Source organism: Homalodisca vitripennis, chromosome 8, assembly GCF_021130785.1.
Source record: "Homalodisca vitripennis isolate AUS2020 chromosome 8, UT_GWSS_2.1, whole genome shotgun sequence".
Taxonomy (NCBI): Eukaryota; Metazoa; Arthropoda; class Insecta; order Hemiptera; family Cicadellidae; genus Homalodisca; species Homalodisca vitripennis.
In genome coordinates this window covers 108,176,526-108,314,870 of record NC_060214.1, presented here as the reverse complement: position 1 = coordinate 108,314,870, position 138,345 = coordinate 108,176,526, and the positions used below count along the sequence as shown (strand labels likewise).

Here is a 138,345-nt window from a genome sequence, read left to right as displayed (position 1 = left end):
TCACCGGAATTCAACCCTACGTTAAGGTTGCGGCTTTCCAACCGAGAGGTCACGGGTTCGATTTTCGGATAGGTCAATACAAATTTGTAAATGGGTCTGCATCGTTTTTCCTTACAACATTTGGTAAATTATAAATGTGCACTAATGTAGAAAGAGCCCCACTTAAATGTATGTAATATCGTTAATTTTGTGGATATGTCTCAATGAGCCTGGTATTAGTTTAACTGCCAACTTGTAAATTCTTATTATTAATTTTTTTTGGACAAACGTAACCGATAGTTATAATACGATGCCAATGCGGGAATCCATGGTGGGGGGGGGGGAGGGAGGTGAGTGAGTTCCTACCACCGAATACTTCATAAACAGATTACTTATGAAATCTTTGACCCTAGAATTGAGACGACCAGAACTTGCCCACTTCCGGTTCTGAGAACCTCGTGATATTATTGTCACATGTTTACGTCTGGGTCAAACAGGCGGTATCAACAGCTTCAGTATTCATCACGTGGTTCTAGATCGGGCTAGTCTGACTGAATTATAATGATGTTATCTTCTACTTGGTGGATTCTATTGCAGGATATAGAACCTAAGATCTTAAATGACAGAGTGTGAGTACAGAGACCATATAATATACAAGTATCTATATATGGTCTCTGATGAGTGTGTTCGTGTACACCAAACCTTACGTAAATCGTTTATTATTTGCATCTACCTTGGGTCTTTAAGGTCTCAAAGTTGAACAATACTTGGAATTACATATGAAGTGTGATACGTCCATCGATTAAAAAATGTTGTAATAACTTCATCTTCTATATTTCCCTTTGTGAAGCATGTATTGTTGTACATCAATGTCTGAGTTGCAAGGAGATCAGTTTGAATGACACACAGAAAATTTTTCAATTTCCTCTTACAGAAACAAGGTATGAGTACGTCATAATACACGTCGCGAAACTTCTAATAAACAACTCATGTCATTTTCGAGATGTCCTATGGGCGGTTAGGCAGATAATCATACAGAAAAGAATTTGATGCAAAACTTACGCTCAGCTAAATTTCACGGTTGAACATGCATGGAGAATAAGAATAATTTAGTCACACAATAGACACAAAGGTTTTCTGTCCAAGTCAAAACATCAGTATGAAAAATAATTATAGAAAAGCAACAGAACAGAACTGTTTACAATAGTGCATACAATCTAAAGGGAAAACACAATAAGTTCTTGTAACAATTTTAAGTTATTCCTACTACAAAAACAATCGGTCTAATCAAGACATGGGTATCACGAGAGCCTCGTGGAGACTGTAGAAAGCCTTCCCGATCAAGTATGTCTTTAAATAGTTTTTTAAATTGTTTACATTTGTTTGAATTTTGATTACACTTGGAAGTAAATTGTAGGGTTTAGGACCAAATAAACAATTGGGTTTTTGAAAGGGTTGAGTTTGAAACGGTCTGAACTTAGGTAATTTCTGTGCCGTGTGTTATGATCATGATTTAACTGTGAAAAAATATTTTTATTTTGAAAAAAAAAAAAAACATTGTCGAACGATAAATGAGAAGGGAGGCCAAGGTAAGGATCCCACTAGATCGGAAACGCTGTCTACAGCTCTCATCTGATCTCATTCCCCAGACGACCCTCAACTCTCTCTTTTGAAGAGTCAATACTTTATTAAAGTTGATAACACTAGAAAATCCCCAAAATATTATTCCGCAACTCAACTTTGACTCAAATAAGTCTAAGTAGCCCAGTTTAAGAACTTGTTCTGAGGCAAATGTAGGGAGGCACCTCAGGGCAAATTTAGCTGCTTCAATAATGTGTTTATATAGGTTCATCCATTTCATCCATCACAGAACAGATTCTTGATGGATACTACTACATCGTTCATTCAAACTTTTGTCCATTAACTTAAATTTCATAGCAGTTTTGATGTTCCGGTGTCTTAGGGAGGGTACTACAACGCAAGAGAGCGCTGTATCAAATCTAGTCACCAACTTTTACACTGATTTTCCACTATTTTTACTTCCATACTTTTCCCTTCTCCATTTATCTTTTAACTTTTCTGAATAAAAATGTCATGTTTTCAAACTCTCACGATTGTACTCTGTTTAGTTACAAATTTATTTATTCCGCTATTTTCACGTTGCCATCATGGTGACCCATAAGACCAATATGAAATATTCACTAACGCTCAGCCAAACTCCATGGAGTCGCATACACCATCATTGATCTCAGTGTTGCTCATATAGAAATAAAGCTTGATAGAACATTTCAAGTCTATAGATAATTTCTTTTTCGAGATATGCGGACGGAGAGAAGTTAAATTTTTCCAGCGTTTTGAGTGGTAGGCTTCGCTAAAGCTCAGCCAATTAGGTTTTTGCAGTCCTTTCTGATTTATTTATGTAATGTTTTTTTGCTTCTAATATTTCAAACCAAAAATGGGTAAAATAATACTTTTTATGCACAGTTGTACTAAGCTCGTTAAGAAAATTTATGTTTTGCTACATGTTTTTCTTTTAACAAAATACATTTCGAAAACTCTTTATTTTATAGGTGAAAGCGGTTTCATTATATGCCAGAATATTTGATGTTTCAGTGATTAATATCGGTTACCACGATTTAATGAAAACCAATGGTTTTTGTTGTTTATAAATGTTTAATAATTTCACATGACGTTTTGATGTATATGTTGTAGAAGTTGGGCATAGAAACAATGTTTTAATAGTCATTTATTAAATAAATGAATGTTCATGAATAATTCCACAGCATTTAGTTATAGTTCTATGGTAGTAAGTTATAGTAAAAGAGATAAAAAATCGCAAGTTACTACGTAAACACACTTAAATTCTAAGAACTTTTATAGTGTATATGGTGTTAATAAATCAGATTTTATTGGATATTTAAATCTAAATAATGAATGTAAGGTGTTTTAAAAATGTTTAGTAGCATTACAACAAATTACCACTTGACTTTGAACAAATGTAAATTCATATTTCTTTTATACTGTATGTCCAAAGAAAGAAATAGTACCACAGGAAACGTTTATTCGCCCTTGGGTATTGAGGTTTACTAAAATTGATAAGTTTTGTTCTATATACAGTACATTTTCTTTTCAAAAATCTGCAAATTTTACCCATAAAAAACCTTTTTATCTTTAAAGTTCTTCAAGCATTTGCCAAAAAGAGCGGTAACAGTGGAACTGGAATTTGTGGAAATTTGTTTTATTCTACTCGAAGCACAGTCCGCCGGTTTTTTTTTTTTTTTTTTTTTTTTTTTTTTTTTGCAAGATCAAAGGTAAACAGATCATTTTTTGGATAAAAATTTGTATACTTAGGCCCAAAATGCTTAAATCTTTTACCTGATAATATAAAACAAATTGCTGGCTTTAAATTTTTTTTTCGAAAAAGGTTAAAATTTGGTTCAATAATATTGACGATAGGTATTTTACCGTCTATTGTTTCCTAACTTTGTCTGTTTAGCTTAAGATCTAATCTAGTATTAATCCTATCTTGTTATAAATTGTTGTATGTCTTTAATGTATGCATTTCAATCTTTTTCTCCCCAACTGTGTTGTAACTGTAAAATAGGTGTAATTATTAAATATGTATTTTTTTCTCTTACCTACTTATTTTTATTATTATTAGTTAGTATGCGCTACAGAAGCCGAAAAATTAAAATGTTAATTTATTGCGGAAGACTACTTTAAGTTGTAATTATATTATAATTAAATTACTAAAATAACCAACGAATAACTGGTAAATGGTGGTTATTATTTTCTTCCAAGTTGTCATCTTGTTATGTAATTTAAATGCAAAATATGGAAATAAATATCTTCTATATTCTATTCTACATTATCTGCTGCTATATTTGTTCAAAAATACAGTTCTAGGTACATGGGAAGATTAAAGAACGTCACCTATTGTTTTTGGACTGCTAAGTGACTTGCCTGATATTTGTTGACTTCTAACAGTACTTCAGATTGGTTAGAGTAATGATTAAATACAGATATCTGACGTCACACTCTAATTTCCCCCAATAAGGGGGGGGAGGGGGTCTTCTCGCGACGCACTCGCCACCAGAGCGCTATCCCGCCGCTTATTTATTTGTGCGGCCTTGGTCACGCGACCGTGACGCTATTTTCATCGAGACAAGGTTGGCTTTCGGAGGTTCGCGGCTCGATATCGCTCGCTCGTTGAAAGTGAAGTTCATCCGCGCTATTTTGGCAAGCGTTGCATTGGCATGTGGGCAATCTTTCACTCCTCCCTCCGCCAAACCGTCCCGCCCCACGGCTACTACGATCTTGGTCTGGTGGTGGGGGTGGTGAAGAAGTTTGTGATACCCAACGTATGGTCCCAATTAAACTTCTTCGAGTTTTAGGATGTTTGTAGTAAAGGTTATGTAGAAATCAGTTTGTCTTCAACACAAAATATAAACAATACCGAACAATTTTTTATATCTTGTAGAGCGCGTCATTGTTTTTGGGGTAGTGGTGAAGGAATTTCCACCCTGTTTCGAGGACAGTTGTAAACCATAGGAAAGTTCGTGATGCCCACAGATATGTTCCAATTAAACCTTTTAGATGGTATTTTAGGGTATTTGAGTTGATTTGGGTTGACAATTTTCTAGAAATCTGAGTTTTGTTTACATCCAATGTGAACAATACTAAGAAACTTGTGTCTGTAGAGAGCGACATTGATTTGTGGATTTACTGATCCTGATTTTGAACATCTATAATTTCTGTACATGGTTCCTTGAGTAGCAGTAATGGTTATCAGGCATTGTCCATATAGATTCACACGTAGAACCAACCCCCAGGAGGTTTTACGTTTGGGTACAGCAAAAGGCGATGTGTCACTCCAATCTGGGTAACCCCATGGATGTCCAGAAGCAGAACATCACAAAAAGCTAATTCCGGTATATTAAGGTAATAAGGTGGATTAGTAGTTATACACATAACGTAGCTATGGTAGGAAGGGTTGATTCAATCCGTATGGTGAGTTCAACTCCATTTTACCTTTCGCTCAGTGCAGCGTATGAGGTCTGACTTCAGTCCGGAATCAACGACTGTCTGAAGAGATCTAAAAAATATAGGTGACGAAGAAGGTCAATCAGGTGCATACTTGAGACAGTGAGCACACCTCTTCATCTCGGTTACATTTGATTTTGTAGTTTAAAGGCGTCTCAAAGAGTTCGTTTTGAGCATCCCCATTGGAGACTTTTTGGGCATCTTTAGAGTAACGCTCATTCCTAATTTCAGGGGTCAAGTCTGTAAAAGTATCAGATTTCAGACTCTGCAATAAGGGAAGGGTGAAATGGAGTTAGTCTAGTGCGAAGAATGACTGTTGCAGTGGGTGGAGCTTTATTTAATGTTAAACTTAAAGTTGCTAACCTAAATGAGGGAGTACCTTACCCTACCTGCTTTGGTTAGTGGAGGCTGGAGTTCAACTTGCCTTCTTCCAAGGTCACATGAATGAAAAAGTGTCCGTTATTTCTCCCTTGGAATCTCGAGGCGGCTCTTACTTCTAAACCCTACCCTTGCCAATCCTGAAGTACTTCGGAAGCAAGTGCAAAATTCAAAGTACACGTGGAAAAACGTAGAAACAATACTAACGAACACACGATTTGATGGCTGTGGCGTATGTTGACTATTTCCGGCCACCAGGAGACAGGACATCCTTCTGTTTCGGCGCTGTTCTTTGATGTGGTTATGCATGTTGTGGCACTCGTGTTGCATTTTTCTATAGACTTCTTTTTATTCTGCTCAAACTTTTCTTTCTGCGTTACCCTGGATACTTTCGTCGGGCAAAGTCAGATGAGAGGGAAGTTTTGGGGAATTTTTGACAAATGTGACAGTTTTTGATATTTATTAAGCTGTCCTTTATTTATTTAACAGAGAAAGCATCACAGATTGTACTAATTATAATGTATTCAAATAACTTATCATCGTCACTTATTCTCAAGAACTGTATATTAGCCTTATTTCCTTATTCTTTTATGATCCTTAGACTTCTTTTTATTCTGCTCGAATTTTTATTTCTGCGTTACCCTGGATACTTTCGACGGAAAAAACCAGATCAGAGGTGAGTTTGGGGGAATTTATGGACAAATTTGGCGGTTTTTGAAATTTCTTTAGCTGATCAAATTTGCACTTTATTTATTTAACAGAGAAAGCATAAGAGATTTTACTCAATATAATGTGTTAAAAGAACCCCATTATAACATACATACATCATTAACATTGGGAGTGCCGATAGCCGAGCGGTCTAAGACGTTGGACTCTGGGCCTTAGAGTTAGAGATAGCTCAGGTTCAAATCCTGTCTGTGACTGAAGCACTATCAGTATCATCGATCTTGCACTGTATCGACTCTCCCCCTTATTCTGTTTGATAAGATCCTCGTACAGGCCAGTGGCCCATGAGGACGGACAGAATAAGGCTTAAAAGGGGATCGGCCTCTCCTTAAAAAAAAAAACATTAATCACTCAAGAACCGAATATTATCCTTAATTTTTATTCTGTCTGTTATGACCCTTCCATGGGCTAATGGCCTATAAAAAGGGCTAAAATGAGGGATCAGCCTGTCCTTAAAAACAGTCCTTAGGAAAATATCATTTAAGTTTTAAACCAGTAAAAGAGAGTTGATAGTGAGAAACTTGGCTTAAAAAGAGAAAAATGATGTTATGGCTTACAATACGTCAGTTACGTCATATTAACCTTTTTCTGTCACATGTATCCAAGTAAACAAACTAAAGTAGCTATACGAGTAAATAAGCTAACCAGATACCTGTCAAAAGACACAATATTCATTAAATGGGCATAAATGGGAATTGCTTAATTTACTTTATAGCAGCACATGAACTTGCTGACAGTTCTGTTTGATTCTTATACACCCATATTCCACTTCAGATCGCAGTTGTGTAATTGTTATACAAATGAGTTCCGTTTCGGTTTGTCGGTTTGCCGTATGAGCTGTTTTGTGCAACGAGACAAAGAGATGGGAAGGGAAGGGTCCGACGCCAATTTTATGGTTGTTTGGTCACACCGGAAGGAAGTAGGGTCTGAATATGAGTCGTGCTAGGCACGAGTGCGTATCTACTGGGTCAGTGGGCACCCACGCACAACGCACAAACTGCCGTCCCGCCCGAGCCGAGCGCACAGAACTACCGCTGCAGTAGGGTACAGGTAAGGACAACTTGGACTGATTGCAACATGAAATTCGAATGGACCAAAAGGTCAGAAGTATCTTAAGAACAGTGAGTAAATGCTTATCAGTGTGGTCTGTCTTCACTTCAAACTCCATCTGGAGGCTAGGGGTATCATTTCCTATTTAGATTCATAAGTATTCCTTGTATGTAAAAGGGAACATTGACTAATTTTGTCGGGGATTTAACTCCACCTAGAAAGTATGGGGTGCCATTCAAGAACGTAGCCAGGAAAGAATTGGGGAGGGGTCCAGACAACAGATATTTTCCCATAGTGGACAGATAGTAAGGCTCATTTTGTTCCTTAAAAGGTTTTTGACACGTTTCTTTGTTGAGAACGATCTTTCAGCAGTCAGTAATACTGAATTATTTAAATAATAATAAAGGTTTACTAAAAAGAAATAGCAAAAATTGAGAACTGGGCGGGGGGGTGTCCGAACCCCTTGACCCCATCACTGGCTACGGCCTTGGTATAATTAAAATGGCCTGTCTATGTTAATAGGTTAATGAGCGCACCGTGAATGTAGGTAAGGTAAGTAAGATGGACTATTTTTTTCGGAGATTTAACTCCACCTAGAAAGTATGGGTTGTCAATAAATGTGCATGTGTATATTAATAGGTTGAATAAACACCCTTTCGACACCCACAGGCTAAAGAAGATCCTATCGAAAAAGTTGAAAACCCACATTCTTGGTGATGATATACAATTGTCTACAAGTTAGGTAGGCAAACTTCAGTTAACGCCTATGGGCTACATAAGGACATAGCCCCTAGTGTAGGGGTAGGAGGCTATACTCCAGGATATGATATACTACGCAATATAAGATAGGGAATGTATTTAAGCTCCCGTCGTGAGGCCATAATTCTTATCTAATGTATGAAAATTAAAAATAGTAGTATTTCAATATTTTGAAGTAAAATTGTGTAAGAACTGAATGTTAACAATTACAGGTACTATTTTCAGTAAAAATGTAAGAATACCTTTTGTATAGAAATTGGTTCGTAAATAAAGAAAAGTTTTGATTGGTTATTAAATCTCTGGCATGCAGACCACCATGTAATTTTAATAAAAATCCACATAGACAAAATGTAGTATAATATTCCGTTAGGCCAGACTTTTTGCAAGATGCTTGTAACTAAGCTTAGCGTATATTTGAGTTTCATGCGGCTGTTTTGATCTCTTCTTGGGTTCTACTTGAAGAACTGAATTTATAATATTTTAGGATTGATTGCTCAGTTTTATTTTTCTCCAGTAGCTTGACCTTACCAATCCCCTAATTTAGATATAGGGTGCCCCATAACACTATACAAAGGTATATCACACTACTGCTGGTGAAGACTACCACATTTCACCATATGAACATGGGAATCCGGAGCTTAGTTTCCCAACCATCTGTCTGTCTGTATTTTTATGATAAATTGAATATCTTAAAATGTAATAAATTAAATCCTACTAAATTTGTTTATGGTAGCAAGACCGTTTACGACAAAAAATGTTACGGTACGATCTTTAATACTTTTAAAATGGCGGCCATTAAAATATTTTAACTTTGAATATCATAAAAACCAGTAAATTTAGGAAGTAATAAAAAGAATTAAATTGTTTAGCAGACTTTATAACAAATCTAATGACACCAACATTATTTAAATCGAATTAAAAAAAACTGATTTAGAGCAGATTTACTGTGACAATACCCCACACCCACCCAGCCCACTCTGAGGTTCTCAGCGAATAGCCAACAATAAAAACACTCAATAAACGGCAACTCAGTTATTCTTGTAGTTCTTCAGAAAAACTGCTGGTTTTAAAGATATTCAAAGTATAAAGTTTTTATGGCTGCCATTTTTAAAATGCTAAAGATAATTTCATGATATTTTTCAGTAACCGGCCTTGTTATCGTAAACATTTAAGCCAAATTTGGTACAATTGAATTTATTCATTTTTGAGATATTAATTTTTTAAATAAAAGACACATACAGACAGACAGATGGGAAACGAAGCATCGGAAATATGGTGAAATATTTGTCTTGACCTGAGCAATAACGTGGTATACCTTTGTCCAGTTAGTTACGGGACACTCTGTATAATTGTAAAATAATCGCAACTGCGATAGCTATTTTTCTAAGGTTTTAAGATTTTAAAAATTTAAGGTTATGGAAGCAATATTATGCAGTAATTAGTGATGATCCCAATAGAGCACCTTCAGTGTTCATGGATCCGATACTTAGTTGAAAATAGCGAAAACGTGATGGTGATGATACAAAGGCCTATCAGCTCATCTAAACTGCCAATTTGTAAAACCCATGAGGGTGTAAACGTTTTAATTAGTTTCTCATACCCCACCCTTCCCTCGGCTGCGGTGTTGTTTTATTACTTTCTCCGTTGTCAGCGTACGTACTCGTGTAATGAATGGTTTAATGGTTTCAGGTCAATCAAATTACATTATTTGCCCTAATGTAATTAATGTACTCATATAATTACGCTGCATAATAGAGTATAAATTAGGAAGAACACTTTCCAAGTTTTATAAATAATATATTGAAGCTCTATAAAATAGTTAAAAAAAAACACAAATCGTCGTATTCTTCTGCTTCTTCCGTGGGGCGGCCTAGTGCCATGCACTTAAGCCTCAAGGGCCTTTTTGTGCACCCCGGAAGCACACCATGAGGCCGACCAATCCATGATTTCAGTAGTTCCACAAACCGCCGAAAACAACCTATCAGGAAATTCACCACCCTTACTTCTAAGCCAAAATAATAAAATTCTCGGGATACTTTTGACGTAATGTGCTTCTTTATAGCCAGCTAATAATTTTAATAGCTTTTGTACAACCAAAGTTGTATAGCATTTGAAACTCCTTTTAATTAATTGTCATACGTAAAGGAGAAGTACTTTTACACTCCAAAATAGAAGTTTTAAAACGTATGGTAATACAATATCCTGATATTTCCAAATGAAGTGCTTTTCAAATGATAAAGTAAGCGGGCCAAGATGACTAGTAGATTAAAACTGATCGGGTATACAACATCCATAAAACATTAAGATGATAATGTCCTTCGTTTAACCACCTTAGTTGTAATCGCAAATCATTGACGCCTCCTGGCTTCCACAGTTTCTAGAAAGTTCTCAGTACCGGAAGAATAATGTTTAGTGGATGACGGTGATCGTTTTCAATTCTTTGGGACAAACATCAGTTTGAGATAGAAGATAAAAGGATTAAAAGTAATGAGAGTTTTCACTCTTCAGTTAAATTCGTTTGAAACAATTTATATCATATATCCCTTTTTCCTTATGTAGAGCTAGCTACTGTAATTATTTAATTCATTTAATAAAAAAGTTATGGTTGCCTGTAAAGTCGGTTTTACGGGCGAAGATTTTACGTGACAACGTCTTTTTCTCGGTAGAATATTTATTGATATGAATATTATTAAATTGCACAATAGGAACAAGGAATTGAATGAAAATAAGAATTGCACAAATTTTAACTATAGAAATATATTTTGTTTACTAAAACATTGTACATAATTTGAAATTAATTAAAATTTGTTATTGTAAATGGTAAAGTTGAATAAAACATTTACTAAAATTGGAATTTGAAATTCTTGCTAAACACAGTTAAAATTCTAACTCCGCGCGTGGTGATTGGTCGGTTTAGTTCGTTTGTTTGGTCGCACTGTTATGACAGGTTAGAGGTTATAATTTGTTATTTTAAATGTTTGACTAGCAATACGCGCTGTTTCTTCTCAATCGACTGAATTACGATTGATTGCAGAGTGATTTAAACTAATAATTTACTTAACACTATCAACATTTGTCAATAGTATGACATAACCTATAAACTCAGTTTTCTCAACTTTTGTGTCAATCTAACAATTAATCAATCAATCATAGTTTACGATAATGAAATATCAGTGTACAATTATTTACCTTTATTGTTGTAGTTGTTGTAAATGACGAATCTAAGCACTCCACATTTTCACGAATAAACATAGTTATCTGCTTTATCCCGTGCGGCGGACCCACAGTTATCTGCTTTATCCCGTGCGGCGGACCCACTGGACGGGCATCGTAACGTTACCGGGCGTTACACTTTTTCATGAGTGACTCCGAGCCGCAACCTAATTTAAGACGTTGTCACGTCAAATAATATGAAACAAATTGAACTCAAACTTTGAATGCTAAAAAGTTAATATTGACACGAATAACGCTGTTACTTAGAAAGAGTATTAAATAAATATGAACTTTATTAGATTTGGCCATTTTAACATGATTATAGTAAAGTTAAACTGAAGTAAGCCACGCACAGAAAATAATTTATTTATTTAATTTTGTATTGATTAAAAAAGTATTTATTATTTTTTTTAAATTTATTAGTTGTATGTAATTAAATTAAATTATACAGTAACTACATGACGATCTTGTCAAATTGTAAAGAATATTCCCTCAATCAATTTACTGTTATTTGTCTCGTGATTGAGGTTTCTCTCGTTTAAGAAAATTATATGAACAGTTAACATATAGTTCAGTATCGTCACCACTTGCCCCCTTCTGCATATATAATCTAATGTAAATCTTGCAATTCGTTCTAGTTTACGTACTCATAATTCATTCCTCAGGTCTGAAACCATGAACTAATTTGAGGAAATTCATAAAAACATTCATTCCTGGTTTAAAAATGAAGTAGGGCCAATTTTTCGAAACATAATTTATAAAATAATGTTGAATTTAGGGTAAACAGGCAAATCCAGATGTGTCGATTCAAAATAAAATGCTTTTTTCAAGATCTACTATTTAAAGCAATAGGATTATTCGTGTTAAAATCTTGTACAGGTCTCCTCATTACGGGAAAAATAAATATTTTTTCGAAAGAAAAACACATCCAAAGACTCAAAGTTTTGTGAATAATGTAATTAAATTCGAAAAAACCATTTATTTGGTTGGATTTGATCAGTTAGTAAAACCATAGAAAACAATTCAGAAAGAGATGTGGCGTGATTTCTAAATAAATACAAAAGGAGTTTTAAGTTCTAGTATGTATAACAGTTTGGAAAGACAAAATGGTTTCTAGGGACCAACAACGGTACAAATTTTTACTCCTATTTAGTTGGTAATTTTCTCTATTATCAATAATAATTCCTAAAAAAAACAAGTCTCGATTAAATCGAAAATATCGACAATTTAGACATAAGATTCAAACGTTTTACTCTATCAATTGAGAGGCTGGAAAATTCCATTTATGTCTATCTGCACAATATCACGGAAATAAATTTACCTACAGACTTGAAAAGCTTTCCTAGTTACATGAAGCTTCATTGTTATATAGGCAATATTGATTTTTATGATAGTGAATGTTACTCTATAGGATTTGGATGAGCCGTGGTGTACATATATTATGGGTAACCATGATGACAAAAAAATAGCAGAATAATACTTAAACAAATTGAGTACAATCAAATGAAACTATGACATGTGAAATTTTATTGTTACAGTAAAATGAAAAAAAGAGTGGAAGTCAATGTTAAAAGTCGGTGGCAAAACTTAATTTCAGCGCACTTTTGCGTTGTGGTAGCCTCCAACTGAACTTTCATTTTTTTTTTAATTAACAAAAATTTGAATATATCAAATAGCTATTTGATATATTCATGTCTTAACTAGCTCGTTCGCAGGACATCTTGAGAATGGAATGAGATTTAAATTTTAAATTTTGTATGCAACCTCAGCGAAGCCTGTTACGACACATGGAGTGGCGTCCTTCTGACTTATTTACTAAAAATGTTCCTATTTTTTGACATTTTCTAGACGAAAAATTGTTCCACAATTTAATAAGGACAGTAGAGCATAGTGTCGCAGAATTAGATAGTACACAAGTTTTGATCAATCCATGACCAGAGTCATTGTTCCTAGCATTGTGTGCAACGGTCTTGCATAATAGGGTACTAAGTACTCTCCTTTCCTGTCAATCCTCTATAGTCCGTCCTAGGAGTGCCTTAAGGGCTACCGATCCTCGACAACACAAGCGCTCTCACACGCACACTCATAGCCCTAAATCTGTCAGCCATTAACTGTGCTCCCAATGTACATATTAGCCAGTTTTATAAATTCTAGTCACATTGAATTAACTTTATTACATATGTTATCTGTATTGCAGTATAAAGAAAATGAGTCCATATACTCCATGGAAAAGTAAAGCTAACTTTGAAATGTTTATAAGTATGCAAGGTAAAAGTTCCCACACCATGTGTCACAACAGGTTTCGAAGGACGTGCATGCATAGTTTTAAATCTGTAGATAATTTAATCCTCGAGATGTCCTGCAGACACATATGCAGACAGACAATCATACAAAAAGAGGTTCTGCGAGGGCATCGCAGAACTCATTCTTGTAGAAATGAAGCTTATTGCAAAATTTAAATCCTACATGTAATATCTTACTTGACGTATCTTGCCACATGATGCATATAGAAGCCCACACAAGTCACTAGAAAAACTTATGTTTTGTGTGTTGGGATAGTTAGGCTACATGTGTAAATATATTACATGTTATGGGGTGTAATGAGTTGCTTACAAATGTATTTATTCTGAATTTTCTCGGTGCTTACATGGTTACCCACAAGACCAAAGTAAAAATATTCGCTAACGCTCAGCCAAATCCCATGGAGTGACGTGCGCTATTATTGAAATCAGTGTTTCTCGTATAGAAATTAATATTTCCAGTCCCAGTCCCACGAGTGATAGGCTTCGCTAACGCTCAGCCAGTTACGACCATAATTCTACTACTTCGACACGTCGCACGTAAGTCGCGTTAGGACTTGTTTTATTGCGCGCTGTGTTATCAGGGAATGCAGATAGAAGGGCTGCGATGGCCAGCTCTGTTAGTGGAAAGGGATAGAATCCTTCAGAGGTTATAATTCTCTGAGCAGAGTATAGAAATCATTTGTTACATTTCCCGATTACTCACTAACATTATAATTTTTTAATGAGTAAAAAATGAAGCATTATTCGCCGAACACTAAATTCACGAATTTGGCATATTTTTTTTACGATAGGAAAATGCATTATGCACCGTCAGGGACAGATGTTTCGCCCTGGTGTGTGGGACTCTTACCCACTAAAAAACCTACCGGTCCAGGCATTGGAAACCCTCTCGGGAACGCATCTCTGCAACTACTTCAAGAGGGTGCCATCGTTCGCCCAATGGGCATTACTTCATTCTAAAATCCACCGACATGAGCTATTCTGGTGCTTTTTATAGCTGCTCTCTTTTTTTTGCCTTAGCAATTGGCATTAAAAAACAATTTAACACAGAAGTAATTTGAATTTATTAAAAGTTTGGTTTTTGTTTTGCACTTACGACATAATATATGTATATTGGAATTAATTAAACTAAAGGGTAGGCCTATCTATATTACAAGGGTTTAGTTTGAACAATTTTTTACAAGTATATTTGTCTGTCATTTGGAATAGATATTGATTGGGTATCAGAAATTCGGACAGTTGCCATCGTCACAATATGGATGGTTTCCAGGATTGAAACCAATTCTTTTCTTCAGGTGTCAAAAACGTAAAACACAAGGCTAAACAAGCATAAATCAATGTACCGCGAAGAAGGCGCCAAAGTAAAAATTTGACAACAGAACACGGTGTACGTAAAGAACATTCAAGCATATACTTAGGAGTACATGACAGCCAGAGGAAGCACAAACCATGCAGCGCATGACACGTTTTGTTTACACAAGAGAAGGCGAGAGACTGATCCAACACACAACAATGATACTCCTTATATGTTTTCAATTCATAATAAATTTTAAACAAATAAAATGTGTGTTAACATTTTTGTGGAAAATTTTGTACAAATAACTGTTTCAAATATTCATATCAAATTTTTAGACAAGAGATTTCCTATCATGAAAGAAGTAATTTATAGTTATTGGTATTTGCCTACTCTAACTCGGCTACTAATAACTCCAATTTATTATCCAACTAGCAGTTACCCGCGGCTTCGCACGCAATTTTCTGTTGAAAAACTGGACAATATATCTATGTATTCTTTTTCTATGACATAATAAACAGTCTAGAGATAATCGATAGTCACTCAAAGCTATTCCAATCTCCTGATCCAATTTAGATTTAAGTTTAAAGAACAGAGGTTTGGGATCCTGAAGTAGAAAGTGAAACAGTTTTTTATAAGATTAGTATTTCCCTCCCACATTCCATGATAATTTATTTAATTTATTGAAGTTCTTCGATGGCTTCAGTAACAATAAGAGTTAGCCTTTTTATCCCAATGACGAAAGTGTATCGTACAACTAAAAAGTTGCTGCGGTCAATATGGGTCTGTTCTGGTCGTTTAAATTCACCCCCGGTGTTTTGGCATAATAAGTCGCCCACCATTATCTTTTTATTTTCATTGACAATGTAAACAGATTTTTCAGAAAGTTTGTCGAATTATAGCTGTCAACAGCTGTTTAGTGCCAGTTTAATTTGAATTATGAAACGTTTTTACGTTTCGTTCTTATCATAACATTCGAATGTAAACAAACTAATTTTTCAATTTTAATTCGACTTTATTTGGTGAAATGAATGTGTTATGGGTGGTAAAAATCACTCTAAATGTTAATTCAGACCAAAAGCTATACCTGTTCCAAATTTCAGCACAATCCGTATAGCAGTTTCAGCGTGATTCGAGGACAAACCTCCAAACATCCAAATATCCAAACATTCAAACTTTCGCATTTATAATATTAGTGGGATTATGAGCCTTGCTTTTAATCCTGAATTAAACAACGAAGTGTACTTTAAGAACCAGCTGTACTGGCAACCATGTTGATTATTACCCCATAAAAGTAATGTTATGCATGTTAAAGTCATACATTTATGACCTTATTTTTAGTCGTAGAATAATTGAAGATGTTTCAACTTAAAGATAATAAGTACGCTCTTTTTCATTTTACAATATGTTTATTAGTTATTAAAAAAACAAAACTCAAACTATTGTACTTTATCGTTGAAAATATTGACTTTACAAAAAAACCTAAAAACCTTTTGGATACGTATTACCTATAAAATGAGACACCCCCCACAACGCAAGCACAGAAAATAAGGGCCTAAAATTGCATGAGAGATTGTTCTCATGGGAGAAAACTCAAGGAACCAAATTTGAAATTTTTCCTATAGTCTGAAATTTCCAATATAGCCTGAAAGTGACTAGTCATTTACTATAGTCATTTGAAACAATCTCCAACTTCCAACGTTTTTTTTATTTCACACTAAAGCCATATACCAAAAGCCTGATATATGAGCGTTACTTGGACCACTGATAGACACAGAAAAAATTCCAAACTTCAATGAGGTAATTCACTGTAATATAGAAATACAGGAAATTATCGATTATCCGCATGCAGTTGATCTACTTTACGGACTAACCGTAACGCTCGAAACAAATATGTTATAATAGTAGACAATAAATAAACAAAGAAAACAATATAAACTGAATAAAATTTTAAAACTGTAAAGAAATATTAAAGCTATTCACTAAATTTCCTAGATGATGTAACCCATTAATAGTGATCATAAATGATCAAACAATAAACAGTGAATCACTGTACGTACAGCCACTACCGGGTATTCAGATCTGCTTTCGGAATTTAGTGGATTAACCACGGTACCGGCTCTGGTCAACTACGTAGATAATCGATAAGTCAATCTCACTTTATCCTGCCTCACTTCTTCCTGCAGACATAATCCAAACAAATCCTGAGTCATCACTCCGGAAAAAAACATTAAATATGGAATTTTCGTTAGCGTCCTGTCGTTGTAGTGGCGTATCTAGGATTTGGGGGGACGATTCTGATAGAAGAGCACCCACGGGGGGGGGGGGGTTTAGAATAAATATGAATACATTAGATTTTTAACAAATGGAATTGTTCATTTCCTATAGTTACGAATATGAATCGTAAACCTCTGCATAGTACACCCTAGGTCACCCGAAACTATCATGGCATTTTTCTTATCACTGAGAAAGTAATAGATAACCCTATGTCAACAATAAATAATGCAAACAATGAAAATAACAGTGCCAAATAAATGTAACAAAATCATGCCACATTCGTGTAGTGAAGAACGCTATAGACAGAAAAAGACGAATATCAACAAAACAAATAATTACACGTGAAGTCCAAGAAAAAAAGAGAAAATCGCAATACAATGTGTACATTTACAACTAAATTTAAATGACCGATAACAAGAGAAAAAAGTTTGTATGAACATTTAAAAACAGAAATCATATATTAGATATATTTAGTTTTCGAGACATCAACGAAAATACAGACAGATAGAATTGCAATTTTTCATCTCGTGTAGCCATCGCTAACACTTGGTCAATAGAAATTATTAAACTTTGGAGTCAGGCAAATAATTTACATTTTCTAATCTGATGAGTTTAAAAAAAGTTCCGTTTAAGAGTACACTATTTACAGTGTCAATCGTAACCAGCGCAGATATGCGGAGAAAGTGGTCCAGGGAAAGGTCCCGCTCCAACTCTACCGCATCCCTACACTTCTCGCTCTTGCTTTCTACGTGGCGCAATAGTAAACAAATAGTTTCTAGCGTCACTTTTACTGCGCAGCCACGTGGTCGTGGCGGGTGGGGAGGGGGGCAGATTAATTTAGTGTCATTACCAGTAGATTGAACTATAATTTTAACTTTCATACTTTGCCATGAAAGTTTGCTTCCGGAGTGACAGGAAATTCGGGATGGGCAAGGTTGATGGTAGGAACCACCTCTTGTCGAGATCCCACAAGGAGGTATAACGCCTATGTCCCAATAATGTCACCTTGGAAGAAGGAAAGGCCAGCTCTGTTGCAGTCTCTCCAGAACAGCATTAGTTTTTATTTTTTAATTGTAACACTTTATTGGGTACCTCTACAGATGTTTTCTATCGAAATTAGAAGATATTTGGCCTAAAATTTGATAAGGGTTAATATCGTGTTTTTTTTTTAAATTTACATCAAGCATTTCCAGAGTGACAATGCATTTTATTGGCTATAGTTAAGGAGATTTTCCACGAATCTTTCAAATTCTTCAGTGTAATAAAGAATAGAGCACATTATTCAAAAATCCAGAATAATTTTGAAACTGAAAGCTTTACAAACAGCAAAAATAACTTTTTGCATTCTTTAATTAAGAAATTTGATCCATGTGTAAAAGTTTCGAGAACTGAGATCTGCCCCCTTCTTCAGGCATCGAATCTTTAGTTATAGCCTACGGTTTCGCATGTTAACAATGCAAAACCATTACGGGGAACAATTAACACTACTTTCAATTCTGAAAATTTTATAGCGAAAAAAACATAGCGCCATAGCACATAAACACCAAAGTCAGATGGAACACAAAACACAGATTTCACTGCTGAAGAAGATGAAATGTGTTCTTAAAATGTTTATTTTAGTTTAACACATAATAATTACAATTCCATCACCTTAATATCCTTTAAGTTTTAGATCCTTAGAAATGTAGTAATGTGTATTTTACTAAAATAACTATAAAAAGGCTTTAGGTAGCGAAGAAAGCGTGAAAGTTCATACCTCCTCCTTCCATATCTGATATTTTTAGAAGAAACTTTCCATATGTGATTAATTTTTTATATCATAATATACGCGATATTCTTTCTAGTTTTAATAACTTTATCAATACAGTCATAAATGAACACATTAGATTGGATCATGTAAAAACCTATAATTTTCACAATTTTGTTTCAAAACCTCTTGAACGCGTTGTACCTTGATGGAGTTACTGTTAAAAGAAGTATAAACCAATCTCAATGTGAAAATGGGGATTTGTAGCGGGATGTACATTTTGTAACAACACATAATTTTAAATATTTTAGTAAAAGAAGAATGATAGTGAAAATTATATTCTGTAAGTTGATTTTAACACATTAAAATGCATGTGCATAGTGTATAACTTACACGTTTAGCTTCAGCAATTTTTATTTGGGCCTGATTACAAAATTGGCTAAATATTCAGCTTTTAGTGCCTTACTTTCAAGTGGAATGATAAAAAAAACATTTTCTAAATTTCTTAAGTATATAGTGAAGCCATTTTAAAGAACTATGAATTTAACATACCAAATATTTACCATCCCCATATAGGTTGCACCACATAAAACAAGATATGAACGAATTATTCTAGCTATTAACATTCAGTTTTTAAATAGCGTGCTTGCAAGAAACCTTTACAATTGTTATGTTTAATGCAAATATTGTGTTTAGCCTTATTTTTCTCCTTCAGCTTAGTGCAGCGTCTTGGAATCTGCCACTGTCATTCTTGACTATTTGGGTCTTGAGCCCACGCCCGTCCAAAGAGATCAAAAAAGGTCAATAACGAAGAGACTCAAAACGAACTCTTGGTACCATTTCGACATCCTAGACTACAAGGATCATGAAATGTGAATCAAGGAAGGTGAAATGGAGCTGAACACAACATTCACATTGAAACAACCCTTCCCATACCTACATTGTGTTATGTTTAATTGATAAAGTAAACCCGTGGAGGCACAATCTTCTGGTGGATTTCTACCTCTTCAGCAAGACACCACTGTGATTTGAATGTTCAAAGAACTCATGAACGTTCAGTGTTCAGTGAGAGATCTCTGGCCAAAATCAAGGAAGGGCAAAATGGAGCTGAACTCAACATTCACATAGAAATAACCCTTCCCACCATACTTACATTGTGTGAAGTTTAATTGATAAAGTAAAGCCGTGAAGGCACAATAGATTTCTACCTCTTAAGCAAGACACCACTGTGATTTGAATGTTCAAAGAACTCATGAACGTTCTGTGTTTCAGAGAGAGATTTGTGGCCGGACAGTTGAGAACGAGAGCGAGAGTGTTGCAGGGAGTAGCGCCAGGGGTTATGCGTGCGGGCGGTGCGAGGATTTCACTTTCACAGAGAAAGTGCCGTGTCCCGTGGCTGATGTTCCATATTGGGAGAAAGTGAAGCAGTAGAGACTACCAGACCTGGCCTCGGTGACCGAGAGATTGGGTCACTAGGAGCACCGCTGGGAACGCCCACAACTCTCGGCAGGGCAACTCCGTACTAGTGGACTTTACGTCTATTCTTCCTGCATTTGGAAGATGAACGATACAAATTAATACATTATCTGTGACTGATATAATACTTTCTCAATCGATAAATTTTAGAAATATCAAGGTTGGTCAAGTGTTGCATAACTTGAATTTTACTTCTCACTGAATGCAAAGAAGAGTTGAAGCATGTCACTGTGCACTTGTTTACATCAAAACTTTCTGAAATATTACGAAGTACGAACTTCTTCACTAATTGAAAAGTACCACGCACAGGGATGCAAAGTTTCAATTCTCTCCGTTACTTTAAAATCAAGAGGTGTCTGTATCAAATGTTTAAGGTAGTGAATTTTTTTTAAATGATTTGAAAATATTTTCGTTCTAATTACGACTTCCGGAACCATTTTGAAAGGTTGACCTCTTGTTGATTCCTCATTGTTTGCGTTTTCAACGTTTATATCAGTGGGTGACATTGCTATACATCGTTCGTTGGCCGTACTGAAGCAAGTAAACATGATCATCCCAACTTTCCCAAAATGATTCTACCAACCACACAATCGTGATAAAGATGAGGGATAAGACTTACAGTGCTGATGGGTTATGCGAAGGGAGTACTTTATCTGATCATGTCCATGTCTCAACTGACCCCGAAGTAACCATTCCTCAGGAATAGTCATCTGAAGAATCGTCGAAGGAATGTTCAGTTCTTGTTGCGTTCCCTTAGACCCTTAGGCATATCCTTTGACAGTGGAAATCGTTAGCTTTTAAAGCAAGGAAAAGTGATAATGCTAACATTCCCATCACGGTTCTAACCAAGCATACAATCGTGATAAAGTTCAGGAATAAGACGTTCAGTGCATTTGGAGTTTCAAAAGGAGCATTTTCATCATATCAAGTGAATGTCTTAGGTAACTGCATTCCTCAGGAGCAGACATCTGAAGAATAGGTTTAACGTCTTCCATGGTGAAAGTCTTCCAATACCTTGGTCTTCTTACCGTAGCCGTTGGGACTGAAGACAAAACACTGCTCTTAGCAGTATTGAAGATAAACTGAAACCTCTTACTCCAAATTCAGGGTTGTCTGAAGAACCTACTTTAACTAAGCAAATAAAAGAATATCGCCAACAACAACCAAAAATAAATCCATTGCTTCTTATTCAGAGAATCATCCTCTTGAAGCATTTTAAATCATCAATTCTAGCCTGCCAATTAAGGTAGATTCCAATTCCTTTCATCGATGCTCTTTAGGTATTCTCGAAAATCCTAACCCTGTTAAAATCTTAGCGATGGCTTTTGCTATCGATTACACTGTATAACGCCTCACTGACATCCATCGAAACAGCGTCCAGTTGCCCCAATTATGACGGCGCTTCCGACAAGATAAAGCGTAAGGTAAAGCAACGGAAGCGGAAGCATAAGTTGATAAGTCCGCATTTCGAAGAGAGACATGACACTCACTGTCGTGATGCGCCAAGTCGAAATTCGGCTCATTCGAAAACAGAAATGAAAGAGCTAAGAACGAGGTTGGGAAGAAAGACTATTAAAAGCACTTCTTTGGATATCACAATGTGGAGAGGAGAGAGAGATTTGACAGCCAGAACCTCCTCACAGGTGTCCGGATCTCAAAATAAAAACAAACCCCACTCCCGAGGCACCATTGATGGGTAAGGATGTGATGGCTGGCTGGATGAATCACAGTGCTCCGCCATCACAGTTTCAAAAGGAAATTCCCTTTCCATTGTCACACCATGCACTACATCATTTTCAGTGCAATTTACGGATTCCCATATTCTCATTGCCACAAAACATTATTTTAAGGTGAAAATAGAGACCACTTTCGCCCGATGTGAAACATTCTGAACTGGTGGAATTTCGAAATATGGGCTGCAACCTAATCTTCCAAACAACCGAATATCCCAGAAATCTAGTAAAAATCTATGTATCAACCAGACAAGAGATAGCAGAATGAAGGTCTTTACAAAGTACATACATGGCACTCTAATGGGATGACGTAAGTGGAAACTGCTAAGAAGAGGAAGGACACCAAAAGCCAGTGGACAACAAAGGATATCTGCAGCATCGTTCGTGGCATCCACCACACCTACTGCCGCACCTAGGTCCAGGGCTGCTGCCTCAACGAGTGGTCGATAACGAGCAGCACGTCGGACATACTTGGTTGCGTCAAGAGTAGACCCAAGAACGATTTCAATGATATGCTGATTTAGAAATCGAACGCCTTTCATTGTACCAATCACCTCCTGCCTTCCGATTGACGCTCCTTGAGAACCTTCCTTAGCGTGAATTTCTGCATCCACCTCGTCCGTATGTGCATCCACCTCGTTTTCTCCTATGATCTCCTAAACAGATCATAAGTAAAAGCTTTTTGATCTTCAAGAACATGAATGAGATACTGTAAAGTTGGAATTTGGACTGATTTGAATTCTGATCATCCAGATTTTTATTTTTACCTATAAAGATGGGGCTTAAAAGAGACCCTTGAGGAACACCAGATTAACATTCCCTGCCGTTAGCTAGATCTTTGTATGCTGCCTCCAACCAACATGCTGAAACGTTCTATGGACAACATCAACTAGTTCGTAACCTCCCTTAACTGGGAGATACACGTTTATGGTTGTCCCACAAAAGCTGTAGGATAACTTTCAGGTGGTTGTAAGATTCAAAGAATATGCCATGCAGTTTACCACGTTTTAGCGTTTGTAAACAAAATAAAAACAAAACGTCGCCGTACAAATTAGATGAACAACAACAAAGAAGGCTATATGAATACACTATTAAAATACATCCTACTGGCTAAAAAAAATATTATAGTTACAGATACCCGAATATCTGTAATGACAAATATCTGTAATGTAATGCCAGCCTTTTTAGCAACGTCATCTGTCGAACAATGTACGCTATAGTCATCCGTTTGTTTTTTACTTTGGATTTTTTAGGTCTTCCAAGTAATTGTAACTCTGTAGAACACAGGCCTGGTTGGGCTTGCAGTTTGATTAGGGCCCTGAAAGCCATAGTTTGTAGTTAGTTCCTTTTAACTATTTTGTAGTAATCTGTATGAAAGGCGAAAGCGGCACATTAACTATGTTATATACGCTGACTTAAATGTTAGTTATTCAGGCAGAGGAAATTATCTAGTGTTTGATTGTAAAAATGTTGAAACTGTTATTTCCTCATGAAATTTTGCAGACAAAAGAAAGAATTGAACAAAATCAAGAAATGGGTAATTCTAAGCAATATATGGGTCAACCTCGATTTTTCTCATATTACAATATAATGTTCCAATAGTCAATTAGAAAAGGAAATGACTAGAATTTCTTGCTGGAAAGCAGTTATAAGGAGCAGGCAACTCATATTATAATATAATGTTCCAATAGTCAATTAGAAAAGGAAATGACTAGAATTTCTTGCCGGAAAGCAGTTATAGGGAGCAGGCAACTCATATTACAATATAATGTTCCAATAGTCAATTAGAAAAGGAAATGACTAGAATTTCTTGCTGGAAAGCAGTTATAGGGAGCAGGCAACCGCGAGAATTACCTATTAGTGATCAGGGGCACTGACGTGATCTGGGCTTCAAATTTGGAACTACTCGAGTTAATTTTTTTTCTAAAAGAGCAAGCAGCGCGAAGCGCTGCGCAGCGGGCAAGCACTTATATATATATATATATATATATATATATATATATATATATATATATATATATATATAAGTAGTTTGCTATCGTAAATATATAACATATTTTAACCGTCAATGAGTCGTATAGTATGTATACGATTTTGAAGTCCTAAGTTTACGTAATACCTAAGATGAATTTCTATATATTTATCAAAGGCACAGAAATTTTTAATTTTTTTTGTATTACGTAGTCCTAATACGCTCAGGTTATAAGTAAAGTTATTAAACTAAGTAATGAATTAAAGTGATAAAAATAATGTTGGTTCACTGGAATTTCCCCAAAAAGATATTATGCAAGCAATGATATAATGGTAATGTTAAAGACACTCTCTGTTCCTGCAACTGCGGCATCTGCACGATCAAAGTGATGTATATATGAGGCGTGTGTTATTAAGTTATTACATTTAGTTTATATAGACAGGGTTACGACACCGTGTGATATGATAGAATCTGGCCGGAAAACATTTTGATCAACTAGAAGGTATTATTTAACTTCTTAAACTACCAGTTCTTTTAGGTGGAATTTATAGAAATTCGACTATTGTAATCATCCCCATGACGGAATTTCCTAGAAATTTTTTATATTTTTTTCCCGATTTTTTGTCACTCATAAACATAAAATGTATGGGTTTATACAATATAACGTGAGTTTGTGAACACAATTACAGACATTTTTAATATGTATACAGACTAAACTTGGTGTAGACAGTATTTGCTTGGATGAGTTCGTTAGCCTCAATTTTACGTTTCAAGAATGTGACCATTCGCGTTTATGCAAAACCTTTAACTCGGCTAATTCCCGATATAAGCCCAAAATTAGACGTTTTAAAAAAATATTAGGTGATTAAGCAACTTTTTACCTACTAATTTTGCGGTCACTCTTAAGATTTCAAAGTGGGTCAAATGTGTTAGAGGTACACCAAATCATTATAAGTTAGTATGTTAGGCAAACATAATTTTAGATCGATAATTGTAACTAAATCAAGCCGAATTATTTACAACCAATATACATGCTTACAACGAATTTTGTCTTTTAAGGTTTCAAGATGGTGGAGTCTAGTGTTAAGAGTATATCAACATGCCAATCTTGAAAGTTATCATGCCACCGGTATTTCGCAAATTAAACGTCTCAACTAATTATGCATCTGCAGTTTGACTTTCACATGTGAAATCTGCCTTTCTTCCGGACCAAACCGGAAGGGACATTTTATTCTAAACGTCAACCCTTATTAGAGTTTGGTTCACAACATATTACAGTTTCATTTGGCAAACGAACAATTCAGCTATAATAGTATTTTATAATTTGATATAGAACGTTATAGTGTATAGTAATAGTGCAACGCTTAATAAGTGTAGTATGCGTGATTGGATGACCATTAGTGTATTGATTGGATGACCAGTTCCTGGATGTCCAAAACGGTCTGAAAGCGTACACACAGAATTGTTTCCGATTCAATGTTGGAGATATTGCACAGAATGCTCTGTTAATGTAATGATAACCCGACCCAGCGCGGCTAGCTGCGATTGGCCGACCGGGTCATGTGACTGGCCCCGTGTATTTCTGGCCCGGGGGGGAGGGGGATGACCTTGACCGCCATCTGTGATGACAGAGAAAGTTCACCTCCCCTCCCCCACTTCCCCTACTCGCTCACTCATTCTCTCTCTCTCGCACCTCTGTTTGACTCTCACTGTCTCCGGCACATCTTCCCTCTTTGTCTTCGTTATTTTGTCACAGAGTCAAATCAATTGTCACGGCAACTGTTTATTTATAAGTTTAATCAGTGTAGTTTATCAGTTGGGTCTAAATATGGCGCACTCCAACTACTCATTGGTTATTCAAAGTGACTTTATTCACAACATTTTAAAATACGTTAAATACGCTCGTATGTACGTATTGTACATTTCCCATGATTACCCTTTAATTAATTTTATTTTCTTGATTACTTTTTTTGGAATTGTGCGCTGATTTGTGTACAAGTTTATTTTGTTTTTGTTCCGGCTTTTAAAGGAACTCATTCTTCCGTTCTTAATAAATATCCTTATGATTTAAGTGATAATTAAGCATAGTGTTCAACAGTACCATACATTTCCCTTAAAAAAAAAATTGAAACCAATAAATATCCTTATAAATTGCCTGAAAATAATTTCACTATTTTTTTTAAAGTTTTTACTGGAAATTAAAATTACTAATTAATTTATTACTAGTTTCATATTACTTAATTGTGTGTTCCTTTGTTCCATATGGAATTTCTATAAATATCCTTATAGTTTCTGTGTTAATTAATCATGGTGTTGAACAGTACCATAATTTGTCCTTTAAAATGCTCTTAGCAACCATTATACTTATAAATTGCCTGAAATAAATTTTACAATTATTTTAAAATTTTTATTGGAAATGAAAATTACCTTTTTACTAGTTTCACATTATTTAATTGTGTGTTCCCTTGTTCCTTATGGAATTTCAATAAGTATCCTCATAGTTTCCGTGAATAAATCATGGTGCTCAAGAATACCAAAAATTTTCCTTACAAACACTCTTTGCAACCAATATCCTTATTATTTGCCTGAAAAGAATTTCACTATATTTTAATTTTTTACTGGAAATTAAAATTACTAATTAATTGATTACTAGTTTCTTTTTATTTAATTGTGTACCCTGGTTCCTTATGGAATTTCTATAACTATCCTTGTAGTTTCTGTGTTAATTAATCATGGCGTTCAACAGTACCATACAATTTACTTAAAAATACTCTTGGCACCCAATATACCTACTTATAAATTGCCTGAAAGGAATTCCACTATTTGTTTTAAATTTTTACTGAAAATGAAAATTACTAATTAATTTATTACTAGTTTCGTATTATTTAATTGTATGTTCTATTATTCCTTATGGAATTTCGAATGGAACTATATTGTTTATCATAGAAACGCATCGAAAACTAAGAGTTTCATATTTGTTCAATCCGTATTTCAGTAATATTAGAATACAGTAAAACGAACAAAAACGCAACTCTTCCAGAGCACTGACAAATCAGAATTATCTCGGTGAATTCAAAAATAAACTGTCCAAGTGCATGGCCTTGAACGGTACAAGCTGCGACAGGTCGAGGGCTCGAAGATGCCAAGTGGAAGCTTTTGGCACCGCTCCAGCGCGCGTTTGTGGTTCTGATGGAATGAAATGTTGAAATAAAAATAAATGTTTACCAGCCATAAGTCTAATTTGAGAGCATTAGTGGCCGTTTGTTTAGGTTAAATAGTGAACTGAAAAGATTTCAAAGAGTTGGGCAGCTAAAAATGGTTTCTTCGTATAGTTTTAGAAATCTACGAAATTTAGTGTTCAATTTCTAATTTTGGTCAGATTCCGTTATATGCCCCCAACGCTTGATCTTTTTTCAATGAACTTAGAACGTTATAAAACGATTTAGTTGAGTAATAGAACTAACATTATGCCCCCAACGCTAATTTTTTATTTACGGATGATTATAATGAATTACAATTGGTTACTAGTTAAGAAAAAAGGGTACTTACGTACTATTAATATCGACCACACCCCTACATTTCTCCAAACACAAACATTCAACAAAAACAAACATTACCAAAGAAAAACACACAAAACTTGTTTTTATTCTTGATCACACTCCGCCATCCAAAATGCGAGTGCCTCCGACCATCAGCGCGGATGTCAACGAAAGAAAAACATCCCTCGAGATAGTACCTATCAGTAAAATATCAAATTTTAGAGGGGCTGACCAAAAATATAAATTGAATTGTAATGAAAAGGCAATTATGTACCGTGCAAAAAACTTAAATAATCATGTGATGCCGCGCGGCCTGCCGTAATCGGGATTCTCGAGAAAGATAAGATAACAGCGACAACAATACCGACCGCAATACCTGGAAATGCTTGTTGATTGATGGAATGTTAGATCCTACATCGTTTTATAACGTTCTAAGTTTATTGAAAAAGTTTAAGCGTTGGGGGCATATAACGGAATCTGACCCTACTTTTTTCCTAAAAATTACAAGCATTCAATGAACAAACAAATTAGTACCAATAAAAAAGTTTGAAACAGTTTAAACGTGGATAAAAAGTTAATATTCGGAAACGTGTAATAAAAAGACATGGACACAAGTGAGTCATAAATGGTAATTTCCCCAGAAATCTACAGATGATATTCAACGGAGCAAAACCTCCTGTTAATGATGTATACTTGGGGTTATATTTGACTATCGACTATTTATATTAAAATTTTACCTAAACGTTTTAACAGTTTAAAGTAGAGTTGGGTTGGTTTTTTTTATATTTATTTTTTAGAAATATTATATTTATAGGTGTTTTAAGATATCGCTTTCAGAATATAAGTGAAATATTTATCGTTCGGTAATACCACCAGGAATTGTAGGCATAAATATTATTTTCAGCTATCCTTATAATTAGGCCCATATACAAAATGGCTGAATATAAAGATAAAGATATGCAATGTGGCAGGTGGCAATAATAATAGCAGGTCTTTGACATTAAAAACAGTAATTACCATAAGTTACATTTTATTAAAAACCTGTAGTTTTCTTAAACTAATCTTCATTAAAATATGGAATTTTCCATCAAAAATCAACTAAAATAAAAAATACATAAATAATGATGAGTGATGTTATCTTCAATCTATCTTTTATCAGCCTTTCCTTTAGCCTTGTTACAAAATTGCTTAAAATACCTATACATCTTTGTTAAGTTTTCAAAATTTTGTTGATATTTTTCTAGTCTTAGAAATATTGAAATAATGTGACTCTGAAACTAATAAAGGAAATCGAACCTAATAAAAACAAATTACACCATCTTAACGCCGAATTAATGCTTTTTCACAAGACAGGGATTAATAAACATAAAGTTTGTTGTGTAATTATCATAAACCTCTGGGGTATCATATTTTATTTAGGTATCATTTTATACTTTTTAATAATGTTTTATTCGCTATATCCGACTGTTCTTCTCTTAGTTCTCCCGCTGATTTGTTTGAAAGTTATTCTCCAACAAGCACTTCAGTGATAGAAGGATAATTAGTTTAACAATCATAAAGAGGTACTTATCGTTGTTTGCTGTACTCGATAAGATTAATTTCAATTCTATTTCACTATTTCGCTGTGATATTTGACGTTTACACGCAGTCTGTTATTTTATTGGTGATGACAGACGGCAAGTGTGGTTTTTAGTGGGCAAAGCGTGAACATATTGCTGTGATATTCAGCATGCAAAAACGTCTTACTTACATATAGAATATAGATCAACTCCAAAATGGCGTTACCAAGACAGAAATTGTCAACTATATTTCATCGTGATCGTTTTAAAATATTTAAATTTATTTATTTATTTACATACGGTATACACCATTTTACATTGATATATGTATCATGAAAATACAAGAGACTTGATAAACACAACTTACATAAATAGTTTATATGCATACATGCTAAAGCAAACAAAAGCAAAAACAAACAAAACAAGTGCCAAATAACATCAACATCGTGAATAAAAAGAAAAATTACAACAGCAATATAGTTTATAAACAAGTGCAACATGCAGGTGGATCCGTAAAAAAAACTTAATTAAAGTACCGTATAAATTATAGAGTTACTTACTATACCACTAAGAAATACATATACATATGAGCAAATTGTATATGTTGGCAGTATGACTAGTAATAAATGTATCCTACTGCAAGCAATTTAGCAATCTTTATACATCTTAATCACATCGGGTGTATGGATATTATCTAAACTGCTTAAGTGGTTTGCATATTTAATTCTCAAGGATTAATTTTAGCGTCACCAATCACTCATCACTAACTCCATCATTTGCAGTAAGAAGGCGCACGGCTTGGCTACGAAATCGAGCCACACCAGGAGAGAAAAAGTCCACAGATCCACATATCTCATTGCCGAGTTGTAAAAGGCGTGGGAGCGCACTGCGTTGCTGGTATAACGTAGAGTACTGAAGCCTCTCAAACAAATCCTGGGATCTTGTACGACCAGGAATGTGAAAAGGAATTTATTTCATAAATTAATTTCATAAACGCTTAAGTTTGTTTTTTTAAAGAAGAACCCTGATGGAGCTGAGTTCCAGTAACCTTTCTCATACGCTAAACGTCTCACTTCAAACATCTACCTCATTAAAATATATACCTATATTACCTCTAAGATAATTTTTTTACTGATTGGGTAGTATTCACTGTTGTATTCGAGTAACAGAAAAAATATTTTGTGTGTTATTGTGAATTATAGTAACCAAAACTATGGAGAAAAACACGGGTTTCTGTTTAAATTTTAAGCTTTCTCCACTTTAACTTATCGTTATTCTAAAAGTAATTATAGTACAAACAATTCTTATACAACATTTGTGGTACGTCTCTTGAAGAGCGAAATACCAAAAATTGAGTTATAAGTGAATAATTGAAAGCGTAATTCATGTTTTGTAAACCCTTCCAAAATCGGTTATTAGTTATTATTTTGGGATTTTGAAAATACTGTATGTGAGAGAAGCCGCCGGTGCCCGGCTCCGTCAGGGATCTTCTTTAGAAAACAAACTATAACAGAAGAGCACAAAATGTGAAAGAACATAAAATTGGAAAAATAAAGTTTTATACTCTGTATGATGGAATCGGATGCTGAAATAAAGCACACAAGTTGTATGCAAATTTACTGAGGTGCGTCTAGTTAAGTGTAGTAAAAAATTCTTGGAGCACTTAAAAGACCATGAAAGTGAAGTGAAAACTGCCATGAACTCCAAGCTGCCAAAGCGGACGGCGAATATCAATTATAATTTCAAAACTTAATTTAGAGGTGCGATTTTTGTAATTCGTCAAGACAATAGTGCTGAAAAATAAAGAAAAGTGTGTGGATTCTGTATTTTATTGTATTAAAATATTGTTTTTTAGGAGTGTTTTATGCAGTTGTTTTACTATTCCATTAATCCTTCTCGCACCCCCCCCCCCCATCATTACCACCGCTCGTCCTCAACCTAATGTATTACGGCCCTGGCCAACACAAATTATAATGTTAATGGTATGATTTATTCCGACCATCAGCTAACACGATGTCGTTGGATTGTTTTACAGGCAACCTCATTTGGCATGGATTCTCGAGAATTTTTGCTTGCAAGTTTGTCTTTTTAGTACCATCAACACGCAATTAATTGAAACCTTTAAACCAAAGAGTAGTTACCACAATGTAGGCTATAGTGGGCGAGGTAGACCTCACCTGCGGTGTCGCATTAACTAACTTTCTCCATTTTCCCTTTTCCCTTCTAATTTATCTAACGGAATCCAATGGAATTATTTTTGACTTCGTAAAATACCCCAATACGGCCCAGTTTGCAGGGCGAAGATATCTTTTTGGGGGTTTTTGAAACGCAAACATAGTTTTTGTGATACACCAAGTTAAAGATATATTTGTAAGGAAAATGTTGACGCAAAGTTATCTTTAACTAATTAATTACGGAATAGAACAAAGATTTTTCCAAAGCGTATTATTAAATTATTATTAAGTTAAGTGAAAGTGTGGTATGCGCACATTTTGTCGAACTCTTCTAACTTAAAAAATGCTCAAACTTGAAGAATACAAGAAATCCTAATACTCAAAGTTCTTGAACGTACATTTGTGAACTGAAATTATTTTTAGGCTGTTTTTGGATTGTTCGTAAAAATATCCAAATTAATCCAGCTTATGTAGTTGTCATTCCGATTTAAAGAGACAGATTAAATTTGAAATTTGATACTCAAGTATCCCTTATACTGAAATCAAAATTTTATACTTATCCTAAGTTTTTATCTAAAGTGTAGTTATGATAGGATTTTTATATGCAAACTAATCAGTAATTTTTGAAATTATGTTTAAAAAAAAAAATAATGTTACACATTTCCAGTGATATGATTAAACTATGTACTTGTTCCTATTATGTATTAGAGGGTATCCTTTATGTAAGCAGCCAAACATCAGAAGGTTATTTCAAAGGTAAAAACAAAAAGAAACTGTAATGTGAACATATGATCATCTCGTTCCGTTTTCCATCCATCTGTCTGTATCTCTGTATTAAAAAAAAAAAACTTAATATCTCAGAAGAAAAAATAATAAAAAATGGTATGAATATTCCTCTTAATAGTTTACATATTCCTTAAAAGTTTGAACTTAAAATTTTTTTAACAACATTTATTTTTAAAATGACATTCATTTAAAATTATTCCATTTTTAATTTTTAAAGTTTTGATTTGATAAAAATATCAATATCTCATTTAGTAGTTCCCCAATCTTAAAACCTTTATACTATAATTTGTAAGACTAAATTATTTAACATTTTTGTCATTTATAGGTATTTGCTAAAATTTAAAGTTTATGAGATATTTAAAAATGAAATATTTTAAAAATTAAAAAGGCGGTCATTTTTGTTGTAAAAATCATATACATACAATTAGACTTAAACGGAGGGAGATACACCATATGTTCACACATATGACATATTTTGTTTGTTTTTACCTTTGGAATAACTTCCTGAATAAATACGGGACACCATGTATATTATCATCGTTAATCGAAGTGCAGTAAAAGTAAAGGATTTTGGAAATTTTACTGCTTGATACTTAGCAAAGCTTTTCTCTCGAAGGGCTGAGAAAGTTTCATTTCTGTCTGTCTGTCCACACTGAACAACCATAAGAGATTTTAAAAGTTTTCTGAAAAAAAAAAAAATTACCTGATGGTACTCTATATATTGTTTAAGCAGGAACTTTATTTATCATTCAGTTCTTTAAAACGACAATGGTGTGAGGTTTTGTAACAAAAACTTTGGTGTTAAGGTAGTTAAAAAAAAAAAAAAAAATACAAACAGTTGGGTCCGGATAGCGGGAAAGCCGTGGAGGGGGGGGGGGCAATGCGACGTTGCCAACAATAAAATGAGATGCCCTGGGAACCGTCTTCATAGAACTGTAATAGTAACACAATGTTGATGGTCCAGGCCAAAGGGGGGGGGGCAATGCGACGTTACCAACAATAAAATGAGATGCCCCGGGAACCGTCTTCGTAGAACAGTAAAAGTAACGCAATGTTGATGGTCCAGGCAAAGGGGGGGGGCAATGCGACGTTACCAACAATAAAATGAGATGCCCCGGGAACCGTCTTCGTAGAACAGTAAAAGTAACGCAATGTTGATGTTCCAGGCAAAGGGGGGGGGGCAATGCGACGTTACCAACAATAAAATGAGATGCCCCGGGAACCGTCTGCGTAGCGTAGAAAAGTAACGTTACAAAAGTAAAAACAATACACAATGTTGATTGGTCTGGCAAAGGGGGGCAATGCGACTGGCCTCGGGAACCTGGTAACACAATGTTGAAGGCAAATAACGTAACAACAATAAAATGAGATGACCCGGGAACCGTCTTCATAGAACTGTAATAGATAGTTACACAATGATGATGGTCCTGGGCCAGGGGGGGGGGGGCAAATGCGACGTTACAACAATAAAATGAGATGCCCCGGGAACGTCTTCATAGAACTGTAATAGTAACGACAATGTTGATGGTCCAGGCAAAGGAGGGGCAATGCGACGTTACCAACAATAAATGAGATGACCCGGGAACCGTCTTCATAGAACTGTATAAGTAAACACAAAGTTTGATGGTCCTGGCCAGGGGGGGGCAATGCGACGTTACCAAACAATAAAATGAGATGCCCGGGAACCGTCTTCGTAGAACAGTAAAAGTAACGCAACGTTGATGGTCCATGCAAAGGGGGGGGGGGCCAATGCGACGTTACCAACAATAAAATGAGATGCCCCGGGGAACCGTCTTCGTAGAACTGTAAAAAGTAACGCAATGTTGATGGTCCAGGCCAAAGGGGGCAATGCGACGTTACAAACAATAAAATGAGATGCCCGGAAACCGTCTGCGTTAGAATAGAACAGTAAAAGTAACGTAATGTTGATGTTCCAGGCAAAGAGGGGGGGGGGCAATGCGACGTTACCAACAATAAAATGAGATGCCCCGGGAACCGTCTTCATAGAACTGTAATACTCGAACATTTGATGGTCCATGCAAAGGGGGGGAGCAATGCGACGTTACAAACAATAAAATGAGATGCCCGGGAACGGTCTTCATAGAACTGTAATAATATCGCAACGTTGATGGTCCATGCAAAAGGGGGGGGGGAGCAATGCGACGTTTACAAACAATAAAATGAGATGCCCCGGGAACCGTCTGCGTAGAAAGTAAAAGTAACACAATGTTGATGGTCCTGGCAAAGGGGGGGGGGCGATGCAACGTTACCAACAATAAAATGAGATGACCGGGAACCGTCTTCATAGAAACTGTAATAGATAGTTACACAATGATGATGGTCCTGGCCAGGGGGGGGGCAATGCGACGTTACCAACAATAAAATGAGATGCCCCGGGAACCGTCTTCATAGAACTGTAATAGTAACGCAATGTTGATGGTCCAGGCAAAGGAGGGGCAATGCGACGTTACCAACAATAAAATGAGATGACCGGGAACCGTCTTCATAGAACTGTACTAGTAACACAATGTTGATGGTCCTGGCCAGGGGGGGGCAATGCGACGTTACCAACAATAAAATGAGATGCCCGGGAACCGTCTGCGTTATACAGTAAAAAGTAACGTAATGTTGATGTTCCAGGCAAAGGGGGGGGGGGGGGCAATGGCGACGTTACCAACAATAAAATAATATGCCTCGGGAACCGTCTTCATAGAAACTGTAATAGTATCGAACGTTGATGGTCCATGCAAAGGGGGGGGGGGAGCAATGCGACGTTACAAACAATAAAATGAGATGCCCGGGAACCGTCTTCATAGAACTGTAATAGTATCGCAACGTTGATGGTCCATGCAAAAGGGGGGGGGAGCAATGCGACGTTACAAACAATAAAATGAGATACCCCGGGAAACCGTTGCGTAGAAAAGTAAAAGTAACACAATGTTGATGGTCCTGGCCAGGGGGGGGCGGCAAATGCGACGTTACAAACAATAAAATGAGATGCCCCGGGAACCTTCTGCGTTAGAACAGTAATAGTAACACAATGTTGATGGGTCCTAGCCAGGGTGTGGGGGGCAATGCGGACGTTTACAAAACAATAAAATGAGATGCCCCGGGAAACCGTCTGCGTAGAACAGTAATAGTAACACAATGTTGATTGGTCCTGGCCAGGGGGGGGGGCAATGCGACGTTACAAACAATAAAATGAGATGCCCCGGGAACCGTCTGCGTAGAACAGTAAAAGTAACGTAATGTTGATGTTCCAGGCAAAGGGGGGGGGGGCATATGCGACGTTACCAACAATAAAATGAGATGCCCCGGGAACCGTCTTCATAGAACTGTAATAGTATCGAACGTTGATGGTCCATACAAAGGGGGGGGGGAGCCAATGCGACGTTACAAACAATAAAATGAGATGCCCCCGGGAACCGTCTTCATAGAACCTGTAATAGTATCGCAAACGTTGATGGTCCATGCAAAGGGGGGGGGGGAGCAATGCGACGTTACAAACAATAAAATGAGTTGCCCCGGGAACTGTCTGCGTAGAAAAGTAAAAGTAACACAATGTTGATGGTCCTGGCCAGGGGGGGGCAATGCGACGTTACAAACAATAAAATGAGATGCCCCGGGAACCGTCTGCGTAGAACAGTAATAGTAACACAATGTTGATGGTCCTGGCCAGGGGGGGCAATGCGACGTTACAAACAAATAAAATGAGAACAGAACCGGCTCTTCATAGGAACCGTGTAATTCATAGAACTGTAGTACGCAATGTTGATGTTCAGGCAAAGGGGGGGGGGCAATGCGACGTTACAAACAATAAAATGAGATGCCCCGGGGACCGTCTTTCATAGAACTGTAATAGTAACGCAATGTTGATTGTTCCAGGGCAAAGGAGGGGGGGGGGGAATGCGACGATACCAACAATAAAAATGAGATGCCCCGGGAAACCGTCTTCATAGAACTGTAAAGTAACGCAATGTTGATGGTCCAGGACAAAGGGGGCAATGCGACGTTACCAACAATAAAATGAGATGCCCCGGGAACCGTCTTCTTAGAACTGTAATAGTAGCGCAACGTTGATGGTCCATGCAAAGGGGGGGGGGGGCAATGCGACGTTACAAACAATAAAATGAGATGCCCCGGGAACCGTCTGCGTAGAACAGTAAAAGTAACACAATGTTGATGATTCAGGAGTCGCGATTCAATTAGCATTGCGTAAGCACACAATTTCCTTGAAATCGATTTAGAAATTTCCCCTAAGAAAAAATCGATAGTCAGCTGAACAAGTTGTAGTGGAGGTCAACATTGAGTGCATCAAAAGGGTTAACAATATTATACGGTACAATTTTCTCTGATTAATATTTTTGCTTGATACAAACCCTTAAGTGGTGAATTTCAACATTTTTTCTAATTCTTTGATGATGATACACTATTATTCATGTGTATCACCGCCGGTTTTAAGTTTATAAAGCTAGATAACATTGAACAGAACAGAACAGACAAAATTATTTATTTCCAAAAACATATACATCTATTTACAGATGATAGATTGATAAATTATAAATTACCCTTTTACTATACTTACTAAGCGGCGATAAAATAAAACAGTATTATTTTAAGTACAGTAGTTGGATAAATATCATTTATATAAATTAAGTATGAGTTATTAAACTATATATTACAGATAAACATATAGTCTACAATGGAAATAAGCCTACATGGGCAAGCAACCTGTGAGTAGGCTCGAGTCGTTTAAAAAGTTTAATGTTATCTAGGTGTCGGTAAATAAGTGTTACTGTTACGTGTCGGTAACATTATTTCATATTTTTTAACCCTTTTGATAACCACCCATATGAACCTCCACCAAAGTTAGCTTAGCTAACGACCGATTCCTTCCTTAGGCAAAATTCTTCCATCGATTCCAAGAAAATGCAGGCTGTGAGCTTATACAATGAAAATTGACTCTCGGCTCATAGAATAATCCACGCTTACTGAAATTACATCATCTGTGTTCCTAGTTGTTGCAAAAATCAACAATCTAAAGACATTTTCAGTTGTTTGAAAAATGTCAGGTTTTATTGGTCACCCATTTCTAATACAAGGTAGTGTACCACACATCACATTAGCGTAAAATGCTTCACTGAGGTTGCATGTAAAATTTAAATAGTTAAAGTACATGTGTCAATATGTCACATGTTTAAAGTCACGTGACTGTACTCAGTTTGGTTGGTTTATTCTGCGATACTCTCGTTGTTATCATAATTAATTACCCATAAGACCAATCTAAGACTGAATACTTAGATTGACTACTTTGATTGTGCACTAGAAATGACTATGGCACAAATATTAAATACTTGAAAAGCCATAAGGGCCCAACGACGGTTTTTATCAAACGACTCAAGTACGTAAGTAATAGTAAGTACTCAATACCAAAGTATGCATCCAATGACAGTATATGTACCAAATTCTAAAGAGTGTACCCAACGCCATAGTACTATAAATCCAACGCCTTAGTATTTACCCAATGTCAAAGAATTTATCCAACCCAAAAATAGGATCCAAAAAAAACCCAATCTAAGTAAAATTGTTTAAAAAATTCATATTGCATTTTTTTAATATTGTTTAATATTGTTGATCACTGTAATCATATTGTGATCAGTGTAATACATATAGCAGTTTAACAAGTATTTGTTACTTGAAAGACGATGTTACTGCAAAGATACAGTTTGTATTTAATACCAAAGTATGTATACAATAGCATTATTCAAAGCAAATAGCAATAGCATTATCCACCAAATACCAAAGAATGTCCAAAGAATCCAATAAATCAAGCGAACGCCATAAACTGTGTATCCAAAGCTACGTTACGTACTGAGCGTTAAAGTATTTACCAAACTTCTTTGATGTATAAAGAGACAGTTTGAGTACCCATTGCAGTTGTATGTATATGTACCAGACGCTTTAAAAGTTCATTTTAAGACACTCGGTGTTTTTTTTAATGTTCTGTAGAACACACATTTTCAACAAAGTACGTTCAAACGGTATGAATACCTTTCAGTTTGTCCGAGTATACGGCAATATTGAAATATCTGAAACCCATTCTTGTAGACATTTTTGTTACACGACTTAACCTCGACATGTGTCTGAAAAAATGGTGTGAAATTTCAACTACTCTAGAAATAAATAGAAAACCCCACTTCCATGGAATATTATCATAGTTTTTTAATCTTTTTAGATGCAGGATTACTAGAGACCGAATATCCCCAAAATTTTACATAAGCGGTAAAATTTCGCACGACCTTGAGAGACGGGTTTTTGTAAGAGGGGGTAAAATGGAGTGTTTTAATAGTTGCAAACTTCTCGATTACTATGGAGTAAAGCGCAAACATTGTAGAGTAAAAAATAAATTATATTAAGTTTTGAACATATGAGGTCCAATGCAACTTTGTGATTCAAAAAAGGTGTTACGGAGATGGACACTCGAGATCGGTCAACCGATTAGGGTAAAAAAGTGCCAGTCATAAAAATGCCAAAATTATGACATGCCAAATATAATCAATGCCAAAACTAATAATTGCTAAAATGATGATCACTTATAACATGAAAAACCCGTACTAAGTGATAAAAACTAGAACAGAAACTATTCAGTACTGTAGTGTTAGTCTTCATTGACAATAAACATTTATAGATTAATATATAATTGCATTTAAAAAATCGAATTAAAGGTAAAAACCCTTTAAATTTCATTGACCTTCCATTAAAAGGAAAGCCTTGACGAACAGACTGTAAGCAGCTTTGAGCATTGAAACTAGAAATTTCGTGATGCTATCTATACAAGCATTGTCTATTATGGCCTACAGATGATGAGTATAAAGTCGCTGTTAATAGTTCAAGATTAGTTCAGGGAACAATGTGTTCATGTGTGAGCAGTGCTAATAGGTTCAAGTGCTCGGAACCATTTACAGCGAGTGAGCACGTCCCGTGTGTGAGTGTGTCGGTGTGGGTTGTCTCAAGTTCAATGACAACAGGTTTGGCAGAGACCTTGCACTCATGGCCGCTACGCTCGCTGCGTCTGCGCCCACCTGCGCCCGCGCCAGGGTCTAGAGCATCACAGAGGCGTCAGAGAGCACTCCTACTGATATCATAGGGACTAGAGCATCAAAGAGGCGTCAGAAGAGCACTCGTACTGATACCATAGGGTCTAGAGCATCACAGAGGCGTCAGGAGAGCACTCCTACTGATATCATAGGGACTAGAGCATCAAAGAGGCGTCAGGAGAGCACTCCCACTGATATCATAGGGTCTAGAGCATCATAGAGGCGTCAGAAGAGCACTCCCATTGATATCATACTGTCTAGAGCATCACAGAGGTATCAGAAGAGCACTCGCACTGATATCATAGGGTCTAGAGCATCATAGAGGCGTCAGAAGAGCACTCCCATTGATATCATACTGTCTAGAGCATCTCAGAGTAGTGTCAGAAGAGCACTCCCACTGATATCATAGGGTCTAGAGCATCATAGAGGCGTCAGAAGAGCACTCCCATTGATATCATACTGTCTAGAGCATCATAGAGGTATCAGAAGAGCACTCGCAGTGATATCATAGTTCTAGCGGTTCTATTCATAGTAGAGTCCATCAGTCTGTAGAGCATCATAGAGGCGTCAGAAGAGCACTCAGTGATTTCATGGTTCTAGCTTTTCTAATACATGCTGAGTCTGCGCCCTTACAAGGGTCTAGCACCTCAAAAGCATCAGAATGGAACAGGCAGTATTTCCATAGCTCTTGCTGTTCCATACCACATTGCGGCTGCAGTGCACCAGGGTCTTGCACCAATTGGTTCACCTAAGGAATTCCTTTTCCAAACTTTAAATGACCGCCATCTTGAAACCTTTAGAACTATCGAGAAAAGTGAAATATTGAAATTAGATTATAATTACATAATATATTTAAAATTTGTATAGTTTTGGGTCAATGGGAATTATTTCAGTTCAAAGTTTTGCCCAAATTCCAATGACTTTCATCTTGACAAGTTTTATCGGTTAAGGTTGGCTAACGAACTCATCCAAGCTTTATGCAAGTACTGCCTTTGTACCAAGTTTAGTCTAGACTTTTTAAAAACTACTGTAGTTATATCGTACTGCATTTTATTTGTTTTGTATATCGCCTTGTATATACATACATACTTATGTATACATATTAGGATTATGGTGGTTTTGAGGGCTACGATCGGAGAAAATTCAATGAATTTCCCGGAAATTGCGTAATGAGGGCGATTGCAATGGGCAGATTTATTTGGAATCTACCTAAAATTCACCAGAAAAATTTATTTTACAGTAAGTTTAATCGTTTAGATAAACTCTCTTTTTATTCGATCCCCTAACATTACCATGGTTGACGATCTATTTATTTATTTATATTTCTCTGTATATCTCACAAAAAACTAAGTAAAAATTTGTAAAGAAAAAACGAATAATTGGTTGTGCGTTATCGAAGCCTATCAATCGAGGGGCTGAAAAATGTCATTTCTGTCTGTTTGTCTGTTCACATAATATCTAGGAAGCGAACGGACCTATGCACGTGAAAAACTGCATGAAGCAGTACCATCACTGAAGTGGTACCACTCGATGATGGTATATGTCACTGCATGAGATTTGGCTGAGCGTTAGCGAATACTCTTACATTGGTCTTAAGGGTAACCATGAGCAGAATGAATAATTTGTAAACAAACTGAGAAAAATCACGAATGACTTTTTAATCATAGAGTAAAATAAATAATTATTAGAGTGGAAAGTCAATGTTAAAGGTTGGTAACAAGATTTGATATCTGTGCACTATGGCAGTGCAGTACCCTCCCTAGCTTATAGGAACTTTTATTATTTGGACTTCGCTATGAAACCTAAATTTATGAACAAAATGTGAGTTTTGGCAAGATATCGCAAAAATATTTTATCTGCAGATGGCTGAGCGTTATTGAAGTCTGTCACTATGTAGGCTGACACAATTTTCGTTTTGTTTGGCGGGGATGGGGGAAGGTTTACAAAAATGTATACTGTATTTATTTTCATTGCAGTACCCCCCTAGCTTATAGGAACTTTTATTATTCCGACTTCGCTATGAAACCTAAATTTATGAAAAAAAAATGTGTGTTTTGGCATGATATCTAAAAAAATATTTCATCTGCAGATGGCTGAGCGTCATTGAAGTCCATCACTCTGTAGGCTGACACAATTTCCGTTTTGTCCGACGGTGGTGGGGAGGGAGGAGAGAGGAAATCATACTGTATTACTTTTAAGTATGATTGTCTGTTTATGTACCTATCCGCAGAGCGTTTTAAGAATTAATTGAGCTATAGATGAAAAAAATTGCAAGTGACTTAACGAATACTCTTACCTTATCATAAATTTCAAGAATTTGATGTGAAATGTCAATTATTTTCGTAAATAAAACTCCAGTAGAAGAGAAGCGAGTAGCAGCTTCTTGGAAACAAGAGGCCACGAGTTTCTGCAGCGTCGAAGGCGAAATACAAGGCTTGAAATACAATGTGATGCAGAAGAATGTAGCCTACTGACTCAGCCGATGCCATGATGAGTCAGAGTTTCCTGTAGCCACTGGGTCACCAGGTTCCAGCTACAACTGGAGACGCGCTGGGCAAGTCTGCAGTAGCAGGTTACGTCAGTCTGACCTTGTCCAGGGGCTTTCTGGAGTCTCCAGAGGAACTTGGAATTATGTTTCGGTTTCAAGATTTTAAACTTTTTAAGAAGATTTCGCTAAGATCCTACCATACTAAACAAAATTAATTGTAATGCAATTCTAGACTTGTAGCTAACAAATATTAGAAAATTCGAAAGATGTTTAAGAAGAGATAAAAATGGAATTAATTTGCCAAAACCATTCTTACTCAACTTTGACCTCCAGCATCTTGACATCATATGATGTATTGAAAAATGTTGAAGAATACCTGTAAAAGTTGATACAATAGCTCGATACACGTCTCATTTTTAGCAGTGAACTATTGAACTGGTCGGAATATATTTAATCTTAGGGCTGGGAACTGATTGATGCAAATTTAACTCTTTGAACCAATCTGTAAGTTTTTATTGCAGTTCTTAAAACGAAAAATCGTGATACAACCATAAAATTACACCCAATTTGACAATTTTATTGCTCTCGAACAATGGGGGAAGGGGTGGTCCCCTGAGGTCTCTACACTAAATACGTCCATATTATGGAAAATTCGTGATTAAAATGTTTCACCTTTGAGAACTATTAGTCCAACCTTTAACGTTTTATTACCTGAGCATTAGCGAAGACTTTTACTCGAGGAGCTGGACAAATTCTGTTTCTGTCTGTCTGTCCGCTCGATATATCGAAAACGAACTGACCAAAATACTTAATATATTGCATGAACCTTCATTTTACTACGTATGCATCAATTAGTTTGATCACGGTATCTATCACTCCATGGGATTTGGATGAGCGATAGCAAACATTTTTACATGGGTTTTATGGTTAACCATGATGGAAACGAGAAACTCTCAGAAGAAATAAATTGGAAGCGAACTGAGTACAATCATGAATTTAACAAGTGACATTATAACCCATTGTAGTCAGCAATAACAGTTATTTTCCAATATTATATTACTAATCTTAAAATATTTCTAATACTGCTCCAAGAGTTTTCAGAAGTAACTCAAGGATCCTAACTCCTCCGACACATAACATAACATTTCTTTTTGGTGACTTGGCGTGAATACTTTTATTATTCAAACACTGCTAAGAAACCTAACGTAATTAGTAAATATATGAATTTGTCAAATTGAAAGATAGCTCAAGAAAGAATTCATATTCCGACTTTAAATTTTGAATGTTACATAGAAAAGAATGGTGTAGCTTGTCAATTTGTGTGATTTGGCTGTGTTTCATTGCAGACTATCCACTCAGTAGGCTGACCTAATTTGTTTTTTTACCTACCAGAAAATGTAAAATTTTCTCTTTTGTATGTTTACCTTCTGTCTGTGTTCCCGTTGATGAAGTAATCAATATAGGGACTTCAAATTCTGCAAGCAACCGCAGTGAAGTCTGTTACGTGACACGTGGTGTGGCGTACTTCTTGTTGATTAATAGACCTACTGGATAACTAACTTATCCAAGAAGGGTGTAAGTACTATCCTTGTTCCAAGTTTAGTTAGAGTCAATTATAAGTTAAATCAGTTATCATATTCAGAAGCCCACGTTACATTACACAAGCTCGTATATGCACACATTAGATTTAGGAGGCAGTGCTATAATTTTCCGAATGAAGGATGATCAGTGAAGATGGTAACACTTTCTGTAAATTAATTTATTTCCACTTTTAATTCCCCAAAAATTATTCGTTCCTTTAAACTGTTTCCATTACTCAAATTGGCCTTCAGGAGGACCTTAATAAATAGAATAAATCAATACAGCGGAGTATCGAAAGACTCAACATAACGTAATGAAAGAGAAAATAAATAACGGACAGGTGGTCTTTTTCCTTTTTGAAATTTAATAAAGTTCTTTCACGGATAAAGAGGAACTTGTCTGCCAATTTTCAAGTTTCTAGGACCATTCCTTTAATCGTTATCACATAGACGGACAGATGAACAGACAGACATATGGACTGCCCTTTGACCCCAAGCACCTAGGTACCGAGTTTCAGGTCTGCAACGGATAACAAAACGATTTAAATTAGTCCCTGTCGAGTCCTTAATGAAAAGGAGAATAAATACAATTTAATGTCGATAGAACTGATAAAAGGTGCTGAATTCGCACTTAAAAGATTTGATACCATTATCTTGTGCTTATAAACCTAAATCTCTTACAACAATCAGCAAAGTTATAGCCAGCGAGAAAAAGAACTCGCTATATCTACAGCTTGTAAAAGATTTCACGAGTACATATGGGGTTCAGTCAACTAAACAATAAAACTGACCGCACACCACTAGAAGCCATTTTTAAGAACCCTATGAGTAAAGGTCCTCCCAAATTCAAAAGAATCATGATGGAAATTTCAACTTTTCAATCCGAAAATGATGAACCTGCTTTCACAGTAGGAATTGTTGTAGTTATATCAAAAGATAAATTGCTTGAAGCTAAAAAGCTAACTGATGAAAAAAGCAGAGTTGTACAGACTTCGAGAAATTATCAGGGTTGGCTAGCCTGATAATAAGGGTGCACTTTAGGATGATGTAACAAAAGTACTGGGTGTATCGTGACTAGCTGACAATTCATGAGAGTATAATTTTTAGACGCCTTTTTATGTTTCTTCCCAAATGAGAAAACTAGATGTACATCGTATTCATTTATGCCACAGAGGAACTCAAGCTTCACTACAAGTGGCTAGAGAACACGTATTTTGGCCAAAAACGGCACATGATATCACGTCATATTTACGGAATGCAAGACATGCACTAAATTGCAAAAAGACAATCAGGAAGAAACTTTACTACTCACAAGTACATGTAATCGACCTTGGTCGTGGATGTGGCTCCGATATTTTTCAATTGTCTGGAAAAAGCTATTTTTTTATGTTGAAGATTTTAAATCTACATAGTCATCTTATGTAAAATTAGAATTTAAAAATACGTTTCTTTACATCATATCCCGGAAACCGGGATATTCAATTGAATTATTCTGATTTTAAAATAATAATCTGGTAGTGCCGATAGTCGAGCGGTCTAAGACGTTGGACTTTGGGTCTGAGTTAGAGATAGCGCAGGTTCAAATCCTGTCTGTGACCTAAGTATTTTTTTATCAGTACCATCGACTTTGTACTGTACTCACACTTATTTGAAAAATAATGGTACTTTAATCATATAATTCCAAGCCTAAATTCTCCAAGATCCAATAGATCAGCAAAGCGTTACGCTCGCGAAGATAAATACTTCCTGAAGTATAAAAAAAATACTTATAACAAACTGTTCCAATGATGATTCTGACCTTTATCTAGCTCTGCTTCATCAAAGAAACATTCCTTGATGTTCACTAGGCTCTCCAGCTCAGAGGCCAGTGGGTCACAAAATCTACTTCCATCTACAGAAGAGCAGTTACTACCAAAATTAGTTACCGGTGTTAGTCAATATCTGCAAGACCAGTTCTTACAGTGACATATATATTTTCATTATATTCATCCTGGAAGAAGAGGTTATAAATAAAAGACATTCGTGAGACTAGAAAAAGCAACAATCTACCAAATTTGTCCGGAATCACATTATTACATATCATATAAACCTGATGCAGTAAGATCGAGCAGAAATTCATGGCATGACAAAAAGTTAAATAGCCACGATAATTTACCCATAACAGAGGCTGTTGGTTAATACGAAATAAAAGGTCGAGACGTTTAAGAATATCCAGTCGAACGTCCTATGCAGGGTATGTCTTATGAACAAAACAATGTAATGTAATGTTTATGTAGTTGTGTTCTAACCTATGTCTTGAATAAGATATTAATACACTGTTCTTTATACCATACAGAATGATAATATTAATTAGGTTAGTAATTAACTCGCCATCTTACCATTTTTCTAAGAATGGGGAATTATTGGAACGTAACAAGCAAAGTGAGGGGAAGGTTCGTATAGTATTTATTATGTTATTAATTACATAGGAGATAAATAATTCATATGGACGGTGTGCTGAGGTTAGCGGGATTATTTCAGTTAGTTATTAGGTCCTAGGGATTAATTAAGTTAGTTATGAGGTCCGAGGGATTAATTCAGTTAGTTATGAGGTCCGCGGGACTATTTCAGTTAGTTACGAGGTCCGCGGGATTATTTCAGTTAGTTATGAGGTCGACGTTATTAATTCAGTTAGTTATGAGGTCCGTGGGATTATTTCAGTCGGTTATGAGGTCTGCGGGATTATTTCAGTTAGTTACGAGGTCCGCGGGACTATTTCAGTTAGTTACGAGGTCCGTGGGATTATTTCAGTTAGTTATGAGATTGGCGGGATTAATTCAGTTAGTTACGAGGTCCGCGGGATTATCTCAGTTAGTTATGATGTCGGCGTTATTAATTCAGTTAGTTATGAGATCCGCGGGATTATTTCAGTTAGTTACGAGGTCCGCGGGATTATTTCACTTAGTTACGAGGTCCGCGGGATTATCTCAGTTAGTTATGAGGTCGGCGTTATTAATTCAGTTGGTTATGAGGTCCGCGGAATTATTTCAGTTAGTTCTGAAGGCCGACGCTAGGGCTGCGTCACTGTAACTTTGATTGTCCATCTACAGTAAATACTGCTTGTGCCTCTTCCTCCACAGATGGCAATCCGAGCGTTCTATTTCCCGTGCCTCAATTTGTAGCAATGGATGAGTTATCTCTTGTGTAACTATACAATCTAATATAGTAACTCAATAATAGGGCTCCGTTACAGGCAGGATCTCTAATAACCACTCTAATTCAAAATCCGACACCCAACACCGCGCGGCCACCGGCTTCCTCTCCCTTATAACTCCTTTGACTATACCTAAAACAAATAATTACAAATAGTTCTGACTGTACACCATTATCAGAATCTTTGCCACTGTAAGCTGTGATTAACCTATCGTTTCTCTCAATCGGTAATTCTTGTGGATGGATTGTGTTCCCTCGACTGGAGCCTCCAGTCAGCGTTATGGAGATGGCGACACCTGCAGCGATTGTATGGTAATGTGCTGGAGTGGCATGTGGGCCATCCGATATACTGTCACAAGCCCGAAATATCCTCATCGAACAATACTCAAGGTCGAATCAGTGCCGCGTCGGTGTAAGGTATTCGATACTAATTTTTCTTCGTCCTTTCCAAACTAGTATGGTGAAGAGTTAGAGAAGGTTTCTAATGTGGGAATTCCAGGGGTGGCACGGTCTATGGGGTTAGTTTGAGAGGGGACACTGTAATCTTGTCTATGGTCATAACGTTTGCTCACAACTTTTGATTGAACTGTATAGGCTCATTGCCTTATTCTGTTTGATTAAATCCTTACACAGGCCAGTCGGCTATACGTGTGGGCAATATAATGATAAAAGCCAACGGGCTTCTCCTTAAAAGGGTGTTAAGCTTGAAAACATTTGAGTTTTTATTGTATTGGGATCGTCCAGAGATCAGGCCTACATATATCATCCAATTAGGCAGTTGTAATAAATTTGCCATGTGTACTTCTGGTCCAGCACTCAGACCAAAGCAACTTTATTGAACAATATTTTTTTATATTTAAGAATATATTTTATTGTAGTTTACTGGCTATAAGAAGTAGATTTATGAAGTTTTTCAGAAAAAAATTTATTTTTCAACTTCTGGGTATTGGAACTACACGGTCCCTGAAAGTTTGCAGCCTCTTTTACAACCTAACTTCTAAAACCCTCCAGCCTTCAGGATCTACTGATTTCTTTGATTCCTCGCTTATGGATCTATCTAGCATCGATGCAGAGTATTGCAGGAAATATCTGATTTCTAGAAGATTCCATTCTCTAGGCGGCTGGTCTCAGTAGTACCCCGGAATCCTCGACTTTCCGATCTCTGATGGCTCTATATTTGTGTCATTATTAGCCACGAATATCTTCACCTAGTTTCAACAGAACTTAGGATTCTTCCCCCTTTACGATCTCTTATTAGCCAACCGTGTATCTAGTAGCACCCACCTTCCTCACATTCAAGCGTATTGGAATCCCCGATGGAGGTATGATTCCAGTCTCCAATTTCCTGCATCACTTCGTCTCTAGGAGCTGCAACTCCTTTGGAACCTTCGGTCACCGCAATTCACCTCGCTTCTTGAAGCCCTTAACTAATGAAGCTAAAGGGCACTAGCCCATCTCTTGGTAACTTTTAGCTGAATTAAAGCACTTTGAGATTGCAACCTTCGAAAATAATTATCTAGGAGGACCGATAAGTCTCTTAGACCATCAGACTTTTTGAGACCTCCTCTGTACTGTTTTCCGGTTTTACTGATTTCCTAATAATATTGGGACTTCTGATGACTTTAAACTTCTGAGAACTCCTAAACTGTGGGATGTTCGGTCCTGATAAATAGTCCATCCTTTGAAAATGTTTGGCTTTTGGGATCATTTGAAGTCTCAGAAATGCCAGTTGCTGAAAGGCAGTGACCTGTTAGACCAATTTGGACCAATAAGGAATCTACTAGTGCTGATATATAAGAATTTAGGATTTCTTTGGTAAACTTTTCTGACACTTGCGTATTTGAAATTGTATAAATATATAAAAAAAGCCAAATTTAAAGATATTTTACTGTGATGTCAATTATACTGTTTAGGTTGAGTTATAAAGGAAGAATACATCAAGTAATTGTTAATAAAATAAATAAAATAAATCTAAATCAACATAATTTTATACTTCTAACTTTCTTTCTTTATTGCATAAATATTTTATATTGCAGCCCTGTTTGTCTATTGGTAAGAATAACAAAATTCGAAAGATGAAATACACAACTTTTCATACATGTTCTCGGTCCTTTAATTTCTACTAACTGTTGATATTAACGAGTTTTTCAAATAAATTAAAAACAATGTGGAAAGTTGTTTGAATGAAATTTCCACCTTTGTGATCCCTTTGTTGACATAAGGTGCTGAAGCAGTTGAACGCTTGAATTCCCACTCTTTAGATTAAGATGAGATTGAAAACCACACTTCACACCATCTCTGTCAATGATCAGAATTTTCTTTTATAGCACTCGTATTTTTTCTTACAGCTCTACAAGATATTAAACTTTACGACAAACTAGAGCTCTAGTTTGAAAAAATTGAACGCATAGCACGTTTCAATCAAAAAAGCTCCATTTAAAAAATTGCACTTTTACTGATTCTCGCAATGGATTATCAGACCTATCTCGAAATATGGACTGAAATAAAACATAGTGGATTACTATATTAAATTAACTAAATAATATCACGAGAACATCGTACCAAAAGAATTGTTAACAACATCTTATCTAAGTAAAATAAGTATAAAATGTCTCCTTGTTAAAACGTTAGTCATCGGGGTATTAAAGGTATATTTTACAGATACTGTTATGAGTAACATACATATACATTTTGTTTGAATAAACCAATATAACGGAATATAGAAGGCCGTACTTCCAAGAAATCAATATGGTTCTTCCTTCGGTTACGAGGAACCTAAGTACCAATTTTCAAGTCCCTATTAAATTTCTATTAAGAGTTATAGCACATACAGCCATATGGACAGACAGTGTTCTCTGACCTTTTGACCCCAAATTCAATAGGGCTATTTCTTGGGCCAAGTTATACACCAAGTCTCATTTATGTAGGATCTTTCTATTAAGAGTTAATGCACGGACGGACAAAGAAAGGCAGACAGAAGGAAGAACTGCGTTTGTCATTTCGATCCCAAAATGAATAGAATTGTTCTTTGGGCTAAGAGGAACCTATATTCGAAGTTTTAAGTATCTAGGACATTCCTGTCAAGAGTTATCGATTTAAAAACACACAGACAGACGGAGCTTCAATTTTCTATAACCTATCGAGAGTTATCACACGGACGGAAGGAAGAAAGGTCAACACGATTTCATAATGTCCTGTCTGGTTCTCAATAATAGTAAAAACCTATCATTCTGTTTAAAAGAAGTTGCATTTTCATTACACACGATTTAAATTGTAGTTGATTTCTAATTGTGGTTGAAAAAATAAAAGAAATAGTAATACCAAGCCACAAATCTGCAATGCAATCTCGTAAGTACTGGCCAATTAAGGCATTATAATAAAGAGAGCCACCTTATTAAGTTCCTTTTCCTGTTAGGGTTAATATGACCAAATCCTCCAAAGGCTTGTGAGAAATCCTCCTCTGAAAAGGTTCAATAAATCGTATTATACCAATAGACGATTTAGTAATCCAGACTGAACTTGAAGATCGTTGATGCGAGGTCGAATTGATAAGTGATAAGGGGAGGGGGCCGATAACAGATATTGCTCTCACGGTTGAGGCTAGGTGGAGGTTGAGGTCCCCTCTTGACTCAATTGAGGGTCGCCGCGCTGCTCTGCTTTCCCGGAAGCGTTAATAGTGACTGTGTTAATTGGTGCAAACGTACTTTGTTAATTAAGGGAATTGAAGGTCAAGAGAGACTCCCTGGCCGAGGTGACCAATCTAGAAATTAACGTATGTGGATGAATGTGGATGAGAAGTTCTACTGCAAGACGGCTTTATAGGGTGTGCCAGGAATGACTTAAAAGAAAACTCTTAAGATTGTTTATTTTGCTTTATGATACTGAATATAGCTTTAATCACTATGAAATGTCATTCTTTACATATTCCCTTCAAATTAAATGTGTTCCAATTTCGAAATGTAATTGTTGTCACTAAAGGCGTTAAACTGGAACTTTTAAAGTACCAGGAAATTAACACTGAGATAAAATCAGGTAAGGAATCTGCTGAAACTGATCGCAATTTAGATTTAATCGGAGATATGTTCCTAATGATTGTTTGGTTCATAATGCCCGTAGGTGATTTGCTCTTGTACGACTGGCTAGATGTTAGATTTGTAGGATTAGAAAGCCCACGACAATTTGATAAGAATCAAAAACAGAACTTTGTGCAATGCAACTGAAAAGTTTATGAAATAGCATCAACTACAAAGTTTATCATCTTCTAACCTTTTCTATTTCATTCTTTCCCAGAATTGAATAAATAATAGTATCTGATGCTGTATGTCTACAGTCCAATAGACTACTAACAAAGAACATCCCATCCGCATCACCAGCTGTTTGCAAATAAGAAGACCGAATCACAGGCTCTTTCAATGTCATGGCGTTTTCCTTATCCAACACCACTACGAATATAGGAATAACAGAGAACTGCACTAAAATTGCCTGCAAGTTTTAGTAAGTCTTTCTCCTGTAGCCAGCACGAGCTTATATGGCATCGATTATCAAGTACTCATCAATCGTCGTGGGGCTCTCGAGGAGTTTTCCTTGAAGATCTTGACCATAGATGAATTTTAGATGTCCAAAGATTAAAATTGATTTTAAGAACATTGCCCTTTCAAATTGTATTTTTACTGTGGCAGTCAGCGACTTTCTTGAAGCTCTCTGGTTATTGCCTCAGTGGGTAACAACAGTTGATATCATGAGGAGAAATTAAGAAATAAAAATCTATTTAGTGATTCTCTGATAAACCCAACAACTACAACTATCCGCCACTTTCTTGAAGCTCTCTGCTTATTGGAGCAATGCCTATTATTGGTTTGATATGGATATCATGACGAGAAAGTTAAGAAATTAAAAAACTCTATTTTAGTGATAAAACATCCTTTTGTTGTTCATCTGCAAGTCTGTACTCGGGAAAATTGATGTACCTTATTTCACAAAATATTATCCTTTATACAGTCAATCATAAGAGATGACTAATTAGTTTTCTCAAAAAAAAAGAAAAAAACCTGTTGATTCAGAAGTTCCAATTTCACATAAGATTTCACACATCCATAAGAATAGCCTACTTGTGCTACAATCACCAAAACTACGGTGACTAATACTCTTCATCAGTTAAATCAATAAGTAAATTTAAAAGAATGTAAATCACCTATATTGTAATTTATTTTTATTTTAAAATGTCTAAAACTAAACTATTTATGTGTTTCTACGGAATACGTACAAACTAACTGGCGTACACATTTACTTTATAAACATATCATCGTTCATAGCGGGAGATATATGAGTATTATTGTCAAGACTGACAATAATACTGACAATACTGGGTATCTTCAGTTCCCTCAAGGGGCTCTCGAAGTATTTCCTTGAAGATATTGAATACAGAAGAATTTTAGATGATCCAAGGAAGAAAATTGATGTTATGAGCGTTGCGCTTCCCAATTGTATTTTTATTCTTCCGTAAGACTTCGGAGGCCAAAAGTTGCTTCACTGAGACTTGGACTTATTCAACCACCGCAATTTCAGTACCACATTGTGTCATCCAGCCGATCAAAGTTTGCAGGCGTGTTACAATGTAGTAGCGCAACGATGTTGCAATAACGGAAGGTTTGCTTGTGATATGAAGAGAGGCTGCTCTGCTGGTATCTAATCAGCGGGGGAGAGGTCGCGGTGGCCCCGGCCACTACTCGAGTGATCGCCAATGTCGCGGTAGCGGTGGCACTGACCTACCGTTATCACCTTATCGCAACACTGATAACAGCCTTCGTGACACAGGTGCTTGAATATCAACCAGCGCTGTTTTTCAACCTAATACAATAGTTCCGTAACTCGCTTTAATAGTAAATTACTAATGTTTGCTTTGTTCCTAAATGTTGAACTCTTCCTTTTGACTTTGCCTTCACTGTTTATATTTTATGTCTCAATGTATACATTAAAAAACCTGCAATATTTCCCTACATATCTGTATTCCATCAGAAACAGAGATACACTCTTCCGCACCACTATAGCAACAATTTCAAGATCCATGTCATATGTTTTTCATAAAATATTCAATGCTCTGCCGCATAGGATGACAACTTCTTCAACAGAGGTATCCTTTAAAAAGAATTTTAAGCAGTACTTGATAAAACATGCGTTTTACTCTGTGTACGAGCTGTTGGACGGAGCTCATTAACCGATGCGTCATTATCTATCACTCTTAGTTGACATTTTTTGTTTAATAGCAATTAATATTTTAGGTTATGGTATTTATAACATATAATACTACTATATAGTACATAGTTCTGATATTATATGATAAAAACTATTTAATGACTACGTTCTACACATGTATGTCTTTGAACAATAAATATTTTGATATGATTTTTGAGTTTGATGAATAGACTAAATCAATAATAGATCATTTACGTCTTACGTGTCTTTCAATCTCTTAACGTTTTGTAATCAGTTGTTATATTTCTTAAAACCTTATAGGTGAGAACGTTTATTAACTGAGACATGTAAGGTTTGCAGCTAATGTTCACTATTTAAATCTTGTACGAATCACATATACGTAAAGAATTTAATGTGCTCAGATGGTGCAAACATCCACCAAAAATAAGTTATGATTACTTTATAAATGAATTTTTTCCAAACACTCGTCTCTTGAAACGAAAAAACCCAGAAGTTGTATACTACCATTACCAGCTAAAATAACTATCATTATACAAAATCCATCCATTAATTTAACACATGCAATTTTTTTAGCTCTGAATCTCTCACAAAAATCTATATATGCTTATTCTACATGTCTGGGAACGCAATTTAGTATTTACTCAGTTTGTCTTTCTGACAGGATAAATTTTATTAAACTTCAGTTCAGTTAACAACAACGAACCCTGGAAGTTTCAAATGTCGTTATAGGCAACTAACCTATTTTTCAGTTTTAAGATTTATCTTTTGTTTTTATAATAACTGAACTTCACTTCAGTTAACACCAACGAACCCTGGAAGTTTCAAATATCCTTAGAGACAATCAACCTATTTTTTTATTTTTAGTATTTATCTTGTGTTTTTATAATAATTGAACTTCGTTTCAGTTAACCACCAACGAGCCCTGGAATTTTTAAATGTCCTTATAGGCAACCAACCTATTTTTTTATTTTTAAGATTTATCTTTTGTTTTTATAATAACTGAACTTCACTTCAGTTAACCACCAACGAACCCTGGAATTTTTAAATGTCCTTATAGGCAACCAACCTATTTTTTTATTTTTAAGATTTATCTTTTGTTTTTATAATAACCGAACTTCACTTCAGTTAACCACCAACGAACCCTGGAAGTTTCAAATGTCCTTAGAGGCAACCAATCTATTATTTTTTTATTTTTAAGTATTTATCTTTTGTTTTTATAATAACTGAACTTCGTTTCAGTTAACCACCAACGAGCCCTGGAATTTTTAAATGTCCTTATAGGCAACCAACCTATTTTTTATTTTTAAGATTTATCTTGTTTTTTTATGATACATGAACTTCACTTCAGTTAATAGCAATGAACCCTAAAGGTTTCAAATATTCTTATAGACGACCTACCTATTTCTTTTTAGTTTTAAGATTTATCTTGTGTTTTTATAATAACTGAACAAGCCATAGCCAATTCCACAGGCAATCCTATTTCGCTGTGAAAAATATCTCGACTAGGAGTTGCCTATTTTGAATGGTTTTTGTCAAATGGCTATTCTCGCATTACGTAAAACTATACGTGGTTTGTTAAGTTTTTTTACTAAATTAATGACAGCCTTTTATTAACATTATCATATACCTGCGTTAAACGGTTCAAACCATTGTCAACGCTACTATAGTTTCGTCTTTTCTAGTAAGTGATCTTCTGGCGTCAATAAGTAAAAGTGACACACTCTTCCTGATAATAAAATTAAGTCTTACTTTTGCAAATTTTCGAGGCATTTCTAGTTATTATTAAATATATTTCTTACAACCGTAACAACTGTTGAATTTGGTGTTCATATAATTTATTGACGTCACTAATCCAAGAACAAAATGCAAACAACATGCATACTTGTAGTGAAGTAAAAAACTACAAAAAAGGTTGTAAATGCTCCAACACCTTCAAGGGACGGCCAAATAAAATGCAGAATATGACAAAACTTACCTTAATAATAAAGAAAACAATATGTATAAGTTTATACACAATTAAAATAACAGCAAAATAATTTAGCAAATGCAATGCCCAGAATGAGACTACCATTCGGGTTTTTGGTAGTTAACTGTCCTTCTCTTTGTAAGGAACAAGCATTTAGAATCGTTCATAAAACTTTAATGTGCTAAACTTGTATAAGGTTCGGGAGTAGCCATCTTGATTGTAGTCACATAAGAACAAAGTTACGACAAGTTAACGACCTTATTCTGGTTATTATTATGGTATATATCTCATTATAAGATATAACTAATACCCCCAAATGAAAGTTGTATAGCTTTTCGATCTTTTTATACGTCATTCTGAAAACACTCTAAAACTATTTTGTCATATATGTTTTAAATATGCTTTTAAATATGTTTTTAGAACGACATTACAAAAAGAACCCAAAGCGTTTGGATTTGTACTTATTTTATGTTTAAAACGAGACATCGTCCTTAACGCTACTATTTATGAGTGTATTAAAATTATTCTTGTGGGCAAAACCTCAAGGTCATTTTACAATAACCTGTAATGGGACTGTAATAGTACCTCATGTAATAAATAAAACACACAAATAATATAGGTGAAAACTTCACCAATCTGTAATCGACCAATACTGGACCGATGTCCAGGCACCCCGACCGCCTCCGGCAATACTTCTCACAATTGACAGATAAGCTGATAACATTTCCACGAAACGGAGCAATTAATTATTTTATCAATTTAATTGGGAAGAACCAGCTTCAGGATGCCGTTGCGAAACAAGACGCTGCCGAGATGGCGGGAAAACTTGTGACAAGTGAATGTCATTGCCAAGGGTGTGATAAGGCGAGGTGGTCGACCCTAGGTGCGTGTACACGTGCAGGGAGTGCGTGTGCGTGTGCGCATGCGTGTATCCTTGATAACACTGTGTCAACTCTGTTGCAATGTTTGCTCGTCTTGCGCTCGCAGGTGTAGCTGCTAACTCCTCTGTCAACACGGGGCTGATCGCTAACAAAGCCGACCGAGGGATCCTTCAAGATTACCTCAGCGCGGGTCTCCGTCGAAGAGCAAACATTTTGTGCTCGAAGTATTTAGGTTTCCTAACGTTCATACCAAGGTTGATGAGAGCCCTCCACTAACATGATAGGATTAGTGTAATTGATGGAGAGAAAGCTATAAGGAACATCCATAACACTATGATTCTTCTCACCCGTTGCTTACATAATCTTGGTTAAGAAAAATGTAAGAAAACCCCAACAACGAAGATAAAGTATGCAAGGAAAGAGTATTACGCACATAAAAATCGATATCGCTTTGATGATAGTTGCTTGCACAAATTAAAATCAATAGCTCAAAATGTCTTGCGGAAAGATAGACAGACAGGACATCAAACGGAAAAGATATTTTTACATCCTCCGGCAGACAAAAGAGAAATTATGTCAGTCTACTGAGTTATGAGCTTCGATGGTGCACAGACAAATTGCATGGTTGGATATGCATCTTCTTAGAATTCACTCTTGTTCAAGTAGAAATGAAGATTCATGTCAAATTTGAAGTCTAAAGATCACACAGAAAGGATATTTTTACATCCCCCGGCTGACAAAAGAGAAATTATGGCAGTCTACTGAGTGATAAGCTTCAATAGCGCACAGAAAAATTGCATGGTTGGATATCATCATCTTAGAATTCACTCTTGTCCATGTAGAAATGAAGATTCATGCAAATTTGAAGTCTAAAGATGGACTCTTTCTCGAGATTTTTTGCCACATTATAAATTCAAAATTTCTATAAGTTAGGTTTCATAGCAGTGTTCAAATAATAAGTTTATGTTGGACTAGAGAGGGTTTTGAACACTGTTGTGCCTCAGAGAATTGAGATCATGTCTAATTGAGTATCATCGTCAAGATACTCAATTATGATGAGACAAAGAGAACGTCCTGTCATATAGTTTTGCACTAGATGGCTTCTGAGTATCTGAAGAGCTCTATTGTAAGCTAGATGTCTATGACATCGGAACTATGCAACACATCGGTTCAGGCAGTTGGAACCTCTAGCAAGTCAATTCCTTTAACTGAAGGCTCTGCTTTTGGTAGCAGCCACACCGCCGAAGACAAGTAGCAAATGAAGTATTCTGAACAATATCGCTTCAGGAGAAGAACGAGCCACGATTTACTCTTTCTGACGATTATGGTCACAACACATAATATAGTGCAGTGCACTTATGTGTGATCTCTAGTAGTGCTCGTTGGGTAGCTGGAGCACGATGAGCGATGAACGCCGACTGCTTGTTAGTAATGTATAGGAACCATTCCTTCTATTCCATAAGGCATTGACTCCACTCGTAATGGAAAAAAAGTGCGTAGAGACAAGACTGCTTGATCACTGCTACTCAGTGTTTCGACCCTATTGGATCTCTTCAGGTATCTCTTGGATCTCTCTCATCACTGAAATTCGTGATCGACACCTACCTGACACCTACGACACGGTTTTTGGATTGCAGAACACTTGGAGATGGTGTGACGACACAAGGAGTTGTTACATTTATAACCATGTTTTTTTAAGGAGATGATAATCTTCTTTTTAATCTTGTCTGTCCTCGTGGACCACTGGCCAGTGCAAGGATCTTGTCAAACGGAATAAGGGGGAGAGTCGATACAGTGATACAAGGTCAATCGTACTGACAAAAAGTGATACATACATGATTTGAACCTGTACTATCTCTAACTTAGATCTAAAGTTCGACGTCTACATGACATAGTAGTATACACGATATTTACTCGTATGTTCGATGAGTACTGGTAATAATTAACGGTATAATAAACAGACAAGTATAGCACTTTATCATTTATACAGTTATTAAGAATTTGTTAGTTTCAGCTTTAAAATTATGTATGTCTTATCTCTATATAGGGATTCATTTGAAAACTTCAAACTCGAATTAAAAGACTTATAGCCCAAGTATAAAAATTCTAAAAGTACAGTAGCTTGTAGACTAATAATTGCAATGGAAGAAATTACATTATTGGCTGCTGATACCAAACGGCTTGGCTGATTTCAATTTTTTACCAAAATACAGCGTTTTTTATGAGCTTCAATTTGAGGTGTCACAAGGTATTAGTTGCCATTTCAAAATGTTGGCTTTGGGTACGGGGGGGAGTCATGGGGGTGATCACCCCATTTTGAAAATATTTTTTTTCCCCAATTAGTACTATACATTTCTTTTTACAGAAATTTGATACTCAAGCTATAAGTCATAATTCGAGTTTGAAGTTTTCAAATGAACGCCCTGCATAGCCATACTAAAACAGTTATATTTATTTTCATTTTATTTCTATTGTTTATTTATTTTTAGTCTTTTTCAAATAGATTGTTTTTATAAATACAAATCATTTATTGACACGGGTATAGTGGAAGGTAAGATCGGTGTCCTAACCTATCCTGATCAAATAAACAGCTGATTCATTCTTCGAGTGATGCTGCCAGAATTCCCCTGCTGTAAGTGGCACGTTCAAGGCCCTCATAGCTCCAACACTCAAGAGATACAGTGCCTAATTAAGAGGCTCTTGTACAGGGAGGAGGTCTTCAAATGAAGCATCCACAGGAGAGAGCTTTACTTTCCCAAGACGAGCCTTGAAGATGGGACTTGTTACTTTAACAAAAAATTCTTCAGTGACTTTTCTTTAAAACTTGCCAGGTAAAAGATTCCTTTACAAGATTAAAACGTTAAAAAAGATTGCATATGTGGTTTTTAGCAAAGACATTTTTGCGTCGGCTTAAGGAATTCCCGAAACATGACTTTCCTACTCTTGGTGTTTTAGTTTGTCTGCATGCAATATATCCAAAATCCAAGAGATCTTCAAATGAAGCATCCAGAAAAGAGACCTTAACTTTTCTAAGACGGATTTTGAAAGAAATTTAATTAGCGTCGTCTTAAGGAATTCCTGAAACATGACTTTCCTACTCTTGATGTTTTATTTTGTCTGCACGCGAAATATCCAAAAACAAAGAGATCTTCAAATGGAGCATCCAGAAGAAAGAGCTTAACTTTCCCAAGACGGATCTTGAAGATGAGGAAGGGGCTTCTCACTTTAACAACAACTTTTTCAATGACTTTTCCTTCCTTTACAAGATTAAAACGTTAAAATGATTGTATATGTAATTTTTAGCAAATACAGCTTTAACTTCGGCTTAAGGGATTCCAAAAATGTGACTTTCCTACTCTTGGTGTTTTAGTTAGTTTTAGCGCGACATATCCAAAAACCAAAAGGAATCTCCTAATGAAGCATCCAGAAGAGACCTTAACTTTCCCAAGACGGAACTTGAAGATAAGGAAGGGAATTGTTATGGCATTTTGTCACAAATGACACTGATTTGTTCACTAAATCTCCTATTTGGAGATGCCATACATGAAATTCGTACGGATATTCCAGAGAAGTTGTGAATTTCCTATTGTTGTGAGTTCCGCAATTGAGGTAAAGATGAAGTTATTAATATTCTGAACATTTACTTCTGAGATATAACTTATGCAGCTCACTCAAAACAGGAAGTCCACTTACCACCTGAGTGTGAATTATAACCTTGTCTTCGCATCTCTTACAGATCATCGAGCTTCAGATGACCTTCTCCAGTGTCACAAAGATGATCACGTGCCTCTGTTCAACCAAATTCAGAGAACACGATAGCCACGTGTTGCAAGCAGTTTCGTTAAATTTAGTATTACATTCGTCTTATATTCTAAAATTGAGACAGCCAAAGTCCAAAATTGTCCATCTTCATGAAAAGGGGCATACTAAGCCCATACAATCTGTTTAGATAAACTTGGAACGATCTTGCACGATCGGAACTATTAAATGCAACTGAATAATTAAAGCTAAGGAAGGAATCCACTGATGCGCATGGTAGGCACTTCTTTTGACAGTCGCACGTACAAAATGGTCTCACTTTTCAGTTGGACGGATGAAACCTTGGTCTTAATCGGATCACTAGTTTCCAAGTTATAAAAGTTCATTATTACATGTTGAAAAGCACCAAAATCGGTACCTTTTACATTGTTATCGACATAAAACTGGAATATAGCATGTCTTACATATCAAACAGAGGAAAGATCGGCCATGGAAAATCATGCAATTCATACTGGACACTGCCTTAAATAAAAAGTAAAATTATTAAGAAAAATAATGCAAAATAAAAAATTGCTCGATGCTTACGAAGCGTTTTTTATACAGAAGAACCAAAATGATTTAGTACATAATGAGTCTGGACCTTTCCACAATTCACCGTTACTGCCTGTAATGTAATTAAATATTAATTCTTACATATACAGTAGACATACTTCCTAGTCTTTAAAACTTTATCTCTTTGTATTTTTAATGACGTGTGTTTGTATTATTACTATAACCACTTTTATTTCAGTTTTGTGGGTCTGATTATGTGTTCCTTGAACACGAAACGCCTCACAAAAATGAAATTTTATAATCATTTTAGTGTTTGTTTATGAATTAAGTATAAAACTGGAAGTTATAGTTTGTAAATTATTTGCATTATATGTCAAAACGCGTTATTGTAGCTCTAATAGTTTGTTTGAGGTTAACTTCTACCATGGGTATTTTTTTATATTTTTGATCCCAGATCAGAATAGGATTGTGTTACTTTCAAACTAAATGATTCTCCCGAATCCAGCACGTTTACCCGAGATACAAGCCCGGAAGTTGACATGCGTAAATTTAAGGCAAGGATAGCCTGCATAGGGCAGGCCGAAAGGGTAGTAACTGCCCTTTGCTCAGTATCACAGTGTCGATGGCGCAGTGTAGCGGGTACGGCGGTTATCGCGAGATAACCAAATCAAGCAATATTGAGCGTGGTTACTGCTTGGATGGGTGACTGCTGAACGGTCCTGCCCTTGCAAAGCTGCCCGTTAACTAGGTCGTAGGTAGTGGTTCAGAAGTCACCTTTAAGCCGTTGGTTCCCAGGTTTTATTAGAGGGGGCCTCTTAGCGCTTACTTCGCCAGGTATAATAAGACTTTACTTTACTTTACAGTACCTGTGAGATAATTTGCACATACGAGAACACATACGGATGAACGGAATGTGGTGAACAGACAGGTACATTAATGAAAAACTCATGGTAATCGGTCCATGCATCTAATCGTAATCATGCTGTCAATCGGAAAACCAGACTCGTATCAGAGGCATAGCATATTCAAAAGGAACATTCATTTAAACAATCCAGACAATCTGTTTCTCACGCTCGGCCGAGAGTCAGCTACACAGACAATATTCCAATCTAGTTAATACATACAGATATTCAGAATCTGAAGTTACCTTAATGTATTACCATTGAATAAGATCAATTACATTAAATAAATCTGTAGATTTCAACTAAAAGATGTGAAATGCAATAATCATGGTGGGCACAACAATCTTTCTATAATATATACACCTAGCTAGTCATACACGAAAGCATTCAAACTATAAAAGAGTATTGCCACTCAACCACGTGACCAACGAGTCCTTGAACTTCTTCAAGTTACAAATATTTTTATCTACTGACGCAAATTTTGTAACCTCACGAATGCAAATAATGACACCTATTCTTGAAAAATTTACGTATCTCCAAACAAAAGCATCGTAGTACTTTCTTTAAAATTAAAAGATGCGATCCAAAAGGTACAGGAAGAAAATACTCAAACAATAATACCAAACCTTATCTGGATTTCAAATGGTCATTCTGTTGAATCTCATTGCTAACAGCTTTCATCCTCCTAACAGTGAAGAGTGACCACATAGCTTGTTGCTTAGAGGTATATGCAATATTTACTGTTGTGAGAGTTTGTAGTGGTAGATAAACTTTGATGCATTACTAAATCAAATGCTCAGTTTCGTAAATTTTTAACTACTTTATAAAGGTTACTCCTCACCATAAATCGCGTAAGACTTTGCTGAGTTGCATGCAAAAAATGCAAGTATATTGTTCGTTTCATTACGCTACATGCGTTACAATGTCAGATGTTAAAATTTTACATGATTGTACCTTTTCAGTTTGTTTATAAATTTATTTATTCTTAGATTTGCTCGTTGTAATCATGGCTATCTCTACAAGACTAATGTAAATAAGTTTTCCAACGCTCAGCCATATCTCATGGAGTGACGTGCAAAATAATCGGACTCGGTGTTGATTATAAGAAATGAAATTTCACGCAATTCTGTTTTAGGTCTTTTCGTTAGGCAAAAAAGCAGACAGAAATGTACAATTTTCCAGTCCTCGAGTGACACTTGCTTAAAGTGTAATACCTTTAACATTAGACTTTATAAAATCATTTAATGGTTGTGTAGGGGTTTCCATTAGAAGAGTTGAGTATTCAAAAACTGTAGCATTGTTATCATTTGCCGAAGTCAATTTTTAAAGTAACAGAGTACGAGTGAAAAGTAACATAATTCTACAAAGCAAACAGGATTTTCCGGACATTAGCTACGTAAAAACAGTAAAGCTACGTTTCGAGATCTGTAATCCAATCTTTTCGAAATGTAGTGTTACTGTTTTTTTTTTTTTTTTTTTTTTTTTTTTTTTTTTTTTTTTTTTTTTTTTTTTTTTTTTGTATCACTAAACTATGGCAAATGTCCTGAAAAATCCTATTTCCTTCACAATCCATCCATCTTCTGCTTTGTATTCTTGTTGGAAGTGAGTAGGTTTTAATGGAAAAGACATTTTTCATATTTCCACAATAAATTTATTTAAAATTGATAATAATGAAAAATGTCTTTCCATTAAAATTTATAATAGTATGAAAAATGTCTTTCCATTAAATCCTTCCATCATCGAAAATAAACTTTAAACAAATACTTCTATAAAATATGGGATATTTCACTTAGCGTTGACTGGGTCACATTGTGTAACGATTTATCCTTATAAAACACATTATTTAAGATTAACTTGCACAAATTCATTTAAAACGAGATATTACACTTTTATTAAATTGACATTTTGCAAACAAAAATTAAACTAACCATAATTGAAATCTCTCAAGAGAGATGATCGCTCACAAGAAAGCCAGAGGCGGCAACAGGCGCTAACCCCGCCACAATCCCGCAACGGCTCTAACTCTTGCCCTAAAGCGAGAAGACGTGATAATGTTTCTGACATCCAGTGCCGTAGCTAGGATTTAGGGTGGGGGGGAGTAGGGCAAATCTGTAATATCATATTTCTTTAAGTGAAACTGAAAAACGAATATATCCATTTTCTTTTATAGGCTATTATTTATTAAAAATTTAGTCTGGGGAAATTTGAACTAAAACTTAAAGAATATTTTTTATCATTGCACACCTCGTAGGCATTTACATAATAACGGGGGAAAAGTATTTATACGCCCCTTTCCCATCATCTTATATAGCGCTGAATACCAAAAACTAACTAGACTACTTATTTCCTCCAATCTAATCGTGCATCTTCTCTGGAAATATCTCCAAATCGGGTTGCTATTGCTGGTATAGTAAGAATTTCTACATTTAGAGGCATGCACGCTATATGAACCAAACGAACATTGGATAACGATGGTTTAAATCCATTTGGTTCTTTTCTTTATTTTCCACGAGATTCTTGTTCACACGTTTATAGTAAATAGAAAGAGGATCCTGATCGAATAATCAAAGCTACGACTAAAAATTCTTACTGTTGTGCTATTTTTCATAAATACCTCGGTCAACAGAAGGTCCTAACTACCGTTCGTTTCGTACTTTGTTATTCTGTTTCAACGGGTTGGAGAGAGGCCACCCAAGCCCTCTTGAATACAGAGCTGCTAACACCAACTGGAAGTAGATTGCAAGCACTGCAATCACTGACTGTCGGCGACTTGTTGAAAAAAAAGAATAGCCAAGAAAGTCTTATTTCGCGACATTATAGAACGTTATAATCTGCATATACGAATCCAGACCTATAGTTCTAACATAATAAGACCAACGAGTACTAAAACCCTAAGAGGAACACTGATCATTGGTCACGTGCTAGTGTTCACAGCCGCCGCTAGATAGTGTCCTGTGACCATGACAGTAGCGCACCGCGCGTCTATAGCGGGAGTTTGAAAAAACACAGGCCAAGAAAGAAACAGGCTGGGTATACGCGAACGGCAAGTGGAGCCAGATCAGAGCGGTTTCACCAATAAGGGGTGGGAGAATATGCACGAGTCATTCACACTGCAGAGCGTGAGCATCACTATTTCACTACTTTAAATAATTACAACTTATTAATATTACACACTTCAACTATGTTTATGAATTATGGTTATTTGAATCTAATTTATTTGGTTCAGTGCTTCGTCAAAATGTGTACAATATGCTATACACTTCTTTGTTTTCGGTAACTAACCATAAACAGTATGTAAAGACAAAATATTCTCGCTTTTAAAGGATAGCGGAATTTCGGACATTTGTCATCGTTATAGGTTATAAAGGGTATAACACAACATCTAGCCTCTTCGTCACGTGGGGGACGTATTAATACATAAAAAAAATAAAGAACAGAAAGAAGTAAAGATGGGAAAGCAAATGGTGCAAACACACCCAAAAGCTTTACTTCTTGTCGCAATGCGCATACCTCTTCCCCTAGATTACACTACATTTCGTAGTAGAGCTGTCTCTGATGTCAAACCAATGCAAAGATTTCACTTTGAGCTTCATCGTCACTAACTGTTCGTATAATCTCTTCAGACGAATATGCCTCCAGATTCCAGGAGTCAAGTTTGTGACAGCGTCATATTCCAGACGGTACGCTAAGAGAAAGGTGAACTGGAGCTTAACTCAAAATTCGCGACGAATCAATCCCTACGTAATGTGTAGAAGACAAGGTTGCTGAACCGTACTTTGCGATCGTGCCAAAAACTTCGTAGCTCACTCACTTGCGCACCTGATGTCACAATGAGAACACCTCTTCACCTACATTACACAGCATTTTGTAGTCTAGGTGTCTCTGATGTCAAAACTACGTAAAGAGTTCAATTTGAAATTCATCGTTACCGACTGTTTGTTAGATATCTTCAGACGACCATGACTCAAGATTCCAGGAGTCAAGTCTGTGACAGCGTCAGATTCCAGACGCTGCACTAAGAGGAAGGAAACTAAACTTAACAGAGGAACTGTACCTAAACTCGACATTCGCATTGAATATATCCTTCCCACCATAGCTACGTTATGTGTAGTAGACTCGAATGCTCCACCGTGCTTTGCGATCGTGCCAAAAACTTCGTAGTTCACTCACTAGCGCACCTGGTGTCACAATGAGAACACCTCTTCACCTAGATTACACTACATTTTGTAGTATAGGTGTCCCTGATGTGAAAAACTATGTAAAGAGTTCACTTTGAGCTTTATCGTCATCGACCATTTGTTTGCTCTCTTCAGACGAACATGACTCCGGATTCCAGGAGTCAAGTCTGCTCCAGCGTCAGATTCCAGGCGCTGCACTGAGAGGAAGCTGAACTCAAGACTGACATTGGTGCAACGGTTTGACTAATAAGAGAGCGTTATTCGGCTTCAATGTAGTGGCTCTATATGAGAACGATCAATAATCCATTTCTGTGTTTGACCTGTGGAGGAACCTCAGGACTATAACAGTGATACAGTTTTAGTATTGCGCAATAGGCTTGACATTACATAGACGTCTGACAGCTGTTATCAGTAACCTTGCCCTTGACGCTGAGGGAACCCTGAGGAATCAGCCCGCTTACACTGTATACAGGTGTGAAATCACACGGCCTTGCCCTTACCGCTATCGTACTTTTTATTTACTTCCGATTGAAAAGTAATGCTATAAACTCTGACAGCGCAAACACGGAGGTGAAGAATGTCGCAATAAAATCTAAGAATACAAACAAGGTCGAGTGCAATGATAAAGTCGACCTTGCCACAATTCCACTTCCTATTCACAGGTTAAATATTTAGTCTAAATATAGATCATCACAAAATGTCAAATTATTTAGCACTATCAGACATTTCATGGCAGTAACTCGAGCCTACGCACAGGCTTTCTACAGGCCCATGTAGGCTTATTTCCTAGGTCACTAATATTTTTTGTTAATACCTATTGAGTTCAATTAATTAAATGCTACTATTAACGAATGCACAACTAGTTATATAAATTTATTCCTTAATTGTATGTTAAACTAATGTTAAACTAAACTGAACTTATAATTACTACTTAATTTTTACATTGAGTTTATTTTTTAAGAAGTTTGAATTTTAGTTTGTACACTTTTTCACGTACCACAATTAATTGGAAATAAATTATGATTCAATTAAATTCAATTTAGTCTTAATAGTCTGAGACAGGAGAAAGCATATAATTTAATCTGGGTCAATATTTTGGTTGTGGGCAAATCAAGCAATATAAATTTATTGAAATTTCTGCCCAGTCACTGGTTCCATTAATGAATTAATTTGGTTCACATGAGGTCAAAGACTAACTATTCATTTACAGAGTATTGGAAAATTACAATTAACAAATTGAGTAAACTTTCCTTTGTTAAGTACTTTGTTGTTTTGTGCTTTGCAATGTCATATTTTTAAGCACACAAAAGCCCTGGTTTTTTACGAGTGGCCCCTGATAGCGCTCTTTGATATGGATTGGCCGAGGCCAGCCTGCTTGTCATTACATAATAAATAAATATAGCTTTTAAGTCATAACAGAAGGTTTCACTTTAATATCTATACATATTATTAGGTTTTGCCCATATCTTTATAGCCTGTGAAGATATAGCTTAGCTTCCAACGCAGTCAGTCAGAATAAATATACATTTCAAGAGCGATTACCATCTTGATCTACAGACTGTCAAGTAACTCTCTGGATAAATGTATGTCACATTATTGCTCAGGACTAGGCAAAAAAATTTCACAACACGAACACAAAGCCTTCGATGCTTGGTTTTCTATTTGTTTACCTGTATGTTAATTTTCATAAAAATATCATAAAAACTAATAAAACAAATCCTAACAAACCTGGGTCACATATTTACTGAACTGAATATTATGGTATTATCTTTAATGCTTTTAAAATGGGGGCCATTACAAATTCTTAATTTTACCATTAGATATTCTGGAGCTGCCGTTTATACAGTTTTTTTATTGTTGGCTATTCGCTTAGAACCTCAATGTGGGCCATGTCTTGTCACAGTAAATCTGCTCTAAATCAGTTATTTATTACTCGATTTAAATTACTTTGGTGTTCATGGATTTCTGATAACATGTGCTAAAACATTTTATTCTTGTAATTCTTTAGTAAAACTGCCGGTTTTAAAAAAAGGCGTTTAATAGTCACCATTTTCAAAGTGTTAAAGAAACTATCATAATATTTTGTTTAGTAACTGGCCTTGTTACCATAAAAATTTGACCTAAATTGGTAGGATTTAGTATATTAGTTTTTAAGATATAATAAGCACCGGGAACCCTTGTTCATATGGTGAAATGTGATTGTCTTGACCTAAATGAAAATGTCTTAAACTTTTGTCCAGATAGTTACGGGACACCCTATATAACTTGAACGCGCAGTGTTGATATTAATTCATAGAACGTTGATAGTATGATGTTATATCACACCATATTGAGACCTCAATACGATAAAAAAATATGTATATATATATAACAGATGATAAAAATTTCTAATTTGTTTTGCAACAGCTGAGATAGTTATGCGTAAGGGAAAATTACGACCGTATTAAAACTTGATTGTGTTTTAGACATTGAACTTGTATAACGCAAAATGTAAATACAACTTTCATTCAGTTTTTCTTGCAATAAGTTATAAATTAAAGTCGTTATAATATTCACACGTATTGTTATAGTTATACTCCCAACGTTTACGGTTAGCATCGTAAAACTACTGATTTAGAGAAGTACATAATTGCATTAGTTGTAGTAAATATTAGAGAATTCTAAAACTAATTTCCGTTTCTTACTACAATGCTAAATATAAATAGTGTGTTTACGAACTCTCTTGAGGTTTTTTGGAGGTTAGTTTTGATAAGGTTAGTTATGCCATAAACATGTAACAATGAAACTTTTACAGTGCTTTACATCAGCAAGCTTACATTTACAATATTTTCTGACCGATTTAACTAAGAACAGAACGAGATTTAAATAATACAAAAACGTTTAAAGTACCATTTTAATTTAGTAATATTTAATTTTATATGTAATACAGTTATTATTTTAAGAACCAATCACCAATACTTGTTATAAGTCCTTGTATTTATATCGCTTCGAGTGGTATTATGTAAAGGCCAGAGCATTACATCAATTAATCCACCGGTATCAGCTACAATGTTATTCCTGATAAAAAATGTCTGATAAGAGCCAACGGCATTGACAACAAGGCCTTCTTATCAGCTCGCAAAAACCCGCCATTGTGTTGCAAAATTAAACAGGAATAAAACTTGTCATTTTTGGCTAATTTATATATATATATATACATAATAAAATTGTTCCCGAAAGACGCAAAATATTATATCTAATTTTAATAGTTTGTTCAATAATTATGTGTGAAACTTTATGAACTTAAATTATACTTTGTTGTTTTTACTCAAATTAAGGAGGGGTATTCAGAAGAGAATAAGAGGTATAAACCCGTCTCTACAAGAAATTCCGTTTCACTTTATGATTATCTTCAATTAGTAACAAACTAATAGTCATCATATTTGACTACTATATTTTGTTATTATATAGTATTAAAAAATACTATATATAATAGTACAAACGCTCTTTTAACCCCACCAAAGAGCGTTGGTTTGTTTAACAAAAGCGTGTAACATTTCCTAAACAAATTAAATATAAAATTGTTTTGTGTCTTGAACGGTTTTCGAGATATTGATTACATAATTTGTATTTAAATCCCATGAGAACTTTTTATCGCCAAGAACTTGTGAAGGGAATGCTGCAAAAAGATTCGACTTGGTAAAAATAATTATCTGAAATATCTCTACGAGCTTGTTGTACTTTTGTTTCAATGTGGCTAGAGAAACATAGAGGACATTTAAAATTGTTTTTGAATGCTTATAACATTTCCTTAACTTTTCGTTATAAAGGTTTTAAACATACTGAGGACATGTAAATCTCATGAAAATAATTTTTAAGTTGTCACAAAACCTACCTGATTCATTCAACTGGGCCGGAAAGACTATTTGAAATTCAGATTATTTTAGTGGTTAATTATTTTAACTTTACCACAGATTGGCCTTCAACCAAACTTTTCAAAGCCACAAATATAATTCCATGAAAATTCTTGTAACCAAGCAGTTGTTGAAGATTAATAAAGTTGATTGTCTGTCTCTTTACCAAAGACAGACAAAGCAATAGAGTACTAGTGGTCTGATGCTCTGTGTCTCTTGCCCTTGGCCCAAATCCCAAGTCGACCCACCGTCTTCTTATTGTATGCAAAGAACCCCCGAAACAGTGATCATTTCCGGTATGGAGCCTCACGACCGTCATTCCCAAGTCACGTGACTACAATGGACAAGTGAGTGAGAGAAAGGTTATGGAAATGGAGCTCTTCGTTACTCTAGTTTTTCCTGTTTTTGTTCTTTTTTTTTTCTGCCAAAGTTAGTACAAAACTCTCTTCCAGCAGTATCTAAAGTTGCGAAAAGCCCCATAATTAGAACAAACAAAATATTATATTAATCGAAAGAACCTGTTAAATGTAATTAATTGTTCTGTGCAAACTGTTTTAGACCAGAAGACCATAATATGTTTAATTTGACTATTGTCATAAATTTGTTTAAATTTATAGTCTTGAAAGCAAAGAGTAAGCCTGATAGTAACAAAAATTATTTACTCAGCAGGGATCACTTTTGGCTGGTTAAACCCATCATTGGGCACAGCAAAACCCGATGTGTCTCTTCAATCTGGGCAACCTTATGGATGTCCAGGAGCGGTACATCACTAACCGCAAATTTCCAGATTCTAGGGTTCAAGGGCAATTCAATAGGTCCAGTGGGAGATTACTGTTGGAGTTGGTGGGATTTGTTCCCTAACCTCAGAGGTTCTTGCTAGCCTCAACAAGGGTGTGCTACCCCCTGCCTACTTTGACCGGAGAGGTTGGTTCAAAGCTGGCCTCCCCTTCTTCCGGGGAGACACGACTTTGAGATGTAGTGCCCTAATTCTTCCTCATGGATCTCGATAGGACGCGGCCCCTACTCCCAAACCTTACCTTCCTGTCATTCCGGAAGCAGCGCAAATGTTCTTACATGACTAAGTGCAATTTAAAAGCTTCTTGCCATAAGAAAGAAAAAAAAACAAAAATTATTTAAACTTTTTCCGAAATCTCTGTTGAACACAGGTTAAACTACAATAGCCGTAAATATACCAATGGTGTCCCTGTATTTCGACATTAAGTTGTGGTTAACTGTCAAAATTGAAATAAGGTGTGAATTCTTTTCATTAATTCAATAATAATTTTCACAAGGTACTGTGTAAAAAGTAAACACGTTCTAATAGCCAACTAGAAGTCGGTCAATAAATGAATACTTACTCCAATAATAATTGTTCCATTAGATTTGAAGAGTCACTAACTACCTTAAAAACTATTTCATAAGTCCAGTATTCATTTACTAAGTTTAACTTTCACAACTTGAGCAAAGACAAGAATATTAAACCATCTAAAACAGACCCTATATTGTAAATATTTCAAACTTTAAACCAGCGTAACTTTTTAAAGAGTGATCCTCTTGAGGTCGGATTTACGGTAATGTACTCTACTAATAAAGACCTTTAATTTAATGTACTACTCGACCTATGCTCTCATTTTAGATTTTCATATGACTCCATGTGGGACATTTCCCCTCGTCATGGCAAAATATGGTTGTTACTTCAAAAGTATATTTATAGGTGCAGTAATGATGTACCAAGTTTTATTGCTTTACCTGTAATCGTTCGGGAGATACCGAGCCAGCCAATGCGGGACTTTTTTACACCCTGTACATTGATTGTCAAGTATGATTAGAAAAAATGTCAGTGAGGCTTAAAATGAACCTTAAATTACTCATTATTTTGTTGTTAAGTTTTGAAATTCCGTTTAAAACAGCTCGTCAACGGAATACAATGCATGTTTAATGAAGTAATGATTTAATTTTTTTTTAGGATCTGCCTTATTCAAGCCTTTAAATTATTCATCAGCAGAGCATTGAATATGTTTGGACCAACAAATGACGTGGACTTTTTGAGTGTTGCTATGGAGATGTTGAATATGGGGTATATCCCAGTTTCTGGTGGAGTAATTACTGTACGAAGTTCACGAATATTGTAGCGATGAGGAGCAGGGTAGATTTGAGCGAATTCCTCGAACTGGCCATTCCAAAATTATGCAGTTATACTTTCCTCGCTCCTGTACTATAGTACCTGCCCACACCAGTGTCACCCTTTGCCATACTGTGTTCATGTGTCTTGTTGAACTTGAGTAATTTTAGTCGTTGTTAACAGTATAATTAAACTAATGCATTGTTGTTTCAGTACTCGTAATTTAGAAATTATCTCAATTTATTCATAATTGTCGTACATTTAACATATGTATAGTGCCTGTTTAAATTTACGCTTATTATTTAAATCGATTTCCTAATTTATGGTAACTGATACAAAGCGGACGACTCTTTTGTATATATGTTTATCAATACATTTTAATGCATGAAGTTTAAACGAATGACATAAATTGATAACTACACAATTAATAATACTAAACTATATTGCAATAATATTAAAATAATTACAAACAAATAAAAATAGCCTATTTGACCAAAATAAAACAACAACCGAGACAACGCAATTAATATACTATGCAAACATAAAATTGTTCCACTTAAATAAAACATGTAGTCTGATTTATAACAATTTATTTTAATTACAAACTATATACATAACGTTATTTATCAAAAAACCTAAGTAAATTATTCATAGTCTACCATGCGTGATGTTTTTAGAAATGTATGAAAAGTGATTGACAGGAGGATAGCGCGATTTACTCGTGAGCTCCATACAGTAGTAGGTAGAGACTGCAGAGCTTAAATGTAAAGACGATACAGAAAATATAAGCAATTAATTAAAGTATAGTCATAACATATAGGATTTGTTGTAAAGATAAATGCAAAATCTTCTGTTAGAATGTTGTTTAATATACTCTGGATTTCACTATGTTGTTTTTTATTTTTATGTTTTATTTAACCCAGTTTGTCGTTTTTTAATTACGTTTACCACAAATTTATATGGTTTAATTGGGTTTTATTACTACCATGTAGAGATTTTTTATGTGAACCACCAAAACAAGAAAGAAGAAATGTGGCAAACGAGTGTGTCCAGTACAATTCCGAGCATGCACGTTATGCGTACTGTTACGTCACGCGTTTTCCAGGAACAGTCACGCGTGCTTTGGTGACCTCAGCAGTGTCGCGCCGGTGTTCTGACACATAAATAATTTTTTCTACACATCATGCGTAGTCTACATGCTGGAGTAGTTCGGGTCAATACACTTTGGTCCAGATGGAGGGATGTAAACGAATTGATGTGTTCTCGGAACTCTGCATGTGTCAGATTGAAAAGCGTTCGCATATTGTTAGAAAAGTGTAATTGTAGTTGTAATTTTGTAAATTTTATGTTGTGATAATATATTATTTTTATGATTTCCTTCTAACTAATTCTGATCCCAGCTACTCTAAATGCAATTTTAAGCACCAAATATTTAAAATTAATTTATATACATTTTTAATGGAAAAATGAAAAATTAACTTGACTCAAAAAATACAAAACCGTTATATATTGCATTGTTAATTATCTTATTAGTTGCGCCTTGAAATTTAATTTGTATAAAATATTAACCTACTAATGAGTTCATAAAGTAATTGAACAAAGCAACGTTAGGTATAATGGACGGCCCATTTCCAAAAGGTCCAACCCTAGACAATGAACTCTGAATGGTTCAACTCTGCAATGGTTCAGTAACACAATTAACCTACCTACACGGTCATTCATTTGCTCTCAAGTTATATAACTAACTTAACTAACTCGAGAATAACAGTGATTGATATGTTACTAAGTTAGGTTCCGTTATCAATTTTGCAGTGTTGCAGTATATTTAGATACAGAATGTGAGGCTCCATCTTTATTTTGTGCGATAGTTTACAAATATATGCCAACTGGTTAGGAAAAATACACTTAATAATCAAAAGTATTTTTTTATCGATTATCTTGGAATATGTATCTGAGTAGATAATGTTTCTTATATGCCATTTTGTGCAGGGTGACCAGACTTTTAAAGGAGGACTTTTGAGGGTGAAAAAGGAGGACATTAAAGCAAAAAGGAGAACAGTATTAAATAATCTTATATAAACTTTGCGAAAAACATTTATTTATGCATTATGAAAAAAATGCACATTATATATTAGTACTGTATTTAAGCATATTATAATGCAAATAAAAAGCTCAAATTGAATTCGTTTTGGCATATAAATCGAAAAATGAAATTTGATTAAAGATTATATTGATGGATAACAGTATTACCTAAGGCTATTATTTTGTATGTTGCATAAGATTGAATTAATTATTTCTATAATTGTTCTCTTTAAATATTAGAACTAATTTTCACCCACATTTTTTAAATTATATTAAAATATTTTTTGATATTAATTAAGTGCATTGATTCGATACATTATTAGCAAGCTGTACTAACAGACATACCTGTATATGAGATATTATCACTATGGCAGAAAAATATATAACGCATTATTACAAAATTAACATATAATAGAAAATCAAGGGATAGTAGCGCAAGTGCAGCTGAGCAGACAGAAACAACAGTGAGTCAGTGACACTATAGACAGTACATAACGTACATAACGCGTGAGTTTATGTACTGGCACACCTGGATATAATTTAGACGGCCCGAGATATCTATGTGAAACCTTGACCCTACCTATTATAACATATTTTTTTAATTTTTCAAGTTGTTGAAAATTTTGCCCCCCTTTTCTAAAGGGGGGTAAGGGGGGCAACTAAACATTTTCAAATACAAATCCCTAGCACGCTGTCAAACAGCCGAAGGTGAACAGTTTGAACACCTGCTACATTAAAACAGGTAACATTACTGTTTTTAGAATTTGCGTTAGTGTTGACTCATGTTAGTATAACCGGAACAAGACAGTTACTGATTTTATTATTGTAAAATTGTCATAACATCTGTTCAAATAAACGTAGAGACCTCTAGTTTGCATTATTGGATTTCTTTTTTTATTCCCTTTAAAATAAGGGGTCATATGATAGGGGTTTGTATTTGAAAATGCTTAGTTGCCCCTCTTTAGAAAAGGGGGGCAAAATTTTCAACAACTTGAAAAATTAAAAAATATGTTATAATAGGTAGGGTCAAGGTTTCACATAGATATCTCGGGCCGTTTAAATTATATCCAGGTGTGCCAGGACATAAAACTCACTATGTATAATAATCTAATAGCACTTCTACTGCCATGGGTTTGTGTGCACTGCAATAATATTTCATGGCCTATCTTCGGGACTTCGGCAATCGGAAGACTTTTGTAATTAGATGCTACTATTTACGAACATTTAAAAGGTCCCCAAAAAGCTGGGCATATTAGATAATTTTCAAAAGCCGGGAGGACACAAGGACAAACATTTAAAGAGAGGACATGCCCTCCTAAAGCCTGACGTATGGTTGCCCTAATTGTGTGTCATATGTTATTGAAAGAAAAACAAAAAAATAACCCTCCAAAGATTTTATAACAACAAATATTTGAATACGTTCTTGGTTAGCATACATGCTTATATTAAGAACCGGCTGTATTTGCGGCTATCTCAATTTTTTCCCATGACAACAACGTTAACATCAAGCACTTTACGCCATTATTTTTGATCTTAGAATTAAAGGAGGTGTCTCATTTTAAATACACGATTACTATGCCATATTTTCTTCAAAATTTATCTACAGGTTTTACAAAACAAATTTGAACTTCTTTGTATTTTATTATTTGTTATAAAAAAAAACAAAAATCGTTTGAATCTTTAATCAGCACACCTTTAAATCGAGACACCTCCCATAGTTATACCATCAAATATAAGGGCGTAAAAGGGTAAAATTCAAGGTATTTTATTTACAGTCAGCTATAAAATACCACAGGAGGGTGTTACATTAACACTAGTATAAAAAGTGTCATGTAGGCTACGCAGTATTTTTAATTTTTTAATAAATAAGAATTTACTAGCACTGCTTTCTACGACTAATCAATAATCCTTTTTGGACCAGCCGACGACGGACGGTTCAGACGAAAACAATGCAGAGATAGTTGTTAGTGGGGTTGGTGGGGGGTGCAGAGGGGGGCCGAACGTTGCGTGTGCAGTGCTGTGCGTACTGTAACAACCCCCCCCCCCACTCACCTGCTGTCTAGACAGTGCGGCTCGACACTGCAGTATCGACTACAGGAAATAGGTCATCGTCGATCTCAGCACAGGCTACAGCACAGGCCTATTGTGGTAAAGCATGTTTTAACCTCAACAGGACAATACCCCAATAATATATATCCAGTATTTTCGATATATTTACAGTGCTCCGGGTATTGGAAACGTTTATTATTTTTATTACCCTTTGGGTACCAGACAAATGTTTTGTGAGTGAGGAATACCAACGACCACGACCTTAACCGCACTCTTTTTCTGGCACTCTGTTTTCCAATATTTTACGTTTTTGCATCCAACTTTATTATTTGAGTGAAAATTATTAATGATTTTTAAAATTTGTACATAAATGAATTCTGTACCTAACTGTAAACATGCATCTTTTTAGAAAACAAATTTAAAAATAAAAGTAGTAATAAAAATGTACTTACCAAAAATAAAAATCATCTTTTTTACAGTGTTCCGGGTATTGGAAACGTTTATTATTTTTATTACCCTTTGGGTACCAGATAAAAGTTTTTGTGAGTGAGGAATGCCAACGATCTTAACCGCACTCATTTTTTGGCACTCTGTTTCCACCATTCGTTTGTGCATGTAACTTTATTTTTGAGTGAAAATTCATGACTTATAAAACTTGTACATAAATGAATTCTGTTTCAGTACACATGCATATTTTTATAAAACAAATGTAAAAATAAAAGTAGTAATAAAAAATGTACTTACCAAAAATAAAAATGAACTTTTTTTTCAAGTAGGAATAATTATATAAAGAATAAGAATTTTCTCGTGTGCAAATGTTTTATTTCATTAAATAGTACACACAAAACTATAAACAATCACCCATTTTTTTATTTTAAATTAAAAATACAATTTTTATGATACTTTTACATTGTTTACGCCTGATTGTTTATACATATTTCAAGTTAATAATGTGTGTGTGTTTTGTTAACAATAACAAAATCTCAGTGGAAAACTATATTTCTAAGATATAGTATATATTTATAGTAGATACGTCCTGTACATAAATGATTTCTGCAACAGAAAACATGCATCTTATATAAAACAAATTAAAAACCTAAGTTATAATAATAAATATTGTTACCAAAAATAAAAATAACCCTTTTCTTCTTCAAGTAGGAATAACATTCTTTGCAAGAATGCCACATAGTAAATGTTTTATTTCACCAAACAGTACAGAAAAAACTATAATTAATTTTAATTTTACATGAAAAATAAAATTTTGTATGACACTTCGATAAACTGTGAATTCTTGATTTTTTATATACTTTTAGGTTGATAATATGTAGTGTATTAACAATCACAACGTTTTAGTGTAAAACAATATTTCAAAGATATAATATATATTTATAGTAGATACGTCATGTACATAAATGAATTCTGTAACAGTAACTTGCGTATTTATATTTTTTTATGTACAAATAAAAGTATTAAAAAAAGGAATTACCAAACATTAAAATAAACTATTTTCTTCTTTGAGTAGGAATAACATTCTTTACAAGAATTCCACTCGTGTAAAAGTCTTATTTTACTAAACAGTACAGACAAACCTATAAACAATCACCTTTTTTATTTTAAGTTAAGAAATACAATTTTGTATGACTCTTCAATAAACTGTGAATTCTTGATTTTTTATGTACTTTTAAGTTGAGTATATGTAGTGTATTTAACAATCACAACGTTTTAGTGTAAAACAATATTTCAAAGATATAATATATATTTATAGTAGATACGTCATGTACATAAATGAATTATGTAGCAGTAACTTGCGTATTTATACCTTTTTTATATGTACAAATAAAAGTAGTAAAAAATGAATTACCAAACATTAAAATAAACTATTTTCTTCTTTGAGTAGGAATAACATTCTTTACAAGAATTCCACTCGTGTAAAAGTTTTATTTTACTAAACGGTACAGACAAAACTATAAACAATCACCCATTTTTTTATTTTACGTTAAGAAATACAATTTTATATGACTCTTCGATAAACTGTGAATTCTTGATTTTTTATGTACTTTTAAGTTGATTATATTTAGTGTATTAATAATCACAAAGTTTAAGTGTAAAACAATATTTCAAAGATATAATATATATTTATAGTAGATACGTCACGTACATAAATGAATTCTGTAACAGTAACTTGCGTATTTATATTTTTTTATATGTACAAATAAAAGTAGTAAAAAAGTACTTACCAAACATTAAAATAAACTATTTTTTTCTTTGAGTAGGAATAACATACTTTACAAGAATTCCACTCGTGTAAAAGTCTTATTTTACTAAACGGTACAGACAAAACTATAATCACCCATTTTTTTTTTTTTATTTTACGTTAAGAAATACAATTTTGTATGACTCTTCGATAAACTGTGAATTCTTAATTTTTTATGTACTTTTAAGTTTATAATATTTAGTGTATTAACAATCACAAAATCTCAGTGGAAAAGAATATTTCAAAGTTGTAGTAGTCTATTTATTTATAGTAGATACGTCCTAATATCGATAATGCATACATCAGTAACCAAAGGCTTTATGTTTTAGTCCCTTAAAGATTATTTAGGGAAAATATTACTAATTAATAAAATAATCAGTTATTTATTTCAATAACAACAACCACGTTTCAATAAAAACAAAAGTTATAGATAAAATTAAAAGATGCAATATAAAAAAGAAATGCGCAACAATCAAACCAAGTGAATGAAACAAAAGTGTTGAACATACAAGAAACTATATAACAATAATAACAACCTATAACAATATTATGAAAAAGCCTTATAATGCAGAGTTTTGTTCTCGAGAAATGGTTACTGTAAGAGAGTTTCATCGATTTTTGCAAGAATATCCTGAGAAAAATGCTTGAAGAGATATTTTTACCTTGATGGAATGAGAGGACCCACGGTGTCTATTACCGATTCAAGTTGAAAGACCATGACGTTGGCAAGTCCGTCGCTATTCCCATTTGTTTGAATGTCATAAATGTCAACATCCCTGTCAGTATTTCTGTAACTCGTGATTATGTCATTGAGCTTGATGCAATTCCTTGTGGTCAATTGACCGTCAGTTCTCTATCACAATTTTTTGAGGTTGCCATTCTCAGGACTACCATGAGCACTGGTAACCAGCTTTGGTAAATCCTTTACCTAAGTCAACACTCCGATTTCAGATTCATCTAAATGTCTGGAGAGATTAGCACATCAGCAGTTTTTAATCTATTTCCAACGGTATAATATTCTTTCTTTAAATCTGGTCTCTTTACAAACAATAGTACAACTGCAGCACTTCTTAAAATTATAAATGATATTCAACTCGAAATTGATGGAGTTAACTCTCTTCGACTTTTTAAGGCATTTGATGGTGTTCATCATCCACTTCTCCTCATAAAACTCATATGGGTACGTTTCGTCTGATACCTGTGTCAAATCTTATTTTCATGAACGCCAACAATGTTTGAGAATAAGGGATAAAAGAACTCGACATGGAGAACCGCCTTTAGATGTGTTCCACAAGGCTCTGTACTTGGTCCTTTATGGTTTTATTTGTATGTACAAAATGTGACAACTGTGATAAGTAATTCTAAAATTCACTTAAGTGTTGATAGCTTGCAAATATACCGGGTGAGGCGCACCACCCGTACAGTTTATATGTGAGAGAAGGGTTTGGTGTATTGACATAAACCAAAGCGCTTTCTCCATAAAACGCCCACGGGGTGTCCATTGAAAATATGTTCACCAAAATCTATGTACAGGTGTTCCAAAATTGAGTGGAGTGTTTTTTAAATGTAAGTATAGAGTAAATAATACATCATTTTAAAGGTCGCGCTAAAGTGAGCTCATTGGAAAAAACATAATTTACTTATGTTAAGCTGTTTCAAAATGGAGGCAGCTTTTTTTTAAATGATGAAATTTTACGGAACACCCTATTTTTTATCAGTTTCAGTTTTGTTCATTTTGATTCCGATTTCTAACTCACGAGAAAACCAGCTTCATTCTGTTAAGCCACATGACTACAAAATGGAGGCCGCATTTTTTTACAAATGTTGAAATTTTACAGAACACTCTATTTTTTATCAGTTTCAGTATTGTTCATTTTGATTCCGATTTCTAACTCACGAGAAAACCAGCTTCATTCTGATAAGCCACATGACTACTTTTAAGAGTATTTTGGTGTTGACCCCCAATTCAAATTTTAAAATATTCAAAAAAATCACACTTTTTAAATAGCTACATATAATGTTGAACATAATATTAAAGATCTCGTTAAAACAAACAAAGTTTGTATAACACTTTTTTCTGATCTCCAATGGTTTTCGAAAAATAAGCAAAAGACTGTTTTTAGGTAATTTTTTTAAGGTATATTACACTTTGGCTATTAACCTCCAAAAACTTAAGGTACTGAGTTCGAATCCAAATTATTATCTTTTAATTGAGAAAAATTATAAAATAAAAGAAAAAATTTGGATTGCCTCACCCGGAATATATGCGTTTCAGCAAACAACGCTACTGTCACTTTCACGAGTAGAGACATCGATGCAATTGCGAAATGAACTTTCGGATATGGATTAATTGAACTCAATTAAAGCATGACCCAGCAGACTATGCTTATTGGTTGCTCCAAAAATCTTTGGTAAAATTGACTCTATACTAACCGAGGATTTAAACTTGATAATAAATAACTTGAATGTTGTAGTAAGATAAATAAATCAATAAAACTACGTTTCGAGACCTGCAATCTAATCTCTTCTTCAGGTAAATAACTAACCTAATACATAATTTACAAAACTAGGTTGAAAATAAACAAATCATACCAAAGCGTTGTATGGCGAGTCAGTCGTAGGTGGTTGGTAGACGAATGCAGACGTATAGTCCTGTATTCTGTAGTTCAGTTTTAATTATTAGTATTGTGAATAGTTTGTTATTAAGTGCATGTTTTATAGTTACTGAAGTTGACACACAACACGGTGGTTGTGATTCCTGACTTAGCTGTGTTACAACGCTATGATCGGTATGATGTGTTTGTTTTCAACCTAGTTTGTAATAATGTATTAGGTTAGTCATTTACCTGAAGAAGAGATCAGATTGCAGATCTCGAAACGTAGCGTTACTGATTTTTTGTTTCACTGAACAATGGCAAATGTCCGGAAAAAATCCTGTTTCCTTCACAATCCTTCTATCGCCAAAAATAAACTTCAAACAAAGGAGATGAATAACCTTGGACTAATAATTATGACAAAACTTGGGATGGAAATCAGGTTGTTGAGGGATGTAATACCAGGAAAAACTGGCTTACAGTTTGAGCTCTATTTTTACCTTCGACAATAAAAATTATGTTAGACTCTGAGCAAGCCGCATTTTAACTATTGTGACGTTGTGTACAGAATACGAACGTTTAGGTTTCGGGCAGACTATTGAATAAGATTTATTTTAAATTTAAGACAGAGTGATCATGTCTCTCATTTTTATCAATCGCTATCCATAATGAAATCCATGACTAACATATTCTTACTTTTCTTACAGCAACAGTTTGTACCTACCTTATCTGCTCGAAAGATTTATTTCTATTTCCAGCATCAGTGAACTGTCTATTTGTAGGGCAACATCTCTTCTATCATAGCCATCTTCCAGTTTCTACTATAAATCGTTCACTGTTACTGCCTGTCGACTGTGAAATGCGCTTCCCAATAAGAAAATATGCGTTCTCTTTTAAGGGTGAGGACACGGAAATGTAGCGTGGGTGGTGGGTGAGATGCGGTGTAGGTCACCGGGAGCATGTTTCGGGGCCAAATGTTTGAATGGTTTGAATGGATACTTTATTAATTTGTGGTTATCCATTGTTTTTCGTAATCGTACATACTGACTTTACGTTCAATTGTTATTTTAAGTTGAGTTGCCAATAAGGTAGATCTTTAGGGTATTTTTGAAAATTATTATGTTCTTTTTAAATGCCTTTTCGTGTCTTCATTAGGATAAAGTTTATTAAGATTAAGTTGAAGAGAGGACTTCATAGTCCTAACTTCACCTCCAGTAAAGCCAAGTTTAATTTTATTTACTGAAAATCCTTAAAAATCAAAGTCAGCAGAAGCAAATGTCAAGTTAACCATTGAAAACTCAACACTTTTCTCCTACATTGGCTTAATACATTCATAAACATTATGCACTATAATAGCACTACTACATGTTTGAGCGATCGATAACGAAAGAATATATCACTGACAGGAGCGTTACACTGAACAGATTGTAACCTAAATGCATTCGACTGCAGTGTTTCATATCAACTTCAACTATAATCAGATCAGGCTCCAATTCAGAGGGATGGTTTAGACAGTTTACTAATATTCCTTTTGATTGAAGTAAGGTCTTGATCATAACCGATAGGCCAGTCTTTGTGGGAATAAAATTGTTTAGATATTACTTCAAGCGCTGACAATGTAAAGTGAGGAGCGCCAATAACTCCCTATTACAATTACAGTTCAGCGCTATGTCGATAGGACATCATTGAATATTCTGAGTGAAACAATCGGCTAAAACCATCACACTTAATTGCTTTATTTGTGTCGATAACCTTAATCATGCACATTCACAGACATCTGAGATATTTTATTTATCATGTAACACAAAACATCATGCAAATCAATTCACAAAATGCTAATTATATAGTGTCAAATGTCTTCGTGTGTATAGTGAGACATAATCAAAATTAAGGTAGTGCTGGTTTGCAAAACCTCTCCTTTGGCCTGCAAGTAAATTAGCTTAAGGACAATCAGAAGCAGACAACAAAAACTACTAAAATATGATGATGTACCTGAATATGTCTTTTTGATTAGTGAATTTAATTAATTTATTAGTAAGTAATTTAATAAAAGTTCCTATGGCCTTAGTACCACGTGTACTGATCACGTTCAGCAACATAAATGAACACCAGGAAATTTATTATAACAAATGAACATGCGCAAAAAACAACTTAAAACATAACGGCCGAGCAAAAAGAACGAGAAACAAAAAAGTGTATGGTATACACAAAAATATTTAGCTGTCATATACTCCGATCAGATCAAGTGATTAAGCAACCACAGGAGCTGACTTAATCACATCTGGCTGAGTTATACTGTACCTACCAGTAGAACCTAAAAGGATATGGCAAAATCGCTTAAATTTGGGCAACCCATTGGATGTCCAGAAGCGGCACATCACTAACTCCAAATGTCTAGCTACTGGGATAATATGGCTTGGTGATGGCATATTTGGTACTGCGGAGGATGACTGTTGGAGAGGGTGTTGCATCTGTAATGTTAAAGAGGCTTTCAAGCTTAAACATGAAGGAGTATAGTCTTCACGTATTCTCTGCCCCCTTTCACTGGAAGAGGTAGGAACAGAGTTAGTCCCACCCCTTTTCTTCCAAGGTGACATGACATTTCTACCCCTAAATTTACTCAACCCTAAATTTAATGCTCGGAATGGAAGCAGCACAAATGTATTTTTAGGACTAAGTTAATAAGAATTTTCCTGATTTTCTTGTCTTTAGTGACCAAGTGATTTAGTAATAACAATAATTATCAAATCGTTGTTTGTTATAAAAAAAATAAATCTGCTTAGTTTCTAAATTTTAATGGTAATTTTGATCTGAATGTTAAGTTAAACTATTATTAAAATATATAAATTAATGTGAATGTAGAATTTACCTCCAGTTCACCTTCCTCTTACATGCAGCATCTGAAATCTGATGCTGTTGCGACTTGACTCTTGAAATCTGGTCATGTTCGTTTGAAGGGATTCAAAAATAGTCGTTGTCGAAGAACGAAGACGCTCAAAACAACCCCCCAACATCGTTTTGACATCATGACACCCAAACTACAAAAATATTTCCACATTTCAGGAGTATAAATTAAAAACAAGAACTAAATTCAGCACTCACATCGAATCAGCCTTTTCATCATAGCTGCTTGATGTGTTAAAGAAATTAGATTGGTTTCTTTTCATCTAGCTTTAATTATGAAGATAATCATATATAGATAATGAAAATACGATGTTAATAAACGATTTCTATATTTCTGTTTAAACCGTCTTCAGGAAATTAAACAAACTTGTAGGGCTATAAGATCATTAAAAACATAAAACAATAATCAACACAGGAAATCAAAATAAAGAATTAATTAGGTAGAAAATGAAACATATGATTTGATTTTTTTTTAATTAAATTTGTGGACTAACTTACCTTAAACTTAATCCACTTGAAAATTTTGATTTGGTGACGAGCCGGTGGGCTTGTTTCATGGTTCTTAGGGTTTTTGTACTTAAATTTTGTGAAATTTTTGTTATTGGTTTCACTGAATATGTTTTTTTCAAAATTTAAACTATGCATCAAGCCATATGCCACTACAGGTTGCTCTGTCTTTTTATGTTTATATGCATACGTGTGCCCTGTCATTCTTGTTCTCAGAGACTTTGATGTTGAGCCAATTTAATCTTTAGGGAATAACGCGCATTGAATTTGGTAAATAATATTTTTGGATTCACCGTAACCGGGTTTAGGTGTATTTAAAATTTAATCATTTTTGACTCGAAACTCGGACTGTATTCTTTTTTTTGTGTCTACAACTTACTCACTGCCATTTTCTCGTATTTGCCAAATTTTTATTGGTATTCTATACCCAATATGGAGGATGCATTCGAAAACCCTGATCCAATAGTGCAACGTACAAAACCGAATCGGCAGTTTTAAAATGGTAGAGGACGTTTGAGTACCTTTTCACTATTCATTAGCGTTAGAGTAGCTCCACAATTAGCAGTAGCATTACTGTCTGATAAGGTGTTAACTACACTCCCGCCTATGGAGTTAACTTCACTACTTAATTGTTAAGTATCCACCAATATCTTGACCATTGGCAGATATAAAATTAGGATCTGTTATTTCATTTATCTTTTCTCATTACGCAAAAGATCTGGGGTCTCTTTTTGGAACATGAAATTAATGGGTCTACAGCAGACAGTAGAAAATAGTTTGGAATTAGTTCACACTAACCTACCTGCCTTAATGTCAATAAATTTCAAAGGTTGCATGGCTGCTAAGAAACTAAATTCATCACTACTATTATTTCTTACATCATGATATCTTTGTTTTGGCTGTGTCCATTGCTGCCAACAAACACACACTTGCAAAGTACGTTTCAGAGAATCCAGGTTATTTCCTTAAAAGTACAATTGTTGTATTAAAGTTTGATATGTCATTTGAAGTAAAGCTTAAATTTTACCTCAGAAGATGATTCGTTAGCTTTAACTTCAATTGGAATAATATATTATTTAGCTTGATTCAATTTATACAAACTAGTAAAACAATCTGAATTTACAGAATCAACATCAGAGGTTAACGCATTATATTTCCGCTCTGATAAATAAAGTGCCAACATTTAATTAGAAGTAAGAGAAGATCGTTGAGAAGTTAAGAAGCCCACTGTAACATTAGCAGGGAACTTAATTTCTTCTGGTGTACTGCTGCCTACAAGTTCTGCTACCGTCTTCTAGTAATCTTTGTTGATTTTTCCTCAAAGGGTTTTTTCGGTGTTCCACGGCATGGCTTGGGCCGGAAATACTCTTATGAAGGACTTTTATCAGACTGCATGGCAAGGTTGTCTTTATCTGTACATCACCTATTACTCAGTTTTATGCAAAAAAAATGTACTCCAAGCTGCAATTTCCTGAATTACATTTTCTTAGACGCCATGTACGTTTAGAAGTGAACCATTTTTCCGCAATACTGGTGAACTATTCTTTTCGCTTGTCAACCATAGGTTTACAAGGAATCGATTTTGCATGGATATGCCACTGCCTGAAAAATTTATAAAGAAACTGAAGTCGCAAACAGATTCAAATAAAATACATTAAAATTTAAAGTTTAGTAGTGTATAAAAACGAATTTGGTTTAATTATAAGTTGATTGGCAGAAGTTTATTTAAAGTTTAAAAATACAATTTAGCAATTTTAATACCAACCTTAAACAAACCATTAAATAATTGCGGGTATGGTTGTTTTTATATTGTAGATGTTATATAATTTAAAAGTACTTACCATAATCTTCAATATACACGACCGCTTAGAGGTGGTTTTATCAGTATGTGTCCAGAGTGCAAAAAGTGGTCTTTATGCTTAACTCACTTACACTTAAAAGCAATGTAAACGGAACACTCCTAAATTGAACTTATGACTGGTCACTAATGACCGAGTGAGTGTTACTGTAAAACCAGTAAGTTCTTGTAAATAGGCTCATTTTACAACTCTGTTGACCTTTTTTAAAAAAGCAAAAGGACTAAAAGGGTATTTTTGTTTTTGTCCATTGGTCAAAGCACTGTGCAGCGTGCCATTTCAAGTTTCTACAACAGGTTTGGACATTTTAAAACTGTCCTAGGACATCAATTTGAACATCTGTTATAAAAACACAGGTTATTAGTAAGTTTTAACCGTTTTATTGTTTAATGCAATTGTAATTAATAGTGCTGCTGTAACATTTAAAAATTGTAAATTGCCCCCCAAAAAGCCAGTTTTGGGGAAATGGTTCACTTTTGTTTCTTAGAGGGATGTCCTGAGTTTCCTCTTTGTCCATTGAAGGTTGAGCAGGATCTATACATGCTTTTAATTTAATTAATTTTAATGACCTACCATTTCGTACTGGGGTTAGGATGCTCTAGTTTCAGCTATTGCTCTTCTTTTATCAAGACCTTTCAAATAAGGTGGTCACTTAATGGGGTCTTACATTTAACAATTTTGAGCCGCCCCACAAAATCCCATGTTTGGGGAAAGGGGCAAAGTTATAACAGTGACTAAAAAGTTCAATTCTATTTCCTAGAAGGTGTCCCGAGTTCCACCCCTCCATCTTTATCCATCAAAAACTAAACAGAGTGTATCCGTACTTTTAATTCACACTGTATACATGTCATGTCAATAGAACTCAAATGAGAACGAAAAGACCGAATTATAATTGTTTCTTGAAACCGGTCCGCCATCACAATAGCACGAGTTACAGTAGGATACGGTATCTGGTGTGATTGTGATTCTCGTGATTTGTGCTCGGGACTTGCATCCTGTGCAGTGACAACGTCTGGACTGGACTTCAAGCTGTTGGGTATGTTTGAACCCTTTTCTTTTCCTTCTTTTCTTCCTACTGTTTCTTATTTTTGTTTGCATTCATACCCCCCCCCCCCCACCTGACGAAGATGATAGATTCCAATCCTCGAAACGTTGTTATACCTTTTGTAACATACAACGATGGCAAATGTCCGAAATCCTGTTATCCTTTCAAACCTTCCATCGTCAATAACAAACACTCAAGAAAAAACCCGTTATCGTTATAAACATCGTTAAAAATACTTTGTATACACTAGAAATGTTCTTATTACTGACAGGACCTGACCAACTACACTGTACACTGTTAACCTAACTCTGATATCTTTATGTGTGGATAAAAAAATATGATTCTCTTACTATTTAGCTTCAGAAGGGTATAAAAGAAGTCTTGACTATCATCTATCTGGAGTTTTTTGGTGGACATGGCGTCAAAGTTTTTAAAAGGGATTTTCCAAAAAAGATGTCATATCAACCGGTTTGTCAAAAACGCCATGTCAAATACTTTGACCAAAATCTGTTTTGGTTTTGGAGTGTTGGTTTATTATACTAAACGTTTTTAGGTAAACCGGTTCAAAAGCGTTCGGAAATGTGTATAGCCTCTTTAAGAATCGAACCCGTAACCTCTCGATTAGAGATCCGCAGATTTATTCTTAAGCCACAGAAAGTTCAATAAATTACATTGATTTCAGTAAAAACTTTATTCTTGAAGTTATGATCTAATCTGATGGTTCTCAAAAGGGATGTCGAAATATTTCAAGAAAAACTATCACAGGCTGCTTAAACCTGATGAGAAGGCTTCTCCAATATCCATATCATGCTTTAATTAATCGTTTGGTTATAGGTTATTGCAGAGTAGAAGCTGTCCCTGCCACCCGTCAACACGTCGATCACTGCAGGCGACTTCGTGGTAAGTATCTGTACCGGGCGCTATCAACAGCCAAGCACGTTCTCAGGCCCCTGCGAACAAACCTTGACCAGCAGAGCAAGTCTTTCTCCGCCAGAACCAGTGAAAGTCGCCGGGGGAGACGTGCTGCACTCCGCAGTCCGCACTCGGCACTCAGCAGATATCAGCTGCCGTAGTGCTCGACTACGCCACGTGGCGCGCCCGTGCCCTGACGTAACGCTCGCTGGACGTTCACCCGCTCTCTCGGCCAAGGCCACGGTTAGTCACACGTTATTTTCGTAATCGGCCGCAGGAGGCGCTGTCTGCCATCACACACTGTCAGGGCAGACCAATCTGCAACCATCACTCACTCTCCGCCTACTCCTTCACAAGATTAATGTTTCGTCCCGACACAATATTATTGTTTAAAAGCGACAAAAAAGTTATTTAAATTGTGGCAGCGTAGTTTGTTTACAATACCGGACACTATCAGAGATGCGGAGATAAGGAATTCTTAGAATTCAATCAGCTCGTCCAATGTCCAACTCAGGTGATTAGATAACAGTTTGAGAAGATATAATGGTTTGTAGTCTAGGAGCCAATTTGTACTAATTAAGCACAAAACATTGTTTTTCCTGACATCAAAAGAGGAATTGTATTCCTGACAAAGAAATTGGTCATCAGCCACGCTAGTTTTGGTGAAGGGCGAAGTAGGATGGTATCGAATGGGTTAAAAGTATGAAACAGTAATTTCTTCCTTGTTACATTTCTCCTAGCTTTATATACATAAAACCAACCGTCAGACATAAATAATTATGTCACCGTCAGACAACTAGATAAAGGACTGGAAGTCTTCAGTATATCTTTGATGAAGCTGATTTAGCATTTATTATCCTGGTTGGTATTAAGTATGTCAAGTTAAAATAAATATGATTTGAGAAAAAGGTTATCGATCAAATGATGCAATTCAAATTGTATGTAGGCTCCTGGACTATTATTGTACACGATTGCAAAGTAAGCTTCATAAAATAAACCTGTTTCCTTGAGAAAGCAGACGAAATCAACAAAAGAAAGGGAATTTGCAAATGTCTGCAAATAAAAGTATTACTTACTAAATAACGTGAACATTCCTGATTTCAAAGATTTCGAATAATCAATCTGAATGTGTACTAAGACACGTCTTTGGAGCTTATTGTTACAATTTAAACATACTTCGTGCACCTTGCCTCACTATTTAGCATCAATCAATCAATAACCGTCCATGCTCTTGCAAGGTGGGACTTACTTTTGACATCTAATGCTATGTCATGTTGACATTACTTTATGTCTCGACTGTCCTCAATCTGTCAGTTTTTAATATCAATGTACATACACTTCATACCTTAATAAGAAACTGCCCAACTGCCTGCCTTAATATCCTTACATAAAAGTTGTTGGAAGGTAGCGCAACTCAAGATGCCATTCGTATGTTATGTTGAAAATTGTCTTCTGTTAATACCAACACAGAACCAAACCATCAAACTTGCTAATTACGACCACAAAAACGTCAATCCTTAAGCCTGACAGCTTGCGTGGTTTACATGAAACCGTAGAAAAACTTTAATCTTATAACTTCAAATACTTCACTTTAACTCAAACACTTGCCTCATATTATACCACAACAATTTCGAGGTTTTAGTCATTCATCTTTTGATAAACGTCCCTGATCCAGCCACCTTTTACAATTACCATTTCTATCAGAAGGAATATTGAACGCTCAGCATTGTTGTAGCCACAGGAAATATGAAACTCCTAGCACTGTCACATTCAACCACAGGAAACAAGACACCTCTAATATTGTCACTAGTAACCACAGAAAGTAACAAAATGACACCTTCATCATTGTCAAATGCACCAATGGAATATAAAAAATTCAGAAATGCCAATTTTACTAGAAGAGGAGTTACACTTGTAACATTGTCACAAGTACTGTTAATAGTAATCAAGGCAACAGCATTGTCGTAGCCACAGGAGATATTACACTTTCATTATTGTCACTTGTAGCAACAGGAGAAATTACACTTTCATCATTGGCTCTTGTAGCCACAGGAGATATTACACTTTCATTATTGTCACTTGTAGCAACAGGAGATATTACACTTTCATCATTGTCTCTTGTAGCCACAGGAGATATTACACTTTCATCATTGTCTCTTGTAGCCACAGGAGATATACTTTCATCATTGTCTCTTGTAGCCACAGGAGATATTACACTTTCATCATTGTCTCTTGTAGCCACAAGAGATATTACACTTTCATTATTGTAAATTGTAGCCATAGGAGATACTACACTTTCCTCATTGTCACTTGTAGCCACAGGAGATATTACACTTTCATCATTGTCACTTGTAGCCACAGGAGATATTACACTTTCCTCATTGTCACTTGTAGCCACAGGAGATATTACACTTTCATCATTGTCACTTGTAGCCACATGAGATATTACACTTTCCTCATTTTCACTTGTAGCCACAGGAGATATTACACTTTCATCACCGTCACTTGTAGCAACAGGAGATATTACACTTTCATCATCGTCACTTGTAGTCACAGGAGATATTCTACTTACCTCATTGTCACTTGTAGCCACAGGAGATACTACAATTTCCTCATTGTCACATGTAGCCACTGGAGATATTAAACTTTCCTCATCGTCACTTGTAGCCACTGGAGATATTAAACTTTCCTCATCGTCACTTGTAGCCACTGGAGATATTAAACTTTCCTCATCGTCACTTGCAGCCAAAGGAGATATACTTTCATCATTGTCACTTGTAGCCACAGGAGATATACTTTCATCATTGTAACTTGTAGCCACAGGAGATATTACACTTTCATCATCGTCACTTGTAGCCGAAGGAAATAATACAGTTTCTTCATTGTTACTTGTAGCCACAGGAGATACTACAATTTCCTCATTGTCACTTGTAGCCGAAGGAAATAATACACTTTCTTCATTGTTACTTATAGCCACAGGAGATACTCCAATTTCCTCATTGTCACTTGTAGCTACATGAGATATACTTTCATCATTGTCACTTGTAGCCACAGGATATATACTTTCATCATTGTCTCTTGTAGCCACAGGAGATATTACACTTTCATCATTGTCTCTTGTAGCCACAAGAGATATTACACTTTCATTATTGTAAATTGTAGCCATAGGAGATACTACACTTTCCTCATTGTCACTTGTAGCCACAGGAGATATTACACTTTCATCATTGTCACTTGTAGCCACAGGAGATATTACACTTTCCTCATTGTCACTTGTAGCCACAGGAGATATTACACTTTCATCATTGTCACTTGTAGCCACAGGAGATATTACACTTTCCTCATTGTCACTTGTAGCCACAGGAGATATTACACTTTCATCATTGTCACTTGTAGCCACAGGAGATATTACACTTTCATCATTGTCACTTGTAGCCACAGGAGATATTACACTTTCATCATTGTCACTTGTAGCCACAGGAGATATTACACTTTCATCATTGTCACTTGTAGCCACAGGAGATATTACACTTTCATCATTGTCACTTGTAGCCACTGGAGATATTACACTTTCCTCATTGTCACTTGTAGCCATAGGAGATATTACACTTTCCTCATTGTCACTTGTAGCCACAGGAGATATTACACTTTCATCATTGTCACTTGTAGCCACAGGAGATATACTTTCATCATTGTCACTTGTAGCCACAGGAGATATTACACTTTCATCATTGTCACTTGTAGCCACAGGAGATATTACACTTTCATCATTGTCACTTGTAGCCACAGGAGATATACACTTTCATCATTGTCTCTTGTAGCCACAAGAGATATTACACTTTCATCATTGTCTCTTGTAGCCATAGGAGATATTACACTTTCATCATTGTCTCTTGTAGCCACAGGAGATATTACACTTTATCATTGTATCTTGTAGCCACAGGAGATATACTTTCATCATCGTCTCTTGTAGCCGCAGGAGATATTACACTTTCATCATTGTCTCTTGTAGCCACAAGAGATATTACACTTTCATCATTGTAACTTGTAGCCACAGGAGATACTACACTTTCATCATTGTCTCTTGTAGCCACAGGAGATATTACACTTTCATCATTGTCTCTTGTAGCCACAGGAGATATACTTTCATCATTGTCTCTTGTAGCCACAGGAGATATTACACTTTCATCATTGTCTCTTGTAGCCACAAGAGATATTACACTTTCATTATTGTAACTTGTAGCCATATAGGAGATATACTTTCATCAGTACCATTTGTAGCCACGAGAAACATCAAATATGCACAACTGCCATTTGTACCATAGAGAATGTCATACTGTAACATTACCATTATTATAGCAATACAGTATATGAAGGGAAACGTCAAAATTTCAATACTGTTATTTGCACGCGGATATGTATTAGGTTACAAAATGTCCTCCTAATAAAGATAGCATACTTCAGTTCTCAGTCCATGTTCATTGTTTTTGTAATGCAATAATAGAAAACATACGTAACCCTTCTAAATTCATTTCTTACAGTGTAACTGCACAATGACATAAAGTACAATCTTATCTAATTTATTGAAAGACGTTTAAATTGGAGCAAACCGAAATGAAATATTTGTCTGCAGATAACTTAGACCGAGATTAACCTACTCCATTGACCTCTGTTCCCACCATCCCTCATCGCCTTGTGGTACTTACTTGTGGGTTAAATATATCAGGGACAGAAACAGTATCATAATTAAAGTAGTAAGCAGCACGTGTAGCATTGAGGAAGACACAACACGACATCTGCTCTGTCCCCGACTCCCGGAAGGAAGGAAGGTGCGGAAGGGGAGTGTGATATTTCGGTCCTGACCTAACCCAGCTCTGTCTAGACTCCCGACTCTTGAGGCAGCTGCCGTCACTAATTCGGGCTGGATAAATCTGCGACAGGACAACCCGTGCTGGGCTTGCTGTGGCGGCATGCCGACCCATTGGTCCAATCGACATGTTAGCAAATCCCCGGGTTCTTACCTTGGACGACAAATTAAGGGCCAAGTAAGGGTCTTTATGTCTTTTGTAACCTTGGTAAATATTGCTCAGATGATGATATTAAAAATGGCCCATTACGAACACATCTACATCTACGGAATTGTAGTTTGGGACTTCCAAAAAAGTTTGGGTATTTGCAGAATCAAAATTTTTTACAGCCTTGTCAGAATACCTTTAGAGAGCTTGGTTGCTGACATTGCCTTGCCTTCACATCTTTTAAGTGCCACTGTACTGCTGGTCAAAGGGTGTTATAGGTGATACTATACCAATACCAATTTTTGACGATGGAAGGATTGTGAAGAAAACAGGATTTTCCGGACATTTACCATCGTTCAGTGAAACGAAAAATCAGTAAAACTACGTTTCGAGATCTGCAATCTGATCTCTTCTTCAGGTAAAGATCACTTCTTTACCTTTATTCTTGATTGGGTTTAGGCAGAGGCTTTTTAAGTTTGGCTTAGTTTGTGATTAATTGAAGACTCCAACAATGACTAAAGCATTACTGATTGTCTATTAAAAGTGCTCGTTTACGAGTTCTACATGTTTCAGTAATTAGGCTTGTCCTTTTGCCATTGGTCCATATATACACTCCAAAAATAGTGCACTCTAAAGTGTACATAACAACCCACATGTTCCTATGTACACTCTCAACACCAATACACGACTTTTACTATGGACGATTTTGGTTAAAATGGGTTGGCCTCCCTTAGTGTCAAAGGGTAAACCTATTTTTACATGTCCAGCATCATAAGCTGAAGAGAGAAAGTATAAATTTTAAATAGAAAAGGAAAGAATTCACAGAAAATGCATGCAATAATTATATGTTCAAGTCGTCCTGTTCCTACGTGAGGGAGACATGGACTGATTACTAGGCCCCGTGTAGCCCCTGTAGCTCTGGTAGAAATGTTACTCCAAATAGTGAAGTTCGTGACGCTACCCAGTAGAATTATTTGTTTGATCCTCAAAGCTTACAAACTATGTTAATAACAAACTTGCCAAGAATACCGCAATCAAAGAAAGCCAAGTAGATGATATTTTTGCCAAGCATTACACGTCTGATTAGTTATGGACACCTGACATTTCCCCGGCATGCAAATCACTCAGCACAAGTCCATAACGATTGTACGGTCCAACAGAGGTCCTTCTTCAGAACAATGTCTTTAGAATCGAACAACCGTTTCTGTGCAAAGACCCAACCAGCATAAGATAAGGTCGCATTAGTGTTGCACATACAACGAGGAAGTAATGACCACACTGTTTAAACTGACTGATGAGGAATAGTAGGTTAGTGTTGAATTTCCTAGAATATCCTAATACTCCCCAAAATTATGTACTATCGGATTGCAGCAGGAGGAGGCTACTACCCTCCTTAACTGTTCTGAATATCCTGTTGTTCCTAAATCTAGGAAAAAGTTATTGTAGCTTTTAGGTTTCCAGCTACGTGCCCAATAGGATCATAAAAAAACAATAACCGATTAGAATACTACTCGTCGTATAGATTGTTTCGGAACATATCTTCTACGTAGACTTCTTTCTCATTTTAATAAAAAACCGGGTCTACTGGTGGTCATCTTAATTTTGGTATAAGAACATTGCTAAGCCTCAAACTCTTTTAGGCTCATAGTTTTTGCAATAAAATCATGAATCATATCATATCTCATTTTAAAAATATAAGTAATATGCTCCTAACGTTTTTTTGGTTTTTTTGTTAATATATAATGTGTCTAAACTATAAAGTAAATACGTAAGTAATATATTCTTAAAAACCAATAAAAGCAGAATGTTTTTTGTCTTAAACTTAATTTCCCCATATTTGCAAAGTAAAATAACTGTTATACTGCTTAAACTTTATTTCACCATAGTTACAAAGTAAAATAACTGTTATACTGCTTAAACTTTATTTCACCATAGCTACAAAGTAAAATAACTGTTATACTGCTTAAACTTTATTTCACCATAGTTACAAAGTAAAATAACTGTTATACTGCTTAAACTTTATTTCACCATAGTTACAAAGTAAAATAACTGTTATACTGCTTAAACTTTATTTCACCATAGTTACAAAGTAAAATAACTGTTATACTGCTTAAACTTTATTTCACCATAGTTACAAAGTAAAATAACTGTTATACTACTTGAACTTTATTTCCATAGTTACAAAGTAAAATAACTGTTATACTACTTGAACTTTATTTCACCATAGTTACAAAGTAAAATAACTGTTATACTGCTTAAACTTTATTTCACCATAGTTGCAAAGTAAAATAACTGTTATACTGCTTAAACTTTATATCACCATAGCTACAAAGTAAAATAACTGTTATACTGCTTAAACTTTATTTCACCATAGTTACAAAGTAAAATAACTGTTATACTGCTTAAACTTTATTTCACCATAGTTACAAAGTAAAATAACTGTTATACTGCTTAAACTTTATTTCACCATAGTTGCAAAGTAAAATAACTGTTATACTGCTTAAACTTTATATCACCATAGCTACAAAGTAAAATAACTGTTATACTGCTTAAACTTTATTTCACCATAGTTACAAAGTAAAATAACTGTTATACTGCTTAAACTTTATTTCACCATAGTTACAAAGTAAAATAACTGTTATACTGCTTAAACTTTATTTCACCATAGTTACAAAGTAAAATAACTGTTATACTGCTTAAACTTTATATCACCATAGCTACAAAGTAAAATAACTGTTATACTGCTTAAACTTTATCTCACCATAGTTACAAAGTAAAATAACTGTTATACTGCTTAAACTTTATTTCACCATAGTTACAAAGAAGATCTGTTGATGATAGTTTAAAATTGACTGTTTTAGCTCTTCAGAGAGATATGCTTCGTCAAGAACCGTAAAAACACACGTTGAAACATTATCTGTAAAAAAACAGTTTAATCTTTTAACCCTTTCCATCGATCCTCTTCCATTACGACCTCAACAAACTAACTCGGTAGAGATTGATTTCTTACTTAAAGAAGATTATATGCTCATAGAATGCAAATTCTATACGTATTATACTAATGTAATACAATAGTCTCTACTGTATAATATTGTTATACAACATCTCGTACATTGCAGTATTCGGGTCGTAGTTTACATAAAAGCACTAATGCTTTAGAAGAAACCGCTATATTTTGTAGATCCAAAATGTACACAAGCACACAGTTTTCCACGTCACAAAATGTTGTTCTCACTCTCAAACGTATACGTTTAGATTAAATCTCTGTATTAGTATACAGAGAGGAAGAAACCGCATGGACAGACGACGACGAAACATTTTCTATTTTAATACAACACGTGTTTTTGTATCGATATACAATACAGATTTTCCTATGGTCAGTTGACCTGCACATGTGTCTGCTGGAAGTCGCTTTCAGTTACGCTTGTAATTGTGGCCTTCACTGCGCATCCTGCAGAAAGGCAACTTGAGAGCCCGGAAGGTAAAGGACACCTGACTTGACCTTGGCAATTTTGCAGGTGACCCTTCAGTTGCAATTTAATACACCATTTGAGGTCTAATACACGAAAAGTTTTTTTAATCTAGGCAAAAGATGTGAAATAAGAGACAAATTTTCAACTAATGCATGTATTGCAGGTTATAACAAAATACGTGAAGACTGATTTTAAATAGATGTGTTCACCCGTTATTTATTGTCTCTTAATTCACAGTGCTTGATTTTTAAAAAGAATTTATAATGATAAGGTTTCAAACACTATATTTAGCGCGGTTGGAAGGTGGACTTTTTACTATTTTAATAAAATGTCTTGAAGGTACATCCTATTTAGGAAATGTAAATTAAAACTTAAAAAAATTGTAAATTATATAAAAATAGTATCTATAATTATGAGCTCCTCGTTGTATATTTCAGACGAGCATAAAATATGGCCATATGCTATATTGTGGGTGGAAATATGAACTATTTAGATAGATAGGTCAACTCATCATTAGGCATTACAGGTCGTGGAGCTTCTAGAGTTTTATACTACAGAGGAGCAGATCATCTGTTGACCAAAGGTTGTGATATTTCAGAGGCGTTGTAAACTACACGCTGAGATCAGAGGTTGACATGAGCATAAGGTTTAGTGCCAGAAAGTTATGATGTTCCAGAGGTGATGTACTTTATACGCTGAGACCTGAGGTTGAAAGGAGCAGGAAGTTAAGTACCAGAAGGTTATGATGTACCACAGGTGGTGTACTCTACACGCTGAGATCAGAGGTTGACAGGAGCAGGAAGTTAAGTGCCAGAAGGTTATGATGTTCCACAGGTGGTGTACTCTACACGCTGAGACCAGAGGTTGACAGGAGCAGGAAGTTAAGTGCCAGAAGATTATGATGTTCCACAGGTGGCGTACTCTACACGCTGAGACCAGAGGTTGAAAGGAGCAGGAAGTTAAGTGCCAGAAGGTTATGATGTTCCACAGGTGGCGTACTCTATACGCTGAGACCAGAGGTTGACAGGAGCAGGAAGTTAAGTGCCAGAAGATTATGATGTTCCACAGGTGGCGTACTCTACACGCTGAGACCAGAGGTTGAAAGGAGCAGGAAGTTAAGTGCCAGAAGATTATGATGTTCCACAGGTGGCGTACTCTACACGCTGAGACCAGAGGTTGAAAGGAGCAGGAAGTTAAGTGCCAGAAGGTTATGATGTTCCACAGGTGGCGTACTCTACACGCTGAGACCAGAGGTTGAAAGGAGCAGGAAGTTAAGTGCCAGAAGATTATGATGTTCCACAGGTGGCGTACTCTACACGCTGAGACCAGAGGTTGAAAGGAGCAGGAAGTTAAGTGCCAGAAGGTTATGATGTTCCACAGGTGGTGTACTCTACACGCTGAGACCAGAGGTTGAAAGGAGCAGGAAGTTAAGTGCCAGAAGGTTATGATGTACCACAGGTGGTGTACTCTACACGCTGAGACCAGAGGTTGAAAGGAGCAGGAAGTTAAGTGCCAGAAGATTATGATGTTCCACAGGTGGCGTACTCTACACCCTGAGACCAGAGGTTGACAGGAGCAGGAAGTTAAGTGCCAGAAGGTTATGATGTTCCACAGGTGGTGTACTCTACACGCTGAGACCAGAGGTTGACAGGAGCAGGAAGTTAAGTGCCAGAAGGTTATGATGTTCCACAGGTGGTGTACTCTACACGCTGAGACCAGAGGTTGACAGGAGCAGGAAGTTAAGTGCCAGAAGATTATGATGTTCCACAGGTGGCGTACTCTACACGCTGAGACCAGAGGTTGAAAGGAGCAGGAAGTTAAGTGCCAGAAGATTATGATGTTCCACAGGTGGCGTACTCTACACGCTGAGACCAGAGGTTGAAAGGAGCAGGAAGTTAAGTGCCAGAAGATTATGATGTTCCACAGGTGGCGTACTCTACACGCTGAGACCAGAGGTTGAAAGGAGCAGGAAGTTAAGTGCCAGAAGGTTATGATGTTCCACAGGTGGCGTACTCTACACGCTGAGACCAGAGGTTGAAAGGAGCAGGAAGTTAAGTGCCAGAAGGTTATGATGTTCCACAGGTGGCGTACTCTACACGCTGAGACCAGAGGTTGACAGGAGCAGGAAGTTAAGTGCCAGAAGGTTATAATGTTCCACAGGTGGCGTACTCTACACCCTGAGACCAGAGGTTGACAGGAGCAGGAAGTTAAGTGCCAGAAGGTTATGATGTTCCACAGGTGGTGTACTCTACACGCTGAGACCAGAGGTTGACAGGAGCAGGAAGTTAAGTGCCAGAAGGTTATGATGTTCCACAGGTGGTGTACTCTACACGCTGAGACCAGAGGTTGACAGGAGCAGGAAGTTAAGTGCCAGAAGGTTATGATGTTCCACAGGTGGTGTACTCTACACGCTGAGACCAGAGGTTGACAGGAGCAGGAAGTTAAGTGCCAGAAGGTTATGATGTTCCACAGGTGGTGTACTCTACACGCTGAGACCAGAGGTTGACAGGAGCAGTAGGTTTTAGTGCCAAAAAGTTATGTTTTCTAGAAGCTGTGTACTCCTCACGCTGAGATCACAATATAACAGGAGCGGTAGGTTTAGTACCAGAAAAATATGGCATTTTGAAATGCGATCAAAATGTTTCTTAATCGTGTTAGTTAACCAATACTATTGTGCAAGTATTATGTAAATAAACCTTGAAAAAAGTTCATACCACTGCATTTTTATGTGGGGACATCTCTTATAAAGTACAAGGGTCTTACCAAAAGAAAGTTATGCTAGTCAGTCGGTAATGTTTTTGATTTAAGATAAAAAATGCTCAGAATAAATACAAAAACATCTCTCAGTCTCAAATTAAATGATAAACTATCAATCAACAAAAACTTGAACATGACCTACACCAACTTTGGACTACAAATGATAAACGTTTCAAAGACCTTTAAGTTAGAGTAATAAAATTGCAAACAACAAAGATAAGTTTCGATAATTAATTGTGTTTTTATTATACTGCTTTATGAAATCTATATCTCTAAGTAATCTGGCATTGGAGTTTTGTGCCCTTGTTGAGTATTTTTAACAGCTTAGGACATGTACTGTGGTAAATGTGGTAAATGTAAGACGTTTAAAAAAAAAAAAAAATGGACAGTTGTATAACACTGTAGTTTTATAGTTTTGAAATTCAGGTTGGTATAGTAATATAAAATTTTACGCTAAGCAGATGTCAGAAATTTCCGTAGATAAACAAAAAAAAACATAAAATTATTCGAAAATAAACTATTAATACAGTGTAAAAATAGATAATCTGCCTTAACTTTTTTAACACTGAAAATAAAATAATTTCCTTTGTGTTATATTTAGTAAACGATATTTATAACTTTAGATATAGTTTGTATGAAGTACTTGATGATTGTGCCAATTTTAAATTGCATGGGGAGGCTCAAAGATGTGTTTTAACATAGAAGTCTGTAACCCCAATCAACACCATTGTAATCCTTAAAATGAAAAAAACGAAATCAAAACTGAACACTAGTTACACCTTTTTACAATGCAAAATGACGACTTATTGAATATTTAATATTTGAACGTTTATAAGTCAAAGAAACATTTTCCTTTCATGTTTTGTAGATAACTGGAAACCTCTTTGAATTATTTTTATTTCCACTTTTCCTCGAGGATACGGAAAGGATAGGTTCAACTAAAAATGTTTAAATATTATACCCCAATAATGGAACAGCTTTTACCATTCATAATGGTTTATGAATAACCATTCATTCCTTTACCCGTTCTAAAAATCCTTTTTTTCAAAATTGTTTTAAAATATTCTGGTTTCTATCACCACAAATAATTGGTAACTTTAAAACTTTTAAAATTTAATTTAAGTTTATTTGAAATAAGCAGGACCATTTTTAGGAAATTGTTTGTTATGTATTAAAATGCAACGCTGGTTTTGAAGTATTCATTAGTTTATTAATTTAATTAGACTTTGAATTTTTTTTTAACTTCTTTTCAAATGTGACAAAAACGTCACATTTTACGTCCATAGCTATGGATGATATAGCTATGCGTTTTAAAACAATCTGTCCGTCTAGTAAACCCGACACACATTCAATATCCATGTATCCACGGATGTATGTCTATGAGTATTTACGTTATTTCATGTATTGAGAGGATGTTTCCTATCAAATACATTGTAACTAACTATATTCTATCCACGACTCCAGACTGCGCTCAATGAACTACTACCTACTGTCGGTCTAGTACACCAGACACACATTCAATATCCATGTATCCACGGATGTATGTCTATGAGTATTTATGTTTTTTCATGTATTGAGAGGATGTTTCCTATCAAATACATTGTAACTAACTATATTCTATCCACGACTCCAGACTGCGCTCAATGAACTACTACCTACTGTCGGTCTAGTACACCAGATACACATTCAATATCCATGTATCCACGGATGTATGTCTATGAGTATTTACGTTATTTCATGTATTGAGAGGATGTTTCCTATCTAATACATTGTAACTAACTATATTCTATCCACGACTCCAGACTGCGCTCAATGAACTACTACCTATTGTTGGTCTAGTACACCAGACACACATTCAATATCCATGTATCCACGGATGTATGTCTATGAGTATTTATGTTTTTTCATGTATTGAGAGGATGTTTCCTATCAAATACATTGTAACTAACTATATTCTATCCACGACTCCAGACTGCGCTCAATGAACTACTACCTACTGTCGGTCTAGTACACCAGATACACATTCAATATCCATGTATCCACGGATGTATGTCTATGAGTATTTACGTTATTTCATGCATTGAGAGGATGTTTCCTATCAAATACATTGTAACTAACTATATTCTATCCACGACTCCAGACTGCGCTCAATGAACTACTACCTATTGTCGGTCTAGTACACCAGACACACATTTAATATCCATGTATTCACGGATGTAAGACTGTGTGTGTATGTTTCTATATGTACTTGGTGGATGTTTGACATCTAATCTGCATCTTTAGTAGATTCTTTCCATGGCTCCAACACTACCCTCGATGACTCCCTACCTGTTGTTGGTCAGAGTTCTGGTAGAATCCCCGAATTGAATTTCGGCCTACGTAACAGACAGACAGACAGACAGGCGGCAGGAAGAACCTTGCGTGCACGGCAGGAAGCGCCGACAGCGACCCTCGGTACAGTACAGGGCCACGGCCGCGGCTATGTGACCGACGAGGAAGAGTGACAGGAACAGTGTCAGGGTCTAACAGGTTAGTTACCACTCGCTAACAACTCGCTCACACGCTATTTACAACTTACCATCACAATACCGCCTAAGTACCAGTACATATGTGCTCGGTGTAATTACTCTATAATAAAAAGTTACAGTTTATTTCGTATTATTATGTGCAATTTTCCAAGAAATGTTGTAATTAAACCGTGTTTTATTATATGTTTATTGTGCCTATTTTTAACAATAATTTTGTACATTTTCCCATACCCGAATTCCCCCACCCCCGCATAAACAATGTTAAAACCCTTGCACATTTACACACTATTTTTTATCGTAGCGTTAAAGAAATGCCTCATTTGAAAAGTTTGTTGAATAAGCATCCACACGATTTTTAGTTTTTTTGTTAAGTTTATACTTTTTTTATTATTTAAATGCATCATTTCGTTTAGCCTAATTTCGTAGACATTTGTCGTCTATAATAGCAATGTTAAACCTCATGTACATTTACACCCTAATATTTTAATCGTAGCGTTAAAGGAATGTCTCATTTAAGAGGTATGATAAATACGCATCCACAATATTTTTAGTTTTTTTTTTATAAAATGTACTTTTTTAGTATTTAAATATGACATTTAGTATAGCCGGCTGTAGAGAGAGTTTTTGCCTATAATAAAAATGTTAAACATCAAGCACTTTTACATACTAGTTTTTAACGAAGCATTAAAGAAATGTCTCATTTGAAAAGTATGATAAATACACATCCAAACGATTTTTTATTTGTTGTAAAATGTACCTTTTTAGTATTAAATATGACATTTCGAACAGCCGGCTGTAGAGAAAGTGTTTGCCCATAATAACATTGTTAACCTCTAGCACTTTTACATACTAGTTTTTAACGAAGCATTAAAGAAATTTCTCATTTGAAAAGTATGATAAATACACATCCAAACGATTTTTTATTTGTTTTAAGATGTACTTTTTTAGTATTTAAATATGACATTTCGAACATCCGGCTCTACAATGTTAAACCTCAAGCACTTTTGTGCACTAATTTTTTTTAACCTTAGCGTTAAAGAAATTTCTCATTTAAAAGGTTTGATAAATACGCATCCAAACAATGTTTAGTTTTTTTTTTATAAAGTGTATAATGTTTTAGTATTTAAATGTGACATTTACATTTAGCCTGCTGTAGAGTTTTCCCCCATAATAACAATATTGAACCTCATGCACTTTTACGGCCATATATTTTACCTGAGCGTTAGGTAAATTCATATATATTATTTATAAATATATAATCAATATGCATTAAAAAGCTTTATAGTTAATTGAACGTTGAAGTCAAGAAAGTGTTAGAAATGTTTTTTAACCTTTAAAAATATCGAAAAAATAACAAACAAGCGTTTGGATGAACATTAATTTTATCTTTGAAATGAGACATCTTCCATAGTTCTACGACTAATACGAGTATTAGGGTCGTAAAAGTGTCCGAGTTTTAACATTCTTGTTATAGTCAAAATGACCTCCAGTTCATTACACTCCCTAAAAACAGTTCAAGAATAAAGGATAATCAAATGAACTGATGGAAAGTGACCAAAGAATATTGTTTATTGCCAACTAAGCTTAGTACCTCTTTATGATAGTCATCTGTTCATAAATATTGAAATAATTATTGAATTATAATAAATATATGCATATAATCTTATACGTTTCACTACTTTGCCTCTGCTATTACCACCGCATGCAAACGTGTATGCTGTATGTTGTACGAAAATCTCCTAGATTAAGTTTTGACCAAATGCTTCGAAACTTGGCTGTATCACACCCAACAGTATAAACGACTAAAAACAGCTATACAAATTTTTTATATTATTTTTTTAACTTATTGTTTGGACTTGCAGTTTCCATAGTTATAGTATGTCTGATCTTGCCACTCGTGAAGATCGCGTTGTGCATTATTAAGTGTAACCTCTTTATAGTTTGCCCATGTATACACATACTGTCAAAAATGTGGTTAAAATAGTGGTGAGTTTGTATGTCAAAAAATTATGCTTTGAACTTAGTTTATGTTTTACTCCAAAATTTGAAGAAAATCATTGTTTCACCTAATTAGTTTTACATTGTTGTATAGTTAAGCAAAATTATTTTTAATAAAAAAGGATCAAAGTTATCTATTTATAATCCTGATATAATATTGTAAACGGGAAAGTGCCTTTGTTTGTTTGTTCCTCTTATATGCGTAAACTATAAAACCAATTGTACTGAAATATTATATAGACATTCTTACGGTCCTGGGATAAGTATAGGCATATTCTTATTTCGAAAACCCTTCCGGGTTACGCCCCACTGGTCTTTAAATTAGCGAAAAATCTCACCTTGGTCTCTAAAGTTTGAATATGAATTAAAAGAGCATTTCTAATGTAATCAACGGTTTTGTGTAAAAATTCTTTATTATTTTCAATTTGTTGACATTTATAGTGAGTACATTTATTTTAACGCCGCCGTCTACTTTACAAAATGTTCCAAAATAATATGGTCAGAATTAGACAACGTAGATACTTTGAAGCAGTCAGCAAGAATTGTGATAACTGAAAGTTCAATAGACTGGTTTTGAACTAATTTACCAATTTCGGCTCGAAATATTGTAAAATAATTTAAATATTTTTTCATTGAGTAAAGAATCAAACACGTAGTGTCATTGTGAATGTACTTTAACTTTACATTGTTATCTAATATTAAGTATTAGATCTATGTTACTATCTAACTTTTACTATAAATTTAAAGACTGATATAAAACCCATCTTAGTTTACTTTTGCCAAAAGTAGGCTTCTCTGATCTGTGATTCTTCATAACTGCTAGACTGTGCTGCCCAAGATACGTATATAGGGTAACAGTACGCTAGGCCACTTATCACGTAACTACGCTTAGGAGAGGCTGAATGAAAATTTCAAGTACGTGTGTTACTCTGGCACATTTTAAAATGTATGGTTGAACTCAGATTGTTTACAAATTGATTTAGCCTGCTACTTACTTTTTGCCAACATGGTTAACAATAACACCAAAAATATTCACACTCAGCCAAATCCCATGGAGTGACATGCAAGGATAAAAATGCCCAGTATTGACTAATAGTAGCTTAAAAATTATTTGATAAATTACAGTTAAAACTCAACAACACGTTGACATTATTCTATAGAATAAATTAGTTAAATATTGTGATATCTCTTGTGGCCGTTAAAACCTGTGGACTGTTAAAATAGTTTTCAATTTTAAATGCTTTATTTTGTTCTTGTAGATAACATTTTGTATTAAACACAATTCAAATAGATTTTACTTTTGTAGAATGGTCACATCGTTAGAAATTATTGCATAGATAATCAATTCATAAATAATTAATAAATACAAAAGTATTTTCGTATCTTCTAAACTTCGCTGCTTAAATTTGTTTTTAATCTGAATGGGATAAAGAATCAAGAATGCATGTACGAGAAATTATTTTAATATTTTTAGACACTCATAAAAACGTGTTGTGACAGTGGAGGACGTCCTCATCATACACGAATGGACTCCCCAATCGAACCTCAACAAGCGTAGATTGTGACGTGAATAGTACTGATTCTATCTGGTTTTCACTTTCGTTGCACTCGGCGAGATGTCGGCCAGTAATTTCACTTTCATCATCGACCACTAATGAGACCAGCGCAGGAGAGTGAATGTGAAAGTTGCTTCTCTACTCTCGGTTTCAGTTTCTAGGTCGTCACCACGAGCTTCCTTATCTGGTGTTATCTGAGCATTGCGGGACTGCCTCCGACTAGCTGAAGAAGTGACTTGGATCATTGTGGCTTGTGCATGCAAAAAGCACTTGCTAGACTTGTGCAAAACCAATAAATAAGGTTTCTAACATCGATGTTATTAGCTTTTTCCTTTGCAAAAGTTATAACAGTGGATACTTCTGCGGATGTCTTGCGACTGGGTCTCTCCGACTAGCTAACGAAGTGACTTGGATCAATGTTGATTTGCAAAAAGCCCGTCCTAGACCTGAGTAAAACCAATAAATGAGGCTTCTAACATCGAAGTTATTAACTTTTCTCCGGTAAAAGTTGTGATAGTGGATACTCCTGCGGATTTTGTGCGACTGGGTCGCCCCAATTAGCTAAAGAAGTGACTTGGATCATTATGGATTTACAAAAACCTTGTGCTAGGCCTGAGCAAGACCAATAAATGAGATTTCTAACAGCGAAGTTCTTACCTTATTCTCTAGCACAATTTATAATAGTGGATACTCCTGCGAAAATGGTGCGACTGGTTCGCTCTGACTAGCTAACGAAGTGACTTGGATCATTGTGGATTTGCAAAAAGCCCGTCCTAGACCTGAGTAAAACCAATAAATGAGGCTTCTAACATCGAAGTTATTAACTTTTCTCCGGCACAATACCTTTGCAAAAGTTGTGATAGTGGATACTCCTGCGGATGTCTTGCGACTGGGTCTCTCCGACTAGTTAACGAAGTGACTTGGATCAATGTTGATTTGCAAAAAGCTCGTCCTAAACCTGAGCAAAAGCAATAAATGGGATTTCTAACAACGAAGTTATTAGCTTATTCCCTTGCAAAACTTATAATAGTGGATACTCCTGCGAAAATGGTGCGACTGGTTCGCTCTGACTAGCTAACGAAGTGACTTGGATCATTATGGATTTACAAAAACCTTGTGCTAGGCCCGAGCAAGACCAATAAATGAGTTTTCTAACATCAAAGTTATTAGCCTTTTCCCCGCACAATACCTTTGCAAAGGTTATAATAGTGGATACTCCTGCGAATTTTGTGCGATTTGGTCGCTCCGATTAACTAAAAGAGTGACTTTGGATCATGGTGGAGTTACAAAAAGCACTTGCTAGACTTGTGCAAAATCAATAAATTACGTTTCTAACATCGAGGTTATTAGCCTTTTCCCCGCACAATACCTTTGAAAAAGTTATAATAGTGGATACTTCTGGGGATTTGGTGCGACTAGATCGCTCCGATTAGCTAAATGAATGACTTGGATCATTGTGTCAGATAGCATTGGAGTTATTCCCTTTTTCTGCGCATCACCTTTGCAAAGCGAATGCTGAGATTTTGCTCTAGTTCACCTTCCTCTTACTTGCTGCAACTGAAATCTGATGTTGTTATGATGAAATTGTGCACCTGACGAAACAATGAGAATTCACCTGGATAGTAGTGTATACTTTTTGTAGTTTGGGTGTCTCTGATGTCAAAACTATGTGGGAGGTTCGTTTCGAGCTTCTCCGATCTTCGTTACCGACTATTTTTGGATCCCTCCAAAAACAGTCTATGGACTCACTCCAGATTTCAGGAGTAAAGTCTGCAACAGCGTCAGATTTCCGGTGCTGCACGTTAGAGGAACGTGGAGCTAAACTCAGCATTCGCATTGAATCAGCCCTTCCCACTATAGCTGCACCTTAGCAGAGGTTATACTAGTGGATACTTCTGCAGTCTTTCTGCGTCTGGGTTACTCCGACTAGCTGATGGAGCGACTTGGATCATGGTGGATTTACAAATATTCCTTGCCAAATTTGTAAAAAGTTAATAAATGATGATTCAAGCATCAGAGTTATTAGCTTTTTTCCTGCGCAACTTCCTTTGCAGAGGTAATACTAGTGGTGTATTTGTAGAGTACTTTCCTCAGTCGTATTACCTCATTAGCGTGATATATTGAATTGAAATAAAACAGGTTGAAAATTAGAGCAAAGCTGTAGTTTGAAGTCACCAATCATTAGCTTTTCGCAGAGTAGTATTGATGATTCTAAAATTACTCAATGTGGTTGGGACCAAAAACTGGGTTATGCACCTAGTCAGTTCAGTCACCTTGAGGAGGGGAGGGGTTATTGGGGGATTACTATAATACACGGTTGCAATCAGAAGTATTATTGTTGATGTATCGACTTTTCCAACGATTTGTCTGTATTTACTCCAACATTCTTTATTTCATGTTTATGATTAAATTGTATAGAAAGCTGAAATAAAACATTTGTATTTTTAAAAGAACCCTAACTACTGCAATAGACAAGGTTATTTGTGAGAGGAAATTATATTAATTAAATGCCTGTCTTTTGGATGGTAGGATATATAACACGACATTTTGAAGATTGATATATTAGGGATATGAACTGAATGGTTGATATAATTCTGGGCAATATTTGTAAAACAATGCACTATAGTGAGTAAATATATTATGAAATATTTAAATATAGTATTGTATGTAGTATAGTATCGGCTTATAGTATTGTAAACATGTATAAAGTTACATTAATTATTGATGCTTGTTTTTTATGTTAAGATAAATTTAATATGTAATGTAAATAAATAGATTTATTTTTAGTTATTAGTGTGTGTGTGTGTGTGTGTGTGTGTGTGTGTGTGTGTGTGTGTGTGTGTGTGTGTGTGTGTGTGTGTGTGTGTGTGTGTGTTAAAGTTTTTATGAGGTTAAGTGGTAGAGAGGACTTTATAGTCCTAACTTCCACCAAACCAACTTCCAGGTGTCTTTTGTGTGTTTAATAAAGACATTTTCATTTCATTTTTTCATTTCACTATCGTTGCAGTTAAAGTCTCACTAGAATAAGTCCAGGTAGAAAAACGAATACATGACCATGTCAGTTTTGGAAAGTAGAATCGATAGCCCACGGGTGCCTGTGCGAGGAAATTATCAAACCGAATAAGAAAGAGGGAATTATGTACCGTTCATGTTGCCAAAATGCCTAAAAAGTGAAATTACTTTGTGATTTTCATTACTATACATACAAAAAACAAAAGAATATCACCGATATATAATACAATGGGCGCTATGAGCGTCAGAATTATGAGTTTATCTAGTAATTCCACAATACAGTCTTGCAGGTCATGTAGTTGTCAGCCTTATCCACCTTAAAGTCACTTCAAATCTCTACTTAGCAGCCAACAGCTTCTAAATATTAATTACTTTATTTATAAGTTTGAGTTTACAGCTTTCGATTAGAAAATATACAAAGTGATGCTAACGTACAGAAAATTAATATTGAAAAACGAAAAAGGAAAATGCGGTATGTTATTGGGAGTATGATCAGGTAATCATATTTTTGTGATGTGTCTGACGATGATAGCCTTGCTATCGAAAGGCCTCACAAAAATAAAAGTTTTGAATATTGGTTATGTGTTTAAATGTAATTAATTTAACAGTAGCCAATACAAGCTCCGTCTTCAACAATGTATAACTTACATAATTACAAATAAGAAAGTAACATTCGCAAAAAACAACTTGTAATAATATTTTGTTTGCACCAAGTGGAAATATATAGTTTTGAACAAGCTTATCCTATTTTATGTAGAAATGAAAAGGCCCGAATTTCGCAAGTTATAAAATTAACAGAGCATTATAAAGTTTAATTAATGGAAACAAATCATATTTATTTTCCCTAGGTTAACGCCTGAAGAATATGGAGACGAACACATATACTATATACACATTTGAAATTTAAATTCAATAAAAATAATAAATGGATACTTCGTATAACACTCATATGACAGAAATTTGAAGCAGTTATAAACTTGTAAAATAACCAAAACGACAATAGAAGAATAATTTGTTACGTAAATTTAAAATTTCTAGGTGCCTAGCAGCACAAGTTGGAAATTATTGTAAACATAAAATAGCTTGATCAAGTTATAATTTTAACTAAGTTTGAATTTCAATAATTTTGTTTTAAAATTTATAACAAAGAAAATATTTCATATCCGCAATGTATTACGTTAAACAAACATTACGTTATAAGTATGTATTTAATAAGAGTATCGATTGTCAGAATTCTTATTTGAATTTATTTTATCGGTTTACCACTTTACGGAGACTTACAACAACAAATAAATTATATAAAATCAACAACAAATTAAACAATTCATTAAACAAGAATTTGTAACAATGGAGGTAACAATGGAGCGTGGTTTTGGGTGTTTTACACTAATCTGAAGAGAGAAGATCAGTTACAGCCTTCTTGAAAGCAGAGATCTTAATGTTTAAAAAGTAGACTTCTGTAGATTACACATCCGGCACTCTGTTCTGTATCCTGGGCATCGCATTGTTCTGAGTTCCGCTGACGCAGTCTCACGAAAAGCACCTGGTTCCAGTAGGCACTCACAGTATGGTTCTCTTGAGCAATTGTCGACAGTCGATGAGGAAGTTCAAGATCTTGTACGAGAGCATGGCATCCTGAATTCTTCTTCGAGTTTCCAGCGACACCAAGCACCAAGGTCATGTCCTCTGCCATCTCTTCGACCGGAACATTCATGTACCGCAGACTCTGTCGCACATCAACAATGATCACGAATTTTTCCTGTATGTGTTGAAGGAGACTCACTGATTTTACCATCTTGGAAGGGCGACCATGAAACTGTCAAGAACTTTGAGGACTCTGCTGCCGGATATGCCTCTTGTGGTTCTAGTTTTAAACCCCCAGAAGACGTCTGACATGGTTCACCACATCATCGATTTGTGCTCTTTGGGAGAGGAACTGATCAGAAACGCAGGGAAGTATTCTAGATTAAGAAATAGTTATCGGTCATTTGTAAAATATTTGGCAAGTGATAATAATTACCTCACTATCACAACAATTTCAGTAAACTATTCTTAGAAAATGGTCATCTATACTTAAAAGGTATTTTAATTAGGTATTATGTGCTCAAAAACAATGCTACTTGAGGGGATGAGAGGATAGAAAAGTGTTTTGAGCGAATAAAGGGGAGAGAATTGATGTGGGAAGGAATTTAACGTAATTAAACATTATGCAATAACATCGTCAATAGATTAAATAAATAAAATTCTATGGATCCGAACCACACAATTATCGACTAGATTAATAATTGCTAATGTATGCATTAAGAATTACATCAAAGGCTACTAAAACTACCGTAGATCCTGGGAATCAAATCTGATATCCACTCATGTAAAGGTTTACCAAATCAGTGGCAGACGGGGAAGGGGAATATTAACATATTCACGTAATAAGAGTCAGCTTGGCTCTAAACAGGTTGAAACATGTTTGCCAGAATAATGTGGTAATCGATTTTTGGTTAGACTAATAATTTTTATATTTTTAGAGTAAGTATTGGTCACAAACCTTTAAGATAGCAATTCTGAAGGAAGGAGATATAGAAAATCAACGTATTAATCCACGGTAAGTGGTAGAAATTTAAAGCAGAATTTGGAACATCTTATAATTTGACTCCAAGAAAAACGAAACAAAATAAGGATAAGAACATTTTACACAATGTTAAAAACATATAACTGAGTGTAGTAGCTTGTTTTTTCTTTGTAAGCAAAATTAATTTTCTTAGTAATAACACATAATTTTCTTTAATTATATTCACAGTAATTAAAAAGTGCCATTCTCTTAGAACTATAAACTACCTGGTTACCAGCTATACTATACTAATTTTCACATTTTTATCTTCAGCTGTTTTTATTTAGGCCTCAATAAAAAGTTGCCTAAATTTCCTATTTTAAGTGCCTTTAATTCCTGTGGATTAATACAAATCTTGTTTATTTGTTCTGTCTCTAAAGAAGCCTTATTAAAAACTCAAAATCTTTAAGGACTATTAGTTACAACTAATTTACCAACCAAAACCCGATTGAACCATCAAACACCAATGTTCAAACGACATATTCTTCTACGTAAATGGTTGTAAACCCCATAAAATATCAATTTAAATTTCCAAATTTTACATTTGGTTGGAACAGCTTCTGAAGTTCTGGCAGTCTTCGTGTTCCACTTGATAAAGTTCACGTGGCTGCCTTAAACTGGTTGTAATACTCTTAAGCAGGCGTGACTTCCAAACTATACCAAGATCTTGGCACTCTGAGACAAACGTATTACGCGCTAAATGATCAATGATAAGATGTCATCAGCACTGTACTTCTGAGACATAAATATCTAATTATATTTTAAGATAATTTACTACGATTCTTATAACATACACCACACGTTAGTAATTAATCTTCTAGTTTACAATACTTAAAAATACTTTAAAATATAACTTACACGGTAGTGTAATAACGTGGGAACAGTAACAACTATCGCTTTTAGTTAATAGATACCTCTAAAGATGGATATATAAACATTTTTCAGCTATGCTTCTAAACTTACACATTTATCCATTGTATCACACTTTTTAAGATACAATGGTGAAGAAATAGCAATATCGAAATTTTATTCAAGATAAACCAAGGGGAAAGTGAAGAAAAAGGATTTTCCTAACATTTACCAATGCTCAGTGATAAAACAATCAGTAAGTACGTTTCAAGATCTACAATCTGGTCTTTTCCCCAGGTGATTTTTTTGTATCACTAAACAATGTTGCCATCAATAGTATTCAATAGTACCAGATTGTTAAAATAACATTTTTGGTCGATGTTGCCATCGTTTAGTGATAAAAAAAGATGAAAAATTTAAACGTCTAGAAGAAAATCCTGTTTCCTTTCCAATCCTTCCATCGCCTACAACAAACTTCAAACAAAGGAGGACACAATAATAAAAAATAGAATTTAATGATCAATGAACCCGTCCATCCCTTCGGAGACAACTTCACTAGGTAAAAGACTCCCCGCCCTGGTGACCAGAACCCATGAAATGTGTCAAGGTGGTACAGAAATGCGCTCCTTTTGTCTAGTCTCCATCCCTTCAGAGACAGCTTCACTAGGTAAAAGACTCCCCGCCCTGGTGACCAGAACCCATGAAATGTGTCAAGGTAGTACAGAAATGCGCTCCTTTTGTCTAGTCTCCATCCCTCCAGAGACAGCTTCACTACGTAAAAGACTCCCCGCCCCGGTGACCAGAACCCATGAGATGTTTCAAGGTGGTACAGAAATGCCCCCTTTTGTCTAGTCGCCATCCCTTCAGAGACAGCTTCATTGGGTAAAAGACTCCCCGCCCCGGTGACCAAAACCCATGAGATGTTTCAAGGTGGTACAGAAATGCGCTCCTTTTATCTAGTCTCCATCCCTTCAGAGACAGCTTCAATAGGTAAAAGACTCCCCGTCCTGATAACCAGAACCCATGAGATGTTTCAAGGTGGTACAGAAATGCGCCTCTTTTGTCTAGTCTCCATCTCTGCAGAGACAGCTTCACGAGGTAATACTCCTCACCCTGGTGACCAGAACCCATGTGATGTTTCAAGGTGGTACAGAAATGCGCCTCTTTTGTCTAGTCTCCATCCCTCCAGAGACAGCTTCACTACGTAAAAGACTCCCCGCCCCGGTGACCAGAACCCATGAGATGTTTCAAGGTGGTACAGAAATGCCCCCTTTTGTCTAGTCTCCATCCCTCCAGAGACAGCTTCACTACGTAAAAGACTCCCCGCCCCGGTGACCAGAACCCATGAGATGTTTCAAGGTGGTACAGAAATGCCCCTTTTGTCTAGTCGCCATCCCTTCAGAGACAGCTTCATTGGGTAAAAGACTCCCCGCCCCGGTGACCAAAACCCATGAGATGTTTCAAGGTGGTACAGAAATGCGCTCCTTTTATCTAGTCTCCATCCCTTCAGAGACAGCTTCAATAGGTAAAAGACTCCCCGTCCTGATAACCAGAACCCATGAGATGTTTCAAGGTGGTACAGAAATGCGCCTCTTTTGTCTAGTCTCCATCTCTGCAGAGACAGCTTCACGAGGTAATACTCCTCGCCCTGGTGACCAGAACCCATGTGATGTTTCAAGGTGGTACAGAAATGCGCCTCTTTTGTCTAGTCTCCACCTCTGCAGAGACAGCTTCACGAGGTAATACTCCTCGCCCTGGTGACCAGAACCCATGTGATGTTTCAAGGTGGTACAGAAATGCGCCTTTTTTGTTTAGTCTCCATCCCTTCAGAGACAGCTTCACTGGGTAAAAGACTACCCGCCCCGGTGACCAGAACCCATGAGATGTTTCAAGGTGGTACAGAAATGCGCCTCTTTTGTCAAGTCTCCATCCCTTTAGAGGCAGCTTCACTAGGTAAAAGACTCCCCGCCCCGGTGACCAGAACCCATGAGATGTTTCAAGGTGGTACAAAAATGCTCCCCTTTTGTCTAGTCGCCATCCCTTCAGAGACAGCTTCATTGGGTAAAAGACTCCCCGCCCCGGTGACCAAAACCCATGAGATGTTTCAAGGTGGTACAGAAATGCGCTCCTTTTGTCTAGTCTCCATCCCTTCAGAGGACATCTTCACTAGGCAAAAGACTCCCCGCCCCGGTGCCCAGAACCCATGAGATGTTTCAAGGTGGTACAGAAATGCGCCTCTTTTGTCTAGTCCGGGAACAGGTTTGCGTCATTTTGGCAGTGAGGCGGTCCGAACAGCGGCGAGCAACGACCGCGGTTCAAGGCCGTGGTGAGCGTCCATACCGCCCAAAACTGGACAACTGGAGTCCCCGCCGTTCCCGCTCCAGCTCCAGCTCCAGCCCACGGTCCTCTTGGAACACAAAGGCAGAAGTGTTTGACAAACCTTACTGGAATTCCCAATGCGACGTTTTAACACAAGTTGTTTAATGCAAGAAATTCCGTGCTCGTGATTTCAACAATTAAATTTTGCTCGAATCTAACCGATACAGTAGACAAAGGCGACCATTTGAACTTTAAAGTGATTTGATGTTTGTAGACGCTTGAATCTGAAATTAAAGTTCATAAAAACGTGATGTACACTGTGCCCCAATCTGGGCTAGTTCAACTATACTATACTCGTATTGCCTTTCTGGATAGTTTAACGTTATGACGTAAAAACTTGACGGTCGAATCTACCACGCTCATCTATGGTACAGATACAGAGGCCAAGATTACAAAATTGGATGTTGAAGGAATGCTGTCCAATGTCGAAAAATTTTATTTGAACAATGGCGCTTATCCTAATAATATTATAAACATAAAAGTGCCTTTGTTTGTTTTGCTTTAACTTTACTATTCAACCGATTGTACTGAAAATTTAAATGGGCATTCCTAGGATCCCTAGGATGAACATAGGTCTATTCTTATTTCGTAAATCCTTTCAGGCTACGACTCACTGGTCTTTTAATCAGCAACAAACCCATCTTGGTCTCCAACGTTGTATAATATGAACTCAAAGAGCCAGTAAAATGTATTCAACTGTTATGTGTAAAAATTGTATTATGACAGCACGACCATTTGTTTAATTATCTTAACCAATATTTAATTTGTTTACATTTATAGAGTGAAAGAATAACATAAGTAACAAAACTTCTTATTTCAACATCGTGGCAACAGAGCAAACCAATTTATCTATTCGGGGTTACAAAGAAATACACGAGAAATGCAAAGTTTTATGGCATAAAATCGTCGAGGTGACAACGCATCCATTTTCTCTGATGAGGTATACGATACTGATTAGGCATATAAATGCTTATGTAATTTCTAGACTGGACCGGAAATGGTATGACATAGCTAACATGGATTTGGGAAGCAAGGCTTTACTGTATTACATTTACATATGGATGGCAACTGTCATAATGTAAGTATTGACATATGTTATTATTATCGATCTTGATTTTAGTTTTTTTTTTTTCAAGAACAATATCTATATCCATACAATTTAGATAACTGTACTGTTTTGAATCCACCCACATTACAAAATTAATTATCTATAGGTCTATATGTATTGTTTGTCGGAGCAAGCGTTTAAAATATAATTAAATTGAACTAGTAGTGCAAAACCTGGAATAAGAATTCAATAAACATTGAATCGCAAAAAGTACTTGCTCCGCCGGGAGTCGAACCCGGATCTCTCACTTGCCGGGTGAATGTGCTACCATTACTCACACTTGTTCTTAACCTCTGGTCCTCTTAATCATGCAAACTGTAAAATGGATACTTTATGAACGAGATATGACTCATTCTACTTTAAAAACATCATAGAACCCTATCATATTACATCATAGGTGCTTTCACTAAGAAAACTATGAACTTCGACTTTGGAGTTCCTCTAAATAGATCGTGTGTTACTGAAATCGTGGGAGCTATTCAAACAAATACACGGAATGTTAGGAAAGAAGTTGCAGGCGAAGCCGCAGGTATGTGCTAGTAAGTAATATGACGTTTGATGGTTTGCATGCATATAAAGTGATGCTTTGAATTGATCATGAATGATTTCGGGTGGTCACCACGCTCTTTCTTCCTTTACATACACTGAAATACGAACAAGTATTAATTCTTCGCTGAAGGTGTGAACTTATCAAAACCGGTGGTGATCTTCAAGTGAAGATCCGGTCTCCGTGGAAGAGCGAATGCTGCAGTAAATCCGCATCTACAAACAGGTAATTCGCAATTAGTCAAAACTGAAACACCTCGTCTGATTACCTCCCTCTCCTCACCCCCTCCCCACCACCCCGGTACCATCACCGGTCTTACTTTCGCCGCGATATCGAACAGCAGGGCGACTGCAGCGAGCGGTCAAGGTTGGAATCGTTACCATGGAGACGGTGAACGCCCGGAGGCTGCTGCGGCCGTCGACCTTGTCCCCAGATCGATGCCACCCCCGCCACGCCGCCCCCGCCGCCCGCCATTCCCGCCACCCCCTCGTGACCGGGTCAAGAACTGCATCCCCGACGTGCATCGCCGCCCGCAGCGCTCGCCCAATTCCCGCATGGCCCGAGTGCTGTAGTAGTTGCTTTATACGTCATTCTCCAGTTTTCTCTCCACGTTCATCATATCTAATAACTCACTGACATTGCAAAATTTAAACAGAACAAAACCATTTTTAATAAACAAAATTGTACGCAATTACATTGCTCAGAGCCGTACAACAATGGTTTCGTTGGTAAAACATTTTTGTCGCACTGCACACATTTATAATAAGAAATCGTTATTGTAAACCAAATATTATAATTTAAACTAGCATAGTGTAGAATATTTTTTATTTATTCACCACATTGAGAACACGCCAACCCTTACTAATAATTTTTTATTGTGTGTTGTGTGTTTTATTGTGAGGCCTTTCGATAGCAAAGGAAAAATAAAAAGTTATTAGTACTGGTTGGCGTGTTCTCAATGTATTGAATAAATTAAGAATAACCAATACAAGCTCCATCTTCAACATAATATTTTTGGTTGTGGTGCAAAACCTTCTTCATAATCGTGAAGGTAAAAAAGATATTTAAACAGTACTAAAATAAATACAAATCACAAAGTATTTAAAATATTTCATTGTATTATACTGTCAAATATGCTTTATTTACCTATAAATTATTCACTTATTTGTTAAAGGTTTGTACCTAAATGTAATTCCAACTAGATAGTATTAAAACCGAAAAACTAAACTAATTTATTCAATTCATTTATTAAATTGAATGCTTATTTTAGTATGGAAATATATTCTAGAAGATGAGAAAGTACGAGTTTGTAATTTAATTAATAGACATTTACAGTACAATTTTATATTTAGCCAAATTCATGTAATTATTAAAATACGTACCGTAATCTAGCAACGAAAATTTGATTTAAATGGTGTTCTATGATATTTAGTAATTAATTTTAATTTTAATTTCCTTTAGTAGTAAAACCCTCGTATTCGACCAAACAAAAATATTAGCTTTAACGTTTTAGCAAGAAAACCCCACAGAATATTATGTTGTGTAGTGGTCTAATTTTATGAATTGTATTTTTCATTACAAGATTTATTATATTGTATTTTGTATCATAAAACATTCACCCACATTGTGGACTATGTTCAAGATTGACTTAGTTTGTATATAAAAAATACAAAGTAAATAAAAAATGTACTATCAAACTTACTTTATTAGGCTCTCAGTAATTTATTAATGAAGTTTTCTCAATTTTTCAAGGTGGTTTGAGTAATATCTTTCTAGAAGTACTCATAAATTTAATTAAGGTGTTTAATACATGAAAAAACCTTATATAATCAAAAATTATAATTTTTTTCTTTCTATTGTGTTTTGTTACCATGTACCAATATACTACATAAAAATATACCATGTATAAATATAATTTTAAAGTAAAGGCACAGTATATTATGTAATTATAAATACGGTTTTTTGTTAAATTAAAAACAAATGCCATTTTTAAATGTATTATTTATAATGAGTGATTAGATTGGAAAATAGGATTTCGGATATTTATCACCGTTATATAATTATTAAAAAAATAGAACAATAGGTTTTGATGGTTGCAATCTCTTCTTCTTCAGTTGGGGAAAAAATCTTAGCACCTATACAAAAATATCAAAAATAATCTATTTACCACTATGAACTTAACAAAGTCGAATTTGATAATATGACAAGGTACGTCAAGTACATACATGCAGTCTAAGGAGGTCAGTATAAACACAAACCATTTCACTGCACAAAACAGACGCACTGCGCACACTTGCCGCGCACAACAGAGATACGCTGATTTGTGCAGTTAAATAGTTTGAGAAATTCTGTACGCCTTGTACTTTGAGGTATATGGTTGACTTTTTATAGTAAAGTTTAAAAAAATATAAATACATTGATTGGCTTTCAATTTTTAGAAATGTTCCTTAACCTTATGCATTAAGGATTTTTGACACCTGAATAAGAGTATGGATCCAATCCACGAAACGTTTAAATATAACTATGACAAACGTCCGATATCCTGTTTTCCATTCAAAATTAATATAATATTCCTGAATAAGCAATATAATATTCAATATATTTATATTCGATATTCAATATTCAATATAATATTTAATTTATAAACACTATATAAATTAAAGTATACTATAATAATTTATAATATAATATAATTAATATAATATATATAATTATAATATAATATTATAATCACTATAATAAATTATATTTAATTTATAAACACAAAGAAGAGGGTGGATCTAATCAACGAAATGTTTAAAATTTGACTCTGACAAACATCCAAAATCCTGGATTTCTTTCAAGATTAATATAATATTCCTGAATAAACAATATAATAGTCAATATAATTATATTCTATATTCAATATAACATTCAATTTATAAACACCTGAAGTATAGGATGGATCTAATCCACGAAACGTTTAATGTAACTGTGGCAAATATCCGAAATCCTGTTTTCCATTAAAAATTAATATAATATTCCTGAATAAACAACATAATATTCAATATGATTATATTCGATATTCAATATAACATTCAATTTGTAAACACCTGAAGTAGAGGATGGATCTAATCCACGAAACGTTTAATGTAACTGTGGTTAATATCCGAAATCCTGTTTTTCATTAAAAATTAATATAATATTCCTGAATAAACAAAATAATATTCAATATGATTATATTCTACAATCAATATAGCATTCAATTTATAAACGCCTGAAGTAGAGGATGGATCTAATCCACGAAACGTTTAATGTAACTGTGGCTAATATCCGAAATCCTGTTTTCCATTAAAAATTAATATAATATTCCTGAATAAACAAAATAATATTCAATATGATCATATTCGATATTCAATATAGCATTCAATTTGTAAACACCTGAAGTAGATGATGGATCTAATCCACGAAACGTTTAAAATTAAACTACGACAAACGTCCGAAATCCTGTTTTCCACTAAAAATTAATATAATATTTCTGAATTAACAATATAATAGTCAATATAATTATATTAGATATACAATTTATAAGCACCTGAAGTAGAGAGGATGGGTATAGTCCACGAAACGTTTAAAATTTAACTACGACAAACGTCCGAAATCCTGTTTTCCACTTAAAATTAATATAATATTTCTGAATTAACAATATAATAGTCAATATAATTATATTAGATATACCATTTATAAGCACCTGAAGAAGAGATGGATCTAATCCACGAAACGTTCAGAATTTAACTAAGACAAATGCCCGAATATAACAATATAATATTCACAATCAGTAACGACAACACAACCTGAGGCTAAGTAAATCTCTGTTGGACTGGATAAATCTTCACAAGAGCTGATAATTCTATTGTATCAGCTTGCCATCATCTTGCAACCTGATTGTACGATGGTGTAACTTGTTTTCTCCAAGAGGTTATTATCGTTAATGGAAGTGTCGCATTTAATGCATGTCAAATTGATCCAGTTTGTCTCCACAGTCGTTCAGTAGGCTGATCTAATACTCATTTTATCGCTGATAGATCCATTACCTGCGTACAATTCTAGATAGGTTTGTTTGTTTTTTGCTACACTATAATTCCCCCATTACGAATTACACTACTATGTCAATAAGTATAAGTTGGGAGAGGGTCCTTTCTCTATATAAATCACTCTGCGAATCGATGCAGTAAAGACATATATATACAAAGAATATATGAGTATATAGTATAGAGGACTTTAACCTTAACTACCACATATAACCATTAAAATATTCTAAATTGCAAAATACTTCGTAGTTAGTTCATAATCATGCCATATATCCACTTGTGACGTTAATAATGACCAACTTCGCCTTTAATTATATTCAACAACCAGTTCTTAAGTGCTGTCCTTATACTTATTAATATATTATAATAAACGACGTAATAACATTTCAAATGACTCAATGTTGGTGTAAGGGTTTTTAGTAAAAATCTCAAGAAGCATATAAAATTTAAGTTTATTTTAGAAGTGTATAGTACTGACGATTCGGCCATGTGACTTTACAATGTCATCATTACATCACATTACATTATATTCTTGACATCCTTTTCGAAAGGATTAAACAGGAAACTTCTCTATCAGAACTCCAGGAAACTCCTCTGTGAGAACTCCAGGAAACACCTCTATGAAAACTCCAGGAAAATCTTCTATGAGAACTTCAGGAAACTCCTCTGTAAGAACTCCAGGAAACTCCTCTGTGAGAACTCCAGGAAACTCCTCTGTGGGAACTCGAGGAAACTCCTCTGCGAGAACTCCAGGAAACTCCTCTGTGAGAACTCCAGGAAACACCTCTATGAGGAACTCCAGGAAACTCCCTCTGTGAGAACTCCAGGAAACTCCTCTGTGAGAACTCCAGGAAACCCCTCTATGAGAACTCCAGGAAACTCCTCTGTGAGAACTCCAGGAAACTCCTCTGTGAGAACTCCAGGAAACTCCTCTGTGAGAACTCCAGGAAACTCCTCTAGGAGAACTCCAGGAAACTCCTCTATGGAAACTCCAGGAAACTCTTTTGTCTGCAGCTATGCGAAAGGCTGCAACTTTTTAACTCTTATAATCATCTGAATTTGTTATTCTCAATATTACGGCCATTCTCATCATTGTATATCTATAAATTACAATCAAATTCCAATTTGTAATACATTTGATGCAATAATGTATTTGTAAATCAAAAACGATAAATTTTATAAGAATTATAGGCTAAAACATACCTTGATGTACAGTCCAAGTTTTAAAATAGCTTAAATGTTTAGGTATAAAAATGCCATCATAACAGGACATAATACAGTACATAACAGACACAGAATACAAAATGAATTTCAATACAGTTTTTTTATTATTATTAAAGATTCTCTTACAAAGTCAACAAATAAAAACTATATGCAACAACAACAGTAGCAATAATCTAACAATACTAAATATAACAGTGGTAACTTTTACTCATTCGTTTAAAAAAAGTAATAATAACAACTAGTAGTAAAGAAAATAGTTTTGCATCAGTAATAAAGTAGCACAGTTAAATGAAAAAAATTCCATCAGCAACATAATGTGTAAACTATGAAATATATATATATATATATATAAGAAAAGTACACAACGATAGAACTTCAGAAATGCGAATAAAATAGTTGAACTAGTCAGGAACAGCCATTACCAGATTGGAGCTCATGGAGGAATGTTCATTGTTGAAAAGTACGTACATTTCAGACGACCTGATAAATCTGGAAGAAGGTGTTCATGTGAATCCATTGACCAGTTTCTGGAAGAAGACCAGGGGTTTATATGCATCCAAAAACGTAAGAATTTCAAGAAACCTTCCGAGCTAGGAAATGGAAACGTCACGATCTGAAGTTCCATCCTTTCTCTCAGGACCAAATGTTGCAGGATTGATATCCTCAATCATATAGTCTTTGTGTGGCGACCAAACAACAGATCCAGTGCGGTACTCCAATAGTTGTAGTAGTTCATCCTGAAGTTATCTCCTGAGGCTCAAATTAAAGGCATTTCTATCTTTGGGGACCTTAGAGCAAATAATTTATGTGTGGATTGAGGGAGAAGGGTGAAGTGATTACGATAGCCAAGTCCAAGATCTCGTATGTTCTTTTTAACTCTTCATCATCGATCTTATACCCAGACTTTAATGGATTTTTTTGTATTATTTGTTAGCACTTACTTTCCAGCTGTCATCATTCATACCGTCCAGTATACGAGGGCCAATTTGAATTGTGTAAGTTCACAATCTATTTTTTCTTAAAACCAATAAAGAAATTTCCTTTAAAGAAAGAAATTGATCATCATGTGATTTTGCAGATCAAAACTAGATGGCATCAAAAGGGTTAAAAGTATAATTTTTTTCAATTTATATTTTTTTTAGCTTGGCACACTTGATAACATCAGCCAGACACGTAATCAAATTTTTAATCTGCGTCAGTTAACGATATACCCTTGAAGTGGTGACGTAAGTCTCTTTATCTATTTTTATGACAATGACATAATACTATCTATGTATCTGTCGATCGGTTTTAAGTGTATCGATGTAGAAAAATATAAACAGAGAAAACAATATCGATCATATTTTAACCCTTTGATACCTTTCCATTTCGACCTCCACCAAAATTAGAGCGGATGAAAATCGTTTTCTTTCGAAGAAAACATTACTTTGGCTACTCGGATAGCTTTTGAGAAAAGCCTGGTTGGAAGCTTTTATAATTCAAATTAGTAATCGGCTCACAGACTATATATTTATTTAACATACTAGCATACTATTGCTAAGCTATAGTACTTGTTAAAAGTATTAAAGTTTTTCCTTCTATTATTGTTTTACTCATTAAAATAGTTACTTTTATATTTGTATCTAGCATCGTTATCAGTTGCATTTATTATTATTATAACATATTACATTAATTACCATCAAATGTTTATATTTACAATATAACGAATTTGGCAGTGAGGAAACACTGTATGAAGGAATAGTAAACTAACAATAACTCTTTTATTTCGTATTTATACTACGAGATTAATATAACAGGTTTTTTTAACCGGTAGTTTTAAAATTTTATTGTTGCGTTCTAGGTATGGAGTTCTTCGTCACAAACATTTTTACACAAAGTTTGATTCATTAGTGACTTGTTATTTTGTGTGTGATATTAACAAAGCTTAATATTGTTATACTTTAGTGGTGTATCATAAAATTATCTGAATCAGTTATACTTCGTGAATAGAAAATATAAGTTATATAGAAAGTAAGTAATATAGAAAAATAAGCTAAATATAATTATTAATACGTCTGTTAAGAATACATTTTCTTACCCCTGTCTTATGATATTGGATAAACAAAACAAATCAAACTCTGGATGGTGTAGTAATTACTTATATAGACTTTGAAAACTAGCGTTAAAAATAATTCATGTAAATGACGAGTTTGGTGAACAAATATTTTTCTGTTGGTAAAACTGCAATAATAGGTATTGTATAGTAAAACTAGGTTTTACTGAAAATTATGAACCCGGAGTAAGGGAACATGCAGTTCATTATAAGATTATTTTTGTATTTTGTAACTAATTTATTTAATTTCTTCAATATAATAATGAGGTACAGTAATGATACGAGTATTAATTTAACTTTATCCAAATCCAGGCATATATTAATTAATGACCCCTTATATTTGATTTCATCCAACAGCTTTCTAGTCAAATTTTTGCAACCTTATCCAATTAAAATTTGTAGTTAAGCATACGTTTTTAATCACAATTATAAGCAGCCTGGTTATTGCTACATTATTTGTGTAGGAATTTTAATTTAATCAACTTTAATATCAGTTCAATTTTTATACTAAGAATGGACGTAATCTACTCTTTCCTAAGTCTGCGGTTCACGTTCTGTGCCTTAAACGCATTCATTCCCCCACGTTTGTAATAATTTTATTTCATTTTTAAATAGGTATGTTTTACTTTCGATCTTTTCAGGTGGAAACATGGACAGTTTCAATTGTCTTTGTTACTTAAAAATCAATATATTATATACCAGTTATATGAGCACGCAAACAAATGTACTCACGAAAATCTGCATCTAATAACTGCTGATGACGATTAGAACCTAAATATTTGGGCCCAGACTGTCTATCTTTGATAGTATGAGAGCAACTTTCTCTCTTACTAGATAATTAACATTTGCCTACATCGAATATTCAAAGCAAGAAAAATTTACATTACCAAAACGTAGGATGACTCATTAAGTTCCTCATCCAATTATAGAGTATGTAAATCCTTAGTTAGCCTGACCTCTCTAACTCTACCTAACCAAAACATACAGTTTAGACATCCTTCAACTTTGCTTGGATGATCCCAATTCCACGTCTTATCATGTGTTTAGCCTAGTCAAAACTTTATGTTTCTATAGAACAATTTACGTTTTTTCACGGACACCTTTTCAATGGATTCCCTAAGGTGCGAAAGTGTAACAAAATAATGGACGTCTTTCTCTGGTAAAACATAAATTTTTACAAACCTTTGAATATTTCGCTCAGAAAGGTCTTTTGTGATATCGAGAGAATTGACATAAAGACACACAATATCCACAACTAACTTACGCTTAGCCAATTAATTTCAATTTTTTTCAGTTTTTTTCTACACTCTACGCTAATTCAATAACAATTTTCTCCAAAGACATTATTGGTTGAGCTTTAGTAACTCTTCTGAGTTTCTGTTTGTCTGTCTGCATGTCCGCAGGATATCTCAAGAACAACAGGCTTGAAATTTTGTACGAATCTTCATTTCTACAAAGGAAAGATTTAGTTTGATGATGGTGTATATCCGTCTATTGGAGTTTTCTGAGCGTTAGCGAAGAAAAAATTGAAAGTAACTTCATTTTTATATAGGCAAGATCGAGTTCAATTATGGTGCATGACCCTTGTCTAGAAGACAGTAGTCTCCCGGCACTATAACAGTGTAAATATTAGTATTTTTAAGCGGTAGTTAGGACAACGTAGGGCAATAGAATGAACCATATCCCACCAGAATGCAGTAGTGAAAACTTTGATAGAAACTTAAAGAAGCCCGTTACGGTAAACACACTCTGATGTAGCCTTACCTTGTTAATTAATCACTTTTAATTAATTAACTATCAGAGAATAACTAATTATTGTTATTATTGCGCAAGGAGGTATCGTACCAATTCATTAATGAAGTTAGCATTCATTAATGAAGTTAGCATACGAATTATAAATAAAATTATGGCACTGATTTACTATTAAATTAAAATCAAACATACTTGTACAAAAAAGTAATTTAGATTTTGAGCAGTTTTGTTTAATGAAATATTAGACATGTGTCTAATTTTGGCATAAATAATACCTAAAAATCTGATAAACATATGTTTTATTCAAAAATTTGGTAATAGCTTGTTTCAACGAAATGCATTAGTAATAAATACTGTAACTTAAATAATTACTCATTTTTGCTTGTTGAATACATCAGTGAAAATTAATTTTCGGCGTCGGATTAATCATTTCTGGTTAATTATTTTAAATTTAAACAATGAAATTCGTTCTTCTGCAACAAATTATGCTTTTTCAGCAGTCGTTTTCCATAAAAGCGAACTTTCCTAACTTCCTCTTTAATTAAAACCTGCAATTAAACTGGTTTTACGTTGTGAAAACTGGAACCAAAATCTTATTCACAGTTTAAGGATGGAATTATGAGAATGCATTCTGTATTAGGTTTTAAAATTCAGAACTGGTGCATGTAGTTTACATCCTTTTTGAGAAAGGAAGCGTAGAACAAGAATTGATAAGGAACCGATTAAAGAAAAAGCAGAGCATAAAATTGGAACACAACCAATACAGGAATAAATAAATTTGATGTAAAATCAAAAATACACAAAATAATGGTACATACAATAAAAATATAAAAAAGCCATGTTTAACAGAAAATTAATTACAATTAGCAAGAAAAACGTTTTAAAAATAACAATATCAAGAGCAAAAGAAGCAATACAACATAACTAAATAAATTACTGACCATAACAACAATACGATAAGTATGATAACTTAAATACTAAAATAACCAACCTCTAAACCAAGAATAAGATAAAATCATAATTATTCAGAGTAAAGGTTTATCTTAAAAGAAAAGTAACGTGAAAGTAATTTAATCACAATGCTGAGCACAAAGTCGTGAGGAGAACAAAACACTGCAAACCTAGGAAATAGACTAGATGAGCAAAATTGACTCAAGAAAAGATACAAAACTGATAATGAGGAGCAAAATAATATCAATATCAAGATCAAAAAAGAAGCAACACAACATAGCTTAATACATTACTGACCATAACAACAATACAAGTATGATGTATGATTACCTAAATACAAAAATGACCAACCTGTAAACCAAGAACAAGATAATCAGAATGATTGAGTAAAGGTTTATCTTGAATGAAAAGTAACGTAAAAGTAATTTCATCACAATGCTGACCACAAAGTTGTGGTGAGAGCAAAAAGTGGTACATGCAAACGTTGGAAATCGACTCAAGAAAAGATACAAAACTGATAAAAAGGAGTAAAAGAAAGGCCGGGAAATCAAGCAAGGAAATCAAATATGCAGCGGAAAACAATAATAAAGAACACAAACAGCCAAATTATAACAGTGGGAACCAAAGTTTTGGACAGGAGGATCACATGCAAAGGAGGGCTAGAAGGAAAGAGGAGATGAGATCAGAGCAGGGCAAGGTCACCAGAGAGCAGCAACCCCGGGTGAAGGACGAACAGCGCCTGCTCTCTGTGCTCCTACCTGCAAACATTCCTGGCTCACTTGCGATCCTGGCGTCCCCTGCAAGAAGAAACCCAAAAATATGTTACCAATGATACTTATGGTACACTTAAGAAAGTATATTTTATGTTAAATTTTATTTAAAGTTAGTTATTGACGATGGATATATCGATATATTAGTAGTTCTTTGTTTGTGTATGAGCTTTAACTTGACACCTGAAGAAGAACATGGATTCCAATATTCGAAACGTAGTGTTTTTTTCACATATTTTGATATTCATTGATATATTCATTGATATTAACTATGAAATCCTGTTATCCTTTTAATCTTCATATTTTCCAATTGTAGTTGTAAATGAATTACAACATAATTCGGAACATAACTATATATATATATATATATATATATATATATATATATATATATATATTTAGTTACAGAAACAGGTTATTCTCTTCTTAACAAATAAACCACGGTATATTGGTTTGAAACATTTATAAATTTTCGTGTATCTAGGTAGGCTACACTTATTCAGAAAAATATACATGTATAAATATTTACATAAATTGTGACAAAAAATTAGGTAAGAACTCAAACAAGAAAAACTAACATTATAAATAAATACAGTAGATCAGCAGCTGATGGGCCATGACATGACATGTGTGAATAAGTTGACGAAAAATAAATTTATCTTAAATTAAGACCCCTTGGGTGTCTTGTCTGAAGCACCAATTGGTGTGCAGTTTCACTTTTTTTCATTTTAAATCTATTAACGCTTTCGTTTGAATCTTCAGGGATCTTATTTATGCCTTTGATGGTGTAGCAATTTTCTATTTGATTTTGTTTATGGACATTGATAGCGTGACTGGCTAAAGGTTTTTCTATATCGCTATGGACAATGTCAAATCGGTGGCCAGTTACTCGTATGCGTAAAGGATTCGATGTTTGGCCGACGTACTGTTTTTCACAAAATTTACAGTCAAATTGGTAAATAAAGTTTTTAGTGTCACAGTTGATAGTTCCTTTGATCGGATATACATGATTGGTTACATTACTTTTGAAATTTTGACTTGTAGACATGATCTTACAGGTTCCACAACGAGGTTTTTGGCAAGGTTTACAACCAAAGGACTGTGATTCCTTATTTACCTTTTTTAGAGGATCAGTACAGACCAACATCTGTTTAATGTTGGCGGGCTGTTTAATGTTTAGTGTTGGAGATTTTGAAAATAAGTCTTTAGTTTCTTGAGAATTTTGAAGTAGGTTAAAGGCTGTCTTCATGATTGAGTTGATTTTGTGAAGGCCAGGATAAAATTTTGTTATTTTAGCGATTTTTCCAAATTTATTATTTGAATGGGTACAAACAGTATTGCCAGAAGATTTAAAAAATACATTTATCACAATATGGAAGGCATGAAAGTGTGCTTCTTATTTACTAAACTTTTAAAAGTAATGAGCGCAAGTTATAAACTACTGTTAAAAACTAAACGCTGCCATTGAACAAAAAGGTTTTGCGATTTAATATGGAACTACAGTAAAAGTAAACAACAGTTCAAGAACTGACTGTACAAATTCTTTTTACAAGTTTTTGGTACTAAGCTTGATTTCCTAACATCAAAAATTAATTAAAATTCAAAGTGGTGGGGAATTGTTGAAAAGTTATCTCTTTTACAGTCAAAAAAGAGACTTAATGATTGTTTTCAACAAGTATGTTTCTGAGTTAGTAATAGGTTTATATTTACACGTATTGTTGCTAGTCGCACAAGGGTAATGGGTAAAATTAACCTTACCTTGTAAATTTCCCTTAAAATAAAGTTGAGATACATTTAACAACGTTGTAACCTTTATTTTGGTATCACACCTTCGGTACTTTCTAACCTGAAAGTGGTAAAAATTTTAGTACCATATCACAAAGTGTAGTTTTATTTATAACAATGTACTTTTCATTGTGAAAACACACTTTTTCTGGAAAATATTATTAAAGACTCGCCAACTTGGCCAAAAGTAAGGTACTCTAGAACGTTCAAGGACTGTATACCTAATTGGTATAACAGCTCCATAATACTTACATTTTCTTAAGATACATAACAAAGACCAAAAATTTGGCCGGTGCTCCTCTTAATCTTTTATTGTCATAGTGTACTACAAATACATTCTGTGAAACCTAAACCCATACTAGGCTATTTTGTAACAGATTTAGTAAAGAACGTATTAGCTCATATTGCAAATTTAGCATTTACGGATGTATAACACATGAATGTATTCTATTATTAACCGAGCTCAGGATCAAAAATTTGGAAACTGTACCACTTTGGAGTCCCACCTGGGCACAAATTATTGGCAGAAAAGAACACCTAATGCATATAGATCAAATACGTGTTTTGCAAAATGTCGAACTATATAAGAAACTAAAAGTGCATTAGCAATACTTTTATATGAGACCAACCAAAAAAAGGTTAGGAAACGATTGTCTTTAACTACGAGTACCTTTGTTATTTATACTGTCTTGTAATATTATAATTAATCAAAGTTCTAGAATAACATTTTATAAGGGGCATAACATTTTATGTTAGAAGTATGTATGTATCACTGTTTTAAGTGTAAGAAAATTAAAGAACAGTTTTTTCACTTTTTTATTTCCCGTATTCAGGAAGTTTTAAATATAAATTAATACATTACAACAAAATTATTAAAAGTGAGCAAGAATCAAGAAAACATAATTGTATAAAAACACAGTGCATAACATTGAATAAGTCTAGCTGACGATACTTTTTCCTAATTTAATATTGGTGGAATAAGTTGATTTTTGTAAAGGATGGAATGATACTTGTCTCTTTTCACAAATTATGAATCCATAACATTTATTTAAAACGTTTATGTTAAATTTAGTCCAAATAGCTATTTTGTTTCAAGATAATTTGATGGGCTTGCTCCATGTGCTTTAATTTTAATCTGTTTTAATTTTCATCAGGGCATGGTGGTTTTTGGTGAATTCATCTTAATATAAAACATTCCTCAATTTTGTCTTGTTTATGTTATGGAGAATACCTTTCCAATTTCTTTATCTTAATGGAAGTAGCAAATTTATGCCCTGTTGTACGAATTCTTAAAGGATTAGATGTTTGGTCATAAAATAATTACATCACATGTACTTCGTACTAGCATTGTTAGTATTGATTATTTCGGAATTGATTTATCCATTTTAGTTTGTTTATTTAATTTATAGCTTAAAAACTATTAATAGTTAAAACATACTGCTTACTTCCACATTTAATAAGTTGGAACCACTTCTTTTTAACAAAACACTTATACTGTGGAAAATGTTTATGTTGCATATAAATCTCATAAAACAGATTTTAATAAAAATAAATAATTTGTGCGACATTGTTTCCTATTTGGTATAAAAAGCCTAAAACTGGTGGCTTCCGAATAGAATGGTCTACATGGTTACATTTTGCATGGTTAAATATTCTATTTTACTACTCACTAGATTCCTGTTTTATGTAATACAGCCAGGCAAACCAGCTGACTTTTTTTTACTGCGATAGATGGTGAACTAGTGACTAGTTGATTTGCAGCCATAACCTTCACGACCAACACTAATGGTGCTGTGAACAATTTATACTGTATTGGACTTGAAATATTACTTCGCGGCGTAAATAAACATGAGGAAACTACGATCCTGTAACGTTACGGGATTTCGCAGTCTAATCGCAGTTACGTCACTCCACGTCAAATGACGGAAATGTCACTAAAAGTGTTATACATAACCACTACATATTGAAGCAAATGCTTTGTAACATTATTGAAGTTCTTGAGTGAACACACTCTAATGATATTGTTACGAACATAAGGGGAAATGTTTCCTCAATGCTGACAAACAAGTTGTCATTTCGTAACACATTTTCAAGTTCAAGTTCAAAAACCTTTATTTATTTAAGAATTTACATGTATTACTACATTTCATATGTCAACATGTCACGTGCGAAATGAAAAAACAAAAACAATTGTATATACTCATATTTATATCAGAGTCCTTCAACTGGCTGCTGTTTTACTTTCAGTCTCTAATATATGACTTGTACACAAGACAAACATATACTTTCACCTATACATTCATATGAACTGCAGGACGGTAATATACCCATACCTCTGTAAAGTATAGTAACAAACAGAATAACATATAAATAAATTACTAACTATAAATAAATACTTTAGTGATGTATATAATCCAACATGATGATAATAATAAAGACACTAACTTAACAATAATGAAATACATTTATGATATAAATTTTGTAATAGTCAACAAAATAAATAATTAAATAAATATCCAACAAACATAAATAACTAATGCCCAATACATATCCAACAACAATACATGCCAACAAACTCCAAAAATCCAATAAATTAGTATTAACAAATATGCGTCATATCCACTACCAACCGTCAATGTATCAACAGCAATTCAAGCAATACATATATATATCTCTATATCATCATTGGTGTCATCACATCAAACCCAAGCTAACTATATATTCCAAGGCCTTCATTTTAAATTTAGGTTTCCTCTCATATAATATGTTATCCCCACACTCCAGTACGAAACGGTTAAACCATCTTATCCCTGAGTAGCAAAACTGTCTACGTCCAATTCCCTTAAGATAATTTGGAGTCTCTATGACCATTCTAGCAGACAATCTAGTGTTACGATCAAATTTTTGTAATTCATAATTGATTAAATGTTTTTTTATATACATTATAGCACTCAATAATGATCTAAGTATAAGCTCATATATTAATAATAAATGAGCTGAGAAAAAGTCAAAATGTCACAAGTTTGACACACTATCAAATTTTCCTATATGGTACACATTTTTCACTGCAAATAACGCTGTAACATTATCACCATTTTATGCTCATCAGTTTTGTAACAGACTTTCAATAAGTGTTTTCACAAATAAGCACGGATTTAACCTCACAAACTGGCTGAAAACAGCTGTTCTGTACAAAAAACTGTACAACTACCCTCAACTGGGGTTAATCTTTGATAGTGACGTCATGAAAGTCAGAATATGTTACTTCCCTAACAAAGGATAATTTAATACAGTAATTTCTTAAAACTTGTACCAAAGCCCAACTCAAACTTCAAAACTGTTCAGAATTTTCAAATCTCTTTTGAGAGTATGTTGTAAAAAAACTAAATTAATGACGTTTAAAAAAATTTAAACTGCCTATCCTAGTTTTCCAATAATGGTAACTAGGTGATAACCCAAACAATGAGAATGATCCAAATAGTTATACCTAGAATTAAAGGGCTTAATGAGACATTATTACTTCTGCGAAACCGGGTATAAACTACCTTAATTAACTCATCAAGTTTCATGCAATGAGTTATACGTACAGTAACGTTGAAACTCATACGTTCTGGCTATTATAACGAGTTATACACATAGTGTCATCAAGTGTTATAGTGACTACGTAATACAGTAAATGAGTGGTTCGGAATCCATGTTAAATCTATACCCCTTAGTCACTGGGCTCATAATGGATCCCCATTTACTGTAATTCATTTTTATCTCATTTATTAATAGGTAATTATATAAAACGGTAAGCTTAGGTATTTTGCGGTGAGAACTTTTCATAAAGCATTAGTCAAATTTAAATGCCCTGTAAGCTATTAGAGAATGGGTGGAAATATTTATCCCTAAATAGTGGAGTTGTTACTTTTCTTCAGGCACACGAAATTGAATAAGAACTATTTTAACTTTTTGCATGAAATGCATGTAATAAAACAAACTCTGAATACAAGAATTTATTTCACCTTCTATTAAAACCAATACCAATAAACTGTATTAGCAAACAGAAAATCTATATTAAAATAATAATAACTTGTAATTTGAATAATTTTAATTCCTTCAAATCTAAGGCAATACCAAGTAATGATAATAACTTCAACCGATAACTTAATGTTTCGGTTGGCTTTCTTTTGATATCTTTACATTACAATTCCTAAATCGTAATTTTTGTCTATCACTAAAACTTGTTTCCGAACTTTAGACATTTATTTACGAATTTTAGATATTTTAAGCTGATTGCATATTTCTTCACAGGTACCGGTACATCGGCTATCTTACATTGCTGAATGTAGATACATATAATACGAAGTTTATTAACATGAAATGAATTACTGGAAATAAGAAGTACTTTCAATTATTCAGGGAAGGTTCCATAAGTAATAACACTAATACGATGTTACAGTAGGATAGCATCAGTTTTACATATTTGTCATGTTTACGTCAACTCATAATGTAACAACATTTGCATACATCAATAAATGTCAAGGAAGATCAGGATGGTTATTTATAAAACCTGATCTTCCTTTGATCTTTCGAGATTCATAATCATACCTGCTTCTTGTTGGCATGCTCTAAAAGGTCTCTTGAAAAAGTTTTAATTTGGCGAAAGCTCTTTTTTCGCCTTTTGTTGCCTCGACAAAACTATCAAAACCTAAAAAAAACTATAAGGGCCTTTAGGTATAAAAGGTCCTAAAACTACTTTAAAAAGTGGCTAGGTCCTTATAGGAATTTTAGTCTGATCACCCAGATATCCAGTCATATTGTACACATCAAATTCAGAATATTCTCGATGTATGATTGCCATAACAAATCTTGCAAATTACAAAATGAAATACACACTATAACAATGAAAATACAAATTACTATTACCAAATAACAATAGAATATGTTATATAATAACTTGTCATCGTCTATTTTTGAGACTTTTGGAAATCGGAAGATATTTTTAACATGATGCTACTATTTTTGACCATTTAAGCATTCGCGAAAAAGCCGATAATTTTTCATAATTTTCAAAAGCTGGGAGGACAGGAGGACATTTCCTCCTAAAGCCGGATCACCCTACTGGAGAGTCTCGAACCTACTAGGATACCTCCTCCCAACACTTCTTCTAACCTCCTATACATTCCGCCATTATATGACTTTAACGGGAAGTCTGGGCGATTGGCGATGGGTAATATCGAGTTGAGCGGGAACATCGTGCGCATGCGTGTCGTGGAGTTTTTCTGAGTCACCTTCGCAGAAGCGATGGTTTATTAGAGTTATTAGAGTAGGCATGGAACAAGATGGCTGCCACCAGACGGACGGGTTAGGCCAAGGTCTAGGTCTAGGATAGGACAACAACCTTGCATTGGCTAGGTCGCGATCGCGACCGCGTCTATGTCTAGCCGCATATCTCCCCCCCCCCTCGTAGTCTTCGTCATCACACATAGCCTACTCTTCCTTCCTCTACGTGTTGCTTCAATCACATTGCGTAGTCTTTAACATTGAGAAGAAAATTTTTTTAAAATTCAAATTTGAAAAACTAACAGCTTTATTTGTTCAATCTATAAAAACAATTACTTATAGTCGTACTTGTACTGTAAGATTCTCTGAGGCTCATAAAAATTGGCAATTTTCAGACACTGAAGCATTTCTCAGTACTTCAATAATGGAGTAAACCAATTTAACTAAACAATTATCACTAATAATGAATCACATTAGAAATACTCAAAACTGTCTATACATTTATTACGAAGAAAAATTGTTTTGATCTTTTATTACTATATAAATGTTAAAACTGTTAAACTGTAGGGTTTTTATTGAATGACTTTGAATAATCGTACTACCTCATTAAATTGAAATAGTCCTCTATATACTCGTATTATTTCGAATATATGGAGTATTCGCTCAGTCTTTACCTCTTGAAGACAAAACCCTGCTGCTCACTAATCATTGGAATTTCGCAAATCTGGGGAAATAATCATAAACGGGAGTAGAATTACAATGACACAAGAAACCAGAATATTAGACGATGCAAACTATAATAGCAATTATTTCAGGGTCATGTTTATGGATTATAATTTACAAACTCTTTTGCAATATTCTAATTCTTATTTACTTACAACTGCTAATTGTAAAAACATTGTACGCTTACGTAATAATAAACCTATCAAAACCTCTAAAAAACCTTTTATATTCGACAGTCGCATCTTACATTCTCAAGCTTGGGCATTACATTATCGAAGACCACAATTAATTGCACGTTACCAACCGAATTTCTTTAGTATAACGTATTTTTAAAATAAGAAATACATAAAATACTAAGAATAATTTGTAAATGGTTATGCACCTATCATACCATAATGTCAAGTATCCATTAATACAGTTTTCCTCACTTTCTCTCTTTTATGTTCTAAAAATACAAAGCGTGGTTCAAAAATTTCATCAGAGTACCTTTGCAGCGTTAAGTCAGACAACATTACGTCACATACGGGAAGTAAGGGAGGACTTAAGGCTCGAAAAGGCCTGCTGAAATGTTTTGATAAGAAATCAGACTATGTCATAAGTTATTAAAAAGATGTTGAAACACAAAACAAGGATTTATTGTAATAAACCTCAATTTTAAAAATCCAAGTACCAAACGTTTTATTTTATGACTATTGTTTGGTACACAAAGTGTTGACAGTTTCTGTTGGAGCTAAACAGAATATTATGGTTGAATATAAACCTGTGTCAACCAACAATCGTTGAAGCCATATATCGGACCGAAACATGCATAAACCTCTTTGTGGCCAATTATGTCACAATATCTTATAATACAGCTGTACCTATTTTGTTTTTTTAATGCCCTGGTTCCCGTAAAAAAGAACTTGATCGCCAGGCATTATGGTTTTAGTAGGGGTCAAAGTAGGAAAGTAGGGAAAGGGTTAAAAATATCAAATTATACTATTTTTCAAATGTTTATATTATTTAGCATTTAAAGCCAGTAGTGAGAGTTAGATCAGCGTCAGCTTATGAGTTAAAGAGGCTGTTAGTTACCTCAACTTCACCATTTCAGTTTCTTTTTAGTTTCAGTTTCTTGTTGGGTGACACTGATGTAACAATAATGTTCATGTATGACGGTTGTTTTTTCACTTTGCGAAGTGAACGAATTTAATATTTTATAATTTTAACCCTTTTGCTACCCGTCCACTTCGACTCTCACCAAAAGTAACACGACTTACGATCTGTTTCTTTGTAAAAGAATCCAAGTTCCTTTGTACGGCAAGTCAACGACATCATCGTTAAAATATCATAAATAACAAGTAGGATATAATTAATTATTGTGTTGGAGATTTGGGTAAAAGCTGTTTTGACTTTAAAATCCTGAAGGAGTTCATTGCTCTGAATCTGGATCTTTGAGACAACAGCCTCACAATTCAATCGATGTCACGTAAAACTATTTGTATTCAATGCAAACTGGTTCTACTCTGTCATAGTATATGAGGAGTATTAAGATAATAATTGGCTACGTCTATTTTATTAATAGTTTCTACTATTTATTAAAAAAATACAAATCTACATAATCAACACTTTAACAACGAATTTATGTAGACTGACATACTTTCTTTATGGGGATATTAGTTCCTGGAATATTAAATGGCGGTATTCCCCTGAAACGGATGGTCACAACGCATTTGCGAAATTCTAATGAAACATTTCATTGATATTTTATTTCAACTTGATTATACAATTGAAAAATCACGATTGTAGAGTAAACGGTGAAAATCAGTTTCATAATCAAGCGCTCTAACTGTAAAATCAATTATGAATTTGAAATTATCTCAATAATATATTTAGGAGTAGTAACAATGCTTTAATATTTCAATGGAATAATTTTATATTGCAATAATGGCTTAAACAGTATGATTTTTAGTTAAATATTGACAATCATACAATGTTTTCACGCAGTTATAAGCTATGAATTACATTAAACTCTAATTAACGTTTTATGAAATGCTGTTGACAAATTCATATCCATTGTTAATTTAATATTATTGGGTACTATATTTTACAAAGCAAATATATTTCACGTTTATACAATTACAGATGATTAAATGAATACTAACAATGACGCCGTATCTGGCAAACATTGTCTGTTTAAAAATATGTTATTAGATTCTCAAGAACAACTTTTTCAAACACAAATTGATGGATCTGTTTAACATTTTGTTACTGATAAAATGTTGCCCATAATATTGATTTAATATTAAAATTGTTCTTATTACTCATATTTGGAATTTTAATAAGAATTTATTAAGTTACTAGAGTTTCCGTATTAATAGATATAATCCGAAACATCAAGATGCATGTCGTAAACTTCAAACCGTAGCAAACATTGCCACAGTTACAATAGCATACGATTTATCTTCGAGGTTCAAGAAATCTCGTTTTTTCCACGTTAGATTTTCGTTCACTACCAAGCCCAAGACGTTCGCCAATTAAACATTACCACAAATAACAAGCATTCAGCCAATGTTCTGTATCTGATTTAATATCTAAATTGTTCTTATAACTCATATTGAGAATTTTGATTAGAATTTATTAAGTTACTAGAAGTTCGGTATTAGATATACTCCGAAACATCATGACATATGTCGTGAGTAAAACGTTGCTACAGTTACAATAGCAAATAGAACTTATCTTCAAGGCACAAGAAATCTCGTTTTTCCATGTTAGATTTTCGCTCACTGCCAAAACCAAGACGGTCGCCAATTAATCACCATTACATTACCACAAATATTAAGCATTCAGACAATTCTCTGGATCTGATTTAATATATAAATTGTTCTTATAACTCATATTGAGAATTTTAATTAGAATTTATTAAGTTACTAGAATTTCCTTATTAATAGATATACTCCGAAAAATCATGACATATGTCGTAAATTTAAAACCGTAGCAAACGTTGCCACAGTTACAATAGCATACGATTTATCTTCGAGGTTCAAGAAATCTCGTTTTTCCATGTTAGATTTTCGTTCACTACCAAGCCCAAGACGTTCGCCAATTAAACATCATTACATTACCACAATCAACAAGCATTCAGACAATTCTCTGGATCTGATTTAATATCTAAATTGTTCTTATAACTCATATTGAGAATTTTAATTAGAATTTATTGAGTTACTAGAAGTTCCGTATTAGATATACTCAGAAACATCATGACATATGTCGTGAGTAAAACGTTGCTACAGTTACAATAGCAAATAGAACTTATCTTCAAGGCACAAGAAATCTCGTTTTTCCATGTTAGATTTTCGCTCACTGCCAAAACCAAGACGGTCGCCAATTAATCACCATTACATTACCACAAATATTAAGCATTCAGACAATTCTCTGGATCTGATTTAATATATAAATTGTTCTTATAACTCATATTGAGAATTTTAATTAGAATGTATTAAGTTACTAGAAGTTCCATATAAGATATACTCAGAAAAATTATGACATATGTCGTAAATTTAAAACCGTGGCAAACGTTTCCACAGTTACAATAGCAAATAGAACTTATCTTCAAGGCACAAGAAATCTCGTTTTTCCATGTTAGATTTTCGCTCACTACCAAGCCCAAGACCTTCGCCAATTAAACATCATTACATTACCACAATCAACAAGCATTCAGACAATTCTCTGGATCTGATTTAATATCTAAATTGTTCTTATAACTCATATTGAGAATTTTAATTAGAATTTATTAAGTTACTAGAAGTTCCATATAATAGATATACTCCGAAAAATTATGACATATGTCGTAAATTTAAAACCGTGGCAAACGTTTCCACAGTTACAATAGCAAATAGAACTTATCTTCAAGGCACAAGAAATCTCGTTTTTCCATGTTAGATTTTCGCTCACTACCAAGCCCAAGACCTTCGCCAATTAAACATCATTACATTACCACAATCAACAAGCATTCAGACAATTCTCTGGATCTGATTTAATATCTAAATTGTTCTTATAACTCATATTGAGAATTTTAATTAGAATTTATTAAGTTACTAGAAGTTCCATATAAAATATACTCAGAAAAATTATGACATATGTCGTGAGTAAAACGTTGCTACAGTTACAGTAGCATACGATTTATCTTCGAGGTTCAAGAAATCTCGTTTTTCAATGTTAGATTTTCGTTCACTACCAAGCCCAATACGTTCGCAAATTAAAAATTACCACAAATAACAAGCATTCAGCCAATGTTCTGTATCTGATTTAATATCTAAATTGTTCTTATAACTCATATTGGGAATTTTAATTAGAATTTATTAAGTTACTAGAAGTTCCGTATTAGATATACTCAGAAACATCATGACATATGTCGTGAGTAAAACGTTGCTACAGTTACAATAGCAAATAGAACTTATCTTCAAGGCACAAGAAATCTCGTTTTTCCGTGTTAGATTTTCGCTCACTGCCAAAACCAAGACGTTCGCCAATTAATCACCATTACATTACCACAAATATTAAGCATTCAGACAATTCTCTGGATCTGATTTAATATCTAAATTGTTCTTATAACCCATATTGAGAATTGTAATTAGAATTTATTGAGTTACTAGAAGTTCCGTATTAGATATACTCAGAAACATCATGACATATGTCGTGAGTAAAACGTTGCTACAGTTACAATAGCAAATAGAACTTATCTTCAAGGTACAAGAAATCTCGTTTTTTCTATGTTAAATTTTCGATCACTACCAAGCCCAAGACGTTCGCCAATTAAACATTACCACAAATAACAAGCATTCAGCCAATGTTCTGTATCTGATTTAATATC

At 34.8% G+C, this 138,345-nt stretch overlaps 1 protein-coding gene across 1 annotated transcript; it reads right to left on the bottom strand.

Moving 5' to 3' along the window:
• Window positions 1–20,203: 20,203 nt before the first annotated feature.
• On the bottom strand, window positions 20,204–92,031 carry LOC124368311 (endochitinase A-like). The gene is made up of 6 exons (XM_046825585.1): window positions 91,898–92,031; window positions 90,950–91,231; window positions 89,058–90,810; window positions 87,085–87,261; window positions 22,391–22,634; window positions 20,204–20,316 (listed from the first exon to the last, which is right to left on the bottom strand). Exons 1-6 carry the CDS (start codon window positions 92,029–92,031, stop codon window positions 20,204–20,206), a joined length of 2,703 nt encoding a protein of 900 aa, XP_046681541.1.
• Between the last annotated feature and the right edge of the window lie 46,314 nt (window positions 92,032–138,345).

Coding starts and splice junctions, on each gene's coding strand:
- LOC124368311 (XM_046825585.1), bottom strand. CDS start 92,031: ATGTCGATTGGACCAATGGGTCGGCATGCCGCCACAGCAAGCCCAGCA. Junction 91,232..91,897: donor TCTAGACAGAGCTGGGTTAG/GTCAGGACCGAA, acceptor TGTGGCTACAAG/AGACAATGATGAAAGTGTAA. Junction 22,635..87,084: donor GACTTGCTCTGCTGGTCAAG/GTTTGTTCGCAG, acceptor TGATCTGTTTAG/GAGATCATAGGAGAAAACGA.